The sequence below is a fragment of the Rana temporaria genome, chromosome 3, assembly GCF_905171775.1.
Source record: "Rana temporaria chromosome 3, aRanTem1.1, whole genome shotgun sequence".
NCBI classification, from domain to species: domain Eukaryota; kingdom Metazoa; phylum Chordata; class Amphibia; order Anura; family Ranidae; genus Rana; species Rana temporaria.
In genome coordinates this window covers 50134046-50278224 of record NC_053491.1, presented here as the reverse complement: position 1 = coordinate 50278224, position 144179 = coordinate 50134046, and positions in this window count along the sequence as shown.

Sequence of the window (144179 nt, the reverse complement as noted above, 5' to 3'; positions counted from 1 at the left end):
CGGCGGAGTCAGTGTGATGCTTTGGGCAATGATTTGCTGAGAAACCTTAGGTCCTGCCATTCATGTGGATGTTGTTTTGACATATACCACCTACCTAAACATTGTTGCTGACCAAGTATACTCCTTCATGGAAATGCAGTGGCCTCTTTCAGCAGGATAAGGTGTCCAACCACCCTGCAAAAATAGTTCAAGAGTGGTGTGAAGAACTCAATAATGAGTTTGAGGTGTTGACTTGGCATCAAAACCCTTCAGATCTCAATCAATCTGTGGAATTTGCTGGAAAAACCAGGACTTAAACTATCTGCTACTGACAGCTTTGTGCCACATAAAACAGCATACCTTCAGAGGTCTAGTGATGACCATGCTGCTACAGGTCAGGGCTGTTTTTCTGGAAACAGGGCAGTTTTGGTGGCTAAAAGGGGACCTATTTAATATTAGGTGCCCAGCCAGGTACACATCCATTAATGTCTAAACCGCTGGCAACAAAAGTGAGTACACCACTAAGTGAAAATAACCAAATTGGGCCAGATTTGCCATTTGTCCTCCCGTGTCATGTGACTTGTTAGTGTTACAAGGTCCCAGGTATAAATGGGGAGCAGGTGTATTACATTTGGTGTTATCACTCTCACTCTCTCACACTAGTCACTGGAAGTTCAATATGGCACCTCATGGCAAAGAACTCTCTGAGGATCTGAAAAAAATAATTGTTGCTCTACATAAAGATGGCCTAGGCCAGTGATGGAGAACCTTGACACCCCAGATGTTTTGGAACTACATTTCCCATGATGCTCAGGTACACTGCAGAGTGGATGAGCATCATGGGAAATGTAGTTCCAAAACATCTGGGGTGCCAAGGTTCGCCATCACTGGCCTAGGCTATAAGAAGATTGCCAAGATCCTGAAATTGAGCGGCAGCACGGTGGCCAAGACCATACAGCAGTTTAACAGGACAGGTTCCACTCAGAACAGGCCTCGCTATGGTCAACTAAAGAACTTGAGTGCACGTGCTCAGCATCATATTCAGAGGTTGTTTTTGGGAAATAGATGTATGAGTGCTGCCAGCATTGTTGCAGAGGTTGAAGAGGTGGGGGATCATCCTGCCAGTGCTCAGACCATACGCCCCACACTTCATCAAATTGTTCTGCATGGCTGTCGTCCCAGAAGGAAGCCTCTTCTAAAAATGATGCACAAGAAAGCACACAAACTGTTTGCTTAAGACAAGCAGACTAAGGTCGTGATTACTGGAACCATGGGCCAAATCCACAAAGCAGATGCGCCGACTTAACTCGAGATTTCTAATTTTACACCGCACGTATCTTTGCGCCCGATCCTCAAAACGAGATACGCCTTAAAATACGTTTTTTCCGTCCTACCTAAAATAATTACACCTGGCGCATTCTCGGACGCAAATTACGCTAGTCACGCCGCTGTTTTTGATAGGCAAAGATGCAAATGAGGGAGATAGGGCGATCCACATAATTAAGTGTGTGCACCGTAGATTACGCCCTGTGTGCACCTGTTAGTTTCCCTGCGCAAATTTACACGTTATAAAAGCAGCCCTAATTTTACACATGCTGTGTAAAGGTCTGCTGAAGCAACAGCATTGAGGAAGAGCTGAGAACACATATTTGCTGGACTTCAATCTGTCTGCCAACATGCCCAGGCCATCCATGATCCTAACTGCACTCGCTACTTTAGAGGCGCAAAGAAGGAGGAGGGCACAGAGGAGGAGGGCACAGGAGAGGGTATACCGCCCATGCCGAGATCTCTTTGGCATGCCTGCCTCTGATGTCTATGGCAACTTCCGTTTTAACCGGGAAGCCATCCTTGAATTAACCCGAATTCTGCAGGATGATCTCACCACCCCAGCCCAACGATCCCATGCCCTGCCACCTCTCCTCAAAGTAATGGCAACACTGCAGTTTCTTGCCACTGGGTCTTTCCAACGAACATGTGGAGGTCTGGCTGGGATGGCACAATCCTCCATGAGCAGGTGTGTCCATCAAGTAGTCCCTGCAATACTGCGGCGCATGGGCAATCAATTTCAAAAACCCACCCAGGAGGACCAGCGATTGAAAACCATGACAGACTTTTACCACATTGCCCGATTCCCACGGACCATCGGGGCCATTGATTGTACCCATGTGGCACTACAGCCCCCCCATGAGACAGCGCACCTGTTCTGGAATCGGAAGCACTGGCATTCCATAAATGTCCAGGTAATCGTAGATGCCCATGGCCTCATCTGGCACGTCTGTGCAAAATTCCCTGGATCGTGCCATGACAGCTATATATTCCGGCAGACCAACATCTCCAGAGATTTGGAGCTGAACCTGTATGGAGACAGCTGGCTGATTGGTGAGTGACATGGGTGTCAGGTATGTCCCCCCCCATGATGCAGACATCACGAGGGGCACATGCATGACTAACATCCTTCTGTCTTTTCCCTTACAGGTGACTCTGGATATGCCCTGGGACCACATATGATGACCCCATTCAGGAACCCCCAAACCCCAGGAGAGCAACGCTACAACAAGGCTCACATACGCACCCGGCAGTTGTGGAACGCACATTTGGGCTGCTGAAGTCCCGCTTCAGATGCCTGGATAAGTCTGGGGGTACACTGTTGTATTCCCCAGACTTTGTGTGCCAGATCATCGGTGAATGTTGTATTCTGCACAACTTTGCCATGAGAAGGGGACTGGAGATTGACATACGTGCTGACCTGACCCCCGACCCAGGCAATCCCCCCCTAACCAACTCTACCCGGTCTGCTGAGGGCACAGCAGCCAGGAGACGCCTCGCAGAAGGCATTTTTTCACAGTAAACGCACATGAATAATGTCACAATGAGAATGTTTCTTTTCACAGTAAACGCACATGAATAATGTCACAATGAGAATGTTTATTTTCACAGTAAACGCACATTAATTATGTCACAATGAGAATGCATGAATGCACACCACTGTGGTCCCTAGCACAGACACATCACATGCACATCGAATTGGATTAGATCCAAGTACCCCCCCCCCCTTTGGTACTTGGGAGCAGTAACGCCACGCCACGGCTCCAATTATGTCACTGTGCATTCATACACCATTCAGGAACCTGGGATCACTTCTCCCTGGTCCTGGGGATCCCTTCTCCACCAAAACTGAGGGTGACACTCTTATTTTATCAGGAATGCCACCCCCCCACATTCACACATCATTCACACACATAAACCAAATCATAAGTACAGTATAATAAACAAAATCATAAAAAAAAATTTAAAAAAAATAAAAATAATAAAAAGTACCCCTGCAAATTAATTCCGGCGGCGAGTGCTCCGTCTGGGCTGCCCAAGGGCACGGGCACGGGCACGGCCAACTGGAGGATCTTCACGGGGGGGTGTTAGCAGGGGAGGGAGGATCTTCACGGGGGGGGTGTTAGCAGGGGAGGGAGGATCTTCACGGGGGGGGGGGGTGTTAGCAGGGGAAGAAGGAGCCTCCCCTGGTGTCTGTCCTCCTGCTGGCCTGCCCTCCAAGGCCACTGCTATCCTGTTCAGACAGACAGTGATGGCAGCCGTATTGGCCTGGCCAGCCCGGTTATTGTCCTGCACAGCCCGGGTATTGTCCTGCACAGCCTGGGTCAGGGCAGTCACCTCCTGGGCCACGCCTGTTGTGGCGGTCTGCAGGGACCACAAACATGTGATGACCCCCAAAGAGTTTGTGGCCACATCACCGAGTGACTCCCTCATTGCACCCAGGCTGTGCTCCATCTTGGTCAGAGTTTTTTTTATCTCACCCAGAGTGCGGGTCTGCCGGGCATTGTCCTTCTGCAGACTGGACGGCAGACGCTCAAACACCCCCCTGGTCTCCTGGGTCGCCATCCTGCCTGCCCCTGAGGCTTGTGGCTCTGGAGGAGGGGAGAGAGTGACCCTTGTGGTTTACAGCCTGTTGGGGGAGGAGTGGGAGGGGCTACCCCTGATGGTGGCCTGACTGCTGCCAGCCTCTGGGGTAGCCTCAAGGGTATCCTCAAATGTCATTAGATCAGAGGCCAAAAGGATTTCCCTGCCAAGCTGCAGATCTTCTTCTTCCACCCCCTCATCCTCCTCCCCCTCATCCTCCTCCCCCTCATCCTCCTCCCCCTCATCCTCCTCATGAGGGGAGGTTTGGCCACTCCCCTCCCCTGGGGACTTCTCAGCAGCCTCTTGTCCTTGGGGTGGTGCAGCCGCCTGGCCTGATGGGCCAGCAACCTCCTGGTCATCTGTGGAGGACACCAAACAATCACAGGTTTGAGGATCCACACACTTGACACATCTTCCCTTCCCCCACCCACACATGCTAATCACCAGATAGAAAATCTAAAAACTTACCTGGCCTCACAGGAACATCAGAGTCAAAGCCAGGCAGGCCCACCACCTGCTCTGGCTGGAAACACCGGGCCACTGCCCATTCCTCCTCAGTCAGCCGGATGGGGCATGGTCCCCCTCCTCCAGTGCCCCTCCTATTGGCAGTGAGCTTTGCCACCTTATTGCGGACCACGCTCCTCAGATCATTGATCTTTTTCTGGATGCCAGTGGGGGTCCTCGTCTCCCCCCCCGCCGCATTTATGTGATCCGTAATTTTTTTATATATCTTCTTCCTTTGGGCCGGGGAGGTGTTCCGGCTATCAGGCCCAAGTAAATATCGCCCATATTGGATGATATACCTGGCAAGGATTTGCTTCTCAACATGTGTAAAATTAAGCTTCCTGCGCTTGGGAGCCATAACAGACACCACCCAGCAACAAGAAAACTCACAGGAGAAACAAACAAAAATACACACACAACAAACAAACAAAAATACACACACAACTAACAATCAAAAATACACACACAACAAACAAACAAAAAGCAAAACACACAAGCAGACAGCTACTACAAAGTCAAAAACAAACACCCAAAAAACAAACACAAAATCCAAGCAGAAAAAAAACAAAAAAAAACACTTAGCAGAAACAATCAAACAAAAAATACACTTATCAGAAACAAACAACAACTACAATCTAATACTCCTCCAAAACTTCTCTATCACACACAACTCACCAACAAACACCGACAAACATTCAGAGCAGAAGCAACTTGCTCTAGGAAGGGAACACAGGGAAATACTTTTGCAAGGGAAGTGTGTTTGACTGGGGCTATTTACACACAGGGCGATCCTCAAACTAAGTATGCTTGGCCTTTTACCTATCTCACTGATTGCTCCGAGCAAAGTTCTGCACATGCCCAGTGAGCAGCAGATTCGTGCGCGCATGCGCAGTATGGCCGGCCCTTCATTTGCATGGGGTCACGGCTCATTACAATGAAGCACGCCCACTTCCTTCCCACTTGCAATAACCCCGCCTTACCCCTTTGGAATTTAAGTTACGTAAGCGCAATTTTGTGCGCAAATGCGCTGTGGATACGGCACTTACGACACCAACTTAGGGCGCCGTAACTTAAATGACATAAGTTTTGAGTAACTTATTTTTCGCCGCTGGCTGTGGATTTGGCCCCATGTCCTGTGATCTGATGAGACCAAAATAAACGTATTTGGTTCAGATGGTGTCAAGTGTGTGTTTGGCGGCAACCAGGTGAGGCGTACAAAGACAAGTGTGTCTTGCCTACAGTCAAGCATGGTGGTGGGAGTGTCATGGGGCAGCATGAGTGCTGCCAGCACTGGGGAGATACAGTTAATTTAGGGAACCATGAATGCCAACATGTACTGTGACATACCGAAGCAGAGCATGATCCCCTCCCTTCGGAGACTGGGCCACAGGGCAGTATTCCAATATGATAACAACCTCAATCACACCTCCAAGATGACCACTGCCTTGCTAACGAAGCTGAGGGCAAGGGTGATGGACTGGCCAAGCATGTCTTCAGACCTAAACCCTAGATGATGTCATAGGGGAGTGGAAGAGGACTTAAGTGGCAACCTGTGAAGCTATAATGGCCACACAAAATATTGACACTTTGGACCCAATTTTGACATTTTCATTTAGGGATGTACTCACTTTTGTTGCCAGCTGTTTAGACCTTAATGGCTGTGTGTTGAGTTATTTACACTGTTATACAAGCTGTACACTCACTACTTTACATTGTAGCAAAGCATAATTTATTCAGTGTTGTCACATGAAAAGTTATAATCAAATATTTACAAAATGTGAGGGGGTATACTCACTTTTGTGAGATACTGTGTGTGTATATATATATATATATATATATATATATATATATATATACACACACATACACATACACATACACACACACACACACACACACACACACATACACACACATACCCTAAGTAGCCTATATGCAACAAACTGCAATGCCACTATATGGCCATATTAGGTAGGTGATATTGACCTAATATGGCCATATTGTGTAAATGATGTCATGAGCATCCCCTCCCTTTGTGTACATGCAGCTGCTGGGTGGGGAATGTCATGGCTGCAGTTCTGGGTTCTGTCTTAGGTGAACCAAAACCTGGGCTCATCCCTAGTAAGACACAATGGGAGTCATTTACTAAAGGCAAATCCACTTTGCACTACAAGTGCACTGCAATTGCACTTGGAAGTGCAGTCGCTGTGTAGATCTGAGGGGAAGATCTGAAATGAGGGGAAGCTCTGCTGATTTTATTATCAATCATGTGCAAGCTAAAATGCTGTTTTTTATTTTCCTTGCATGTCCCCCTCGGATCTACAACGACTGCACTTTCTTGTAGTAAATAACCCCCAATGACTCAGCCCAGAAAAATCTTCATTTTAGACACTGATGCTGTTCACTGCAGAACAAAAATAAAAATAGAAAATGGCCGTATATTGGCCACATGAATATTTTTAATCTTTCATTATTTTACCCTAGCTTTAATGAAGGAAAAATAACAAAACAGACAATTGAAATCTACCTCTACCACTAGACCAATCGCATTTTTTCAAGATAATCTGAATTGGAGTAATTATTCATAATGTATATTTTTTTCCAATAGCTATAAAAATATAAATAAAAGACAACTACTGACTGTCACAAAACTATCCTGCGATCCGATGGCAAGGCAAAAAAAATGTAATGAAACCAATACCTTTTAATGGCTACCTGTGAAAAATATACAAATGGGTAGCTTCATAGATAGATACATATGAAAACCCCTCACTGATTCAAGTTCCAGCAATTTTATAATATTTTTAGTGCATTTTTTAATGCTAGTGAGGAAGTAGATGAGATTACCTAAAAATGCAAGGATTTCCCTAATAGAAAACATGTTCAAATAATTACACCATCCGAGTTTGGAAATTTCAGGGCTGGGCTAATGCTTTCCGCAGTGCAGCGCAGCTGGCTGGAAGGAAATCTTTGGAGATGGCTTTGCACTTCTTAAAGCTACATTTTCCTGTGACCCAAAACTGTTACCAAAATACGTCATCTAATATCCAGATTTGCTTTTCTAACTATAAAACTCAAAACACTATATACATTTACAAAACAAGGTAAATGTTCAGTCCTTGCATACAGTGAAATTTAATTTACCAATGAAGCTCCAGGCCTCCATCCACAAACTGTTGTAAAAAGTAGAGATAAGTTCGAGTTTCGTCTGAACTTGGGATCTGAACCCAGAAGGAAGCTGTCACTTTAGCCCATTGTCACCCAATCAACTACACAAAAATTACAAGGGTGCTTGTGACAATATTGACCTAATATGGCCATGTTGCCATATTTTGTCAATGATGTCATAAACATCTCCACCCTTTTGTGTATTTGGAGTTGCAAAGTCAGAAATGTCACGGCCACAGTTGAATGCACGGCAGTGGGTGGGAGTGATAGCTTCACTCTGGGTTTGGTATTAACCCAAGTTGGGACCAAAGTGGGGGCATGACCTGGTTTCTGATGTAAGCACACACTAAATCCTCAGCTCCCACCAACACTGGGCTTATTTACTTGCTTAGAATGTTACCAAACAGGTTTTTTTGTTTCCAAACTACTTAAAAACAACTGGACCACCTTCGGAAAAAGTTACCCTTCAGCGCCAGACCCTGACCTGCACCATGACAAAGAAAAACAAAGAGAAGCAAGTAGCGCCAGACAGACTTGACCAAGATGGCACTAACCTGCTCCCTGACCACTCCCAAAAGGACAGAAGCAAAGATGCCCCAAGCAGGCTGTAGCAGTTCATCCACACTCCAGCCAGGGAACAGTCCTTTCCATCTAGCATGGCTCTGTATGAACTGACGGGAGCCGAGCAAGATGAGATCTCCAAAGTAGCTCCAGCTAGCAAGGTATGTGGGAGAGGAAGACTAGGAGAGGTGGAAAAGCAGATGGATACCTGTGTAGGAGAGTGCAGATGGACACCTGCATGAAAACACACTGACATGACCCCAGAACCTACACTGAGGGATGTCTTCTAAGCTGTAGACAGCTGTAACACCACTTTAATATTCCTCACCATTCAGTTGCAGCACTTAAGGGAAGAAGTCACTATGAGACATAAAATGCAAAAAGTGCTTGAATGCATGGCAGCCCGGGAGGGGAGGGTTTGCTCTCTAGAAGATTAAATTACACTTATACAAAGATGCTTAAAAGCCACCAACCTACTGGTCACTAATCATAGCTACTGACTTGAAGTTAGAGAAAATCATCTCTGACGTAATAATGTTATAATACTTGGCTTGCCTGAGCGTAAAAAATGGAAAGACCCTACCACATATACTGAAAACTGTCTGCTAGAAACTTTTGGAAGACAAAACGTCACGCCCTTCTTTGCTGTTGACAGGGCACGCAGAATGCCAGTCTGGCCTCTCATTCCTGATATTCCACCATTATACTTAAGCATCTGCATTACAGAGACAACCTCCTCTCCTTGGCACGCTCCATAACTAATGTGGAGATAATGGATCTAAAATATTTTTTCACGGGTGCAGTGTGAAGATCTATCCTAATTGTAGAAGATTGGCGTTCACTTGATCACTCTTAATCGCTGTTCTTATCACAAGATTTATGTTGGACTTTTTCCACTTAACCCTTCTTCACTGAGTGGCCTTTGGAGATTTTTCCCTTCTACTATACCACTTTTTTCACCTTTTTTATTTGCTTTGGGATGAGTTTTTAACCACTAGCCGACCGCGCACCGTCATTATACGGCGGCAGGTCGGCTCTCCTGGGCGAGAGCCCGTAGCTATACGTCCTATCGTATAGCCGCCACTAGGGGGCGCGTGCGCGCCCCCCGCTCGCCCCCGACTCCCGTGCGTGTGCCCGGCGGGCGCGATCGCCGCCGGGCACACGCGATCGCTCGGTACAGAGCGGGGAACGGGAGCTGTGTGTGTAAACACACAGCTCTCGTTCCTGTCAGCAGGGGAAATGCTGATTTTCTGTTCATACAATGTATGAACAGAAAATCAGTGTTTCCCCTAGTGAGGCCACCCCCCCCCCCCCCCACAGTAAGAACACACCCAGGCATACTTAACCCCTTCCCCGCCCCCTAGTGTTAACCCCTTCACTGCCAGTGGCATTTTTATAGTAATCTAATGCATTTTTATAGCACTGATCGCTATAAAAATGCCAATGGTCCCAAAAATGTGTCAAAAATGTCCGAAGTGTCCGCCATAATGTCGCAATACCGAAAACAAAATCGCTGATCGCCGCCATTACTAGTAAAAAAAATATTAATAAAAATGCCATAAAAATACCCCCTATTTTGTAAACGCTATAACTTTTGCGCAAACCAATCAATAAACGCTTATTGCGATTTTTTTTACGAAAAATATGTAGAAGAATACGTATCGGCCTAAACTGAGGAAAAAAAATGTTTTTTTATATATTTTTGGGGGATATTTATTACAGCAAAAAGTAAAAAATATTCATTTTTTTCAAAATTGTCGCTCTATTTTTGTTTATAGCGCAAAAAATAAAAAACGCAGAGGTGATCAAATACCACCAAAAGAAAGCTCTATTTGTGGGAAAAAAAGGACGCCAATTTTGTTTGGGAGCCACGTCGCACGACCGCGCAATTGTCTGTTAAAGCGACGCAGTCCCGAATCGCAAAAAGTACTCTGGTCTTTGGGCAGCAATATGGTCCGGGGGGTAAGTGGTTAATTATATATATTTTCAGAATTATGTATTTTTATATGTTATATATCATATATTAGCGCTGCACTTCTTTTTGTTTTTTCTATTTTGTATTGAGTTGTTGTACACAACTTTTTAGTGCTATCAGCTCACACTTCACAACATTCATTGTCATCATTCATTCAATATTCTTTATTGCTAGCGCAGCGTCAGGCTTCTGTTTTTTTTGTCTATAAAATATTTTTTGTCTAGACTTCTCAGTTGAAGTTCAGAAACAAAAAACTTGTTACGTGGATGTTAAAAAGCAACTCAGTCATCTTCAAATCACCTACACCATGCTATGATCTTGCTAAACTGCAGGTAGTGGCAAAGGAAGAAACACACTTTTTTGACACCCCCAAAGATGCGTCCCGATGGCTAGACAGAAATGAACAACATCTTCGGTCCAAACCCAAGCTCATCCATTGTAACTTTAGTTCTTCCATAAAATAGAAGGGGAAGAAATTGCAATCTACCTCTACCACTATACCAATCTAATTTTTTTTGATACTTGAAATGGATAAATTATACATTTCATCATCTAAATTTTTTCAAATAGCCATAAAATTATAAATAAGAGACAATTATTGACTTTCACAAAACTGTCTAGCTTTTTGATGGCAAGCCAAAAACAATGACTAACTGTGAAAAACATACAAATGGATAACTTCGCAGATAAATGCATATGAAAATCCCTCATTGATTCACGCTCCAGCAATTTTATTAAATTTCCAGAGCATTATTTAATAATAGAGAGGGAGTAGATGAGATTACCTAAAAATGCAAGGATTTCCCTAATAGAAAACATGTTCAAATAATTACACCATCAGAGTTTGGGAATTTCAAGGCTGGGCTAAGATTCACAGTATAATCAGCACAGCTGGTAGGAAATCTTTGGAGTTGGCTTAGCACTTCTTAAAGGGGTTGTTAGCCCTGGTTCACACTGGGCTGCGGGAGTGAAGCCGTGCGAGTTCAGCTGAACTCCCGCCGGCAGTCCCGATTTCGGCCGCGATTTAAGAGACATCTGTGCAGGTTTCTGCACAGATGTCTATGTAAATCGCGGCCCGAAATCGCAAAAAGTAGTACAGGAACTACTTTTTGAAATCGGTGCAGCGCCGCAGATGCGGCGTCGCACCGATTAGGACAGTGTCATTTGGCGGCAAATGCCGCCAATTTGAGATGCGATTTCACATGTGATATCGCATCTCAAATCGAAGGAAATCGTACCCAGTGTGAACCTGGGCTAAAGGTAAATGTTTTTTCACCTTAAAGGGGAGTTCCACCCACAATTTCACTTTTTAAATATAAATACCCCTGTAATACACAAGCTTAATGTATTCTAGTAAATTTAGTCTGTAAACTAAGGTCTGTTTTGTTAGGTTGTTACAGCATTTAGATAGTTTATAATCTAGAAATAGACCGTGGCCATCTTAAGTGTGGGCATCATGAAGCCAGACTGTATGACTTCCTGGATTTCAGCCTTGCAGACCTCGCACATGCTCAGTGCATAAGCAATGTAATAGGTTTCAGTCAGGTTTGCAAGGACTACTGGTAAACATGATGCCTATCCCAGAAACCCTTGCAAATAGCCTAGGCTAATAAGGCGGAGGAAGTAATGAAGGACTACAAAATAAAGGTATTTAGAAGCAACAAATTAAATAAAAATTGTCCATTCTGAACACTATGAGATTAGGGCATGCAGCACAGACAAACATAAAAAAATGGGTGGAACTCCACTTTAATGCATCCAACGGTACCGCCCCCCCCTGAACCCCCGTTTTACTTACCTCACCCCTCGAAAGTCCCGCGCGCGTCCCCGTGTTCCTCTTTGGTTCCCAGCCTGGCCATAGATTGGCTAGGCTGGACGGACTGATAGCAGCGTAGCCATTGGCTGGCGCTGCTGTCAATCACATCCAATGACGCGGTGTGTCGGGGGCGGGGCCGAGTGATACAGTCGGCGGCTTTGCCCGCCGCTGTATCACGGGAGCACGCTCGCAAAAGCTTTCCACCATGCGAGCTCGCTCGCATGAAGGTGGAAAGCTCTTGCGGGGAGGAGCAGAGACAGCCGCCGAGGGACCCGAGAAGACAGGGTTCAGGGACACTGTGCAAAACGAGCTGCACAGTGGAGGTAAGTATAACATGTTTGTTATTTAAAAAAAAAAAATTGCCTTTAGTGTTCCTTTAAAGCCTCATTTTGCTGTGAGCAAAACTTGTTACAAGGTCTGATGTCCAGAGTTGCCTTTCTAGCTATAAACTCAAAATGCTGCATACATTTACAAAACAAAATAAAAGGAACAATGTTTATTTTGTTAGTAATTAAGACCTTACTGACAAATGTATAAAGTAATAACAATGATTTGCAGAGACCCAGTGAAAGTGCATTTGTTCTGTGTGAATTGATCTACAAGCAAATTTCCTGTTCTGTTCGAATGTGCACCATTAATTTTTAGGGATGAGCTTCGAGTTTGAGTCAAACTCATGTTCGACTCGAACATTGCCTGTTAGCCTGTTCGGCGAACAGTGAACAATTTGAGGTGTTCATGGCAAATTCGAAAAGCCGCGGAACACCCTGTAAAAGTCTTTGGGAGAAAGCTAAAGTGCTAATTTTAAAGGCTTATATGCAAGTTATTGTCATAAAAAAGTGTTTGGGGAACAGGGTCGCAGGATACTGACAACGTTGGAGCGGAGACCGAGAGTAGATTACCACCGCTGGATTTTTTTAAAAAAAAATTTAATAAAGGACTTTCTCCACGGTGTGTGTGGAGAAATGATAGAGGTACGATTTACCCCATTACCAATTCAAATGGGGCTCCCCTTTGTTAAAGGGGTCTTCCAGAGTCCGATAAGCCCCCCTGCCCGCAGACCCACACAACCACCGGGGAAGGGTTGTGGGCATGAGACCCTTGTCCCCATCAACATGGGGACATGGTGCTTTGAGGGGTCAAAGGCCCCCCCAAAGCATCCTCCCAATGTTGAGGGCATGTGGCCTGGTATGTTTCAGGAGGGGGGGACGCTCTCTCGTCCCCCTCCTCTTTTTTTGCGGCCTGCCAGGTTGCGTGCTCGGAAAAGGGGTCTGGTGTGGATTTTTGTGGGAAACTCCACGTAATTTTTTTAAAATTTGGGGTGGAGTTCCCCTTAAAATCCACACCAGACCTGAAGGGTCTGGAATGGATATTTGGGGGAGCCCCACGTCATTTTTTTTATTTGACGGGGGGTTCCCCTTAATATCCATACCAGACCTAAAGGGCATGGTAATTAAATTTGGGGTAACTCCACGCTTTTTTTTTTTATGAATGACTTTTCTCTGAATTGCTGGAAGCCGACAATTCATTATAGCCGCGAGTGATTTTAAATGGCTTTTTTTCCTTCAGAAATTACACTTTGTGCAGGGACAGTTCTAAGCACGGGAAACAAGCGCTACTTCACAGGCATACTATACACACCCCTAGGTATGAAATTTAAAGGAATATTTCACTTTTATTGTTTCACTTTAAGCATTATTAAAATCACTGCTCCCGTAAAAACGGCCATTTTAAAACTTTTTGGTTTGTGGGTCTGGCGCACAGATACGATGGCGCACATTTGCACTTACGTCGGCGTAACTTGTTATACGTCGGCGTAAGTGCTTTGTGAACCTGGGCCTTAGTGTTTGGTTTTTGACCTTGAAAGACTTGCCCCTCAAGATTACAACATCAATTCCAAAAGCATTGTACCATCTATTAGTATGACGCAAGCTCTCATGAAAATGTGAACGTTAATATTACTAGATACAGTCTGCATTTCTGAGTTTCTGTTTATTGTCTGCAGAATATATGGAAACAAATGTCAGCAGTACATGAGAAAAGCTATTTAGAGACACAGAGCAGTTTCCATGTTTTTTTTTAATGTGTTAAGTTGAGCCTATTCATTTTTCTGAATGAATAGAGTTTTGGCAAGGAGAATGTATCACCATTTGTAGAATTCACTAGGGCTCCAGTTCAAGAGAAATCCAGCCAATTCAAGACTGAAATTTCAGGTGAAGAGGGGGCTAATGACATTTAAAGATGTGCTTTCAGAGTTAAGAATCTTTTTGGATAAGGGTATTTTAAACTAATCATCTTTTTTCTGTGCATGTTCAGAGGCATGTTCTTTTAGATTTCTATATTTTAACACAAAGTTATTTAACCACTTGCTTAATGGGCACATATACCCCCTTCCTGGCCAGGCGCAAGTTCAGCTTCCGGCACTGCGTCGCTTTAACTGACAATTGCGCGGTCATGCGACGTGGCTCCCAAACAAAATTGACGTCCTTTTTTTTCCCACAAATAGGGCTTTCTTTTGATGGTACAGTATTTGATCACCTCTGAGGTTTTTATTTTTTGCGCTATAAACAAAAAAAACGACAATTTTGAAAAAAACACAATATTTTTTACTTTTTGTTATAATAAATATCCCAATTTTTTTTTACAAAATATTTTTTTCTCAGTTTAGGCCGATATGTATTCTTCTACATATTTTTGGAAAAAAAAAATCGCAATAAGCCTATAGTGATTGGTTTGCGCAAAATTTATAGCGCCTACAAAATAGGGGACAGAATTATGTCTTTTTTCATATTATTATTTTTTTACTAGTAATGGCGGCGATCTGCAATTTTTATTGTCACTGCGACATTATGGCGGACACATCGGACACTTTTGACACATTTTTGGGACCATTCACATTTATACAGCGAACAGTGCTATAAATATGCACTAATTACTGTATAAATGTGACTGGCAGGGAAGGGGTTAACACTAGGGGGCGAGGAAGGGGTTAAATGTGTTCCCTACTAGTGATTCTAACTGTGGGTGGAGGGGACTGACTGGGGGAGGTGACCAATCTGTGTCCCTAGGTACCCCCTCCTGCTGCTTGTAACAACAGCTGAATGGCTGCTTAGCTGCATTGGTTATTATCACAAGAAAGCCAACCGTCTGTCCAAAAAAAACGGAGCAGCTGCAAGCCTCACCCCGGTACTACCACTAGAAGCCAAATGATGTACGTGATTTAATATAGTGTAGATTACTGCGCTGCTAGGTATGCATGTATCAAGCTGCTAAACACAGCTACTGAAAAACAAGAAGCAAAAAACAAAATGCGGACAAAAAAGTGTAGCGCTCTGATACAAAAACAGGTATGAAAGTGAAAATCCAAACCATGTGTAGTCAATATGCAATAGTGTGAAATGCACATATATATGAGGACACAATTGTCAAAACCATATATATAAAAGTGTCCAAAAATTAACCAAATAAAAAATGAATAAAGCAATGTTCAAAATTGAAGAGTGAGATGAAATCTTCCAAAAATGAGTGAATAAATGTGAATTTCCAAAAGAAGGAATGTCCCATCACCAGTGTGAATGCAGGCTTACCGGAACGTGTGGACTCTGCGAAATGTATATTTCCAGAGCCAATCAGGATTGGTATAAACTGGAAACCACGGTGTGGAGTTGCTTCAGGCAGGGGTCAGCGAATGATCTTGGTGCAATAACCTAGGGAGAACTGGAAGGTCTCTCGCTCAGGGGATGCAGGAGATGGTCATCCGTGTTTAAAATTCACATGAAAACGTAGAAAAGAAAAAAGGGGATAGTGTAATACCGTCAAAAAATCAGTTTTAGGTTTAATTAAAAGTTGCACTTACATGTCATGTGAGAATAAAGCGCACTTCAATATAATGATGGCAACATTGATGTACGTGATTTGACGGCAAGTGGTTAAGGCTAAGTTCACATTTTCTATTCTAAATTCCAGCTTCCCTATGTACCAATATATGATTAAAGGATAAGTTCACCTTTCATAAAATGTTACATGTTACACCTATATTCAGGGTGTGACATGTTATGAACAGACTGGCCCCTGCACCTCCTTGATTCCCGCTCTGACAGCTATCTCCCACCATCCCCTGGTGTGTGTGGGGGGGGGGGGGCTATCAGTGAGCCCCGAACCCCCCCCCCCCCCCCCCCCCCACACACACACACACACACACTAGCTGTCACAATTTAAAGTTTAAAAAAAGCTGCATCACTTATTCACAGTTGTCTGTGAATGAATAACTACAAGGTCCAGCAGCCTTTGCCTGTGTCGGCACCCGGCATGTAGTTTTCATTGAACTACCACGACTCTGTGGATTGCTGTGGTACTGTAGCTCATTCTTTCTTCCTGTTAGATTATATCTGCTTTCCTGATCTACTGATCACTGGTGCGATGCTTTCCAGGCTCCAAAAAAAAAAATGTGCAAATTTTTTCTAAAAAGTGAACTTTTCCTTTAACCACTTCCCGCCCGGTCAATAGACAATTGATGTCCGGGAAGTAGTTCTGTTATCCTGACTGGACGTCTATTGACGTCCAGCAGGATAACATGCCGGCGTGCGCGGCGATCAGCGGCTCTCCTGACAGGGGGGGTATACGCTGATTGTTTATCAGTATAGCCCCCCCCCCACGGATGCCCAAACTGGACCACCAGGGAAGCCACAAGGACCACCAGGGAAGGGGGCAACCTGTGGATGGCCAGGCATGTACCCCATGGTCATCCACATGTTAAAAAATATTTGCAATAGATGCCAGTCAGTGTCCACAAATGGGCACTGACTGGCAACATGGGCACAACATATAAAACATATAAAAAAGTGATGCCCAGAAATGCCATAATCAGTATCATCAGTGCCACCCCTCAGTGTCCATCAGTGCCACCTCTCAGTGCCCATCCATGCCCATCAGTGCCCACCTGTCAGTGCCCACCAGTGCCCATCTGTGCCACCTATCAGTGCAACCCATAAGGTAACATCAGTGCCACGCATAAGTACCCATTAGTGCCGCCTATGAGTGCCCATGAGTGCCGCCTATGAGTGCCCATCAGTGCCACCTATGAGTGCCCATCAGTGCCACATACCAGCGCACCTATCAGTGCCCATCAGTGCCGCCTATCACTGCCCATCAGTGCCGCCCATCAGTGACCATCATCAGCGCCCATCAGTTCCACCTCATTGGTGCCACCTCATCGGTACCCATCAGTACAGCCATATCAGTGCCCGTAATTGAAGAAGAAAACATACTTATTTACAAAAAATTAACAGAAAAAAATAAAAACATTATTTTTTTCAAAATGTTCTGTATTGTTTTAGTTGTTGCACAAAAAATAAAAACCACAGAGGTGATCAAATACCACCAAAAGAAAGCTCTATTTCTGTGAACAAAATGATAAAAATGTCATTTGGGTACAGTGTAGCATGACGTGATTGTGATTCAAATTGCAACAGCGCCGAAAGCTGAAAATTGGCTTGGGCAGGAAGGTGCGTAAGTGCCTGGTATTGAAGTGGTTAATGTACCTCTGTTGCAGAAAAGAAAAAAACATATATATTCTAGGAGAAACTTTACCTCAGCCTCCAATCTCCTTTAAAAACTCCTCCAATACTCCCTGCAATTCCTCCTGGTATCTGAGACAGGAAAACTGTTTGTGAACTAAATAGTTTACAAGCTGATCTCATTAACACACACCCTGCACCTGCTCTCCCTCTCCAGGAGATTGCTCCTGCCCACCTCTGTAAGTACATGCAATCATTATCTGTGAGCACTGTTCTTGCTGAATACATCGTCAGTGTCTTCCTGTGCTGATCAATTGTTTGGTACCTTATTTTCTTCTTTCATAGACTGTTCATTTGTCAGAAGCTGGGCGGTCACATAGGTGGAGCAGAGCTGTAGTATTGAACAGGACAGGAGAAGTGTGTCCCTGGAAATCTGTAAAGCTCACTGTACACTATGCAATCTTACTGTACAATATCCTTTAGATCCACTGTAAACGATGAAGTGGAAGGGCCTGCCTGATTGAATACAAAGGGGCAGATCCTCAAAGAAATTACGCCGGCGTATCTCTTGATACGCCGCGTAATTTCAAATTTGGCGCGTCGTATCTTTGTTTTGGTATCCACAAAACAAGATACGACGGGATCTGTGTTAGATCTGACAGGCGTACGTCTTCGTACGCCGTCGGATCTTAGATGCAATTTTTCGGCTTCCGCTAGGCGGCGTTCCCGTCGTAATCCACGTCGAGTATGCAAATTAGCTATTTCCGACGATCCACGAATGTACGATCGGCCGTCGCATTTTTTTACGTCGTTTCCGCTCGGCTTTTTCCGGCGTATAGTTAAAGCTGCTATATAGTGGCGTACTCAATGTTAAGTATGGGCGTCGTTCCCGCGTCTAATTTAGAAAATTTTACGTTGTTTGCGTAAGTCGTCTGTGAATGGGGCTGGACGCCCAGCCCCATTTCACGTTGAAAACAATGACGTCCTTGCGACGTCATTTGGAGCAATGCACCCTGGGAGTTTTTACGGACGGCGCATGCGCAGTTCGTTCGGCGCGGGGACGCGCTTCATTTAAATGAAACATGCCCCCTACCCGCCCAATTTGAATTCCGCCGCAAGAGATACACTACGCCGTCGTAACTTATGGCGCGAATTTGTTGAGGATTCAAACCAACTCAAAGTAAGTTACAGCAGCGTAGCGTATTTGACATGGGATATGACGTTTCCTGGAAGGTCACATGATCGTAAAGGAAGTATGAGCTCAGAATGCATTTTTTTAAAGTTTGTTAAGTAAGACAACAAGGAAGACAGCTAACTTCAGAGCCCATGGTGAAGGCATAGAAGTAGAAGACAGCTTTTGCCTCTTTGGATCAATTATTAACAACAAAGTATCCAGCAGTCGAGACATACGATGCAGATTGGCACTAGAAGAGCAAGGATGAAAGACCTAGAAAAGATCTTCAAATGTACTGATGTGTCTGTGAGAACAAAGATCAGAATTATCCAGGCTAAGGTATTTTCTGTCACTCTCTATAGAGGTGAGAGATGGACAATAAAGAAGGAAGACAGGAAAAGTGTTAATGCCTTTGAACTTTGGTGTTGGTGAATAATTCTAAGAATATCATGGACAGCAAGGAAAACAAACATATAGATCCTTCCACAAATCAAGCTCAACCTTTTACTTGACAACCTGATGACTAAACCGAAGCTGTCTTACTTGGACATAAAAGAAGAACTGGAAAAGACAATTATGTTCAGGAAAGTTAGGGGAAATAAAGCCGCACAATAAGGTGGCAGCGGGTCTTAAAAATCTAAACAGTCCTTTTAAAACAGGGGTGTCAAACTCCATTTCATCACGGGCCATGTTAGCATTATGGTTATCATCAAAGGGTCGATTGTATCTACAAGACTATGGGCCAGATTCATGTAGAATTACGGCGGCGTAAGTGCTTGATTCACAAAGCACTTGCCTGTAAACTTGCGGCGGCGTAGCGTAAAGCCGTCCGGCGCAAGCCCGCCTAATTCAAATGGGGCGTGTACCATTTAAATTAGGCGCGTTCCCGCTCCGAATGTACTGCGCATGCTCCGTTTTGAAATTTCCCGCCGTGCTTTGCGCGAAATGACGTCGCCCCGACGTAATGTTTTGAACAGCGACGTGCGTTACGTCCTTTCATATTCCCGGAAGACTTATGCAAAAAAAAAATTGAAATTCGACGCGTGAATGATATTAACCTCTTGCCGACCGCGCTATAGCAAAAATACTGCTACAGCGCGGTCGAGTTACTGTGACAGGACGTCCCTGGGACGTCCTCGTGCACTTCCGCGTTTGCGCGTCCCCTGGGGCGCGCTCGCGGAAGTGTCCGTGCTCGCCGGGTCTAGAAGACCCGGCGCATCACGGATCACGGTAAATTGCCGCGAATCGCGGCTGTTTACCACGTGATCGCTCCGTCAAATGACGGAGCGATCACTTGTAAACAAACCGGCGTCATTTGATGACGCCGGTTCCTCCCTCTCCTCTCTGTACCGTTCGGTACAGTGCGAGAGGAGAGGAGAGGAGGGGGGGGGGGGAGCGCGGGGTGTCAGCAGCTGCTGTGGGCTGGATCTGTGACAACTGCAGTCACAGATCCAGCCATCCCTCCCTGTGCAATACTCTGCAGTACCAGCCATACTCTGCAATACCCCATACTCTGCCATCCCTCCCTGTGCAATACTCTGCAGTACCAGCCATACTCTGCAATACCCCATACTCTGCCATCCCTCCCTGTGCAATACTCTGCAGTACCATCAATACTCTGCAATACCCCATACTCTGCCATCCCTCCCTGCGCAATACTCTGCAGTACCATCAATACTCTGCCATCCCTCCCTGCGCAATACTCTGCCATACACCATACTCTGCCATCCCTCCCTGCGCAATACTCTGCCATACCCCATACTCTGCCATCCCTCCCTGCGCAATACTCTGCCATACCCCATACTCTGCCATCCCTCCCTGTGCAATACTCTGCAGTACCAGCCATACTCTGCAATACCCCATACTCTGCCATCCCTCCCTGTGCAATACTCTGCAGTACCATCAATACTCTGCAATACCCCATACTCTGCCATCCCTCCCTGCGCAATACTCTGCAGTACCATCAATACTCTGCCATCCCTCCCTGCGCAATACTCTGCCATACACCATACTCTGCCATCCCTCCCTGCGCAATACTCTGCCATACCCCATACTCTGCCATCCCTCCCTGCGCAATACTCTGCCATACCCCATACTCTGCCATCCCTCCCTGCGCAATACTCTGCCATACCCCATACTCTGCCATCCCTCCCTGCGCAATACTCTGCCATCCCTCCCTGCGCAATACTCTGCCATACCCCATACTCTGCCATCCCTCCCTGCGCAATACTCTGCCATACCCCATACTCTGCCATCCCTCCCTGCGCAATACTCTGCCATCCCTCCCTGCGCAATACTCTGCCATACCCCATACTCTGCCATACCCCGTTACTCTGCCATACCCCGTTACTCTGCCATACCCCGTTACTCTGCCATACCCCGTTACTCTGCCATACCCCGTTACTCTGCAATACCCCGTTACTCTGCAATACCCCGATACTCTGCAATACCCCGTTACTCTGCCATACCCCGTTACTCTGCAATACCCCGTTACTCTGCAATACCCCGTTACTCTGCAATACCCCGTTACTCTGCAATACCCCGATACTCTGCAATACCCCGATACTCTGCAATACCCCGATACTCTGCAATACCCCGATACTCTGCAATACCCCATACTCTGCAATACCCCATACTCTGCAATACCCCGATACTCTGCAATACCCCAATACCCTGCGCAATACTCTGCAATACCCCAATACCCTGCGCAATACTCTGCAATACCCCAATACTCTGCAATACCCGCAATACCCCCAATACTCTGCAATACCCAAATACTCCGCAATACCCCAATACTCCGCAATACCCCAATACTCCGCAATACCCCAATACTCCGCAATACCCCAATACTCTGCAATACCCCAATACTCCGCATATATAATGTTTTGGGGTTCTATGTAATTTTCTAGCAAATAAATTGTGATTTTTCCATGTAGGAGAGAAATGTCAGAATTGGCCTGGGTGCTCCAGAACGCCTGATGGCGCTCCCTGCATGTTGGGCCTCTGTATGTGGCCACGCTGTGTAAAAGTTGCACACATGGGGTATCGCCATACTCGGGAGGAATAGCAGAATGTGTTTTGGGGTGTCATTCGTGGTATGCATATGCTGTGTGTGAGAAATAACCTGCGAATATGACAGAAACAAGTTATTTTTATTTTTTTTTACAGAATTTTCGGTCGTTTTTCTTTTATAGCGCAAAAAATAAAAAACCCAGAGGTGATCTAATACCACCAAAAGAAAGCTCTATTTGTGTGAAAAAAAGGACAAAAATTTCAAATGGGTACAATGTTGTATGACGGAGTAATTGTCATTCAAATTGTGAGAGCACCGAAAGCTGAAAATTGGTCTGGTCAGGAAGGGGGTTTAAGTGCCCAGTGGTCAAGAGGTTAATATTACACCACCAAAATAGCAATCGCAACTTTACGACGGGAAAAGCCGACAAGCGACGACGTAAGAGAATGCGACGAACGCGAGTACCTTCGTGGATCGCCGTAAACAGCTAATTAGCATACCCGACGCGGAAAACGACGCAAACTCCACCCAGCGGGCGCCAAAGTATTGCATCCTAAGATCCGAAGGCATACGAAGCCGTACGCATGTCGGATCTTAGCCAAATGCCGTCGTATCTTTGTTTGTGAATACAAAATAAAGATACGACGCGGCAAATTTGAAAGTACGCCGGAGTATCAGCAGATACTCCGGCGTACTTTTTCTGTGAATCTGGCCCCATGTATGCAGAGTTAAGGAGTGCACTACATACAGCGCGCAGAGTTCAAAAGTGCTTAACGTACAGAGTGCAGAATTCAGGTGTACACTACATACAGATTGAAGTGGACAGGAGTGTGCTATGTACAGAATTCATGGTTGTGTACAGGATATAGGGTTGAGGAGTGTGCTACAGGGTTGACGAGCGCACTAAATACAGAGCGCAGGGTTCAGCTCTCTTTCACAGGCTCTTCACATCTCATTTCCACCCCTCCTCCTCACTTCTGACCTCTCCACCACTCTCTCCCACCCCCCTCATCTCCATCCACAGTAGGGTGACCACATTTCCAAACTACCATTCAGGGACACCTTCCCTTCCCAAAAATCAGCTTGTGCTGTAACGAATCACAGCACAGTGATTGGACACAAGAGGCGGGATTTATGATTTCTCCAATCACAAGCAGGGGGCGGGATTGTGCTCCTCCAAGCATTCCCGGCCAGGTCAAGTACTGTCAGTGAGTAAAGCGGTGATGTGGCGGCCTTTTTTGGGGGTATTAGATTGGCCCGTGGGGTGGCTGTGTCAGCTTCATTCCGGGACACTGTATTGTCCTGCAAGGAAGGTGCCCGGGACAGACCTGCAAAATGCGGGACTGTTGCGGGGCAATCCGGGACACGTGGTCACCCTAATCCACAGCCCTCATCTTTCCCTCCATCCCCCCCCCCAAAGCTTCCTCGCATCTCACCTACTCGGCCCAGCTATAGTACCTCCTGGTAGTGCAGACACCACCTCTCTCACTTGCAGGGAGATCATTGGTTGGCATTTGTCCCCCATGTGAGTGCATGTAGGGCAGGTAGGGATCTGTAACAGCTGTGAGCTGCAATGAGGAAAGCTGTCCTTGTAAACAAAGAAGATTTCTGTGTTTGTAAGTGACAGTGGTGAGCAGGAAACTGAGGGCAAGAGCTGGAGGTGGCAGAACTAAGTTCTGCCACATTTTAGCTGAAAAAAGCACTGGGTGTGAAGGCTACACGAAAGGGCCTGGTGGACCAGATTCGGAACATGGGCGTTGTGTTTGACACATGTGTTTTAAGACATCACTATGATTCTGGGAACTTTACCTGTGTGAAGATGATCTACAATTTGGCTCCTCACTGTCGTAAATAGTATTTTGTCATATCCTGTAATACATTATTCACTGGTTCATTTAAAAAAATAATTGGTTTCAGATTGTGGTATGGTTGCATGATGACATCAAATGTATGCAGGTACAATCATTTCAACTTCTTGGTTACTGGTTCCCTTTCACATACTATATATTGGTGAAGAAGTTCTAAATTTACCTAATTTGACTCGTATTCAGTGTAGTTTTATTCAGACACTTTCATAGGCCTAATTTTCTTTACCAAACACAACACAAACCAGATACCAACCCTTGTGGCAAAATGTAAAAAAAAACAATACCCACCAAATCCCCTTAGTCAACACTATTTACCATATTATAATGGACCAGAAGGAACCCAAACAACATCAATGGCTTGGGCATGTTGAAGGCATATGACCCGGTGCAGGTGTCAATGTAATTACTATAAACAAACAAATGTTTTAACCATCTAGAACACGGGTGTTACACAGAAGGCCCACCGCCAGGCCATTTCATGTGGCCCTTGAAGCTCTCCTGCAGCTACAACACCCCCTTTATCTCAGTCCCCCCCATGTTTTAGCAGTCAGCAGCAGGGAGCAGGACAGAACTCCTCCTCCAGATCTTGCGCTTCTCTGCACAGAGCCACATCTCCAATCCCCCAGCGTCTCAGCAGTCGGTAGCAGAGAGGAGGATAGAACTGCTCCTAGAGATCCTGCGCCAATCTGTGGCTTCCCCTAGCCTCCGTCTCCCCTAGTTCCAGCATTCAGCAGACTCCAGCAGCTGACTTCAGCCTTCCTCTGGTCTTCCTCCAGACTCTGCATTTTCTGCTTCCCAGCTTCGCTCCCAGCTTCTTCCTGGCATCTGGACTTGGAAAGGGAAGTTCACTGTGTTATAAAGGAGTGTGGGGGACCCATGACTTCTGATGGTGGGAGGAGCTCTTGACATCTGATGTAAAGGGGGTGGGGTGCTCTGGACATCTAGTCTTACAGATACATTCAGCCCTTGGAGGGCAACCATAATGCTGATGTGGCCCACGATGAAATTGAGTTTGACACCCCTGCTCTAAAATAATAAAGCTGATTGAAATGTGCTGGTGAGTGGTGGGTGCTCCTTTATGGGATTACAAACAAATAACATCCCAATTGAACTTTCAATTTAAATTGACTAAATACATTCTAAGCTTTTCAAAAAAAAGTTTGCCTACGTAGAAAAGCCTGTGTACAGCCAGCATGCTGCAGAGTAAAAATGTGGATCTCTGTGGGGAATCAGCAATCTGTCTGCTGAAGGTTCAACTGGGCTTTAAAGGCTAACTTAACCTTCATAGAAAAAATCTAGCAAATAAAAAATAATATAACATATACAACTGCTACACAAGCTATGTTGTAATTTAATCTCCATTTTTTTATGTTTGTCTGTGCTGCATGCTCTAATCTCATAGTGTTCAGAATGGACAATTTTTATTTAATTTGTTGCTTGTAAATGTCTTTATTTTGTAGTCCTTCATTACTTCCTCCTCCTTATTTGCCTAGGCTATTTGCAAGGGTTTCTGGGATAGGCATCATGTTTCCCAGTAGTCCTTGCAAACCTGACTGAAACCTATTACATTGCTTGTGCACTGAGCATGTGCGAGATATGCAAAGCTGAAATCCAGGAAGTCATACAGTCTGGCTTCATGATGCCCACACTTAAGATGGCCACGGTCTATTTCTAGATTATAAACTATTTAAATGCTGTAACAACCTAACAAAACGGACCTTAGTTTACAGACTAACTTTACTAGAATACATTAAACTTGTGTATTACAAGGGTATTTATATTTAAAAAGTGAAATTGTGGGTGGAACTCCCCTTTAACAAAAACGACCTTCTCTTTTCAATCTGTGGTCATTTTCTATAAAATTCTATGAGATTTAGCAAGCTGAAGGCATTCTGAACACTGTTGGTGTACAGAATGCCCCCAGGAAAGTAATTTTCTGCTCAAACCATTTATTCACTGATTACTCCCAAAAAACTGCACTAAAATAAAAGTCAAATGAAAGGCAACCTCTGCGGTAAGAATTTCAGTTTTGGTGAGATACTCCTCAAGGGTTAAAGGGGTTGTAAAGGTAAATGTTTTTTCACCTTAATGCATCCTATACATTAAGGTGAAAAAACATCCGACAGTACCGCCCCCCCACCCCCGTTTTACTTACCTGACCCTTTCAAAAGTCCTGCGCTTGTCCCCGTCATCCTCTTCGGTTCCCAGCCTGGCCGTTGATTGGCTACACTGGATGGATTAAAAGCAGCGCAGCCATTGGCTGGCACAGCTGTCAATCACATCCAATGATGTGGCGCACCGGGGCCGAGTGATATAGTCGGCGGCTATGGCCACCGCTGTATCACGGGAGCGTGCCCGCAAGAGCTTTCCACAATGCGAGCTCGCATGAAGGTGGAAAGCTCTTGCAGAGGGGGAGCCATGACAGCCGCCGAGGAACCAGAGAAGATGTGGATTGGGGCCAATGTGTGCAAAACGAGCCGCACAGTGGAGGTAAGTATTAGACATGTGCATTCGTTTCCGTCCGAACGCATTTTCGTCTGAATTTCAGGTATTTTCGTTATCGTTTTAGCAAACGATAATGAAAGCACAGAAAACGAAAACCGAAAGATCCGACATAAACAAATGCTTTATTTTCGTTGCGGTCGAATGTGCCTAGCCTTAACTCTATTAGTCCAATATTATTCTACATGAAGAGAAAAGATTCGACATAAAGAGAAAAGATTCGACATAGAGAGAAAAGATTTGACATTATAGAGACATGAAGAAGATTCGACATAGAGAGAAAAGACTCGACATAGAGAGAAAAGATTCGACATAGAGAGACATGAAGATTCGACATAGAGAGACATGAAGATTCGACATAGAGAGACATGAAGATTCGACAAAGTAGCTAAAAACATACGATCGCAGCAAGCGGACATTTATGGTGAAATGCTCCGCCCATAGGCTATAGAAGAATTCTAATGTTGGTTGACTAGTAATAATAATTAATAAACATAATTATTATTAGTCGTACAACATTACAATTCTTCTATAGCTTGTAGGCGGAACATTTGATGCGGCATCATACAGTTTCGTTGCTCTGACAAAACGCTCGGCTTTTTCCGTCATAGAGTTAAAGCTGCTGTTATGAGGCGTACTCAATGTTAAGTATGGCTGGCGTTCCCGCATACAATTTTGAATTTTGTACGTCGTTTCCATAAGTCGTTCGCGAATAGGAATTTGCGTAGAATGACGTCACCGTCGTGAGCATTGGCTTGTTCTGGGTTAATTTCGAGCATGCGCACTGTGATACCCCCACGGACGGCGCATGCACAGTTAAAAAAAAACGTTGATTATGTCGGGTCTCGACGTATTAACATAAAACACGTCCCCATTACATCCATTTGAATTCCGCGCCATTACGCCGCCAAAGATACACTACGCCGCTGTAACTTACGGCGGGAATTCTTTGAGGAATCGAAAAAAAAGAATAAAGTTACGGCGGCGTAGTGTATCTTAGATATGCTGTGCCCGGCGCAAAGGTAGGTGGATCTGCCCCTATATATATATACAGTGCAGGAAGTGCAGATTATATAATACAGTGCATTGAAGTAGTTAAGGGGAACACTATGACAGAATTAAGAAAAAACGGCATTGGGTTCCCCCCAAAATCCATGCCAGGCCCTTTGGGTCTGGTATAGATTTTAAGGTGAACTCCACGCCAAATTGTAAAAAAAAACTGCTTGGGGTCCCCCCAAAATCCATACGCCATGTTGATGGGGACAAGGGACTCTTCCCGACAACTCTTGCTATTGGTTGTGAGGAGTCTGCGGGGTGGGGGCTTATCGGAGTCTGGAAGCACCCTTTAACAAGCAGGCCCCCAGATCCTGCCCCCCTTAGGTGAATGGGTAGGAGTACATTGTACCCCTACCCATTCACCCAAAAAAGTGTCAAAAAGCAAAAACCACAATATACAGTTTTTGACAATTCATTTATTAAAAAAGGGGGAAAACAAAGAGGGGAGGGATGCATACCCTGCAGCTTTTCTCATTAGAACACTGAGAGTGCAGCAGGTGATTATAATGAACCGGACCCTCCCATTCATAATTAGTATGCAATTAGTCTGGTGAAACAAACAACTTTTTCTTCAAAGCAACAAAAGGTAAGAATCTGCTACAAAGTTTGTTAAAATCCTTGTAAAGTACATTGAGCACCCAGAAGGGATAGTTTTTTTTTTCTCCACAAAAGTGGAGTTATTCTTTAAGTCAATATAAATGAGCAGATTTATACTGTTTGAAATCCCAATCTGACCTTCAGTTTACAAAAATCAGCTAAATGCATTCCATATGCATCAAACCAATACATTTTCAATGTCATTTTTGTTTTCTTTCTAAAGCAGCCATAGTCTGAGTAGAAAAGCCTGTCCCCTGCTAGCAAACACTTGTCCCCTCAAGCAGCTTGAGTTATCTCCTTCTTTATAACAGAGCTTGTTAATATGAATGAATTTTATCATTGACAAATTTATAATTAAAGAGCGCATTTCAATTTCTGGAATGAAATATTTCTGGGTAAAAGTGTGCGATACAAGGTCACCATAGTACTACATATGTATACAGAAAAACAGTGGTGTCTTTCCAATGAATAGTCTGTGTGACAGTAATTGTACATTTCAATATGTTTTTAATATGCGCTGTACTATTAACAGAAGATTTGAGTTTTGCATGGTAATTCTACAGAAACACAAAACCTCAAAATAACTGCCTTTCTACCATATCCAATATAAATGCACATGGAGACAGTTAATCTTTAAAAATAGACTTTTTCATAATTTTATAAATGCATAAAATCAAAATGCAAAAAATAAATAAATAAATAAAAGTAGGAATTCATACTTCTGGCAGAAATTTACATTAGCTAATCAATAATAGTAAACTTCATAGTTTTGTGTGCTCCCCATATGTTTTTTTTTCCTATAAAATGAATTGTTTCCATACTTTCTGAAGTGAAATTTACAGCCATTCTCTTTGTTGGGCTTTAACAAGGAAAATTACCATGTGAATATGTACATGGATCACTGCAGTCTACAAATTACTGTTGGCTATGATGGAAAGTTGGATGCTGTTTGAAGCGACGATGCCTGAAATTTTTACTTTGCTATAATCACAACTATGCTCTGCACTTCTACATTGTTATTATGAAGCAGATGTATGATGTCCTTCTATGACAAATTGTTACAACCAGATTGTCACTGAATTTCAATAGACTGACCTTCCACAGATGTAGTGTCTCTTTTTTTTGTTTTATAGGCATTGTGCTTAGAACTTTCTATAAATAAAAATAGTATTACATTGGCAAAGCTGAGCTTGGATAAGTGATTTGTACAATAGATATTTAAATTACACAGTATTAGTATAACACTTATGCCGCGTTCACATGCTCGCAATCCCGACAACAAATGTTCGATGGGATTGATGTCGGAAATTCCGACCGTGTGTAGGCTCCATCAGATATTTTTTGTCGGAATTTCCGACAACAAAAATTTGAGAGCTGGTTCTCAAATTTTCCGACAACAAAATCTGTTTTCGTAAATTCCGATTGTGTTTAGACAATTCCGATGTACAAAATTCCAAGCATGCTCTGAATCAAGTACGATACGGAAGCGCTCGGTCTGGTAAAACTAGCGTTTGTAATGGAGATATCACATTCGTCACGCTGTGACGGACTGAAAAGCACGAGGATGAAAGAGCAAATCGTCTCTCATCAAACTTCTACTAACACGACTGGTATTGAACTTCCCTTTAATAGTTACATAGTTAGTCAGGTTAAAAAAATACACAAGTCCATCCAGTTCACCCATAAAAAATAAATAAATAAAATAAAAAATATTGTACAATCCCATATACGGGTACCCAATTCTATACCCACAGTTGATCCAGAGGAAGGCAAAAAACCCCAGCAGAGCATGATCCAATTTGCTACAGCAGGGAAAAAAATTCCTTCCTGATCCCCCGAGACTTTACCTATAAATGTTAGTACCCAGTTATATTATGTACATTTAGGAAAGTATCCAGGCCTTTCTTAACCACTTGACCACTGGGCACTTAAACCCCCTTAATAACCAGACCAATTTTCAGCTTTCGGTGCTCTCACATTTTGAATGACAATTACTCAGTCATACAACATTGTACCCAAATTAAATTTTTGTCCTTTTTTCCCCACAAATGGAGCTTTCTTTTGGTGGTATTTAATCACCATTGGGTTTTTATTATTTTTTGCGCTATAAAATAAAAAAGACTGAAAATTCTGTAAAAAAAAAAAATTTTGTCTTCGTTTCTGTTATAAAATTTAGCAAATTTGTAATTTTTCTTCATAAATTTTGGCCAAAATTTATACCGCTACATATCTTTGGTAAAAATAAGTACAAATTGGTGAATATTATTTGGTCATTGTGAAAGTTATAGAGTCCAAAAGCTATGGTGCCAATATCTGAAAATTGATCACACCTGAAGTACTGACGGCCTATCTCATTTCTTGAGACCCTAACATGCCAGAAAAGTACAAATACCCCTCAAATGACCCCCTCTCGGAAAGAAGACATTCCAAGGTATTTAGAAAGAGGCATGGTGAGTTTTTTGAAGTTGTCATTTTTTTCCCACAATTCTTTGCAAAATCAAGATTTTTTTTATTTTAATTTTTTTTTTCACAAAATTGTCATACTATCAGGTTATTTCTCACACACAGCATATGCATACCACAAATTATACCCCAAAACACATTCTGCTATTCCTCCCGAGTATGGCGATACCACATGTGTGAGAGTTTTACACAGCGTGGCCACATACAGAGGCCCAACATGCAGGGAGCACCTTCAGGCATTCTGGAGCACCCAGGCCAATTCTGACATTTCTCTCCTACATGTAAAAATCATAATTTATTTGCTAGAAAATTACATAGAACCCCAAAACATTATATATATTTTTTTAGCAAAGACCCTAGAGAATACAATGGCGGTCGTTGCAACTTCTTATCGCGCACGGTATTTGCACAGCAAATTTTTAAAATTAAACTGTTTTGTGCTTTAAAAAAAAAAGCATTAGAGTTAGCCCAATTTTTTTTTAATGTTCATATTACTTTATTTATTTAAGTTTGACACGTTTTTCCCCAAAAATAAATGTTTTGAACACTTTTATTCCTATTACAAGGAATGTAAACATCCCTTGTACTAGGAATATGGCATGATAGATCCTCTTTACAGTGAGACATGGGGTCAATAAGACCCCACATCTCACCTCTAGGCTGGAAAGCCTGAAATAAAAAAAAACGATCCTGACATCGATCGTATAGGTGAGTCGGAAGAAGCACCGGAGGGCAACGGGTGGGGGGGGGCGTCCCCTTTCGCCTCCCGTAATAACGATCAAGAGGTGGAGAGAATGTAGAGAATCGCCGGCTGAAAAAGATGATACCTGAATGATGCCTGTAGCTGCAGGCATCATTCAGATATCCCTGCACAGAGTCAAGGACGTCATATGACGGGCGACGGGTGGGAAGTGGTTAAAACGCATTTTTTTTCCCAGAGTATTTTCCGGGTATTGCTGAGTATTGGCCGGGGTATTGCAGAGTATTGGCTGGGGTATTGCGGAGTATTGGCTGGGGTATTGCGGAGTATTGGCCGGGTATTGCAGAGTATTGGCTGGGGTGTTGCGGAGTATTGGCTGGGGTATTGCAGAGTATTTGCAAGGGGTATTGCAGAGTATTGCAGGGGGTATTGCGAGTATTTGCAGGGGGTATTGCAGAGAGTATTGCAGGGGGTATTGCAGAGTATTTGCAGGGGGTATTGCAGAGAGTATTGCAGAGTATTTGCAGGGGGTACTGCAGAGTAATTGCCGGGGGTATTGCAGAGTATTGCAGGGGGTATTGCAGAGTATTGCAGGGGGTATTATACAGTATTGCAAGGGGTATTTGCAGGGATTGCTCGTTAAGTGGTTAAAGCAATCTACTGAGTTGGCCAGAACCACCTCTGGAGGGAGTCTATTGCACATTTTCACAGCTCTTACTGTGAAGAAACCTTTCCGTATTTGGAGGTGAAATCTCTTTTCCTTTAGACACACAGTGTGCCCCCTTGTCCTCAGTGTTGACCGTAAAGTGAATAACTCAACACCAAGTTCACTATATGGACCTCTTATATATTTGTACATGTTGATCATATCCCCCCTTATTCTCCTCTTCTCAAGAGTGAAAAAATTCAGTTCTTCTAATCTTTCCTCATAGCTGAGCTCCTCCATGCCTCTTATCAGTTTGATTGCCCTTCTCTGCACTTTCTCCAGTTCCCCGATAGTGCCGCCGTATGTGTTGTACGTCACTGCGTTCTTGGCATTCGGGAATTTCCGACAACATTTGTGTGACCGTGTGTAGGCAAGACAAGTTTGAGCCAACATCCGTCAGAAAAAATCCAAGTCTGTACGCGGCATTAATGTTTAGCATACACGATATATCTAGGGAGGTTTTTCATTCCACGACGTATAAAGTTGGAGGCCTTTTGGCAATAATTACAGATATAAATTGATGATAATTTTGCACCATAATGAAGTCCAAATATGTCTTAATACAATTCTCTTAAAAGGGTTGTAAAGGTTTGTTTTTTTATTTTCTAAATAGGTTCCTTTAACCCCCTGGCGGTATTCCCGAGTCTGGCTCGGGGTAAGATTTCTTTACCAAAAGCGGTATCCCCGAGCCAGACTCGGGCTCGCCTCGCAGCAGCCACAGACAAAGTTACTTACCTTGTCCCTGGATCCTGTGATGCCTCCCCGCTGTGTGAGCGAGTGGTGTCCTCGCTCGATTCAGAACAGCTCCTATTACAAAACACCTCTGAGAGTCTCTGCCTATGATGAGAGGGGGTGTGTGCCTTTCCTCCAATCAGCAATGTTAGCTATCTATAAAATTAAAAAAAAATATTTCAAAACGCCCCTGTCCCCGTTATCTCGCACGCAGAAGTGAACACGCATGCAGGTCCCGCCCACATATGTAAACGCCGTTCAAACCCCACATGTGAGCTATTGTCGCGTGCGTTAGAGCGTGTGCAACACTTCTAGCACTAGCCCTCCTCTGAAACTCGAAAATAGTAACCTGTAAAAAATGTTAAAGCGTCACCTATGGAGATTTTTAAGTACCAAAGTTTGGCGCCATTCCATGAGTGTTCGCAATTTTAAAGTGTGACATGTTAGGTATCTATTTACTCGGCGTAACATCATCTTTCACATTATACAAAACAATTGGGCTAACTTTACTGTGAGAGAAAAAAAGTTGCAATGACCATTTTATTCCCTAGGGTATCTGCTAAAACAAAAGATACAATGTTTGGGGGTTCTGATTAATTTTCTAGCAAAAAAATTGTCATTTTTACATGAAGAAGAGAAGTGCCAGAATTGGCCAGGTGGTAAAGTGGTTAGAAGGCGCCCCTATCTTCTGTTTTTTCTTTTGAAATGGTGTGACCGTCTGTATGTGAATTGAAGGTCTCCTGAAACTGTGAGGTAAGAACATTTTTGTAATATGCTACAGTCAACCTAGAAATCACCCTAAAGCACTCATCTGTGGTATTGGGGGTTTAGAGAGTGAGGCCGCGTACACACGGTCGTTCCAAACCGATGAGAATGGTCCGACGGGCCATTTCCATCGGTTCACCGCTGAAGTGGCCTGATGGTCTGATGTGTGTACACACCATCGTTCCAAAAACCAATCGGGTCAGAACGCAGTGACGTCAAACACACGACGTGCTGAATAAAATTGAGTTTAATGCTTCCAAGCATGCGTCGACTTGATTCTGAGCATGCGCGGGTTTTGAACCGATGCTTTCTGTACTAACCATTGGTTTGGACCGATTGGGCAGCGGGCCATTGGTTCGATTTTAAAGCATGTTTTAAAATTTTGGACCGACGGACAACAGACCAATGGGCTATACACACGGTTGGTTGGACCGATAAAACTGAACCTCGGTCCATTCTCATCGGTTTTGTCCGACCGTGTGTACGCGGCCTGATTGTTTATTTTCCTCTGTTAAACCAGAAAAAGCAGCTGATTCCGGGTAGGGGGAAATAACCTTGCTTTTATCTGCACACTGATAAGTAAGTATCGTTTCTTCTAAAATTAAATTTTTCTATTGTTTACCATTTTTTTTTTTTAACAGAGATGTTTTATTGAGACAAAAAAAGCAGGATTACATAGACATATGTAAGCAGAAGCACAGTATTACACAAACATCAGGGGGAGTTTGTAGGGCGCATAGCGAATCCAAATCCCTAGCCACTACACATTGTCAGGGTGAAAAACAGGATGTCCATATCCCCACCCATACCATAGGAAACGTATCGGGGTCCTCAACAATGCCCGCCCCCCTCTGAGGATCATACTGGAAGGGGGAGAGCAGTAGACAAGAGAGCGCAGAGAGGGGGGGGCTGGGGGGGGGAAGGGTGAGGGGGGAGAAAGCAATAAGGAGCAGCTTTTATTATACATGAATAGTTCAGCAGCCGAACCTGGAACCACCTCTAGCCCCTGGCATCAATCCACACGGACCACACCTTGTCAAACTTCGCCGGGCACTGTCTACTCTCATACGTGATCCTGTACAGCGGGAGCACTTTATTGATAGACATGGTCCAAGAGTCTACCGTAGGCGGATCTGCCGCCTTCCACTTGAGGAGGATTTCCCTCCTGGCATAGAAGAGGGAGAAAGTAAGAAATAGCTTGGAGTATCTGTCCCCCTCCACCTCCTCCAAATGGCTCAGGAGGAGAAGTAGGGGCTCTACCGGGATCTGCAGCCCGGACACGGAGCTCAGGACCTCGGCAACCCGGCTCCAGTAGGGCCGGATCCTGGGGCAGGACCACACCATGTGCCAAAACGAGCCCTCGTGGATCCCACAGCGCAGGCAAAGGGGGTCTCGCTGGGGGAATATACGAGCCAGCCTTTGAGGGGTGTAGTAGGCCCTGTGTAAAAATTTGATCTGAATGAACCTGTCTCTAGCTGCTATAAGTGACGGGATGAACACGGAGACACATTCCTCCCACTTTTCGTCATCCAGGTCAGGTATATCAGCCTTCCATTTTGCAAGTGTGCGGGTCGACCCAGTGTCATACGCTACCGTCAGATAAAGATAAAGGGTAGATAACGGGCGCCCCATGGAACGTGAAGTCAAGAGTCGCTCGATCGAGTCCGATTGGAGTGTGAGTCTGTCCGGAAATTGGGCTCCATATGCGTGCCTAAGCTGCCAGTACCGGAAAGTCCACTGCGGCGGTATCGAGTACCGGTTTCTTAGCTCCTGAAAAGTCATGAGAGTGCCATCGGATACAATATGTTTAAGAGTTGTTATGCCCTTACTAGCCCACACCGAGGGGTCGGGCAGAGAGTGGAAGTGGGGCAGGAGGGGGTTACCCCAGAGAGGGATATGGGGGGAGACATGGGAGGGTTTAGCGTATATTCCCCTAGCGTCCTTCCAGGCCCTGATGGTGGTCTGCATGGGAACCGTGACCGAAGGGGCCGCCCGGCAACCCCGGAATGCTAGGTTGCTCAGAGCGGCGTATGAGCCCAGAACAGCAGCCTCCAGCGTGACCGCCGGGTTCTGCTTGGGCTGGGCGAACCACCACCTGACCGTAACCAAAACCGCCGCCCAGTAGTACAGCTGAAAGTTTGGGAGCGACAGGCCACCTCCCGAGAGGGGTAGGTACAGTGTTTTCTTAGCTATCCTAGGGGTCTTACCCGCCCAAACAAAAGCCCCCAGCTGACTCTCCAGCTTCCTGAAAAATTCCCTCGAGAGGTGGACTGGGGTATTCCGAAAAAAGTACAAAAATTTGGGCAGGAGTACCATCTTCAGGAGGTTAATCCTACCCACCGGTGTCAAAGGGAGCGAGCGCCACGCCGCAAGTTTAGTGGTGACCTGTCTCATCAGAGGTTGGAGGTTTCGTGCTACGAAATCATCCAACACCGCAGTGACCCTGACTCCCAGATATTTAATTTCCCCTACCCATTTAAGCTGCGAGCGAGAATTGGAGCTAGTGGGGGAGGGATGGAGTGAGAAGAGTTCAGATTTATCCCAATTGATGCGGACTCCAGAGAAGCCCGCAAAACGGTCAAACTGGGCCAGTGCCTTGTCAAGGGAAGTGGACGAGTCGGCTAAGTACAGTAGGGCGTCATCAGCGTAGAGGGAGATTTTTTCGTGTAGAGGACCAACCCGAACCCCCCGAATTTCCCCGTCCGCCCTGATAAGAGCCGCAAGGGGCTCTATGGCGAGCGCGAAGAGACCCGGGGAAAGGGGACACCCCTGTCTCGTACCACGCTGCAATGGGAATGGATCCGAGAGACACGCATTTGTAGAGACCCTGGCCTGGGGGGAGTCGTAGAGAAGTCTGACCCAGGAAATGTACTTGGGACCAAATCCAAATTTGGCAAGGACCGCCCACAGGTACCTCCACTCAACGGAGTCAAAAGCCTTCTCGGCGTCGAGGGAGGCCACCAGGGTTTGGCCCATGTCATCTGCCCTAGCAATATGGGTAAAGAGCCTCCTGAGATTAATGTCAGTACCCCTACCTGGCATGAAGCCCGTTTGATCAGGGTGCACCAAGGCCGTGATGACCGTGTTCAACCTGATAGCCAGGACTTTAGCAAGCAGTTTAGCATCGACGTTTAGTAATGAGATGGGCCTGTAGGAGGGGCAAAGAGAGGGGTCTTTACCCGGCTTTGGGATAACCACAATCACCGCTTCGCCCATGGAGGTAGGAAGAGAGTGCAGGTGGTCAGCAGCCACCAGCACCTCCCGGAGCCTAGCAGCCAACACATCAGGGTACTGTTTGTAAAGTTCTACGGGGAGACCGTCGGGTCCGGGGGTCTTGCCCGGCTGCATGGTCTTAAGTGCTTTAAGTAATTCGTCCAGGGAGATGGGTCTGTCAAGGGTAGTCCGATATTTGTCAGATAGGACAGGGACGCCAACCTCCTCCAAGTAAAGGGCCAAGTCGTCGTCGCCAAAGGTCACCTGAGTTGTGTAAAGACGCTGGTAGTATTCTGCAAATGTCCGGGTGATCTCCTCCGGGGTGTACAGAATGCCCCCGTCGGGGCCAGCAATCTGGGGAACGGCCATGCCCCCCGAGTGCTCCCTCGAGAGCCACGCAAGGAGCCTGCCCGATCTCTCCCCTTGTTCAAATATACGGTGGGATTGTGCCAGCAGTCTCTTCTGGGTCAGGGAAGTACGGAGTGTCATAACCTCTCTAGTGAGGGATTGCAGCGTGATATAGTGTTGGGGGTCACGGGATCGGACATACAATGCCTCCTGCGCCGTGGCAGCGTCCTCAGCCGCAACCAGCGCAGAACGCCTTTCCTTCCTAACTCGAGCTATAATGGTCTGATACTGGCCCCTGGTGAAGGCCTTGAAGGCATCCCAGACCATAGCCGGGGAGGCCGTGCCCGGGTTAGTAGTCCAAAAGTTATCTAATACTCCCGTGAATTGCGCCTCAACATCCTGGTCCGAGATCCAGAACCGTGACAGCCGCCACAGCCCGGCTCGGGTCCCCGTATCTCCCAGACTCAGCCATAGAGGGGCATGATCTGAAATACCCCTGGGGAGTATCTTAATCTCCCCGACCCTAGAGAGGACCGACTGACCCGCGAAGGCCAGGTCTATGCGGGAGAAGGAGGCGTATGAGGCAGAATGACAGGTGTAGGCCCGCTCCTGAGGGTGTCTCCACCTCCAAAGATCAGTCAAGCCGTAGGCCTCAGCCCAGGAAACCAGTCCCGGGGAAGAGGGGCCCACACCCGCCATCCTGTCCACAGCCGGGTCGGGGGCCATGTTAAAGTCGCCCAGCACTATCATATGGTCCGAAGCAAAGTCAGCTAAAATAGCAGTTATCTTATTCAACAATACCAGGGAGGCTGGGGGGGGCAGGTAGAGACCCACAATAGACCACGTCTGGGAATTGTTTACCATTTTTACATGGGGATGAGGGGGGTTAAAAAATGCAGCATGTTCGAAAAAAAATAGTAATTTTTCAGAACCCGAAAAACGATGTGAAGCCCACACACAATGGGCGCATATTTCTGCCGGCGTAGCGCGTCTCATATGCGCTACGCCAACGTAACACAGAGAGGCAAGCACAGTATTCCCAAAGCACTTGCTGCCAAAATTGCGCCAGCGTAACGTAAATTCTTTGGCGTAAGCCGGCCCAATTCAAAGTAGGTGGAAGTGAGCGTGATCTATTTAAATGAAACGTGACCCCATGCAAATGATGGGCCGAACGAACGGCGCATGCGCCGTCCCGTGGAGGTATCCCAGTGCGCATGCTCAGAATCACGTCGAATATACTCCCTAAGATACGACGGCTCAATGCCTACGACGTGAACGTAACCTACGCCCAGCCCTATTCACGTACTACTACGTAAACGACGTAAAATACGACGGTCCATACCTTACCATGACTTACAGAGGCCCCCAATTCTGATTCACAAGAATTTTGCATGAATTATCGGATTATTTCATTAATAAAATTGAAAAAATCCGTGAAAGTATTCAGCAAAATGGAACCGTCACCAACTCCCCCCCAAATCACAAACCTAATACCCACATAAATCCGTCGCAACCACCAAAATTCACTCTAAAACCCATTTCCATCGATGCCACTAAAAACATCATCGGGACTCTGCGTAATAGCACAGCACCCAATGATATCATCCCCACTAAACTGCTGAAAGAAAGTGCCGATATACTGGCACCAGCTATCACGCAGCTCATTAACCAATCATTCAAGGAGGGCATGGTGCCCACCTTGCTAAAACAAGGTACAATAAAACCAATTCTAAAAAAAACTACCCTCGACCCCAAAGACCCAAACAACCGGAGGCCCATAACAGCTCTAAATGTCTTCTCCAAGGTAATGGAGAAAGTAGTTGTACAACAGCTGCAACTGCATTTAGACACCCATAAATTACTCGATCCGTTTCAATCAGGCTTCCGTCCGGGTCACGGAACAGAAACGGCGCTGCTTAAAATATGGGATGACGCTCTAGAGGCCGCAGACGAAGGAGAATCTTGTCTCCTGATACTGCTGGACCTAAGCGCGGCTTTTGACACTGTAGACCACGGACTACTACTGGCTAGGCTAGCTGAAGTAGCCGGAGTCGCTGAATGTGTTTTACCCTGGTTCTCCTCCTTCTTGGAAAACCGATCACAAATAGTGAAACTGGGGTCTTTCACTTCTGAAAAACTTACGGTGTCATGCGGAGTCCCTCAGGGATCTCCCTTATCGCCCGTATTGTTTAATATCTATCTTCGCCCTCTCTTTGAAATCATCAGTAACCAGAAGTTACTTTACCACTCCTATGCAGACGACACACAACTGTATTTCCGCATCTGCAACAAAAAGGATCATTCTCTTGTACTAGAGAAATGCCTCACTCTAATAGATAACTGGATGACAAACAGTTATCTTAAACTCAATGGTTCGAAAACAGAACTTCTCCTGTTTCACGGTAACCGGAAAAATCACCCCGCGTCAACATGGACTCCCCCACCCATTCTGGGTAAAACTATCACCCCTAGCACCAAAGTCAAAAGTCTCAGAGTCATTTTCGATACCTACATGACAATGGATGCACAAATAGGGTCAGTAGTCAGCGGATCCCACCATCTGCTGCGCCTACTACGCAGACTCACGCCCTTTATCCCGAAAGAGGACATTGCAGTCGTGGTGGGAACAATCATCAATTCCAGACTCGACTACGCAAATGCCCTCTATCTAGGACTCCCCAAATACCAAATCACTCGTCTGCAAGTCGTTCAAAATACGGCCGCTCGACTAGTGACTGGGAAAAAACCATGGGAATCAATCTCACCTTCACTGAGATCCCTTCATTGGTTGCCAGTAAAAGACAGAATCACTTTCAAGGCACTCTGCCTAATACATAAGTGTATTCAAGGCAACGCCCCACAATATCTATGCGAAAAAATAAAAGCCCATAACCCCAATCGCATTCTGCGATCCACCAATCAAAACCTCCTCCAGATACCCAAGGCCAGATACAAGTCCAAAGGAGATCGAAGATTTGCAGTCCAGGGACCTCGCCTGTGGAATGCACTACCAACCACCATCCGACTGGAGTCGGACCACTTGGCCTTCAGGAGAAAGATTAAAACCCATCTCTTCTGAGGTCAAGGGGTTCCTTACCCATGAAATGGATACAGCGCCCAGAGGCGATTCAGTTCGCATGTGTTGCGCTTTACAAGTCTCTCTCTCTCTCTCTCTCTCTCTCTCTCACACCTGCTTTATGAGGCTTAACTTTACGCCAGACGTAATCCTTACGCAAAACGCGTATATGAATGCGCCGGGCACAAGTACGTTCGTGAATCGGCGTATCTCACTCATTTGCATATTTGCAATGAGGCGGCCAGCGTAAATATGCGCCCAAGATACGCCGGCGTAGGAAAGTTACGTCGGTCAGAGGAAGCCTATTTTCAGGCGTATCTAGTTCTATGGGCACGGCGCATGGATATGACGGCGCACATTTACACTTACGCAGTGTATCTGTAGATACGTCGGTGTAAGTGCTACGTGAATCCGGCCCAATAATTTTAAATTACATTTTTTTTAAACGTTTTTTTCATGCCGAAAAATGATCGGCATCCGACTTTTTAGACAAAAGCAGCCAGAATCTTCTGTCTGGGGATGTTACTAAAATAGATTAGCAGAGAACAGCTCCTATTACAAAACACCTCAGAGAGTCTCTGCCTATGATGAGAGGGGGTGTGTGCCTTTCCTCCAATCAGCAATGTTAGCTATCTTGTCTGTATGCCCAGACATCACACTGTGTGTTAACCAGGAAGAGAAAATCTCCTAATACAATCTCAACTCTCTAAACAGTATACAGGAAAACCTTGGATTGCGAGCATCATTTGTTCCGGAAGCATGCTTGTAATCCAAAACACTTGTATATCAAATAAAATTTTCCCATAAGAAATAATGGAAACTCAAATGATTCGTTCCACAACCATTTATTCATACTGTAGGTCTTTCAGTTTATAGTCCATATAAAAAGATTAAAGCAATGTGATAAGTTGTGTAACAGTAAAATGTCCATCCACAAATGGAGGCCTCCCCAAGGGGATTAGAAGCAAAATCCAGCAGGAGCTACAGAGCATAAAAGAGAAGAGAGGAGCCTCTTAGTGTAGAAATATTGTTACATTTAATGAAGGTACAACATTTAGCAACTTATATGGTTGATGATTAAAAGAGGCACATCTAAGTATGCAGGCATCCTAGGTAAAGCGATCAGTCTGCAATCATGACCGGGAAGACTACCCTCCAGTAGACCGTTCTGAAAGCGAGGCTTGAACCGCTTGTGGAAGGGACGACATCAATGATGATGAGGAGAATGGACAGCTTTACCCTAGATCCCTGCATACTTAGATGTGTCTGTTTTAATCATCAACCATGTGAGTTTCTAAAATGTTGTGCCTTCATTTTAAACGTAACCATATTTCTACACTTAGAGGCGCCTCTCTTCTCTTTTATACTCAGTTGTGACATGACGCTACTCTTATATCAAGACATTCCTTGTATATCAAGTCAACATTTATTTAAAAAATTTGCTTGTCTTGCAAAACGCTCTCAAACCAAGTTACTCTCAAACCAAGGTTTTACTGTATAAATGACAGTATATATACATGTAAAACCTATGTAGGGAGATTGGTTTCATCTCTGTGTATCATCTGAGGCTGTTCACTTCACTGGGTGTATGGAGGGTATACATACACTTTAAGTACTGTAAAGCAGGAGGGCCTTCAATGCAATGCATCAGAAAATAATACTTGTGATTTATGTCCTTTGGACACAATTGGTGTTCTCAACACAAGCACTACCTTCACTCAAACAGTCTGAAAAATTGCTAAGCAATATCCCTTTTTTTAATGCAAGCCTAAAGGCTTATAAACATGTGCATTAGATGAACATTATGTATTAGTGCATTAAATGTTCCATTTCAGGAGAGTTTTCATCCCTTTGCAGAGCACTCGGCTGCCTAAGTAGAGCCATTAATATAGACCAGGTGCTGCAGTGTCGAAAATCTGCATGAATGCTTTGCTAATATCTTGTGCGTAGTATGCCATTAAGTTTAAAACCTTTACTCAATGGCCTTTGTGGATTGTGGGGCAGGTAATTGGAATAAATGCTAGACACCTTCTTTTGCTGACTGTGTATTTGGGCTTTTTTATAGATATTTTTTTTTTCTGGACTCAAATTCCAAGTACTCTTTCAAAAGAAAAAAAAAAACTAGGCTGTTTTATATAGCCATACTGTAGATGGCAGATGCTTAATTTAATTTTCTGACATGCAGTAGGGAAGCTGTAGTTTGAAAGTATTTGGTTGCTATAGCCAAGATTTTTCTGAACTGTTAATCACAGTGTGGGATGCACAATATATAAAAATATTTTTTGGATAGACAATTTATGGTATATCTTAAATGAAGAAATAAGATTGGGCACAGCTACAATTGTTGCTTACTGTATCACTGCATAGTACATAGTATATGCCATTAAATATATAGCTTTAGGCATTATGAAACACCAACCCTTCACATCATGATAAACCCATTGCTGTCCTTACCACTCTGAAGCCCTGTACACACAGGCAAGAATCCCGTCAGAAAAAAAAACGTTGGTTTTCTCGACGGGATTCTGGTCTAGCTTTCCTTGCATACACACTGTCAAGCCAAATCTCGTCGGCCTAAAGCGCGGTGACGTACAACACGTACGGCAGCAGTACAGGGGAAGTTTGATTCCAATGGCGCCACCCCTTGGGCTGCTTTTGCTAATCTCGTGTTACCGCGTGTTAGTAAAAGTTTGGTGAGAGACGTTTCACACTTTTAAGTCTTCGTGCTTTCAGATCGTTTTCTGTGGTTCAGTTTGTGCTTGTGGGTTTGTATCTTATCTTTCAGGACGTGTAGTCAGGTCGTATCTGTTTTTCAGTGCATTCTTGTCCGCTCGCTTCTGATTTTCAGGTCGTTCTTCATAGGCCTTGCTGTTCTTCAGTGCATTCTGTTTAGTTCGTTCTGATCAGATGACCGTTTTCTAGCCATGTTGCAGGTACATTCATAGAGTTCGTGCTGTTCAGGCGCTTTGTGTTGGTCTTCTTGTCTTGGACCAAGATGAGTCCATGAACAGGCTGAAGAGGAGTTCATGGACCAAGAATTGGTTGATCCAGCTGAACCAATTCTCTCACATGTCTCTGTTGCGGGAGATCCAGGAGAATAATCCTGATGACTAGAGGAATTTTCTCAGGATGTCTGACCCCGTTTTTCAGGATCTGTTGGCTTTGGTGTCCCCCTATATGACCAGGCAGGACACCTTTATGCGGGAAGCCATCACAGCTTAGCAGAGTCTAGTCGCTATGCTGCAATACCTGGTGACTGGGAGAAGCCTGCAGGACCTGAAGCTCACGACAGGCATCTCCCCCCAGGCTCTGGGGATCATTAGCCCAGACACCTATTCTGCCATCTTCCAAGTCCTGCAGAAGGACTATATGAGGGTAAGTTTTCTCCTTTAACATCACATTCTATGTATTTAATGCTTGCTAATGTTTCTTTCATCATTCCCTAATTACCATGATTGTAATATGCTGTGAATGTCCCCTTTGTCCTCATTCATGCTGTAATTTCTTTAATGCCCCTTTTTTGGCCTACATGCATATTTCCCTTCACTAACCTCTCCAGCATGCTATCCTGGGCCCAAACACATCTAACCTAGTCTGTTAACAATGTATTGTAGTGCTTTACCCCCCTCCAAAATGTGTTCTAAAGTATATTTTCACATTAAATTCAGAGTGTTTTTTTGGGGGGTCCCAAACTCATCTAGCCCCCCCTAAAATATTTACAATGGGTCATACGAGGGGGTGAGGAATCTGATAATTGTGCCTTTTATTTTTGTCTTTAAATACTCCTTAAAATAAATGTTATAATGATGTTGGCCAATAATGTTTTTTTTATAATCTGCTTGCAATGTTATGTGCAAAAGTATTAATATTTTTGTATCTTGTTTGACTCCACAGCTTCCTTCCATGCCACAGGAATGGCAGACTGTGGCATCTGAGTTTGCCACGTGGTGGGACATCCCCAACTGCAGAGGGGCAATCGAAATGAAGCATGTCCGCATCGTGCCACCACCCCGTTCGAGTTCTTATTACTTCAATTACAAGGGGTTTCATAGCATTGTGTTGATTAGCGGTGGTGTGAGCACAGTATGAAATCCTCTATGTTGACGTGGGGAAGAACGGCCGGATGTCAAATGGGGAAGCCTTCAGCCAGACAGAGTTTGCTCTTCGTCTCCAGAGTGATGACCTTGCATTGCCACCGGATGCAGAGAATGTTGAAGGACTCCCCTTTGTGTTTCTGGCTGATGAAGCCTTTGGACTAGGACCACATCTCATGAGGCCATTCCCCCAGAGAATCCTCACCCCGGAGAGGAGGGTATTCAACTACCAGTTGGTCAGAGCCCGAAGAGTAGTGGAGAAAGCCTTCGGGATAATGGCCAGCCGGTTCTGCCTATTTCTAACTTCCATACATATGGCGGAGTATAAAAACAACGACATAATGTTTTGCTGCTGCATTCTCCACAATTACTTGCGTAGACTTTCGCCAAATGATATGGCCACAATTGGGCCTGAGGCCGGACTTTCAGCAGAGAATACCCTGCCGGGCCTAGAGCATGGCCATCCTGGCTTGCCCCCCCAAAGTGTCCGTGCAGTTCGGCAGAAATATGTGGAATATTTTACGGGTAGGGGGGCCATTCCTATGCCAGGCAATCTCTAATCCTTTTAAAAAATAAATAAATAAACAAATCTGCTTAAATTAAATTGTTGATGTATTGCTTGTGTTTCTTTTAGCTGTCTCCTAGTTTTTCCAAGTGTACTTGTAGTGCCAAGTGTATTTTCCTTAGGAAATAACAACCATTTCACTGGTAACACCAAACATTATTTTTCCAAACCCAAATCTTGATAACTCACCTTTTTGGGACAAGTTTCACACATGGAAGAAAGGGGGGGGGGTGAATGGCATATGTATGTTTGTGCCAAATCCAGTATATATGAGAAAAGAAAAAAGGGTGTTGCCCTGGGTTTTCATGTATTAAGGCACTGATAATATTAATTCCAAATATATGGGATATTGAAGTAAAAAAAAAAAAGTTTTATTCACAATTATAGATATTTAAAAAAAATATATATTGAATTAAAATATACAGTTCCAAAGATTGTCACCATATAGGTAAATACATGAAAACCTTTTTTTACACCCGACAAGTTTCAGGGTAACCTTCTTTAGAGAGGTGTGTAGAGAAGGACAATTAGTTCATGTATTATAAATGTAGTAGGATGATGAATATTTCATTGGATGTGATTTTTTTAAAAGCATTGAAAATATAAACAGCATGCTGGGTTCTGTCAATGAGCTTGCCAGTCAAGCAAGAAGTTGGTATCAGAATATACAATTAATGCAGGTTTGAGAAGGATATTTATAAGGAACAGGTGTTTATCCTGTTAGGGAGAAATTATTCCAAAGATCGTGAAGCCAGTGGATCAACCAGAAGGGATATACTGGGACTAGGATGGAGGTCCCTGAGTATATGAGATCTGCAACAGACCTAATAATGTCTGCTGTCAAACAGTACACTGTATTATTGACAGAGTCGACTTCACACCATGACAATCCAGCAAAGAATGCTCAATGCTCAGCATTCTTTGCTGGATTGTCATGGTGTGAGGTCGACTCTGTCAATAATACAGTGTACTGTTTGACAGAGGAGGATGGCGATGGGCCAGCGCCTACTATGTGAGCCCCTGCTTATATGGGGACACTTGCCCCAAATACTGCCATTTGTGAGCATGGCCATCCTCCTCCACCTCCTTCTCCACCTCCTCCTCCTCCTCCACCTCCTTCTCCTTCTCCACCTCCTCCACCTCCTTCTCCTCCTCCTGACATGAGTACACCTCCAGAGGCACAGGCAACAACCAAGCGCACAAGAAAGGCTGCAGAGAAGGCTGCAGGGAAGGCTACCAAGAAGACTACAGGGAAGGCTATCAAGAAGACTAAAAGGAAGGCTACCAAGAAGACTAGAAAGTGATGGCCTTGCTTCAATGTGGTCTGACAGAAGGCAGGCTGTGGTAGTACCACAGACTTGGGACATATATCTCACCTGATGCTGTTCATGACCTCTGGGAGTCCAGGACCAGATTGGGCTCCCAACTGTATGTGCTTCTCAAAGTCCCAATTTTAGTGTCCACACAGAGTTGCCCTGGGGTCCCAAGGATGAACAAATTGCAACAGGTTATCCAGTGCTGCCTTCTATTTATTTTCCTATTATATACCAGAATAAATGGAATTTATTTTTACAGTTAATACTTGCCTATGTGTTTTTATTAAACTAAAAAATTTAGCTTGTGAGTAGGCAGGTAACTTTAAAATAAAAAAGGTCTAATTAAAAAGGGACAGATAACACCAAACAATCTCCTTGAAGGTAAAAAAAAATACAAGATAATAATGTTTAAATTGTGGTAACTTGACACAACAAAATTAAAAATCAAATCATAGAGATCACTCGAAATTAAATAATAATTTAAAATGCAAATCTGTATTCAAAATTAAAAAAAAAAATATTAAGGAGATCTTGCTCTATAAAATAATAAAAAATATTCATTAGATAAGCATTAAAAATGTTGCAAAAAGTTAGTCAGAACTGTGTGAATATCAGCAGCAAAACAAGTTCATTATTGTTCATTATTGTACCATTATAAAGAAGATTTTAATGCGCAGTATTTAAACAATGCAATAATTTACAGCATGACGAATGTGCTATCTCCATTACGAACACTAGTTTTACTAGAAGGAGCGCTCTCGTCTCATACTTGATTCTGAGCATGCACGTTTTTTTTAAGACTCGGAAAAACATACACGAAAACAGTCCGACGAGAATCCCGACGAGAAAAAAGAGAGCAGGTTCTCTATTTTTCTCGTCGAGATTCCCGGCAGTTTTCTCTACGGAAAACCATACACACGAACGCTTTTCTTGGCAAAAAGCTTTGTCAGCAGTTTTCTTGCTGTTTCTTGCTGAGAAAACCGGTCGTGTGTACGAGGCTTAAGTCTGAGATGCTAGGTCAAATCTAGGAGCTTAAACTGGTTGCATTCAAAAATGAATTTCATGATTTACTAATGCATACATATTTACCATTTTTTTTTGGTCAGGGTCCATATAGTGAACTCGGTGTAGAGCTATTCACCTTAAGGTCATCACATGGGGCAAGGGGGCGCTTTTTATGTCTGGAGGAAAAGAGATTTAATCTCCAAATACGGAAGGGCTTCTTCACAGTAAGAGCTGTGAAAATGTGGAATAGACTCCCTCAAGAGGTGGTTCTGGCCAGCTCAGTAGATTGTTTTAAAAAAAGGCCTGGATTCTGTCCTAAATTTACATAATATAACTGGATAATAATATTTTATAGGTAAAGTTGAATTTTTTCACACTATTTGAATTAATGCACTATTGGATTATATTTTTTTGTTTGCTTATCTACAAACTGTGCTAGCTGCTTTGCATTAGTATTTCAAGTAGCGCAGATTTTTGTTCACTTTTATTTAAACATGCATAAATGCTCTCGCTCTATGTCTCTTAAGAAAACGGTAGTGAAACTACACACGAGGTGGTACCTCACCCCAAATAGAGTACTTAGATTCTACCCAGGAGTCCCAGACACTTGCTTTAGGGGCTGTCAGGCCACAGGAACATTGCTCCACACCTTCTGGAGCTGTCCCCAACTGAAAATGGAGTCAGGCAGCCTCAAAGGTAGCGCAGTTGACTGGGTCATTGATCACACTGATGGCACCAATGTGCCTACTCTTCACCCCCATACCAAATATTTTCGGTCATATCTTGTAGGCTATAGCATTAAACTGGTGCTCACCTATGGTACTTTGTGCTCAGGTACTACAAAGAATGGAAACTATTAGGGCCAGTACACACCAGACGCAGTTCCGTGCACATTTTTTCTGCACTAAAAATGCATGTACAGTGTTTTCCATGTATTCCAATGGCTCTAGTTGGCTCTAGTTCACACCATGCAGTAGGTTTTCGGTGCAGAAACTGACCGGAGACTGACTGCATGGTGTGAACTAGAGCCATTGGAATACATGGAAAACACTGTGCATGCATTTTGTGCAGAAGAAAAGCAAACGGAACTGAACGGAACTGCGTCTGGTGTGAACTGGCCCTTAAACTAAGGGAGCGACTTCAACATACTATAATAGACACTATGCAGGTTTTCAATAGAAAATGGTCCGGATGGACTGCATATGGTAGTACATAGTGAACAAATGGCCTTATATATTATTAACCTTTCCTTCTCCAAGGGATATGTAATATCTTCATCAGGCACCCAAAATTGCCCTTAGGATTGGTTTTGGTTAAATGGATGCAAATATGACACATGTAATTATCTACAGCTTTGGCTCTTAACTCAGCACAAGAAAAACAGAAATGGAAGGCGCGCACACCTAGTGCATTACCAGAGATAATTTAATAAGACATTTTTGTATAAAAGTGGGTACAAAAATTTCTTATTACAAAAATGTCTAAAAAATTTCTTAAAATGTATTATTATTAAATCATCTCTGGTAATGCACGCCTTCCATTTCAGTTTTTTTTGTAGTTCCTTTTGGATTACACCATCTGAAGAAAGCAGCATCCACCTAGCTTTGGGATACCATATATACCTTTTACATGACCATTTTATCTGACATCTGTTACCCCACACCTTGGAAGACCTATTAGTGCTGGAAGTGACTGTGTTTTTTGTACTTAACTCAGCACAACCCTGTTATTTTATATAGTTCATCTCCTTTTTTTGTTTATACAGTTAACTTTCCCTTTTATTTTCCTGTGTAATAGTGGTAATGGGATGCACCACAATATGGCACCAATACCCAGTTAATGCACAAATGTTTACCAGTGGTAAACTGTACCATTGTGAATTTGACTAACATGTATTGCATATATTCACTGCTCAAAAATGTAAAGGAACACTTTTTAATCATCAGAACTCCTGGGATATTGATCTGGTCAGTTAAGTAGCAGAGGGGGAGGGGTGTATACAGAGGGGGTTGTTAATCCATTTCAGCTGCTTTGCTGTTAATTTAAATTAACAACAGGTGCACTAGATGGGCAACAATGAGACAACCTCCAAAACAGGAATGTTTTTTCAGGTGGAGGTGTCTGACATTTTTTTCCCTACTCATCTTTTCTGACTGTTTTTCACTAGTTTTCCATTTTGCTAGGGTCAGTGTCACTACTGGTAGATTCTTGGACCCTATAAAGGTTGTACAGGCAGTCCAACTCCTCCAGGATGGCACATCAATACGTGTCATTGCCAGAAGGTTTGACGTGTCTCCCAGCACAGTCTCAAGAGCATGGAGGAGATTCCAGGAGACAGGCAGTTACTCTAGGAGAGCTGGACAGAGCCATAGAAGGTCCTTAACCCATGAGCAGGACCGGTATCTTCTCCTTTGTGCAAGGACGAACAGGATTAGCACTGCCAGAGCCCTACAAAATGACTTCCAGCAGGCCACTGGTATGAATGTCTCTGACCAAACAGTCAAAAACAGAATTCATGGGGCTGGCCTGAGGGCCCAACGTCCTCTAGTGTGCTCTGTGCTCACTGCCTGGACACTGTGGAGCTCGATTGGCATTTTCCATTGAACACCAGAATTGGCAGATCCGCCACTAGTGCCCCATGCTTTTCACAGATGAGAGCAGGTTCACCCTGAGCATATGTGACAGACGTGAAAGGGTCTAGAAAAGCCGCAGAGAACTTTATGCTGCCTGTAACATCGTTCAACATGACTGGTTTGGAGGCGGGTCAGTGATGGTCTGGGGAGGCATTACCATGGAGGGACGCACAGACCTCTACAGGCTACACAATGGCACCCTGACTGCCATTAGGTATCGGGATGAAATCCTTGGACCCATTGTCAGACTCTATGCTGGTGCAGTGGGTCCTGGGTTCCTCCTGGTGCACGACAATGTCCGGCCTCATGTGGCGAGAGCATGCAGCCAGTTCCTGGAGGATGAAGAAATTGATACCATTGAATGGCCCCCACGCTCACCTGACCTAAATCCAAAAGAACACCTCTGGGACATTATGTTTCGGTTCATCCGATGCCGCCATTTTGCACCTCAGTCTGTTCAGGAGCTCAGTGATGCTCTGGTCCAGTTCTGGGAGCAGAAGCCGCGAAAGAAACCATTTAGGATTCAATTACTATGAAAAGTTACAAAAGGGGGAAAAAAGCAGGATATTTTAGGAGAAAATCAGTCAATGATCTATTTTGGAAAGCCAAATCTCATTTACCTTTGGTACATTAAGTACTTAAAATGAATGTATATAGCACAAACATTTCATGTAATTATCCATCATTAGGTAGACATTGTCTGACCTTAAGAATGTCACTGGACCATTTAAACAGTTGCAGATGGAACTCACATTTAAGCGCTAGACTCTCATTGCCTGTTATATGCTTTTTACCATTAAAAAAATACCACGATTTTTGGACTTCATCTCTAAATACTAACAGATGTTTCTTTTGTTGAATTAAAAGAAAAAGAAAAAGCTAGAACAATTATATTTTATACTGTATGTTGAGGTATAAAAAAAAAAAAACATAATAAAATAAAATATATATATATAATATCTTGACATATAGGAGCTTACAATCTATGTTTCTAGCACATGGGAAAAATGATTTGTACAATATCACAGCAAGCTGAGCCTGGGATTGCAGCCAAAGAAAGCTTCTAGTGATGTCTGTGAGTATATGCTTACATTTTTGTACTAAGTTTAATTAGGTTAGCTCTAGCATTTCCATATTTTTGAGGTTATATTTTTACCAGATGTCCTGTTTCAGTTTTATGTTCAATATGCTGTGAAGGGCAGGTAAATAAAAATCGTTTCTGTGCTGCTTTTAGTGCGAGTAAATGCATGACCATTTTATCGCATTTTTACATGCACTGTAAAGGACACTATTCAATTACTTGCCAAAAGGCTCTTTATTGTGGCCACAAGCAGCCAAGACTTTTCCAGCACGCTTTAATACACTTTGGTGTATGCTGAGCTGAAAACAATGGGGTTGATTTACTAAAACTGGAGAATGCAAAATTTGGTGCAGTTCTGCCTAGCAACCAATCAGCTTTCAGTTTTTTGATTTTTTATTTTTTAATCAAAGTGTTATTGAACAAGCTGAATTTAGACGCTGATTGGCTACCATGCACAGCTGTAACACATTTTTCACTCTCCAGTTTTAGTAAATCACCCCCAATGTATTTTATCCACGTGCAACCATGATATTTGCACAAAATGCTGCAATATGAATAAAAGGTTACTTAGTGTGCAAGAGTGCAGGAGCCCTTGAAGAGACTCTGTCACTGTGGGGTGGGGGGAGGTGGATTTCGAGATTCCTTCACAAGCACATATCCCTCCATGACAGTGTCTCTTTAAAATCTATTCTACTGACATTCACCTGCATATGAAAGGTCCAGAAATTCCTACATGCACAGTATTGGCAAAAGTATTGAGACACCTGCCTTTACATGCACATTAACTTTAAAGGAACACTAAGGCCTCGTACACACGACCGAGAATCTCATCGTAAAAGAAACATCGTTTTCCTCGACGAGGTTCTTGTCAGGCTTGACGAGAATCTTGTCAAGCTTTTTTTGCATACACACTGTCAAGACAAAATCTCGTCATTCTCAAACGCGGTGACGTACAACACATACGACGGCACTATAAAGGAGAAGTTCGATTCCACTGGCGCTACCCTTGGGGCTGCTTTTGCTAATCTCATGTTACTGCGTGTTAAGCAAAATTTTGGTGAGAGACGATTCGCACTTTTCAGTCTGTCACAGCGTGACGAATGAACTATCTCCATTACGAACGCTACATTTACCGAAGGTGTGCTCCTGTCTCATACTTTATTCTGAGCATGCGCAGGTTTCTAAGCACACACACGAACGTGTTTCTCGTCGTAAACCAGCCCGACGAGAAACACGACAAGGAAATTGAGACTCCCGACGAGAAAAAAGAGAGCATGTTCTCTTTTTTTCTCGTCGAGATCCACGACAGTTTTCTCGAAGGAAAAAAATACACACAACCGTTTTTCTCGGCAAAAATGCTCTGCCAGCATTTTTCTTGATGGATTGTGTCAAGGAAAACGGTTGTGTGTACGAGGCCTAAAGATTCCCATTAAAAAAAAAAAACATGTTATACTTACCTCCACTGTGCAACTCATTTTGTACACACTGGCCCTAATCCTGTTCTTCTGGGGTCCCTCGGCGGATGTCTCGGCACTTTCCTGCAAGAACTAACCCCCTTCATGGGAGCTCTCTCCCATGTGGGTTAGTTCTTGTGGGCGCGCTCCCGTGATGCAGCCGGCGGCTATAGCCGCCGACTGTATCACTCGGCCCTGCCCCCCGGCGCGCTGCGTCATTGGATATGATTGACAGCAGTGCTAGCCAATGGCTGCACTGCTATCAATCCATCCAATCTAGCCAATTAATGACCAGACTGAGTGGCAAAGAGGACATCGGGGGAGTTGACCCCTCTAAAACCAAGGGGGTCACTCTACTATTTAGAAATACATAAGCTGACTATATTTCAATAAGCATAGTTATAAATTGATAATTAGCTGACTATACAATTACAGTAGATACAATCAGTAACCCAAAGCATTTCAAGAACTATTTTTTAGTTTTTCAGGTTAAACCATAGTTTGTACACTATTGTATAAAAGGAATAATAACAAAATAATAAAATATATCAGAAAACATGAGCTTTCTAGTACAGAGTATTAATATACAGTAAGTACAAACTGCACATTGCTTGCATAAGAATAAATAATAATAAAATAAATATCAGGTCCTATAATGAGCTCAAAATTGTATGTATAAAGAAAATGAGCTAGAAAATGCACACATATGTCTAGATCCCCACATCTGCTATATTATAGATGTAGTACTCAGAATATAAGGGGTATAAACTATAACCTTGGTGGCCAAATGTAAAAAAACTTCAATTCTAAAAAAGTTATGACCCCTAATGATGTCAGACATTGCTGACAAAACGCATTGGTCGGGACTTCCAGGACATGCCACTTCCAGGCTTTGGAGCACAGGTGGATCCCAAACCAGTGCTTTCAATTGCCATGTCTATTCTGATACATGCATGAGTATTTTTACATTGCTGCAAGTGCAATTTTATATATGTTTTAATAAAACTGCATATTACTACACTATGACATGTTCCTCTATCTTTTCCCCTTGTGAGTGAGGTTGGTACAGAATCTCTTAAAGGCACAGGAGTACTATCAAGCATATCAGCCCATTAAGAACCTAACAGCTGCGTAGAGGAGCACCCGTTGGGGATTCTTTAACCACTTGCCGAGCAGCTCACGCAGATATACTGCAGGTCGGCTGTCCTGCACGAACCAACGTTCCTATACGTTGGTCCGTGAAAGGAGGATTGTGGGCGCGCACGACGCAGGAGTCCCGCTAACTCGATGTCCACCAGCGACCTGCGATCGTGGTGAGGAGAGGTAGAATGGGGAACAAGGCGATTCCTCTTTCTGCCAGATGACATGACAAAGATCTACTGTTCCCAGTGATCGGGAACAGTGATCTCTGTTATGTTCCAGTAAGCCCATCCCCCTACAGTTAGAACACACCCAGGAAATGCACTTAACCCCTTGATTGCTCCCTAGTGTTAACCCCTTTCCTGCCAGTGACATTTTTACATTGATCAGTGCATTTTATAGCACTGATCAATGTAATAATGTCACTGGTCTCCAAATAGTGTAATTTGGGGTCAGATTTGTCCGCCACAATGTTGCGGTCCCACTAAAAATTGCAGATCGCTGCTATTACCAGAAAAAACAATTAAAACAAATCCTAAATCAATCCCTTAGTTTGTAGACGTAATAACTTTTGAGCAAACCAATCAATATACACCTATTGCATTTTTTTTTTACCAAAAATATGTAGAAGAATATATATTGGCCTAAACTGGTGAATACATATTTATATATATATATATATATATATATATATATATATATATATATATATATATATATATATATAAGGATATGTATTAAAGCAGAAAGTAAAAAATGTATTTTTTTTTTTTATAGCGCAAAAAATAAAAACTGCAGAGGTGATCAAATACCACCAAAAGAAAGCTCTATTTGTGGGTAAAAGGGCCATTTTGTTTGGGTACAGCGTTGTATGACCGTGCAATTGTCAGTTAACGCGACACAGTGCCATATCGCAAAAAATGGCCTGGTCAATAAAGGGGCAAATCCTTCTGGGGCTAAAGTGGTTAAGCACGTTTCTTTGAGAAAATCGGTCTTATATTTCTGTTGAGTGTGGTGTGCTTCCATTGGAAAAAGAGAAAGAACACTACTTTCCTGGGTGTCACCTTTTTTATCATGTTTGGATGCAATCATTTGCACTGAGCACTTTATTTTAACTTTATATTATGGACTTTTTGCACAATTGTCAATTGTTTATTTGATATCACTTGTACTTCTAAACTTCATTTTATTGTGCAATCCCTTAAAGTGGATTTATACCCGATTCATAAAATTTGAGCTGGGCACATATATCTGCAGTATTTTGTTACCTCCCTTCAAAGAGTTATGTCACGTAGTTCTCTCCTGAACCATTTCTCTGTTATCAGCCTGATAACTCCTGAAAAATTATTGGACACATGAGATAAAAGCAGCCTGAAATTTCTGTCAGGGGAGGTTGCTAACATAGATTAGCAGGGAGCTGGCCCTGTTACAAAACACCTCTCAGGCCCCGTACACACGGCCGAGGAACTCGACGTGCCAAACACATCGAGTTCCTCGGCCAGTTCAGCCCTGAGGCCGCCGAGGAGCTCGGCGGGCCGAGAGCTCCCATAGAACAACGAGCAAATAGAGAACATGTTCTCTATTTCCTCGTCGAGCTCCTCGTCGGCTTCCTCGGCGAAATTGTACACACGGCCGGGTTTCTCGGCAGAATTCAGCCAGAAACTCGGTCGGAAGCTGAATTCTGCCGAGGAAACTGGTCGTGTGTACGGGGCTTCAGAGTCTATGCCTATGATGAGAGGGGGTGTGTGCCTTTCTTCCAATCAGCAATGTTAGCTATCTTGGCTGTATGCCTAGACATCACACTCTGTGTTAAACAGGAAGAGAACATTTCCTAACACGATCTGAACTTTCTAAACAGTATATAAATGTGAAGACAACAGATATACATGTAAAACCTATGTAGGGAGATTTGGTTCATCCATACCTCCAAACTTTTTGAGATGAGAATGAGGGACACCTATCAGCAAGAGCATGCAGGCATAGGACACACCCCCTGTCACACCCCCTTAAAGGAGAATTGTACAAAAAAACAAGAATAGTTAAACCCGCAAGTGCTTTTTTTACCACTACCATTCCTTTACATTGGCTCTTGGAATTTACAAATGCAGCAATTTAGAAATCAGATGAAAGATTTAGCACTGGAAAACACCTTTTGATAGATAAAAAGTGCATTTTATATATAACTACATAGATCAAACCAAAATTATGGAAAAATGAGGGGGAATGAGGGACAGAGGGACATTGTTCCACATCAGGGACTGTTGGGAGCTATGATCATCCCTGTGTATCATCTGAGGCTGTTCACTTCACTGGGTGTATGGAGGGTTTACATCCACTTTAATTTCGATTTTGAGCACAAATATTACTAATATCTATATTTTCTTGGTGATTTATTCTATCTATTGTCCCTCTAGTCAAAAGTTCAATGTTTGCTTCTCATAACTCCTTCAGACCAATTTTAGCCTTTGTTGCCCTTTTCTGGACCCTCTCCAGTTCAAGGACGTCCTTCATCAGCATTGGTGACCTAAACTGGACAGCATACTCAAGATGTGGCTGAACCAGAGTTTTGTGGTAGAACTATAGTGTTGAGTAAATATACATTTTATTGAATGCTAATAGTCTGCTAGCTTTGCTTGCTACCTCTTGGCATTGCATGTTATTGCATGTTCTGTGGACAACTGTAAAATTTTGAATTTTCAAACTTTCTTAGTAACAATGGGCACCAGTACAAATAGAGGAGTGATTGACCACAATGGGGACCCAGATAGTACTCAACTACTTGCTTACTGGGCACTTAAACCCCCCTCCTGCCCAGACCAATGTTCAGCTTTCAGCACTGATGCACTTTGAATGACAATTGCATGGTCATCAGTGGCGGCTGGTGCTCAAAATTTTTGGGGGGGCGCAAAGGAAAAAAAATTGCAGTCTCACTGTGCCCAAACGCAGCCACTGTTACATGCCATCAAATGCAGCCACTGTGCCATCAATTCGCACCACTGTGCCATGCCATTAAACGCAGTCACTGTGCCATGCCATCAAATGCAGTCACTGTGCCATCAATTCGCACCACTGTGCCATGCCATTAAACGCAGTCACTGTGCCATCCATTGTCACCACTGTGCCATGCCATTAAACGCAGTCACTGTGCCATCCATTGTCACCACTGTGCCATGCCATTAAACGCAGCCACTGTGCCATACATTGTCACCACTGTGCCATGCCATTAAACGCAGCCACTGTGCCATCCATTGTCACCACTGTGCCATCCATTGTCACCACTGTGCCATACATTGTCACCACTGTGCCATGCCATTAAACACAGCCAATGTGCCATACATTGTCACCACTGTGCCATGCCATTAAACACAGTCACTGTGCCATCCATTGTCACCACTGTGCCATGCCATTAAACGCAGCCACTGTGCCATAAATTGTCACCACTGTGCCATGCCATTAAACGCAGCCCCTGTGCCATACATTGTCACCACTGTGCCATGCCATTAAACGCAGCCACTGTGCCATCCATTGTCACCACTGTGCCATCCATTGTCACCACTGTGCCATGCCATTAAATGCAGCCACTGTGCCATCCATTGTCACCACTGTGCCATGCCATTAAACGCAGCCACTGTGCCCTTTAATGGTCGCCGCTGTGCCAATTGTCCCCACTGTGCCGTGTGCCCTGTAAATTGCTTTCTTCCCCCTCCGCCCGGCACTTACCTTTACTGGAGTCAGGCATCCACGTCCCACGATGTCTTCTCCCGCCCTCGATGACTGACAGGCGTCTCAGCCAATCAGGTTACAGGTAGCCAGAATCGGCCAACCTGATTGGCTGAGGCGCCTGTCATCTTATTCAAGGGGCGTACAGTCTGTGCGCTCCGAGAATAAGATTCCGGGACCCGGGGGCTGTATTGGGAAAGCCTATCAGAGCCGTTGGCTTTGATAGACATTTCCCTACAGCCAACCAGCTGGCGTTATTCAGATGGCCGGACATTGAGCGCCGACCATCTGAATAACAGCGGCGAAAATAACATAGATTCGTGCAATGCATGAATCTATGTTATTTCACTCAGTGGCGGTGAGAGCCAGAGGGGGCGGCGCTCCAGCGCCCTCTATGGACGAACCGCCACTGACGGTCATACAACACTGTACCCAAAGGAAATTTTTATCATTTTCCCCCACAAATAGGGCTTTCTTTTGATGGTATTTGATCACCTCTGGGGTTTTTATTTTTTGCTAAACATTGATATGCGCTGATGAGGCAGCACTGATGTGCACTGATAGGCTGTACTGGTGGGCACTGATAGGCTGCACTGGTGGACACAGATAAGGCAGAACTGATAGGGACAAATAAAGCGGCACTGATGGGGACAGATAAGGAGGCACTGATGGGGGCACTGATGGGCACAGATAGATGGCACTGATGGGCACTGATAGGTGGCACTGATAGGTGGCAGTGATGGGCACTGGTAGGTGACAATGTTGGGCACTGGTAGGTGACAATGACGGGCACTGGTAGGTGACAATGATGGGCAGCACTCTTTGAGGCACTGATTAGATGTTGCACTGTGGGCACTGATAGGCACTCATAGGTGGCACTGTGGGCACTGATAGATGGCACTGTGGGCATTGATAGGCGGCGCTGGTGGGGGACTGGTAGGGGGCACTGGCAGGTGGCACACATTTACACAGATGAGCTGTCTGCAGCTCTCCCTGATCAGGACAGATTTCCCGCTGTCTTCTGCCGGTGATCGGCTTTTTTTCCCTCCTCACGCTATTAGTGCGAGGAGAAAAAATTGCCGATTACTGGCTCTGTTTACATCACATGATCAGCTGTCATTGGCTGACAGCTGATCATGTGGTAAGGGGCCGGGATCGACCCCTTACTCCGATCTGTGATCCAGCGAGTCTCAGACTTGCTGATCACAGAGAGAGCCGCACGTGCCCTGCAGAGGGGGGGGGGGGGGCAGGCCGCTTGAGCACGGGAGGACCTCTATTGACGGCCTCCCGGCAATTCAGGTCTGCGCTGTAGCCGTCATTCGGCTATAGCGTGGATGGGAAGTGGTTAAAATATCCAACAAAAAAATTTGGCCTAGAGATACACTTTAATGCATTTTGACACAAAATCCTTCAATGTACAAAACAACAGTGTAAAAAGGCATGAGTCTAATCGCATTCAACTGAAAGAATTTCTACAGCCTGCTCTGAAGTGACTAGGATTTAAGATATGCAAAACTTTGGATTATGGATTTAGCTGCTAAGTGAACAAGTGTAGGAAAAAGCAAAAATAGATAAGCGCATCAACTGTAGAATATCAATTGCCATTGTAGATCGGCTCTCCAGTGTCTAACTTTAGAAGTTTGGCATGTGCATAGCATATTCATCCGAATCATGCTCATCCACTGTGATGCCAGCATGTTTAAGCCATTTTCATAGATAAGTAAAGTTTGTTATACATAAATAAACTTCAAGTGGACAAGGACATCTGGGAGATATTCTCCCTGCGAAGGAAGATACTCCAATTCAAATGGCATCTCTTTAAACAAATATTCTGTGTTATTTCCAGATTCCCAGCCTCTGCTGCAACAGAAATCAAACATTAGTCACTGTGACCACATATGGAATATTCATTGTCTGAGACGCTCAGAAAGTCTATTGTCCTCAGCTGTAATCATTCATATGCTATCAAGACCACAAGCTAAGGAAGGTAAAAAGTACAAGACATGCAGCTGAAGTATTCAGGAGAAATGCCGCGTACACGCGATCGTTTTTCGGCATAAAAAAAAGACGCTTTTCAGCATGTCCAAAAAACAATGTTTTTCCAACTTCATCATTAAAAACGATGTTGCCCACACACCATCGTTTTTGAAAAATGATGAACAAAGCGCGGTGACGTACAACACGTACGACGGCACTTTAAAGGGGAAGTTCCATTCGCCTTTGGGCTGCTTTTAGCTGATTCCGTGTTAGTAAAAGTCGATTCGCGCTTTTTTGTCTGTTACAGCGTGATGAATGTGCTTACTCCATTATGAATGGTAGTTTTACCAGAACGAGCGCTTCCGTCTCATAACTCGCTTCTGGGCATGCGCGGGTTTAAAACGTTGTTTTAGCCCGCACACGATCATTTTTTACAACCTGAAAAACACATTTTTTTAAAACAACGTTAAAAAATGCAGCATGTTCGATTTTTTTTTTTTTTTTTGTCGTTTTTCAGAAGCCGAAAAACGATGTGAAGCCCACACATGATCATTTTATTTTATTTTTTTGTGTTTTATGCTTTTTTTTTTTTTTTTTAAGTGTATTTTGTGCGTGTACTCGAGAGAGGAGCCGGACTGCAGGAGTTGGGAGTAGGCAGGCCTCCCCCAGAGGCAATCTGCCACCTTTCTCCATGCCCCGGGTGGCAATGACGGGTGTGTGAGGGGGTCCTCCCACATAGCCCACCCTACCTGCTCCGCTTTGAAGCCCAACGGGGCAGAGGGACTCCCTACAAGGGAGTGAGAGGATCTAGCCCGCTCAACCAGCCCCGTTAGTCCTTTGCCTCTCTTTTTAGAGACCGCATGGTCAAAGTGCGTGCATGTTAACTCAATTTTTAGAGTGTGTGTAAGTGTGGTGGTTTTTGTGGGAGGGGGTGGGCGTACTAAGCGCAGGCTTACATCGCATAGCACACCCACCGGGAGCCGGGCTGAGACCACCAAACTCAATTCACATGTAGCCGAGACCGGGATCCGAACCTCTGGCTGCAGAGGTGAATGGCTTGTCAGCACAGTGCCAATCGCGTTGAGCTACCGCAGCTCCACATGATCATTTTAAATGACGTTTTAAAAAAAAAATAAAATCATGCCGAAAAACGATCGTGTGTACGCGGCATAAGCCCTTTTCAAAGTGCAGTTACAAGAGATAAGGACTGTGATTCATGTGAATTTCATTATATATACATTGTTCATTTCACATTTTTATGTCTAGAAATTGGTGGCATCGGGTTCCAAACTGTAATTACGCTCTACCAGACACTCATGTTCTTGCTGTATTACTTTTTTTCAATGTGTTGAACAAGAAGAGCAAGATATATTTAACCGATTGAGGACCGCCGCACGATGATATACGTCAACAAAATGGCACGGCTGGGCACAAGGGCGTACATGTAAGTCCCCTTTAAGATCCCAGCCGTGGGTGGCGAGCACCCTGTGATCTGATCCTCTTCTCCGTGATCGTCCTTGCAGGAAGAGCGGACCGATCGCCGCTGGCGTCCCACGATAAGGTCACAGAGGTGAAGAACCGAGAGAGGTAAGTGTAAACAAACCTCTCCCCGTGCTTCCTAGTGAGCCTGTCACTGATCGTCTGTTCCCTGTGTTAGGGAACAATGATCAGTGACATCACATGCACAGCCACGCCCCCTCTCACAGTAAGAACACTCCCTTAGGGCACACTTAACCCCTACAGCGCCCCCTCCTGGTTAACCCCTTCACTGCCAGTGCAATTTTTACAATAACTGTGCATTTTTATAGCACTGTTCGCTGTAAAAATGACAATGGCCCCAAAATAGTGTCAAAAGTGTCCCATGTGTCCGCCATAATGTTGCAGTCATGATAGCTGATCGCCGCCATTACTAGAAAAAAAATATTAAGAAAAATGCAATAAAACTATCCCCTATTTGGTAGACGCTATAAATTTTGAGCAAACCAATCAATAAACGCTTATTGCAATTTTTTTACCAAAAATATGTAGAAGAATACATATCGGCCTAAACTGAGGGGAATTTTTTTTTTGTTTTATATATTTTTTTTGGGATATTTATTATAGCAAAAAGTAAACAATATTGCATTTTTTTCAAAATTGTCTCTCTATTTTTGTTTATAGCGCAAAAAATAAAAACCACAGAGGTGATCAAATATCACCAAAAGAAAGCTCTATTTGTGGGAAAAAAGGACGCCAATTTTGTTTGGGAGCCACATTGCATGACAGTGCAATTTTCAGTTAAAGTGACGCAGTGCCGAATCACAAAAAAGGGGCCAGGTCCGGGGCTTAATTGGTTAGTGTTATAAAAGTTTTAAAACCACATAAGTAAAATAAGTGTGTATATGCAGTAAAGTATGCGTGTTATACTCATTTTGGAACCTAAGGGGTTAATCCTGCACACTGTATAAAAAGACTGTTTGACCCTGTCTTCTCTGATTCTCTCCCTCTTTTGCTGTCCCCAATCTATCTGCTAATATAGAGCCTTGGGGGCACTTTGCACATTCTCAGTTTGGTATGTATTGCTAGAGAGGTTTTTTTTTTCTTGGGAGGGTGCATGTGATCAGCACAGGGCCAATCAGCACTGTCCTGGCAGAGGGTCAGGGGTCATGTAGCCCTTTGGGACAAAAAAGAAAATAGAAAAAACAGGGCGCACCAGCCTTGTGCATTATCCTTTGATATATTTATTAAAAAAAAAAGTATTAAAAAGTATTACAAACTACTCACAAGTAGGGATGAGCTTCGTATTCGAGTCAAACTCATGTTCGACTCGAACATCGTATGTTCGATCGTTCGTCGAAATACGAACAAAACGGGTCGTTCGCGACAAATTCGAGTTACGTTTCACAGACCATAATTCACTGCGACATCACTGGCTGATGATTGGCCAAGCATGCACTATGACCTGCATGCTTGGCCAATCACAGCTTGCAAAAAACAGAGAGCCATAATTGGCCAAAGCCAGGGTGGCTTTGGCCAATTATGGCTCAGGGGGTTTAGTACACGCCCCACAATATAAAAGGCCGCCTGCAGGTCGGCCTTGTGTAGTGTGTTGCGGTGGTTAAGAGAGGACAGAGAGAGTGTCATTTTTTGCAGGTAGATAGAGCAGGCAGGCAGGCTAGTCAGTTAATGTTACAGTGTGTAGAGGATATATATACATCTGTCAGGGCACTGCCCTTTATGGTCACATTTCCCCAGTTGGCTCTGGGTGGAATTGAACCTGGGACCTGTCCATTGTGAGTCCAGCTCTTTGCCTCTGAGCCACTGCTCAAGTATTACATTGCTTGCTGTCCCTTGGAGCCTGGTTCTGAACCCATGTTACTGTTGGACCAATCAGTGGCCAGTGCGGCCTATTTAAACCAGCCCCTTCCCCTTTGCTAATTGCTGGTTCGTTGTCAGCTTTACCCTGTGAGAGAACCTTGGAAACCTGTATACCCAGACCTGCTTGACCCGGATTGGACCTTGACGATTCTCTGCCATTTCCTACACTTGACCCCTGCCTGCTTATCGGATTTGCTGTTGTCTCCTGCCCCTTGACCTTGGCTTGCTCTCACGGACTTCCTCTGATCTCTCCAACTCCTGACCCACGGCATGTGACCCGGATTTGCCTTTGTTTCCTGTTGGTCCCTTCTGGACTTACCTGCCTGATCAACGACTGTCTCCAGTCCTCTGCACCTGCCCTGTTTTCGTCAGCTGCACCAAGTCTGCCTACCAGTTCCCGGCACAGGTGCCTCCTTGTGCCGTCCCTCCTCTGTTCTAACTCCAGGGAGTGGTCTGCACAGGGTCGCAAAGGTGAGCCGCCCTCAGCATCTCGGCCTCGGTGAGTACTTACCTTAATGGTCCTGACAACATCCCAGGTGTTGTATATATATTTATACACTGTATAGTTTAGCTAGATCAGTTCTTCCTAATTTACTGGCAGGCAGGTGATTGTGCTAGCTGCAGTATTCTCACGTGGTGTATTGCCTGTGTAGTTTGCACATAAAGCTACTTGGTGTGTACTGGCCGTGTGCTCTGTAGTTTGCACCTAAATGAAAAAATTCCTTTAAATATTGTACCTGCTGGGTGTCTATAGTATGCCTGTGAAAACGTCTTTGAGAACCCGGGTCTTGCCCGAAGGAACATGTATCAATAGAAAAAAGTTTTAAAAACGGTTGTTTTTTCCAGGAGTCCTGAAAAAAAACTACAGTTTTTAAAACTTTTTTTTTCCATTGATACATGTTCCCTGGGGCAAGGCCCGGCATCTCAAAGACGTTTTCACAGGCATACTATAGACACCCAGCAGGTACAATATTTAAAGGAATTTTTAATTTTTTTTTAATTTAATCATCATTAAAATCACTGCTCCTGAAAAAACGACCGTTTTTAAAACTTTTTGTCCATTGATACATGTTCCCTGGGGCAAGACCCGGGTTCTCAAAGAAGTTTTACGACAATAACTTGCATATTAGGCTTTAAAATGAGCACTTTTGAATTCGAACGTTGGAGTCACATAGACGTCAATGGGGTTCTAAATGTTCGCGCGAACGTTCGGTCCGTTCGAAGGTTCTGGTGCGAACCGAACGGGGGGGTGTTCGGCTCATCCCTAGTGGGGGGCATATAATAATTTACTGCTTACCCATGAGACTTGCTCTGAAGGAGTACATTATTACAATAGCATGAATAAAGCATCACTTCATATGTCTGTGTGCTGCCCCTGCCCCTGGGAAGCCTTATAACCTTGGTTTCAAAGCATTGCTCCATGCATGTTAGCTCCAAAAATGTAGGCCTTATATACTGTATATAAAAGGTGTTCTAACAAGAATATTTTTTGTTAGCCATAACAGCCAATCATAATATTTGGTTTACTTTTTTACTTTGCCCTACAAAAAATGGTGCTGTGAGCGCGTCTGCATGTTCTTTTCTCATGGTCATACAATAACAATAAAATTTGAAGACTGAATTTCCAGTGGTGCCGGCTCTTTAATGTACATCTACAAAAATATCAGTTGGAAACGTATCGATTGATATGGGAAACAATAACTGTTCTTTGTGTTCTCTTATAAAGCCGTTGTCAACTACCAGTGTCTCCTGTTGTATACAGTATGTCCCGTACCTTTCAACGCTGGAAGTGTATGTGTCTGCATTTCATTTTAAAAAATAATTGCGGTATTGGCTTGAATGTCTGAGTTTTGGCAAAATGTAAAATTGGCCCAAAGGATTATTTACAAGTGCTATTAACCTTTCAGTTCCAGGTAATGAGATAAGCCTTGCTAGTTTCCTATAGTGTTCCACTTGGCAGGACTGTGTTCAGCTGCAGGGAGCTGCAAACCAAACTAGAAATAGTAGTCTTTCTTCCTGCTTGGGTAATTTCGGGATAAAGAGGTCAGTTAAGTGAGGAAAGAAAACCACAGTGAACTCTTACAAAGTACTTTCTCAGTTCATGCTCGGGTATCTATTAATTAAATCCTATAGCTGCAGAATACATAACAAGCCTCCTATAATTTATGGTACTGAATAATTACTGCTTCTACATTAAAATGCTTACTAGAGAAGCATACATTGCAATTTATTGTTATTATTTAAATTATTATAGATTAAAAACATTAAATATTTAGCGTTTTGATTCTATTACTTTGCCTAAAATAAGAACTTTTACGCCATGGGGTCTATGTATAAAAAAATCACTTTGACAATGTCTCAGCATTTGTGAAAGTCACAAATATTGACTGTTATAATTGTAATATGTATCTTAATGTCAGCTTCTCTTTGTCTCTGGGCTCATGCAACATTTTTTAACCTTCAATCCTAAGTCAAAATAGATAGGCCCGAAGCAACAAAAAAAATAGAAGGACCCCATGACAGGGGGGACAGGGAAAACATGAAAGGAGAGGGTTCATTTTGTATAAGGTGGATGGCTGGTCCCTTACCTCATTGGCTGGTGGTTGCTGTGTAGGTAGGGCTGCTGGGGGAGGGGTAGGTAGGCAGGAGGAGATCTATAATTGTGGCAAATCCTTTGGAGCAACAACTGAAAAGAAATCTTCTGCCCTACCACCCTGGATTATATAGGTTGAACGGCTGTTCTTAAAGCTTGGTTGGGGTCTTTGGAGGCTTTAAAATTTGTTGAACAGTTCAGAGTGTGACCCATCTAAGGTATGGCGTCCTCTGTTGGATGCCAGTTAAAGGTGAATCAACTGGGAAGTGGTAACAGTGAGGAATCTGTGGAGAAGTGTTTGTCCCCGAGCCGGTGTTGCGCGGCTGGGGAACATTATCTAGTAATGTAGATACAGAACCTGATTTATGTTCTTTGGTGCCTCCCAAGACTGGCAACCATTTTTGTTTTGAGTATTGGATTATGTATATTGTTTCCGTTAATAAATAGCCAACTTTTCTCCAGCTTGGTGTCGGTCGTCATTTGTTCCCAGTTATAAGTGGGGGAGGTATTTGTGGGAACTATGTACAGGATTGTTGGGATCTGGGGTACCCTTAAAGTGGATGTCAACCCTCTCCTATACCCAGTGAACAGCATCAGATGATACTTAGGGATAAAACAAATCTCCCCAAATACATTTTACATGTATATCTGCTGTCTTAAGCTTTTTATATTCTTTAGAAAGTACACATCATGTTAGAATTTTTACTTTCTCCTTTAGCAGTGAGAGGAGGATCTTGGCATACACAGTCAGAGTCAGATGACAAATCTCCCCACGACTCACTATCGCTCTGTTCTGTGAGCACTTCCGTGTCGCTGCCGCTGTCGCTCAACTGATCCAAAAGCGCCTTTGTAGGAAAGCGCTTTTTTTATGCCATTTTCAAAAAAAAATTATGGGCACAAATGACAATGGCAAGGGGCACTGTAAGGCCACTGTGTCAGATTGCAAGGTGATACAGTGTAATCCTCTCAGATTACATTGTATCACCTCCTTTTATGTGTTGTGTTGTGTTTTAAGTTTGAATTTCCCTCCCAGTTCCGCTCCCATGCACCATTGCTGCTGCAGGGAACGGAACCAGGAAGTCAGACGGACGGACGGCGCAGCGGGATCTCACTGGCGATCACAGCAATGGGAGATCACGATTCACGCTCGGGATTACCGCCAAGGAGGTTAATAATATTATTATAACTATTATTATCTTTATTATTTCTATCATTGCTTTTTTAGTGCTGCTATTGTTAATATAATGTTTCTAATTTTCAGTTGGAACATAATCGGATGTCAATATATCATCTAGTAATAAATTATGTTCTAAACGCAAGGGTATAGGTTAATGTCATACAGTCAAAATCCATATTCTAAGCACAATGTATGAAATCTCCATATACTGTACTGAAATATTTCCATGTAATGATGAGAATCACAGCTGTGTAGATGATAGCAGTCATGAGGATTTCCAGTTGAAATGCTAAAAGTGCAAAAATCACATGTCATAAATAAACAAGACATTTGTGAGTCTTATTTAAACCCCTTTTTGGAATTGAAAATACCATTTAATCCATTTAAAATTGCCAAGAAAAATATTTTTGCTACAACAGAATATGTATATGCTGTTAATATATGTTCTTTGAATTTTGGATTATTATTCTTTTATCAGATGATCTTCCTGCTAACTGCATAGATCCATTTGGCTTATCTTCCTCACTGATAGAACATCACACCACTATAATCTATATCCCTAGCTTTACAGTTAATACCAGCTGGCAAGATCCCTTTTTTTACATTGCTTTTCAAACAAATGTCCTATTTATATATCTTAAAGTGGAGTTCCAGCCTGTTAAAAAAAAAAATACTGTAGCTGCTGACTTTACATATAAGGACACTTACCTGTCCAGGGAGCCCGTGATTTCGGCACCCAAAGCTGACCCATCCATCGGCTCTAGGTGCAACCGCCAGTAACCTTGCTAAGGGAAAAAGGAAGTGAAGCTTTTTGAATGGTCCTGCTGTCTTCTGGGACCTGTGTTTCCCAGAAGGCAACAGGGGTATGAAGGAGGGGCTGTAAATGACATAGGCCGATGCGGCACCTTTACAAGGAAGTGGGAGCAGGTAGCTGTTTTTGACAGGTATCTGCTCCCCCCTCCCCACCAAAAGGGGACAAATGTGGCAACGGAGGGGGGCAGATAATTAGGAACTATCACAAATATCTACATTTACACCTATGCTTAGGATATATATCTAGGCAGTACTGAATTGGTGTGTTTGTTACGTACTTTCTGATGTGTACAAGCATAGACAACAAGCAAGCAGATACAATTTTTACAAGGACAGGGGTGTGTAGACTGACATTTTTAATTCTTTTTTTAATTTTAAGATCTTGCAACTTTGTTTAAATTACAATTTTGATAGTCCTCACGCTCACCTTACTTGGGCTGGCAGCACCATGTTAGGCATAGTCATACACGCTCGGTTCCCCCATCAACACAGACAGCGTTGATGCGGGAATTCCTCCTGCCGGGCCATTGTCTTCTCCCAGTAGAGGGGCGGGGGAGGACAGGGGAAGCCACCCCTCCCGGGAGAAGACAGTGATGCTATAGCAGTTATGGCCTGCCTAACTCTTGTTTCTCTCTCTGGGTTCTAGTCAAGTCTTTATCTCTGCTGATAACAATTGGCAGAGATAGAGAGCACAGAAGGATATCAGTTCACCAGATTTCTGGAAAGTATTTTGATTTGCTCTTATGGACCAGATATAGAAAAATGAAAATCGATTTCAGAAATTACTTTTGACAAAATCACTTTTACTGATCAAATAGTGCTTAGGTATGTATATGTTGTAAATCTATAATAATATTATGTGATAGTTCTTCTAAGTATCATCCAATGGTACAAGAGACAGAGTTGATGGAGATCAAATAAATGTTAATTTACTGACTTAACTGTTTATGGATTTTGCCATCCCTAATTCCATCCCCCTAGCTAGAAGATACTAGGAGGCTCCCCATGGCACCGTGTTCATTCATTCTGAAAATCATTTGATTTCTTGCTGGTATAAAACTGTTACATTTCCTTTAAATAACCTGCTAAATCTGTTATAACACATTCCAAACAAGCCCAATTCATGTGACAAGTTCTTCTGGCACAGTGAACATATATTGCAGAATGTACTTATTCTAATATATTGTATAACAGAACATGCATAATGATGACCCCTGATTACTGAGAGCAATCACAGACTAGAGAAATAAGTCAATTAAACTGAGATTTTATAAAGTTTTCTGTCTGGAAAAGAAAAGTTATTGGTTGTGATTGGAAAGTAATTGGGTGAAAAATGTCTTTAACATTAATAATAATAATAATAATAATACATGCACTGCTAAATCTCCTCTTGATACATATGGCAGCTGAGTCATTGTATGTCAAGCCAAAACATATTTTCCAGTTTTGGATAGGGTAAGGAATGATTCCTTTCTGGTTTTGATTTATAACTTTTTTTTAATTTAGATTTATTCTAATTTTCTGTCCTGCTGGCATTGTTTTACTAGACAGGAAATTAAGGGTACGCTTCAACAACAACACAGCCAGACATAAAAAAAATATTTTTACTTATTTTTGTGTAAATGGAATTAAAGACCCAGAGGCCTTCCCCACCGCCATTATGTCTGGGTGGCCAGCAAGGAGAGGCAGATGTTCCCAAGCTACTGTGATGGGGCCAGCAGCACCTGTGTCCATAGGCAAAGGTGGACATGGTCAGTCCCCAGGCAGGACACATATTCTTTGTTTAGTGATGTCGCCCATGCTATCCAGCCACAGCATGCAGAGAAGGTGGTGGACTGGCTTACTAAACCATTGTCACCCTCCTCATCCTCTATGACCCAAGCTGGCACTAGTGAGCAGTGCACTGCAGCTACAGGGCGGCTTATTCTGCCTTCTTGTCCACAGCTACTCCTGCCATAGCCCCAACATCAGGCAAGGAGGAGTCAGCTGAATTAACCAAACACAGCATCAGCCACTTGCTTCTTGATGATGCATAGGCATTACTTGATTGTGCTGTTGGTTCTGAGGTTGAGGAAGAGAGTAACATTAGCCTACAGAGAGGGGAGAACACTGAGAAACAGCAAATTGGCAGTCATGTTTACCCCAGCCGCAGTGTATTGCCAAGTTGGCTCCAGTCATGATGAGGATGGAGGGGACAATGATGATAATGAGGTCACTTACTTTATCTAAAAAAATATGTTAATCTTGGCCTGAAGGTACAATAATTTGGCTTATTCACATAAGGCTTGCTCACTGTGGTGCAAAAGTGTGGTATTTCCATCCAAAGTCTGCCAAAGAGACACCAGAATTTATCCAAAAAATCTCTAATCTTGTTCCAAGTTCACTAAATTGTGGCCTCATCATACAGACTGGCTCCCCAAGCCATTGTTTACAAAATAAAGAAAGCTTACAGGGAAAATCAATCTAAATGTTATTTTTTTCTTTATAAACACTATATTGTCAAAAGTATTGGGACGCCTGCCTTTACACGCACGTGACCTTTAATGGCATTCCAGTCTTAGTCCATAGGGTTCAATATTGAGTTGGCCCACCCTTTGTAGCTAAAACGGCTTCAACTCTTCTGGGAAGGTTGTTCACAACGTTTAGGAGTGTGTCTATGGGAATGTTTGACCATTCTTCCAGAAGCAAATTTGTAAGGTTAGGCACTGATGTTGGACGAGAAGGCCTCTCTCGCAGTCGCCACTCTAATTCATCTCAAAGGTGTTCTATCAGGTTGAGGTCAGGACAATGTGTAGGCCAGTCAAGTCCCTCCACCCCAAACTCACTCATCCATGTCTTTATGGACCTTGTTTGGTGCACAGTCATGTTGGAATAGGAAGGGGCCATCCCCAAACTGTTCCCAAAAAGTTGGTAGCATGAAATTGTCCAAAATGTCTTGGTATGGTAATGCCTTAAGAGTTCCCTTTACTGGAACTAAGGGACCAAGTCCAACCCCTGAAAAACAACCCCACACCATAATCCCCCTGTAGCTGGCCAGCTAAGACCTGTCCTAGGTTGCTAATATGACTTACATGCATATACAGCTATACCTGCTAAAACCTTAATACAGTTCATATGCTCATATGTGAGAGATAAAAGCATATACTGTCACTTTATATATGGATGTCATGTAACAGTTGTATATTGTGTTCACAGAAGAAAAAAGAGAGAATATGCCTTTTAAAATGTGTTCTATATACTGCAAGGTAAGCACAATGACACAGCAGAATTAAAACCAAAAAGCATAGAGTTATGTGACTCATCAGGAGTTTTGGCCAATCACAGCCAATCTCACATTGAGCAGGAGTCTTGGCCAATCACAGCCAGCCTTACACTCATTCTGTCTGGAAAGTTCCCAGCACACTGCTAGACATTCATTACACCAGAGAGAGAGGAACTGAATAGACACACATTACTCAGAGTTCTGTTTTATGGAAGCAAGTGGGCAAACTAGGTATTTAATACAGTTATATATGTTCCTATTGTTAAAGTGGAGGTTCACCCGAAAACTTAATTTTTAACATTAGATGGATGCTCATTTTGTCAAGGGGAATCGGGTAGTTTTTTTAAAATCGAAGCAGTACTTACCGTTTTAGAGAGCGATCTTCTCCGCCGCTTCCGGGTATGGGCTGCGGGACTGGGCATTCCTATTTGATAGACAGGCTTCCGACAGGCTTCCGACGGTCGCATACATCACGTCACGATTTTCCGAAAGCAGCTGAATGTCGGTGCGCAGGCACCGTATAGAGCCGCACCGACGTTCGGCTTCTTTTGGCTACTCGTGACGCGATGTATGCGACTGTCGGAAGCCTGTCGGAAGCCTGTCAATCAAATAGGAACGCCCAGTCCCGAAGACCATACCCAGAAGCGGCGGAGAAGATCGCTCTCTAAAACGGTAAGTACTGCTTCGATTTTAAAAAAACTACCCGATTCCCCTTGACAAAATGAGCATCAATCTAATGTTAAAAATGTATTTTCGGGTAAACTCCCACTTTAATAGTGTTATTAGAACTGTATATTAACTAGTTATGTGTTCACTTGTAGTTCCACCAAACCTCAAACGTGCTATCAAACATCACAGCAAATTTCAATTCCAAACCTCAAACGTGCTATTAAGCTGCAAACAGCAATACAGAGTGAGTAAAACTATTGATTAAGCCTCAGAGAGATCATAAAGTGTTTAAATAACTTAAACTGAGAGTAAAGATACTGAAGAAAGAAATAAATCTACCATTTTATATAGAATGACAAGATTGAACAGTTGAACCGCCATTTGTTATACTTTATTCAACACGTGTTTGTACATGGACTGCCTGTTGCTAAATTGTCAGTGTTATATATGAAGAAAAGATGAAGTTAACCACTTACCCCCCGGACCATATTGCTGCCCAAAGACCAGAGACCTTATTGCGATTCGGGACTGCGTCGCTTTAACAGACAATTGCGCGGTCGTGCGACGTGGCTCCCAAACAAAATTGGCGTCCTTTTTTCCCACAAATAGAGCTTTCTTTTGGTGGTATTTGATCACCTCTGCGGTTTTTATTTTTTGCGCTATAAACAAAAATATAGCGACAATTTTGAAAAAAATGAATATTTTTTACTTTTTGCCATAATAAATATCCCCCACAAATATATAAAAAAACATTTTTTTTCCTCAGTTTAGGCCGATACGTATTCTTCTATATATTTTTCGTAAAAAAAATCGCAATAAGCGTTAATTGATTGGTTTGCGCAAAAGTTATAGCGTTTACAAAATAGGGGGTATTTTTATGGCATTTTTATTAATATTTTTTTTTACTAGTAATGGCGGCGATCAGCGATTTTTTTTCGGTACTGCGACATTATGGCGGACACTTCGGACACTTTTGACACATTTTTGGGACCATTGGCATTTTTATAGCGATCAGTGCTATAAAAATGCATTGGATTACTATAAAAATGCCACCGGCAGTGAAGGGGTTAACACTAGGGGCGGGGAAGGGGTTAAGTATGCCTGGGTGTGTTCTTACTGTGGGGGGGGGGGGGTGGACTCACTAGGGGAAACACTGATCCTCTGTTCATACATTGTATGAACAGAAGATCAGCATTTCCCCCGTTGACAGGACCGAGAGCTGTGTGTTTACACACACAGCTCCCGGTCCCCGCTCTGTAACGAGCGATCGCGTGTGCCCGGGGGCGATCGCGCCCACCGGGCACACGCACGGGAGTCGGGGGCGAGCGGGGGGGGGGCGTGCGCGCGCCTCCGGCGGTGCGCACGCGCCCCTAGTGGCGGCTCAAAGAGCCGACGTAGAGCTACGGGCTCTCGCCCAAGAGAGCCGACCTGCCGCCGTAGAATGACGGCGGCTGGTCGGCAAGCAGTTAATAAAGAAGTTTTCTCAAGAGTTTGGTGTGCTCTTTAAACCTACTGCTTCCATAGAATGGAGCTAGAGGAATTATAGAGTAAAATATAGTCTTATTTGGACTAAAAGATCAGAGAAATCAAAATTCTTCTAATGCCACAGAGCATAAAGGCACTTCATAGTGCTGCGCCTGCCACACCCCCTCCACCAAATGATTTGGACCAGTGCACAAAGCAAGGTCCATAAAGACATGGATGAGCGATTTTGGGCTGGAGGAACTTGACTGGCCTGCAAAGAGTCCTGACCTCAACCTGAAAGAACACCTTTGGGATGAATTGGAGCAGAGACTGTGAGACAGGCCTTCTTGTCCAACATTAGTGCCTGACCTCACAAATGCACTCCCGGAAGAATATTCAAACATTCCCATAGACACGCTCCTAAATCTTGTGGGCAGCCTTCCCAAAAGAGTTGAAACTGTTATAGCTGCAAAGGGTGGACAGATTCTATATTGAACCCTATGGACTAAGACTGGGATGCCATTCAGGTTCATGTGCGTGTAAAGACAGGCATCCCAATACTTTTGACAACATAGTGCATATAGGAATTGTCAGTTTTGCTGCAGCAGGTTCGTACAAATGTGCCACTTTACAGGCAGACTAAGGGGACACCCCTAGGCTCTATATTTAAATATTGCATTGCATTGATACATGTCCCCCGGGGGCAGTACCTGGGCCCCTATATCCTATTTATGGCCAAAAACTTGCATATAAGCCTTCATAATGGGCACTTTTGATTTTGCAAATTCAGGTCTTATTGAGTTTGGGGTTCAGAACCAAACTTTTGCTATGTCCAAGAGTTCTGGTGAGCACCAAACTGAGGGGAGAGGGGGTGTTTGGCCCAACTCTAATGACTGGATGATACAACTTAGTAGAGCGAAAAATCCCTTGCCAAGTGAACAGCCTATTTAACTTTAGTAAGTCAACCACACATACTGAATTATAGGCAGACATGAGAAGATAACAGTAAAATAATATGTGTATGTATTTTTTTATTAACAAGTTCTCATGCCGCGTACACACAACAATTTTTAATGGTCTAGAAAAAACAAGTTTTTTTCAACCCGATTCTTGTTAAGCCTGCCTTGCCTACACACGATCGTGAACAAAAAATGCTCTAGCAAAGCGCGGTGACGTACAACACATACGACGGCACTATAAAGGGGAAGTTCCATTCGGATGGCGCCACCCTTGGGGCTGCTTTTGCTGATTTCGTGTTAGTAAAGGTTTGGTGAGAGGTGATTTGCGCTTTTCAGTCTTCGTGCTTTTCAATCTGTTACAGCGTGACGAATGTGCTATCTCCATTACGAACGCTAGTTTTACCAGAACGAGCACTCCCGTCTCATAACTTGCTTCTGAGCATGCGCATTTTTTTCACGTCGTTAAAGCCTACACACGACCATTTTTTATGACGTGAAAAACGATGCGAAAAAATAGAGCATGTTCTAAATTATTAATGGCCGTTTTTCACGTCATTAAAAATGCTCTGGAGCCCACACACGATCGTTTTTAATGACATTACATTTTTTTTTTTTTTTCATTTTTCACATCATGAAAAACAGTCATATGTACGCGGCATTACCCTTCTACCCTAGAAACTTGCTGAAGATTTTTTTATGGTATGGTTTTATGGCTGTGGGTGGTATACAAGTCATCCAATAGAGGAATCCTTGGAAACATTTGTTTAGTTGTCTTTGCTATTCCTATGGCTACCTAATACTCCCAGGAAATAATAGTTGTGTAGGGTCCATGTTTTTGATAAATGGTCCGAACAAGAAATCCATAGATTTATGCTTAATTTATCTTGTTAAAAACTGTTCTCAGTTTATAATGTCACAAATGATATTCTGTGGAAAATGAACAGCATATTTCTCCGTTCTCTCTCGTATCCCAGCTTCTGACCTCTTGCTGGAGATGTGCTTCATTTCATGGGTGGCCACGCGATTCAGACACACATGGTGCGTGACACAAGATGATCTAATGGCACACACCCACATGTGGTGTACTAATGTAGTACAGGCCCCTACTGCCTACACTCATTAATTCCTAGGGACGAAACACAAGAAGCTATAAAGCTCTGTAAATAAAACTTCATTTTCTTAGGCTATCTTAGGTAATGCAAACTCTATTGTAGGGTCAGCAAGATTTGAATGTTTTTAACAAAGCAATTTGTCACACACGTATATTATTCGATTGCTGTAAAATAAACCCTATGAACCATTAATACAATTTTTATATGTTCTGAGATTAAAACAATGAAAATCGCATTTGAAATGTCAGTTCTCTATGAATCACACAAAGTAAAGATTATGGTTATAAAGTACAGAAACTCTCTTGAATTTTGTTATGCTCATAACACTAAATTACCTGGAGAGATATTATTGCGCTGCTCAACACACAGATGTAATAAATTCTACAGAGTAAATATGTGCCCGAGAGAGAAGACTTGTGCTGCCCCAAAACCTTCCTGATATATTTTTGTTATTTCAATTTTATTGTTTTTCCTAGAGGACTAGGCTGAAAAAAGGCAGAAAATATCCACATATATGGGTGTACATATATGGGTGTACATATATGGGTGTACATGTCAAAACATCATTTTTATAAACAGGACAAAAGGTTTTAATAGCATTCCCGCACCGGTAATAGCATAAGGCCCCATACACACAATAGAATCCATCCGCTGAAAAATCCCAGCAAATGTGTTTCAGCGGATAGATTCTATGGTGTGTACACTCCAGCGGATCTGTTTCCGCGGATATTTCTCCCCTGGGATGGATTCCAGCAGATCGAATATTTGCTGACATGCCAAACAAATCCATCTGCTGGAATCCATCCCAACGGATGGATCCGCTGGTCTGTATAGACTCACCGGATCCATCCGTCCGAAGGGATCCCCCGCATGCGTCGTAATGATTAGACGCATGCGTGGAATTCCTTATATGACAGCGTCGCGCACGTCGCTGCGTCATAATCGCGGCGACGGCGCGACACGTCATCACCAGAGGATTTTGGCGCGGATTTCAATGCGATGGTGAGTACACTCCATCGCATAAAAATCCGCGGAAATCCTTGAGAGGATTTATCCGTGGAAACGGTCCGCTGGACCGTATCCGCGGATAAATCCTCCCGTGTGTATGGGGCCTTACAAGGACAATACATTTTCAAACACGCATCTCACTGTCCACCAATCCCAATGAAGAAAAGTGGCAACTATCATTTCATTGCTTCCTTTTGTCTATGGTGGTAGCTATAGACACATAACTTGATTGATGTTGCAGTGGGAGAGCTTAAAATGTACACTGAAGCCCTGGGATGAATATGTTGTTAACCGCTTCAGCCCCGGAGGATTTGGCTGCCCAATGACCAGGCCATTTTTTGCGATACGGGACAGCGTCGCTTTAACTGACAATTGCGTGCAATGTTGTACCCAAACAAATTTGACGTCCTTTTTTCCCCACAAATAGAACTTTCTCTTGGTGGTATTTGATCACCTCTGCAGTTTTTATTTTTTGCGCTATAAACAAAAAAGACTGTCAATTTTGAAAAAAACACCATGGGGGTTGTTTACAAAAGGCAAATCCACTTTGCACTACAAGTGCAAACTACAAGTGCAAAGTGCACTTGAAATTGCACTAAAAGTGCACTTGGAAGTGCAGTCGCTGTAGATTCGAGGGGGACATGCAAGGAAAATAAAAAACATAATTTTAGCTTGCACATGATTGGATGATAAATCTAGCAGAGCTTCCCTTTGTTTCTACCCCTCATATTTACAGCGACTTCACTTCCAAGTGCACTTTGCACTTGTAGTTTGCACTTGTAATGCAAAGTGGATTTGCCTTTTGTAAATAACCCTCATTATCTTTTACTTTTTCCTATCATAAATATCCCATAAAAAAAAATAAAAAATCCCTCAGTTTAGGTCGATATGTATTCGTCTAAATATCTTTTGGTAAAAAAAAATTGCAATAAGTGTATATTGATTGGTTTGAGCAAAAGTTATAGCGTATACAAACTATGGGAAAGATTTATGGCCTTTTTTTTTTTCTTAATTTTTTTTTACTAGTAATGACGGCGATCTGTGATTATTTGCGGTATTGGGACGTTGCGGTGGACAGGTCGGACACGTTTGACACATTTTTGGGACCATTGACATTTACAGAGCCTCAGTGCTATAAATATGCACTGATTATTATGTAAATGTCACTGGCAGGGAAGGGGTTAACACTCTGGGGCAATCAATGGGTTAACTGTGTTCCCTATTGTGTGTTCTAACTGTAGTGGGATGGGGACTGACTATAGGAGATAACAGATCGAGTTTTCTACTTTGTAGAAGGACACGATCTGTCCTTCTCTCCTCCGAAAGCATGGGGATTTGTGTGTTTACACACACAAACCCCGTGCTCCCGCTCATGTACGCGTTAGCGCCTGCCGGCCACACTTATCAGGTTCCTTGCCATGCAGGGGGTGCGCACGCGAGTCTCAGTCGGCGCTCTCGCGCCCTCTTTGGGTGAAGCCCTATTTATATGGGATTTCGCCCAGGAGAGCCATTCTGCCAGAGTATATATCTGCGTGAGATGGTCGGGAACTGGTTAAAGACTGTTCTTACTAAGGACGGAGTAGTTAACGAGAACATTAAGGTTAAAATGCCGCTGCCAGACTCATCCACCTTTCCAATCTTTCAGTGTCTGCCACCCGTCTCTGCCAAATCCTCCATTGGTTTCCCATTGCCAAACGCATAAAATTCAATACACTAAAGCCCTGTACACACGATGGGATATCTGATGGAATCTAATCCAAAGGATTTTTTCGTCGGATCAGATTAAGCTGACTTTCACCAGTCTTGCCTACACACCATCAGTCAAAAATCATTTTTATTTTATTAAGTCAACGTCAAAAATAAATTATTTCGCTTTTTAAGGTAAATGAGAGATCTGGGGTCTTTTGTCCCCAGATCTCTCAATAAAGAGGACCTGCGTGCTTATTTCTATTACAAGATTTGAATTCCTTGTAATAGGAATAAAAGTGATCAAAAAGTAAGTCAATAAATAAAGGGACAGTGTAAAAAAATAAAATAAAAAGCAAAATAAATAAGAAAAAAAATTGTAAGTGCCCAATCCCTCTGTGCCCGTGCACAGAAGTGAAGTATGCGGATATGTAAACGGTGTCCAAATGTGAGGTATCTTTGCAATCGTTAGAGTGAGAGCAATAATTCTAGTGCCAGACCTTCTCTGTAACTCTAAACTCGTAACCTGTAAAAAAAATTGAAAGCGTCGCCTATGGGGATTTTAAAAAACTGTTGTTTGTCGCCATTTCACGAGCATGCACAATTTTAAAGCATGGAATGCTAGGTATCTATTTTCTCGACATAACATCATCGTTCACATTATACAAAAAAATTGGGGTAACTATTGTGTTTTTTTTTTTTTCATAATTTCAATAAAATGTATTTTATCCCCCAAAAAATTTAAATGGGGAGAAAAAGGGGAATTTAACGGTGCAGTTATACAAATAATGATGAGGAAAAATTGTATCTTGAGTAAAAAGATTTTTTTAATAAGTATAAGGTTAAAAAACATAGGCAATATTGTCCAAGAATAAACAGCATTTCACTTAAGAGGTGGTCATAACAAGCAGGTATATATTGAGAATTGAAATTTGCACACTATTCCGACATGTTTTGCTGGATTGCTTCTTCAGGGAATATGCAAATTAAATGGACAATTCATAAAACTGTACAAGAACAAAGAAAAACAACGTAAATAACAGAAAACATAATAATACATAACAACAATATAAATGGGCGTGAGTCACAACACTGCCAAGTAGGTAGGTAACACGGTTTGCTTACCCCGTGAGATGGTCCACCAATATCAACCACTGCCAACATTCGGAACATAAATCCAAAGGGGGGGGGGGTCCCTGCATGGTGACAGAGGACACACAATGACCAAGCTAAATAAATAAAGAAGGTGTAAGAATAGGGCAGCAAGGATTTATTGAGAATGAAAAAATAAAATAAAAATTGTGTTTGAAAGACCGTTGCACAAATACAGTGTGGCATAAAATATTGCAATGACAGACATTTTATTATATAGGGTCTCTGCTATAAATAATGTTTGGGGGTTCTAAGTAATTTTCTAGCAAAAAATACTGATTTAAACTTGTTAGCAACAAATGTCAGAAAAAGGCTGGGTCAGCAACTGGTTAGGATACAAGAAAGAATTGTCACAGTTATCACTTCAAGGTGTCACAGAGAAAAATCACTGGGGGCCCCAAAGGAAATTTCACTATAGGCCCCAAGATCTGAAGTTAGTATTTCAAGTGGAGCATTCGATAAAACTAGAAACGTGTTACAACATTTAGAAAATGTAAGGTTATTTCAACTGTTAACCTCCCTGGCGGTATGATTCTTTCAGAAAAAACATGCTGAAAGCGGTACCATTATTTGCAAGGAAATTTGGCGTTTTATATTGTAGGTCTGTCATTTTTAGAAATAACTCACTTAAATCTGACCAAACAAGCTTCTAATAGGCATCCCGGGTATGACATTTTTTTAAAAACAAAATTATAAATTATAATATAATAAATAATTATAAATAATTATAACAAATAATAATATAATTATAATAAAAATTATTCAATAATGTAATCAAATCAAAATCACTGAAATTTGCTCAGTTGCAGAATTGTTGCTGTCATTATTTTTTTTTTTTTATGACGAATTTCCCCACAAATCGCTATCGCACAATTCTGCAAGTGATTATAATTTATTAGCTGATCTAAAACTATTTTTGACATAAAGGGACACTTTTGGTTGCTATGGACAATCTACAGTTTGCAGGGAGAAAGAAACGTTTTTATTATATAAAATGACATGCAGGACACTGGGCAGACCACTAGGGACAAGGGGGGTGTGTTTTTTTTACATACAGTACTGTAATCTATAAGATTACAGTATACTGTATGTAAGGTGTTTGTTTACTTTTTTGAATTTGGCGCCGTTCTCCGTCCCCGTGCGTCGTAACGTCGCAGGGAACGGAGATCGGCGTCACACGGAGGCACTGTGTGAATCGAGCGAGGTCCCGCTTGCTCACACAGCGCGGTGGCATCGCTGGATCCAGGGACAAGGTAAGTAAAACTCCCTGTACATCCAGCGAGGCGAGCCCGAGTCTGACTCGAGGTTACCGATCCTTGCCCAAAAATCTCACCCCGAGTCAGACTCGGGAACACCGCCCAGGAGGTTAATTGAATGCATTAAGGTGAAAAAACTTTTACCTTTACAACCCCTTTAGGGTAAAGTTACAAATTACACTCCTTCATGTAATTAAATGCTCTGGGATTAGATAGCCGTATATATAATTTTTTTTATGTATCGGTGGAGTAGTTTTATAAGCTAACATCAGTTCGTACTGTGCTTGAATATTTAGTCTGGTTATGACAGTCGATAAATTGGGTGCATCAGTAGTTAATATTTAACCCTTGGTTAGGACAGACAGTCTTCAAATCTAATTTACAACTGATACTGAGATCTGCAAGCACAGTACAGCTGGGGTTAATCATGGCAAATACAGCTCCCCAGCCCCCTCATAAACAGAGAACAAAGAAGAATTTTCAGTGCGGAAGTTTTCAGAGGAGAATCTAATACAGTAAGCAGCAATTTTTAAATATTTAAATAGTTATGTTATGCGACTAAAAATATGTAACAAATATAAAGTAGTTGTTGTCCCAATTTGGCTGCAAAAGTGGAAATACATTTAATTAGCTTAAGAATGTATAGTCAGCTTTTTATGCAGTATATGGATGCTAATACAACAATAAATAGCAGACATAAAATGAAGCTCCTTAGAAAAAATGAGATCAGTGAGAGAGAAGCAAAAACAAAATCTGCCAAGCAGAAGCATTTTAGGTAGACTAAATTAGACTGTAGCTAAATTAAAAGATGAGATCTTTAATGTATTTCTCTCATTCCAGTTAATTAGTTTTATATTGAAAAGCAGAGTGAATGGATTTGATACTCAGTGTATGGTGAGATTTGATATAATACGTGATAGGCTGTCACATTCGGTGAAGGTTTTCTGCATGGATGCAATGATCATGGAGCGTTAAAAGCACTGCATCCTAATTAGGTAAAAGTGTCAATTAGGCGCGCACTGACTTAATCTCACAAAATATGATGTCTTCAGGTGCAATGTATAATTAAGGTCAATGTGTTTAGGCTCCTGCTTTAATCTGAAACTCCGACTTCTGTCTCCATTGCTAAAATTTCCTCATCCTTCCACGTGTGACAGTACAAAGACCCGATTAATTGTTCATTTGTAGACCTGCAAAGAATCAAGGTGATAGGTAAAACAATTCTGTTGGACCATAGTTTAACTTTTACAGTGCTAGTCTTCTTTCACATAGCAATGTCTTATATTTTCTATTTGTTTTGCAGGATGCATTCCTCAGATCTATAACCCAAATACTTAAAGTGGTTATAAACCCTTTAAAACCACTTTAGCCTACAGGTAAGCCTAGATTAAGGCTTACCTGTAGGTGCTTGAAATATCTCCCAAACCTGCACGGTCTAGGAGATATTTGCAAATCGCCATAGGGCACGCTGTGCCGTTTCTATCTCGGGTCATGCCATTAAAGGCGGCTCCTGCGCGCATGCGTGGGAGTGACGTTACGCGACGTCACGTGACTCCGGCCAGTCACAGTGCCGGAGTTTGCGACCCCGGATGGAAGAGGGGTGAAGAATGGCAGCTCGCTACTCACGATGAAGACAGTTACATTGCGGGCTTCTCCTGCAGGTAAGTGTCTCATAATGGGCTACTATGCGATGCATAGTAGCCCATTTCTGCTTTACCTTTACAGGGAAACAAAGAAGAAGTAACACCCATCAGGGTTTACTTCCTCTTTAAACTAATCTCCAACTCAAACCATTTATTTTTATAAAGTGGTGAAGAATTAGAACATTTGTCAGGTGTTGATTGCTGTAATTGGCTCCACTGAGATCTCACTTTTTTGTCCTTGTAAACCAGGATAAAATGGGAGACTTTAACCACTTCAGCCTCGGAGGATTTGGCTGCCCAATGACCGGGCCATTTTTTGCGTTTCGGTCGCCAATTGACTTGGCGGTCTGACATTTTTTGTTATTCGTTTGTGTTTGTATGAGTTTAACATAGCCGGCATGCTTATCTTGCATTGCTGAGCGAATTTTATGTTTCCCTATGTAGCACTACCCCCGAAGGAGCTGCTGGTTAAATTTGGGGTTTGCACATTACCTTTTAAACTTCGTTGTCAGGGTATGGAAGTCCATAATAAATGCAATGTCCAGACAGATATAAAACCTTCAACAATTGGGTTTTATTTTCTCTGCAGGGTAACTTGAACAAGAGAAAGTAGAAGTGAGGAGACGAGTAGGGGAAGGTTCAGGCACGCTGTACAGAATAGTCAATCAGTCTCCACCCGGATAGTCCCCTCTCAAATGGCCTAGCAGCCGGGATGATGCACAAACTAATGTCCAGACAGTCTCTGCCACAGACTGTTGTGGAATGAACTTGGTCTCTGCCACAGACCTTGTTGATGAACTCGGTCTCTGCCACAGACCTTTTGGATGAACTTGGATGTGTCCAGGAATCCTCTGCCACAAGATTTTAAAGTCCCGAACCTCCAGCCATGCAATAGAAGAGCCTTTAAGCCGAACCGGCAGACTGCAGGGCTTTCAATATGGTGGATCCCTCATTGATTAGGTTACCAGGCCTCACCCGAGACACTAGCACTTTGCCGGTCTCCTCCAGGGCAGGTCCTTCCCCAGTTTCCTTCATCAAGACAGCTTCCTCCCTTGTGGACAGACAGCTTGGGATCCCCTTTTAGGACCGCAGGCCCCATCAAGCATAGCTGGGCCTACTCAACAGCGAATCGACCCCGGGCCAATGTGGCCCCCGAAATCGGGCAGACACACATGTACCTTGCGCCAGTAGGGCCACGAGGCGAAGGACCCCGATCAATGGCGTCTGCCCCTTAAGTACCTTCTCCCAGCATGCACAGCGGGGTCACCTCTCCCACTGTACCGCTGCCGAGAAGGGACACCCAACACACTATGGTACACCTGCGTTCCAATATAAGCTCCGAGATGGTAACGCCAACTGCAGGCAACAAGGGAAACTACCAGATAGTAACACAGCCAGAGCAGAGGCAAATTTGTATCAATCAAACAGGTCTGAACCCAAGTATTGGCCCAGACATCCCTTAAATTTAAAATAGAGCCCCTAGATTTGGGGTGGGTGCTACACCTAATTGGTGGCTGTAATCGCAGTACTATTTTTTTAGATGTTACTATCCTTTGATAATTAATACATTTATACCATTTTCTGGACCACAGCAGTCCGAACTCTCTGTCACTCTGCAGCCTTTCTTTCTCAATTTTGACACCTCTAGGAAAAATATATTTTCTCCATAAAGGCTTAGTTCGCTTTTTTCAGGAAAAAGCCTATGCAGTCAAGGATTCCCAGTAGATAATACAAATCTGATTTTTTTTGTCCTCCCCACCCCCACCCTCGCCCCCTTTTTTTTCTCTCTATTTCCTCTCCTCTATACCTACTCTGACTAATCGGAGGGGGTGGGTGACCGGGGCTACCCTTGCGTGGCCCCTTCACGCACCATCTCTAAAATACGCGGATCTATAGAGTTAGGCAAGAGACTTGTACCAAAGGCTCTGTTCTATTGTGGGAAGGTTTTGGATACGCAAAGGTTTGCATAGATATTATAGGCCCTGAAACATCTGTTGCATTCACATAAACATGAGCAATCGTTAACAGCCTGATGTTTCACCCTCTTCTTTAATGCATTGTTGTTGTTTTGTAATGGATGTTGTGCGATCTGTCCAGACCTTCCCACGGATGTGTGACATGTAATTGTATCTCATTGGGAGCCGGTACGCCTTTGCTTGTTGGTACACCTTTTACTTTTGAGTTCTCTGTGACATCTGTAAAACTTTTGTTTTCAATAAAATCTTTAACGGAAAAAATAAATAAAAAATCTGTGCAGCTTTCTAAAGTGATAATTAATTTTATTGTTTTATGCCCGGATCACACTGGTGCGACATACACCCTGACTTTGGAAACAAATGTCGCATGACATGTACAAATATGTGGTTCCCTATGAGAGCCGTTTTAACTGGTCCGACACAAGGTCTGACTTTAGAAAAGGCTCCTGCAATACTTTGATCCGACTTTGATCTCTTTTCAATATAATTGAAGTTGGATCAAAGTCGGATCCTCGTCCTAACCATCCGACTTGTGACATCCGACATGGTGATTACAGCAGCAGGAAAATGAATTTCTGTCACCCTGGAATTGTTTTGATAGGTCAAAGGACAAGTTGGACTATGTCAAAGTCAGAGCAAAATCTTATCCTGTTCATTCAAGTATGATGGAAATAGGACCGAAGTAGGATCGATGTAGGACCGATGTCACAGGGCAAAGTAGGATGACAGTTATACAACAGTCAAGTCATACCAGTGTGACCTGTACCTGTAGGCCATTTGGGTCCTTTCAAAAGCCTGGCTAAAAAACACCTAATTAGCAAGTCCCATGTCCTAAATTGTTGATACAATGCAAAAACCATTGATATCCGATGGTTTTCCTGTCCTACCAACTGGAAAAGGTAAACTTTGACTTTAACAATTGGTTTGAAAACAGAGCTTGCAGTATCCGTAGACTATCTGGAAATATAATTTCCGTCTTGTATATCTCCTAAGCACAGGCCACACATAAGATTAATCCCTTATCTGCTCTGCCAAAAAACTCCTATGGTCAGCATATTTCTCACCCAATAAAATAGGAGCAGATACAAATATTTACAGATTTTATTCAGCCGTACTATTTTACATGAAAAGTTACATATTTCTTCTTTGCATTGAGGAATTTATGTAGCATACAGTTATACAAAAAAATTTATAATATGCACGTCTAATTCAGTAGTTTAGGGTGAATGAGGGATTAGACAAACAAATGAACTAATGAAACAGTAAATGAATAAATGGATAATTATGTGATGCTTGGAAATATTTGGGATAAGTGCAGTGAGCCAGGAGGCTATTAGGAATAAGCAATATATCTGCTAAGTCTGTCAGTGTCCAGGTTGATGTCATAGCTCTAAATTTACCAACGGTGTGCATGTTTTAAAAAGTTATCGTCAATGTCCACAGAACAGTGAAAATGCTACTGGCAATAAGAAGCCATCTAAGATTTCAGTAGAAGGAACACCACCATCAGATTTTCCACCAATTATTACTTGGAAATGGCAGCATGAATTAAAAATGAAAGGTGATTTAAAACATTTTTTGTTCATACTCTTCTGTACAACCCTATAAATTTGACAGTTTGCTTTAATTTATTAAAAAATAATATGTAATGGTCAAAATATATTAGCACTACCCTGTGAAGGTTTCCATTTATTCAGGTCATGGTATAGCTAGTAGTATTTAGCCCCATTAGACTGGACTTGTTTTGTAATACTGAAGACATTTCACTACTTGTCCAAATGGCATCATTCATTCAAACAAGTGTCAAGAATAGTGATGAGCTTTAGTTTAGATTATCTGTCATTCCCCGCAGCTGACATATCTAAATGGACGAGGTTGCTTGTGACATCATTGACCTATTATGAGCATATGCCTGTATTAGGTCAATATCATTGACCTAATATGACCCTAATTTGTGGCCATATTAGGTCAATGGTATCATGAGAATTTCTGCCTCTTTGTATACATTGCCCACAGCTCATTTGGCCCAGCAATGACAGCTAACTTCTGGGTTCAGTCCAAACCCAAGCATGCACCAGAAACTTAGCTTCTAGTAGGATCTTGAGTGAGGTGGATGTCGATGTCCTAGGCCAGGCAAGGGGTAAGGCAAGGGTGCTTGAAGTAGACACCAGAATTAGGCTGGGCAGCAGGCAGGGAACCAGCAGCAGTAGGCTGGGCTGAGGGTCCAGGAGAAACAGATTTTAAAATCAAAGTCTTGGTGCAGGACCTCTGGAGCTGATTTAGAGAGCAGGACAGCTGTGAGGAGTAGCCAAGGGGCCCACTCGGCCAAATAACTGAGTCTATTTAGAGGATAAACTTCTGAAAATATAGGATTTAATTCTTAGAAAGAAGTGATAGTATTTCATGCAGAAATAATGGTCGGTAGAGCTGTGAATCCTAGAACCCGATTAAAGCAACTGGAGCAGAAGATGACACAAGCACGGCCCATATGGGATGTTGAGTTGGCACAGGAGCAGGCAAGCCAACAGCTGACACAGTCACAGACTGAATAGTGGCCTAAGGTCTGGGGGGGAAACTGCTACTGGAATAGGCTGAATGAAGACTGGAGTTGGCACAGAAGCAGGCTGGACAGCAGCTGGCATAGGAGTAGGCTGGACAAAGGTTGGAGTTAAGGCTGAAGCTGGCACTGGAACGAGCTGATCATGGATTGGAGCTGGCACAAAATCAAGCTAAAAATAGCCTAGGTTTGAGTATATAATGACTAAATAGTGCAGATTGGGAAATTTTTTATGTATGTTTGAGTTTAGCTCGTAAACACTTATTGACAATCAAAGGGAATCACACTGTTTTGTTGGCAGAAGCATACATTCTGGGATGATTTGATTTCAGGGTCCTAGTGACACAATTGGATGGTTGAGAGGTTGTCACAGAAAACAAGGCTGTGGTAATTCAAGATTTGGAAAATTATAGAAATATTTGGCGAAACAGGTATATGGAGGTCTGTATAACCCTGCCATGTCTAAGAGAGATACAGTAATTCTGACCAAGTCTGAACTAAGGGGTAGACAAAACTACATTTTCAAAATCCTTGTTTACTGTATATTGGGAGTATACCAAGTTAATACAGTCCAGCAGGGTACGTGGAGGATATTCATCGCCATTCATAGAAATTAAAAATGTCACCCTCTAATACAGCCATTCTCTAGGGTCCTCCAGAGGTTGCCAGGGGTTCCTTGAGCTGTGGCTATTTGACCTCCTATGATCTAATGGTACCTTCATAGTTCAATCTTTTGGCAAAAGCCAGTAGCTAGTAAAGGGGGCATTTTCCCCAATAACCATTTTTCTAATGACCACCAATATACTATTCTTAGCAGGGGTTCCCTGAGACATGAAAATTTAAGGGTTCTTGTGGGGTAAAAATAATTGAAAAGGGTGTTCTAGTAACCATACCAAAGTTACCACCTGTGAAATGCTAAACGGAGGTGGAAAAATCATCTGCAGGTCTACCAGACAAAGCAAGCTCATACTAGATCTTAATCAGTGACTGCACCTCATAAAATACCCCTGGTACAAAAAGGAGTCAGACCAATATATTCCACAAAAATTTGTCTTAAAATGACTGTGGATAGTCTCTCTTTCCTCCTCAATTAACAACACATGCAATGTAGTAAAAAACATATTTTGTATTCATGTTAAAAAAACATTTTAACAAGAATGCAAATGTTGAATACATGGGACCGGGGGCGTACCTAGAGCATTTGGCACCCAGGGCGGATCCCATATCTGGCACCCCCCCACCTTAAAATGTAAAAACACCCCACTGTGCCCCCTGCATACCTCTGCATCCTTCAATATCTTTTTGTCACTACTGTGTACCCCCTCTCCACAACTGCACCTCTTGACCCCTTTACATTACACAGCACTGCACCTCTGAACCCCTTTACAAAACACAAACCTTGTACCTCTGAACCCCTTTACATTACACAACCCTTGTACCTCTGGACCCCTTTACCCTGCACCTCTGCACCCCTTTACATTACACAGCCCTTGTACCTCTGGACCCCTTTACATTACACAGCACCTTGCACCTCTGGACCCCTTTACATTACACTGTACCCTGCACCTCTGCACCCTTTTACATTACACAGCCCTTGTACCTCTGGACCCCTTTACATTACACTGCATCCTGCATCCCTTTACATTATACAGCCCTTGTCACTCTGCACCCCTTTACATTACACAGCCCTTGCACCTCTGCACCCCTTTACATTATACAGCACCTTGCACCTAAGGACCTCTTTACATTACACAGCATCCTGCACCTCTAGACCCCTTTACATGTCACAGCCACCCATATATATACTCTATGTATTATTTACTAGAAGGCTTCCTCTCTATTTCTATATTCCTGTCAAAACATGTTTTTTATTTACTTTCAGTTCCAGTAACTGTTGCCACTAGGGCAAATTGAGTGACTGAATCTCCTGAGTGGGGACAGACAGTAAATCAATAAATAAATAAAATAAACCTGATAGGGTTGCTAACCATTACCCACTCTTTAGCTTTTAATACACATTTATTGGATAACAACTGAAGCCAAGAGATTATTATTACAAATTTTGTACAGTTAATATTATTATTATTATTATTATTATTATTATTATTATTATTATTGTTATTTTTACTATTATAAGCCAGATCAATGGCATTTTACATGGGCAGAACATGTATATGTCTCATGACAGGTTCCCTCCAAAGGAAATATATACAAATTGTGTTACAGCTCCATTTTAGGCTACTGTTAAATGTACCCAGGCAGTGTCCCCCCTTTTGCTTCCCTCCACCGGTGCTCTCCTCCACTATACGACACTCCAGAATGTGGACAGGTTCTTGTTGTTCCCTCGTACAATGCAGGACTGCTGGTATTGCCTTGAATGTGATTGCTTCATAGAGCTGCGACCAGCAGGTCAGCAAAGTGAAGTGGACCAGTCGCATGGGGAGGCGGAAACCTGTGGGAATGAGGAATATGGAAAGTACTTATTCCTGTCCCTATTAGGTAAACAAGCATTAAGCCCATGCAGTCCCCATTGCAGGGGTAGATTTATAAGTAATCCAAAGCACTAAATGTATATGTTTGGAATTTTAACTAGTAAATAGCCAAGTAGTCTAATCATTTTTACGAGCCATGGAAATAAAGAGAGTTTTAGCAGCACCCTGCTGTTCTAGTAACGGCTGTAACATTCTCACAAATGCTGGATTACATAACCTGTATGGGGTCTCTAAACTATACGGGTTTAGATGACTCACCCTGTGTATTTTCTGGGTATATAAATGATTTATAAATTGATTTATGCACCTCTGGTAGAATAAAAAAAAAAAATCTTATTAGTGTTTCTTCAACAGATAAAAAGAAAGAAAGCATCCCTGCTGATTTTGCATACTGTAATAGAACTCATATAAAAACACTTCTATTTAAGAGTCCATGTAAAACTGATATACTGTATGTTATAGATAGACCCTGAGGCCTCGTACACACGACAGAGATTCTCGGCAGAATTCGCCGAGAAACTCGGTCAAAACCCGGATTCTGCCGAGAATCTCTGTCGTCTGTACAGTTTTGGCTCGATGGAGCCGCCGAGGAGCTCGACGAGAAAATAGAGAACATGTTCTCTATTTTCTCGTTGGCCGCGTTGTTCTATAGGAGAAGGCGGCCCGCCGAGCTCTTCGGCGGCTTCATCCCAAAACGAGACGAGGAACTCGACGTGCCAAGCACGTCGAGTTTCTCTGTCGTGTGTACGAGGCCTCACAGGCTAAATCACTCTTTGCTCTCTTTGGGACTCTAGCATAGCTTCCAACTGTCCCTGATTTTGAGGGACTGTCCCTGATTTTCTTTCTTTTTCTTTTCTCCTCATTTGTCCCTCATTTTGGTCTGATCTATATAGTTGTATATAATTATAAAATGCACTATTTATCTTTCAAAAACTGTTTACCAGTGCTAAACATTTTTTTAGTTAAATGTTTTTATTGAAAAGATTTGCACATTATACAGAAAGGTACAATAAGTCCCGATCAAAAGAAGACAGAATATAGCCTTATCCATATTAACATAAGCTGGAAATCACATATAGACTCGACCATAGTGACGGAAACTCCAAGCCCACCCTCCCCCCGAGCCCCCAGAGGGAACACACTGTCCCGGGAGTGGGGAACCGAGAATCCTCCAAAATGAACATATAGCCCAAATAATCCACCATAACTAAGGATGGGCCTTTTATATTATGTATAGCCTAGGACTAAAACAAGCGCGAGGAGGACCTAAGGGTCAACCAAATATATGGGTCATAAGAGATTGTTATGACCAATAAAACAACAAAAAAAAAAAAAAAAAAAAAGCTTTCAATGACCTTAAAAAAGCTTCACAAACCCTTATTGCAAAAAAAAACAAAACAAATAAAAGTCAAAACCGAGTGCAAATAAGAGATCAGAACGAAGTGGACCCTCTCGGGCCTGAACTATAACGTTAATCACATTGTAGATACAAGTACAGTGAAGAAAAGAAAAGAAATGAAAAAAGATAGGGGGAAACAGAACAGAGAGAAGAAGACAGAAGATCAAGAAGTAAGAGGATAACGGAGTCACACGGAGAGCCTAGCAAATCATATATTTCAAGGGCTTACGAATGGAATCAGAAGAGGACTCCGACATACGTTGCCCAAGGTTCCCAGATAAGCTTAAATTTATCAGCGGAATCAAGGATCATGTTGGAAATCCTCTCGTTGGACATCATCCACGAGATTTTTCTCTTGGTCATTAAAATAGAGACCGACGGGGATTTCCAAGCCTTGGTAATAGTCATCTTTGCCCCTAATAAAATAAAAAATATCAGCGCCTGTGAGCTTTTGGGAATTTTGGGGATAGGGCTGTTGAGTAAGGCAATTGCAGGATCACAAGCAACCCCTATTCCCGTGACTTTCCTAATAAGGTGGAAAACTTTGTGCCAGAAGGAACGAATCCTGGGGCATTCCCACAATATATGAAGGAATGAGCCAGAAAGTCCACAACCCCTATAACACAGAGGGGAGGATTGCGGGTAAAATTTGGCAATTCGGGTGGGAACTAAATACCAACGGGTCATGACCTTGAGGCACGTTTCGGTAAGTGATACATTCAGAATGCCCCTAAAGGAGCGAGCCAAATTGGAGTGCCATCTTTCCAGTGACCAATCCAGATCAAGGTCACGCTCCCAATTCTTCATGTAAAGCGCTTTCTCCAGAGGTTCTGCCAAAGCTGAGTAAATTAAAGATATACCCCCCTTTGTGTCCATGGCTGAGGAACACCACTGCTCATAAGGGGTCACAGAAGGTTGTTCCGTGCAGGTTTTCTTAATCTGGTGTAAAAAGTGGGAAATTTGAAAAAAGCGAAATTTCTCAGAAGGGGGCATTTTTAGTCTAGAGGAGCAATAATTTAATGTGAGGGGTCCGTTCGAGTTAAAAAAGTGGCCAATTCTATATAAACCTTTGTCCAGCCACCATTTGAAGGCTGTAATATCTAAACCGGGTGGGAATCGAGGATTATGGAAGATATGTGCAAGAGGGTGCCAATGAGACACCACTGATGTTAGTTTATGCAATGAGTCACAAAGAGACATAGAGTGGGATAGTGTAGGAGCTAAAATCGGAGGTCGGTTCCTAGGGTGGGTCCATAAAAGGAAATCTAGGGTGAATCCCGGGGTCGCTGCTCTTTCCATGGAGACCCAGTCTGGCTTGGGACCTTAAAGGTAAATTATGGAAAACTGGCTAAGTTGGGCAGCACGATAGTACCACCATAAATTCGGTAGACCAAGGCCCCCTTTCAGCCTGGGCCTAAAAAGCACGGATTTAGAAAGGCGATTCCCTTTTTTCTCCCAAATAAATTTAGTTATAGCAGATTGGAGAGAATCAATACAGTATATGATTTAGTAACCGGGATAGGGAGGGAGCGGAAAAGATATAAAATCTTGGGTAGGAGGGTCATCTTAACTGCATTTACACGACCTAGCCAAGAAAGATTATATAAAGACCATTGACGTAGATCTTCCATTAACTTTTTAACCATGGGTGGGTAATTATGTTTGTGGAGAAATTCAGTCTGTGAAGTGAGGTTAACACCCAAATAAGGGATAGATGTAGAGTTCCAGGAGAATGGGAAGTTACTTTTCAAGCTATCTACTTGTGATTGCGGGAGGGATACATTGAGTGCTACCGATTTAGACATATTAACTCTTAGACCTGATATGCTGCCAAAATCATTAAGGAGGTGGATTACGTTAGGGGTCGAGGTAAATGGGGCTGTAAGAAAAAGGAGTACGTCGTCAGCGAACAAGGCACATTTATGTGTTGATTGTCTGCATTGAACCCCCTGTATATCCGGGTGATTTCTGATCGCGATGGCCAAAGTTTCTATGGCCACCGCGAAAAGAAGGGGGGAGAGGGGGCAACCCTGTCTCGTTCCCTTTCTGATGGGGAATTTCGCCGAAAAATAACCCTGAAATCTAACCTGTGCTATCGGTTGGGAATACAGTGCTTCCAGAATTTTTATAAAGTCAGGCCCAAAACCCCATTGACGGAGCAACTCAAAAAGGTAAGGCCATTCTACCGTATCAAATGCCTTTTGCAAATCAATAGACAGCAGGTAGCCTTCTTGGGGGGACCCACCATCCCAGCCCGACCTCATAAGGGAAATAACGTCCACTGCTCTCCGTATCTGGTCCGGTCCCTGTCTTCCCGGGATGAAACCCACCTGATCCTTATTAATATAAGATCCAATAAAGGAGGCCAGTCTATTGGCCAAGGCTTTAGTCATTATCTTCATGTCGTTGTTTATCAACGAGATTGGCCTATAATTGCTCACTTCACTAGGGTCCTTCCCCGGTTTGGGAATGACTGAAATAAACGCTAGGTTTGCTGAGGGATCCAATAATGGTTCTTTACGCATGGAATTGAAGAACCGAACCAGATAGGGAACCAGAATCTCGGAGAAAGTCTTGTAGTAATGGTTTGAAAAACCGTCAGGTCCTGGGGCCGAGTCAGTCTTAAGATCTTTAATAACATTGTGAATCTCTGCTATTTGAAATGGTGAATCAAGAATGGAGCGATGGGAGTCTGAAAGTCTAGGGAGCGGGACATTCTTCAAGAAAGTGTCAAGGTCCGCTTGGGAGTGTCGTTCATCGGAGGAATATAAAGTTGAATAAAAAGATTGAAAGGCCTTGAGAATCTTTTCGGGGTTTTGGGTCAAGTGGCCATTCGAAGCCTTAATCTTGGGAATCGCATACGACCTCAATTTAGGTGAGAGTTTGGCTGCTAACTGTGGCCCGAACTTATTAACCCGCATATAGAATTTACTGTTCCGCCATAACAAATGTTTATTCGCTGAGGATGTGAGAGCCAAATTAAGCGCCAGTCTGGCCGAATCAAGCTTGGCAAGGGAAGACCGAGAGGGGTCTCGCTTGTGGGACTTGCTTAGAATTTCAAAATCTTTTTCAAGTGTCAGTATGTCTATCTTATGTTCCCGTTTCAATTTTGACGAAAGCTGTATGATCTTACCCCGGATTACCGCTTTATGAGCCCCCCATAAGGAACTGGGAGAAGTCTCATTATTGTCATTGTTTTCAAAATATTCTCTAATCTCCTTCTCCAACATGGTACAATGGACCGAGTTGGAGAGAAGAGATGCGTTAAGGCGCCATGGACGAAACCCGGGAGAAGAAATCGAATTAGCCAATTTAACGACCACCAAAGAATGGTCCGACCAAGGAACCTCAAAAATGGATGCGGAAGACACATTGTGAACCTCAGAGGCATGTAAAAAAATATGATCAATTCTCGCGTAAGTTTTATGCGGAGCCGAGTAATGCGTGTAATCTTTTACCGTAGGGTTAAATTCCCTCCATGTGTCTACAAGACCCAATGAATGCAGAAGACGGGCAATTTGAAGGCTATGTTTGGGAGGTCTTTTAAGGTGTGGGATCCCAGCTGCAGATTTGTTAAGGATATTGTCAAAGGTGACATTAGAATCACCACCCAAAATCACCCTTCCTTCAAAATGTGGCGCCAAAATGGTAAACAACCTAGAGAAAAAGTGATTTTGCCCAGTGTTGGGAGCATAATAAGAGATTATGGTGTGGACCTTACCTTCTATCGAACCCTTAACAAGAATGTAACGTCCGTCCTTGTCAGTGACAGTCATAGAATGTACGAAGTGGGTCTTTTTCGAGAAAAGGATAGCTACCCCTCTTTTTTTAGATTCAGCATTCGCCAGGAAAAAAGTAGGGTATCCATGGTGCAGAAAAGGGGGATTATACGTGATGGGGAAATGGGTTTCCTGAAGTAGGACAACGTCCAGGCCCCTAGATTGGTAACTCTGAAATGCCTTACGTCGTTTTAGTGGGGAGTTTAGACCTTGTGTATTGTGTGAGGCTACCTTAAGCGCAGCCAGTCTGGGAGGTGTATCAGCCATGGACCAAAAAGGGTGAGGACGTGCACACTGGAGAAAGGCTTACCGTAACCCGCGAAAGTCCAGGACCATACGATGAGGAGTCAGGTGGAAGACGTATGTTAGGTCCCATTGAAGCAGAGGCTCTCCGTGTGACCTTCCGAGGATATAAAGGGAAACAAAAAGAAAAATATGAGAAACAATAAGCAGACATTAGAGTAAGGAAAAAAGGAAAAAGAGAAGAAAGAGAAGAAAAAGACCTAGATAAAAATGCCTAGGAGAAAAATTTTAGACAGGACTGGCTGACCAAGTCCTGAATTTGGGTCCAAATCAAAGGTGGACCCTATAAGGTGACAACCCCAATAGGGGTCGTATACCTGCAGTAACAAGAAGAGCAAACTCTAACCTGTCACCGCAGAGGGAGTGGCGTGCTAGACCGCCCCAGCCTAAAGGCCAATATAAAAGCATTGAAACTCAGGCTGGGAGGTGCCCAGGCCATAGGCCTAGATAAAAACATCAAAAAATAAATTTAAAAGTAAAATATATCATCAAAAATATAGCGTCAATGAAGAAGGTTAAAGCAAGAACAATATCAGTATGGCAGACAGACAAATATTAGCTTATAGGACAAAACATGAATTTGTAACCCCCATAAGGAGAACAGGAGCCAAAAAAAAAAAAAGAAAAAAAACTTAGTGAGAAGACTATGCCTGCAAAATAAAAATACTAATGTCAACTTAAGTAGCACGAAGTCGTTGGGTATAGGAAGCAGCACTATACCGGCAGGAAACACAGCACCCTAGTAAGGGAGAATTAGGCATAAAGAAAGTATATCCAGAAAAAACAGTCATCTTGGAGGACGAGAATCTCTGGATCTCTTTGTTTGCTGTTTATTCCACAACGGGGAGATGGGACTGCCAGTGGGGGGCCTTTTAGATGAACCGGAACGGAAGGAAGCTTCCTGAGGGGGCAGTTCTTGGTTGATGAATCCGAGACGTAGTAGTAGTTGTTTACCATCTCTGAAGCTTGAGAAGCTATAGGATTTGTCCTTATAATCAAACTGGAGACGAAATAGAAAGGACCACCTGTATTTAATGGATTTCTGCAAAAGGATCCCTAAAAGGGGCTTCAGGGACCTCCTCTTCTGTATAGTGGCTGGAGATATATCAGCAAACAGTTGTATCTTGGTCCCCTGAACATTGAGGTCATCAATATTACGGGATCTCCTCATGACCTCCTCCTTTACACTATAGTAGTGGGGTTTGACCACCACATCTCTCGGGAGTCCATCTTGGCGAGGAGGCTGTAGAGCTCTGTGGGCCCTGTCCAGTTCGAGCTTATGTTCAGGAATGTCAGGGATAATGGTTTTAATGAATAATTTCACCGTCTCAGGGATATTAACTACCCCCTCGGGTATACCCCGTATGCGAAAGTTATATCTCCTGTTGCGATTCTCTAAATCGTCAATTTTGGCAAGCGCTATGTCAAGTTGGTCCTGCAATGACTGAATACAGTTTGTATTTTGGTTGGTGCGTGCTGCTGTATTATCAACCGCTTGCTCAATAGCTTCCATGCGGGCTCCTATATTCTGCAGGTCAGCTTTAATAGAGGATGTAATCTGTGTTGCAGTCTGTGTTAATCCTGCTGACAGCATGTCAGAAAAACAGTTCAGAAGCTGAGCCATATCGGATTGAGAGGGATGGGGCATGGGAGATGGTGTCTGAAGGCCAGCCTGACTCATGGGGGACTGCAACATGGATGTGCCCAGAATGTTAGCCATAGTGTGCTTAATAAGCGATTCCGTGGATGCTGGGGAGATCATGATGGAGGAATCATTACTCACAGGAGTTGCCAGCAAGGGTAGAGTATGCTGGATTGAGGACGAGGGGTCTGCAATAGACTCTATGTCCGCAGCGTCTCCACGAGGAGGAGCCGCGGCCGCCATCTTGAGGTGTGAGGGAGCTGCTAGGCCGAAGTCCAGCTGACGGCTGGAACCCCTCTTTTCACTGCCGCCAGACATCCAGGGCTATGCTCCTTGTCCTCCGCTACTCACACGGTCCTTCCTCGGACAAAATCTCCCGGCAATTCAGGCGCTATGAGCCACGATGTGCTGGGGCGGTCCGGAGCTCCCGTTCAGCACGTCTTCACGGAAGTCCCGCGCATGCGCACTCCAGTGCTAAACATTTTATCCAAATTCTAAATTTCTGCATTTGTACATTTCAAAAGCCAATATAAAGGAATAGTAATGGTAAAAAAAACACTTGTGGGTTTAACAAATCATTTGTTTTTGTATAATTCTCCTTTAAGGGGGTGTGACAGGGGGTGTGTCCTATGCCTACATACTTTTGCTAATAGGTGTCCCTCATTCCTATCTCAAAAAGTTGGGAGGTATGCTCTAGGAATGAAAACCCCCTGCTGTCCCTTTTGCAATGAATTCTCACTCCTTATATTGCGCAGCTAGGAAGAGTGGGACACTCGTCACTTGAATTCTGTGGCAAAGGCAAAACGTATGAGACATTCTTAAAAGGCAGGTATGCAGACTTTCAAGACTTAAGATCTCCCTGCTTTAGTCCTTGTAAGATTTAAAAGAACATTTTATTTAACTCGTTGACTGCCAATGATATATAGCCCTTTCATGACTAAGCCTATTTCTGACATTTGGTGGTTACCAGTAAAAATCCATTTAGCAGAGAATAAAATGGTGATTGTTGCAATATTTTATGTCACACGGTATTTGTGCAGTGGTCTTTTAAACACAACTTTTTTGGGGAAAATACACTTTCATGAATTGTACAAAAACAAAATAGTAAAGTTAGCCCAATTTTTTTGTATAATGTAAAAGATGATGTTACACCAAGTAAATAGATACGAAACATGTCACGCTTTAAAATTGTGCACATTTGTGGAATGGTGACAAACTACTGTACCTAAAAATTTCCATAGACGACGCTTTAAAAAAATTTTACGGTTACCAGGTTAGAGTTACAGAGGAGGTCTAGAGCTAGAATTATTGCTCTCGCTCTGACGATTGCGGCGATACCTCACATGTGTGATTTAAACATTGTTTACATATGCAGGCGCAACTTATGTATGCGTTTTCTTTGCTGTGCAAACTCGCGGGAACGGGGCGTTTTAAAATGTTTTATTTATTTTTTCTTATTTATTTTATTTATTCATTTATTTTTATATTTACTTTTATCGCTGTCACAAAGAATGTAAACATCCCTTGTGACAGTAAGGGCTCTTTCACACGGGCGGCCCGTTCAGGTCCGCCTGCCAGTTTTTTAGACGGACATGAACGGACGCTCCGTGCTCCTCTATGGAGCAGCGGATGTCAGCAGTGACATGCCCGCTGACATCTGACCCGCTCCGATCCGCCAAAGTTTGACGGAGGAAAAACCTACTTTTCCATCCGTCGGGCAGATTGGATCGGGCGAACACGGACAGACGGTCCGTGTTCAACCGATCCCCCATAGGGGAGAGCGGAGAAAAGACAGGGCGGTCCCTGCACAGTGTGGGGATCAACGGCTCAGCGGGGATCAACGGAGCGATCCCCGCTGAGCAAGCGGAGGTTCACCGGGCGGATCATTACTGTAACATCATCTTTTACATTATACAAAAAAAATTAGGCTAACTTTACTATTTTGTTTTTGTACAATTCATGAAAGTGTCTTTTCCCCAAAAAAGTTTTGTTTAAAAGACCGCTGCACAAATACCGTGTGACATAAAATATTGCAACAATCGCCATTTTATTCTCTAGCTTCTCTGCTAAATATATATATATATATATATATATATATATATATATATATATATATATATATATATATATATATATATATATATATATATATATATATATATATATATATTGTTTGGAGGTTCTAAGTAATTTTCTTGCTAAAAATATGGATTTTTACCGGTGGTGACAGGTTCTCTTTATGGAGGGATCGGGGGTCTAAAGACCCCGAATCCCTCCTTTGCACTTCAAAGTATTCAGATCACCAAAAACTGCAATTCTGAATACTGTCATTTTTTTTTAAGACTGCACCATTGGCAGCCGAGTAAACCGGAAGTGATAAATACAACAAACAAAAGTCACTGCCCCTACCTATGACTGGTCTATACAATAAGGAGCGCTGGAAAGGGCGCATATACATTAGTGTTGAGCGGAATACGCCATATTCGATTTCGCGATATATCACAAATATATAGACGAATATTCGTGAAATATTCGCTAAAATCGAATATTCGTGATATTTTATCAAAAAAAAAATTTTGGCGAAATTTCGCTAATGCGAATGCGAAATTGATTGCGAAATTTCGCTAATGCGAATGCGAAATCGATCGCGAAATTTTGAAACATTCAATTTCACCTGCCCTTTGGAAAAAGTGTGGTTTTACGTAATGGACCCTGCAACTAACAGGAAGGTATTAATAAAATAAATACATTATTATATAGATTTGAGGGTTTACTTTGACCAATTTGTATATTGATTAGTTTAATAAATATTGAATAACCATAGAGTTGGAAAATACAGATCTCTCCTCTAGAGTTAAAAAAAAAGCCAAGTTTTACGTTGACATCTCTTAAATGTCTTTATGTTAAACAGTTATTATTCGCATTAAATAGGTGAAATGCAAATGATGACACGGGGCAAAAGATGGAAAATTCTTTGAAGATGTGATACACTGGAAAAACGCACAGAAACACTCCACTCTCTCCTATGACAACTGTGGTAGGAGAACTCTGATTGGCTCTGATGCAAAAGAAGGGCGGAGAAAGTATTCGCGAATATTCGTAATACGAATATTCGCGATTGCGAATATTCGGCAACATAAAAGGATCGCCTCAGCTTAGCTACTCGGCCCAGGGTCTCTAATCATACCAGCAATGCTTTTAGACGTCGATGGAGATCACTAGGATGTGATCTGTTTTAAAAATAAATTTGAAAAAATACGAATATTCGGAATAGCGAATTTTGGCCGCGAAATTCGAGTTATTCGCGAATATTCGAATATGCCATATTCGTAACGAATATTCGCAATGCGAATATTCGTGAGCAACACTAATATACATACAAAAACATAGAATATCCAGGCTCAAACTTACCGACCAATCAGCAACCAACCAAATTCACCTGTCTAACAGTGTGCGTTAAAAACAGAGGTTTAGTTGCACGCATTTGCAAATGCATGTGTAAGCTGCAGCCCTCATCAAGGCGCTCTGTATACTGCAGTCCTAACTACAACATTGCTCCCAGCCCTCATTAAAGGGGCAGGAGCACACTGCACACTCAGCACATGGAAGCAAAGGTGCCTGTGTGCTGCCTGACCAATGACATAAATACGACCAACAAAAGTCACTGCCCCTACCTATGACTGGTGTATACAGTACATGTGCTGAGTGTGCAGTGTGCTCCTGCCCCTTTAATGAGGGCTGGGCTACCTCCAGTCACCTGCCCCTTATCATCCATCAGCAGTCATGTGATCCTACTGAGGAGACTTAAAATGCAATGTTATAGTTAGGACTGCAGTATACAGAGCGCCTTGACGGGGCCTGCAGCTTACACATGCATTTGCAAATGCGTACAACTAAACCTCTGTTTTTAACGCACACTGTTAGACAGGTGAATTTGGTTGGTTGCTGATTGGTCGGTAAGTTTGAGACTGGATATTCTATGTTTTTGTTAACCGGAAGTGATGTTGTGACGTTGCTTCCGTGTTTACATACAGGAGACTGGCACAAAGCCATTTCCGGCTAGTCTCTTTTTAGACACCGGAAGAGGCCGATCATCGATCGGGTCTCCCGATGGGACTGGGGGCCCAGTAAGAGCGATGGAAGGTAGCGGGAGGGGGTATCGGTTGTTATCCCTGGAAAGCCAACCACTGGCTCTAAAAATTAGTACCGGGATGATGCCTGCAACTGCGGGCATCATTCCGGTAAAACCCCTTAAAGCCGAGGCCGCATATATGCGTATGCTCAGCAGGAAGGGGATAGGCATTTAAAAATGTAAGTTTTCCACTACGACAATAGCTGTGAGCTTGCTGTAATTCAGTCAGCCGGTTCCTCTGCACATAGCAAGTTCATTTCCTCACCTCCACACCACTAACAAAGAGTGCCTCCTATACTGCTTCTACCTGTGATGACAAAAACTGAAGCAATTAACTCAGAAAACTGTGGGGTTTCTTTGCTGCCAATACCTGAACGTCATTCCTTCAGTGACCCACCATTGGGTAATGGATGAGGAGAAAGTCAGAAACTCATTGGACTTGGCCTACTAAAAGCAAAAAGGCTGTTTACTTTGTAAGGGAATTTTCCCTTACTTTAAGGAATGAAATGAAGCTCTGCTTTTTTCCATCATCTAATCCAGTCTTCCTCAACCAGGGTTCCATTGGGCCCTAGGATTCCATAAGCAATGGACAATTCCTGTTTCTCAGATAATTAACCACTGACACAAACACTCTTTTTATCAATCTGTAAGGAGGGGATTCTTCCCACTGCCTACCAATTTAAGATGCATTCTTTCCACTGTTTATCACACTAATGTACCAAGCTGCAGACATAGTAATTATTTGTACGGGTTCCCTGGGACCAGAAATTGATTTCAAGGGATCCACCTTGTTATAAAGGTTGGGAAAGGTCGATTTAATCAGATGAAAACATAAATACTGTTTTTTCTTTACCTTGCACGTGATTGGGTATTTATTTTAAAGTGGTGTTTCACCACATTCACTAAGCAAAGTGAGAATTGACTTGCAAAGTAAGCCTATATGCCTTTACTAAATCAATCCCATTATCTCCAGTCTGCATTTGCAGGACACAGAAAAGGAACTGGGGGCCAGATTCTCAAAGGACTTACGACGGCGCAGCGCCATGTACGCCGTCGTAAGTCCTAATCTGACCTGTCGTATCTATGCGACTGATTCTTAGAATCAGTTACGCATAGATATCCATTAGATCCGACAGGCGTAAGTCTCTTACGCCGTCGGATCAAAACTGCAATTTTTTTTTTGCCCGCTAGGTGGCGCTTCCATCGATTTCCACGTCGAGTATGCAAATTAGCTAGATACGCGAATTCCCGAACGTACGCGCGGACAACGCAGTAAAGTTACGATGTTTACGTTAGGCTTTTTCCGGCGTAATGTTGCCCCTGCTATATGGTGGCATAAGTGCGGCGCAACAATGTTAAGTATAGCCGTCGTTCCCGCGTCAAAATTTTAAAAAGTTACGTCGTTTGCGTAAGTCGTCCGTGAATGGAGCTGGACTTAATTTCCGTTCACGTCGAAACCAATGACGTCCTTGCGACGTCATTTGGAGCAATGCACACTGGGATATTTTACGGACGGCGCATGCACAGTTTGTTCGGCGTGGGGACGCGCTTCATTTAAATGATACACGCCCCCTACCCACCGAATTTGAATTCCGCCGGGTGATTTACGCTACGCCGCCGCAACTTACAGAGCAAGTGCTTTGAGAATACAGCACTTGCCCGTGTAAGTTGCGGTGGCGTAACTTAAATCGGATACGTTACGCCGCCGCATAGATACGCAGAGATACAAGAACCTGGGCCTAAGTATCATGAAGATCAGTGTCGTCTCTATAAAGGAAGCTTCATCACCAGAGGCGTAATTAGAACCTTAACAGCCTGATGCAAGAAACCATGAAGGGCCACCGTGAGCCTCAACCAGGGTCCTTCCCTCTGAGCCCGTGGCCGTTCCCTCTGACCCTGTTAGTTCTGCCACTGGTGTCAGTAATGGAAAGAATGCAGGGGCCCAAGGGCAGCATAAAGAAGGGACTTCTGTATAGGAGAGGCGGCATATAGAAAAATCGATCCCCGCCACTGAATGCCTGTGGGAGTGAGAGGAGGGACCAGTTGCTCCATGTGCCACCCCACATGGCCCCCCTGGAGCATGGGGTTGGGTCGCAATTGCAACCCCTGTAGTTACGCCACTATTTATCACCCTGTTTTTCGGCCCTCTTGTGACAATAATGTTTTTAAAAAGATAACTGTTGAAAAAAATAAAATGATTTAAAAATCCTATAAACAGAATTAGAACCAAAACATTTAGGGAAATTTTTGATAAACTCTAAACCCATAAAGTGGTGAAGGTTTTTAATGTGTCATCTATTTAAAGTTTTGTGTATCTTAACTCGGGGCCTGACAAATTTGCTTGGAATCTAGGAGCCAGCTAAAAAAGTTAGGAGCCAGGAACGTGCCCCGTCCCGCCGAGCTCGCGTGCAGAAGGGAACGCATACGTGAGTAGCGCACGCATATGAAAGCGGTGTTCAAACCACACATGTAAGGTATCGCCGCAATTGGTAGAGCGAGAGCAATAATTCTAGCTCTAGACCTCCTCTGTAACTCAAAACATGCAACCTGTAGAATTTTTTAAATGTCGCCTATGGAGATTTTAAAGGGTAAAAGTTTGTCATTCCAAGAGCGGATGCAATTTTGAAGCGTGACATGCTGGGTATCAATTTACTCGGTGTAACATTATCTTTCACAATATAAAAAAAAATGGGCTAATGTTACTGTTGTCTTATTTTTTAATTTAAAAAAAGTGTATTTAAAAAAAAAAAAGTGCGCTTGTAACACCACTGCGCAAATATGGTGTGACAGAAAGTATTGCAATGACCTCCATTTTATTCCATAGGGTGTTAGAAAATAAATATATAATGTTTGGTGGTTCTAAGTAAATTTTTTTTGCTAGAAAATTATTACCTAATTACTTAAAAATTTACTAAAAAAAAAAAAACTAAAATAAAAGCTATTACGGGAAAAAAAAAGGCTATATGAAGCTATTCAAACCAGCCACCCCACACTCACCATTAAGCAAAACGGTGCCAGATGACAGCTGCAAACACTTCCTTCTCTTCTCTACTTTGGGAAGGAGATGGGTGGACAGTAAAACAGACAGGAAGCACCATTAGCATTAGCATTGCTGGTTTTCTTCTTGTCATACCAATGGCCACCACAAGATGGTGCTAGATCAGAGAAGGAAGCATAGGCCTGCAGAATACCGCAAAGCCGCAGCCTCAATTACTGGCCGGCCCGACCCGATCTGGTGGCGGGGGGCGCATTGAGTTACAGGATACCCCAGCTGTGCCGACCCAAGCGACAGGTCACTAATTCTAGTCGCAATTGCGACCTGTCGCCCGGGGTTTGTCGAACCCTGTCTTAATTCTCCTCAGTTTTCTCAATAGTTTGCAATTTTAGGTTTAAATGTATTTGTTATTTATCATCATAACACATTTACAGTATCATGGTTGGTTACAAACACTTAGCCTTGGTTCACAAAAGACCAGATTACTGAGTGGTATTGTATGCTGTTTAGTCACAGAATTATAAAAAAATATAATCAAAAAGAAATCTGATTGCAAGAATAAGTGATCCTTTTTAGTGGTACTAATACTACGTTTATGTATACCAATCGTTTTAAGCAAGTACTAGAAATACCCTGAATAATGAGTATTAGGCCTCGTACACGCGGACCGTTTTCATCGGACATGTCCGCTCGGAACGTGGCCGCGCCGTCGTGGCGACGATGACGTGGCCGCGCCGTCGCCGCGACGATGACGCAGCGACGTGCGCGACCCTGGAAGGTAAATGCTTCCACGCATGCGTCGAATCACTTCGACGCATGCGAGGGCTTTCGGCCGAGCGGACATGTCCGGTGAGTCGTACAGACGACCGAACATGTCCGACGGACAGGCTTCAAGCGGACATGTTTCTTAGCATGCTAAGAAACATTTGTCCGCTGGAAACCTGTCCGATCCGCGGGAAAATTGTCCGATCGGCCGTACACATGACCGAACATGTCCGCGGAAACTGGTCCGCCGGACCAGTTTCAGCGGACATGTTCGGTCGTGTGTACGAGGCCTTAGAGGAGTTGCCCGGTCCCAAACAAATCTTTTGATTATGATTGGATTAGTGCAGCCCTTTGCAACCTTTTTACCCCTAAAATATTTTTAAGGTTTCAGGTAACCCCTGCCTTATTAAATTCAGCAGGGGCCACTGAGAAAAATAAAGCCCTTACAGTGGTGATCAGAATGTCCCCATTACAGAAAGCTAAAAAGATCATTGGTGCTGGCTCTGTCAAGTGGTGTAGGTCCAGGAGTTATGGAAGCACCATCCGATGGGAGATCAATCAGCCACAGCTCAAGGTACCCATAGTTACCTCTGGAGAATCCCTAGGGTTCCATGGTACTCTGGTTGAAAATGACTAGGTTTGCAATAGTTGAACTATTTTTAACCGCTTGCTGACCACTAGACCTGGCACTTCCGGGTAGGGGAGCACACTGTATGTCCGCCGCCACCCGTTGATTGGCGAGGAGAGACACAGTACTGTACAGAGCTCTGCCAATGTAAAAAAGGCAGAGCTCTGTTCTGTCAGCAAAGATGCGGTGGGTTTTGTTTCCCTTCAAAGCAGGGAATAAAATCCACTACATCCCTTAGTAAAAACAGCACATAATAAACACAAAAGTAAACACAGAAACACTGGTTAGCCACATATTTAACCCTTTGATCGCCATTGATGTGAGAGTGCATACAATTAGCACTGATTACGGTATTAGTATCACTGGTTTAAATTAGAAGAAATGGCCGCACACCGCTGTACATCAAAATCCCTTTTATTTGGATATCCCAAAAACTACAGGAATCAGAATGCTTAGTGTCGCTGGTTCCCACAAAGTGTCAAAAGTGTGTAATTGATTTTGTACTGCCATAGGCGGACCTGTTTTCACATGATTGTGTGTTTTAGTATTTATATCATTTTAGTGTGAACCTTCTCTAGCCATGACTAAGCACTCATTGTAAGTGCGAAACGCGTCGGCCATACTGTGTGTTGTGGGTTGCAGTGACTGTATGTACAGTTGAAAATAAAAGACCACTTATTTTAAGTGATTTGGAGTGCGGCTGTCCAGTTTTTTTCCTCTCATTTGCTATCATCAGCATTGCCAGCACCTTGATGATTCAACAACCCTTGACTACCAACGAGGCTCACCTGGAGCGGTGAGAAATCTATCTGTTTGTCAAAAGTGTCAGTTAGTGTCAAATTGCTCACCGCGATATCACAGTCCCGCTATACGTTGCTGATCGCCGCCATTACTAGTATAACAATAAATAAATAAAAATTGCAGTATATATACTATAGTTTGGAGATGCTATACCTTTAGCTCAAACCAATCATTATACGCTTAATGGGATTTTTTTTACCAAACACATGTAACAGAATACATATTGGGCTAGATTCAGATAGGTTAGCGGATCTTTAGATCCGCGTAACCTATCTAATTTACGTTACGCCGCCGCAATTTTTTGAGGCAAGTGCTGTATTCAGAAAGCTCTTACCTCAAAACTTGTGGCGGCGTATCGTAACTCCCCCGGCGGAATTCAAATTCCGCGGCTAGGGGGAGTGTAGTATTTAAATCAGGCACGTCCCCGCGCCGATTTAACTGTGCATGCGCCGTCCGCGAATTTTCCCGGCGTGCATTGCTACCAATGACGTCGCTAGGACGTCATTGGTTTCGGCGTGAGTGTAAATTACGTCCATCCGTATCCGCGAACGACTTACGCAAACGACGTAAAAATTCAAAACTCGGCGCGGGAACGACGGCCATACTTAACATAGGATACGCCTCACATAGCAGGGGTAACTGTACGCCGGAAAAAGCCGAACGCAAGCGACGTAAAAAAAAAGCGACGGACGGGCGTTCGTTTCTGAATCGGCGTAAATGCTCATTAGCATTTTCGACGTGTAAAAGACACGGAAGCGCCACCTAGCGGCCGGCCTGGAATTGCAGCCTAAGATCCGACGGTGTAAGTCACTTACACCTGTCGGATCTTAGGCATATCTATGCGTAACTGATTCTATGAATCAGTCGCATAGATACGACCGGCCGGCCTTAGAGATACGACGGCGTATCAGGAGATACGCCGTCGTATCTCCTATCTGCATCTGGGCCTTTGCCTATGGAATAAAAAACAAATATATTGGATATGTTTTATAGCAGAAAGTAAAAAATATTTTTTTTTTCTCAAAATTGACGGACTTTTTTGTTTATAGCGCAAAAAATTTAAAACCCAGTGGTGATAAAATACCACCAAAAGAAATCTCTATTTGTGGGGAAAAGGGATATCAATTTCACTTGTGTACAGCACTGCATGACTGTGCAAGTGGTTACTATTGATTATTTATTGTGTATCTGCTGTCTACTGTATGCAGAATATCACGCGTGTTGTGCCTGGCTGGTATTTCTTGTGTATTTGTATTGGGGAGAGCGGGTCAACATTTTTTTATTATTTGATAAAAAATGAATGAAAATATTTCACAGTACTGCACAACTCCTGACATGACATTTAGTCCTTAGTAAAATATATAGTCTAGTAAAATAATGTTATGAAAAACTCATCTTAGTAAAAGCGGCCCACAGATGATTATGTAACATGTTTTATACATTTCTTAAAGTAAAGCTCATTATAACACACCACACATAACATATGTCAAAAATGTCAATTAATCAAGATGCTGTGCATGTATCCTACACCAGCCAGCTATTTGCAGAATATTACGCATTTGGGAAGGAATTACATGGCATATGAACTATGACAGGATGTGGTAAAATATAGAAAGTCTGTCAGGCTTCTCATCACTTTCTCAAGTATTACTAAAAAATATCTGCTGATGTGACATGCCAATGCATTTAAATATGGCATTCCATATTCCGGTATGTGATAGGCTATTTCTACGTAAACCAGACCTATTCGGTAAATGTAATCTTCTCCTAACTAATGAACTTAAAAGATAAAGACAGGTCACAGTTATCTACCTTTTTCCTGAAATTTCTCCATATGTTGGCACCAGGGCTCAAGTCCTGCGGGAACGCGTGGGAACGGAGTTCCTGCACTTTTTTCACAGCAGGAACTCAGTTCCCTTTGAGGGACTAGAGCAGCCGAGAGCAGCCGAGCCGCCCCAGCCAATCCTTCACTAAACGGCGATGCCCAGCTCGAGTCACTGTCAGGTGCAGGTGAACCTTAGTAATCCTTTATGTTACTGCCCACTTCCTGTATATGGATTCATATACATGTGCGGGTATTCCGTCACTTCCTCGATGCCGCAATGTCTCCTGGGAGCTTTTGTCATTGTTCCCAGGAGACATTGCGGAGGTCTGCCGCGAGTTATCCCAGGATTTAGAAAGAACTTGCTTCTTTCTAAATCCCGTGAAGCGGGCAGTAACATAAAGGATTACTAAGGTACAGTGGATCGGAAAAAAAAACATGCGGTTTAGTAATTATGCATATGAGTATATCATTTTTTTTTTTTTGGTGGCAGAGTGGATCTTTGGTGGGAGTTCCGACACTATTTTCCCCAGGACTTGACCCCTGGTTGGCACCAATCATATGAATGAATGCTGGTTTTAGCAAAATGGGCTTGAGCTAGTGACATTCTGGCAGAGTTTGTCTCTACTTTAGCAGTGATCATGTGGCCAAGAAGAAGAGCCCTGACATGAATAAAAAGGTTTCTCTTTTAACACCACATATGTTTTTGGTCTTTGATTATAACTGGTGATGAACTTGGGTATGGGTTTGAGTTTGGCCCAAACCCAAGTCTATCTGAACTTGGAAGTTTGCTGTCATGGCTGGGCCAATGAGTCAAGGGCACTTGACATACAAAAAAGGGCCAGAAGGCTCTTAACATTATTAACCTAATATGGGCCCATGTCACGTGCTATCCTATCCCTTTGTAAACACAGTTGCAGGGCAGGAAATTACAAGTCGATAGCCCATCATTGACAGCTAACCTTCAAGGTTTGGACTGAAGCCCCGTTCACACGACCGAGGAACTCGACGGGCGAAACACATCGTTTTCCTCGTCGAGTTCCTTGTTAGGCTGTCGAGAAACTCAACAAGCCAATTTTCTCCATTCCCGTCAAGGAAACAGAGAACATGCTCTCTTTTTGGCTCATCGAGTTTCTCGACAGTTTCCTCGACGAAAATGTACACACGACCGGTTTCCTCGGCAAAAAAATATCTGCCAGCAAGTTTCTTGCTGTTTTTTGCCGAGAAACTTGGTCGTGTGTACAAGGCCTAAACCCAGTTCAGACCGAACCCAAGCTCACCTCTAAATATGTCCTATTCATTTTGTTTTGAGCTATGGGAGCCACTATTTTGCAAATCGATCAATCTCCTAATTTAGACACAGATTAATTTTGTTACTCCATCCAAATTGTTTTAAAATAACAGTATTATAATACTAATATAATACTAATAATAGTAGTCAATAGGGTTATACTATGTCTGTACACTCCTCTATGATTCTTGTACTCTAATGCCCTGTACACACGATCGGTTCATCCGATGAAAACGGTCTGATGGATTTTGTCATCAGATATCCGATGAAGCTGACTTTCATCAGTCTTGCCTACACACCATCAGTTAAAAAAAACAATCGTGTCAGAACGCGGTGACGTAAAACACAACGATGTGCTGAGACAAATGAAGTTCAATGCTTCCGAGCATGCGTCGACTTGATTCTGAGCATGCATGGATTTTTAACCGATGGACGTGCCCACAGACAATCGTTTTTTTCTATCGTTTTTTTAGCCATTAGATAATTTTAAAACAAGTTCCTAGTTTTTTCACCGATGGATAAAAAACCAATGGGGCCCACACACGATCGGTTCATCTGATGAAAGCGGTCAATCAGATCGTTTTCATCAGACGAACCAATCGTGTGTACGCGGCATTAGGCAGAGGTGAGAGTAGACAGATTTCTAAGGGCAAAGCAAAAGTTTAATTTTAAAGTTTAACTACGCTTAATTATTTTTCTATGGCCCCCCAGAAAAAAAATACTAATGTCTACTTACCCTCTCCACTATTAATGCTGTCCTTGTCTTCTTCCTTCTTTCGGCTCCAGAAGTCCTCTTCAGGACAGAAGGACAATTGGTCATTCTACCCATTTACTGTGAGCCCAGACTGTTGTTTATACTGCACATCCCCCTAGGGGGCTTATTAGCCATTGAAAAATACTTACCCTTTTTTGTGCTGGAGCAAGGAGACAAAGATGCTGTGATATCATTGGACAAATAAGAAGACTTAGAACAAAAGTATGTGTTAGGCCGCATACACACGATCGGTTAAACCAATGAGAACGGTCTGATGGACCGTTTTCATCGATCCAAACCGATCGTGTGTGGGCGCCATCGGTTATTTATACATCGGTTAAAAAAAAGCCAACTTGTTTTAAATTTAACCGATGGATTCCTAACCGATAGGAAAAAAACGACCGTTAGTAGGCACAACCATCGGTTAAAAATCCATGCATGCTCAGAATCAAGTCGACGCATGCTTGGAAGCATTGAACTTCATTTTTTTCAGCACAACGTTGTGTTTTACATCACCACGTTCTGACACGATCGTTTTTTAACCGATGGTGTGTAGGCACGACTGACAATCAGTCAGCTTCATCGGTTAACCGATGAAAACGGTCCATCAGACCGTTCTCATCGGATGGACCGATCGTGTGTACAGGGCTTAAGTGTTAAAAAAATACAGGGGGCTTTAAGGGATTGGGGAGGCAGGTGTTGGGGCACTTGCTTATATAGCATATATCTACCTTCCTTTTGCTGCCCTGCTAGCTAACAGTTTTACAAGAAGCCCTTTGAATGCACAAGTTGGATCTCCAGTTGAAGCTCACACAGGCCTGACTGAAACCCTGTCCACATGTGAAAGCACAGAGCCAATCCCCAAGTCCATTGAGCCTTCATACCAAAATGTCATGGGCTTTACTTCACTCTCAGGGGTTGATTTACTAAAAGTGAGTGCAACATCTAGTGTAGCTCTGCATAGCCAATCATCTTCTAGTTTTTCTGTGTCAAGGCTCAAAGTGGAAGTAAAGTCTTATTTTTTTCTTGTACCTACAGGTAAGCCTATAATAAGGCTTACCTGTAGGTGCTGTGAATATCTCCTAAACTTGCACAGTTTAGGAGATATTTAGAGTGCATGCAGCCGATGATGTCATTGGCGCATGCACTATAAAGATTAATGCCGGACCTTTAGAGCCTGTGCCGTAAACAGTGGCTCCCACACGCATGTATCCGGAAGAAACACCAGGGAAGGTGTCAACTGGAAGAAACACCGAGCACTGCTGGAGGGCTTCATTTTAGGGGAAGTATTTCATAATGAGCTAATATGCGTTGCATACTAGCTTATTATACCGCCTTTGTCTTATGCCCTGTACACACGATCGGTCAATCTGATGAGAACGGTCTGATGGATTTTTCCATCAGTTAACCGATGAAGCTGACTGATGGTCAGTCGCGCCTACACACCATCAGTTAAAAAAAACAATTGTGTCAGAACGTGGTCACTAGGGATGAGCTCCGCGTTCGATTCGAACGTATGTTCGAATCGAACATCGGTCGTTCGATCGTTCGTCGAAAATCGAACAAAACGGGTCGTTCGCGCCAAATTGGAATGACACAAAACGTCCCATAATTCACTGGGGCGTTGAGCGCTGATGATTGGCCAAGCATGCTGTATGTCCCGCATGCTTGGCCAATCACAGCGCTCAAAAAACGAAGAGCCATAATTGGCCAAAGCCAGGGTGGCTTTGGCCAATTATGGCTCAGGGGGATTAGTACACGCCCCCCACTATAAAAGGCAGCCTGCACGGCTGCCTAGTGTAGTGTGTTGGCGGTTCTAGAGAAGATCAGTCAGTCAGACAGAGAGAGATAGAGAGATAGAGACACTGGGCCAAATCCTCAGCCAGGCGGCGTAACTTAACTTTCAGCAGTTAAGTTACACTGACTTAAAGTTTTTACCTAAGTGCCTGATCCTCAAAGCACTTACGTAAAAATTTCAAGCAGTGTAAGTTAAGTGCCGCCGTCGTAAGGCGTTCCTCCTCTCCGGGGGGCGTTTACAATTTAAATGAGGCGCGCTCCCGCGCCGGCCGTACTGCGCATGCGTGTGACGTCATTTTCCCGACGTGCATCGCGCGAACGTAATTGACGCCGGGCGGCTTTGTGGATTGCGACGGGACACTAAAGTTACGACGGGTGAAAAAAAGACGCGCCGGGAAAACAAATAATTATTAAAAAAAAATGACAGCGTCGCTCGGCATGCATTCCTGAGGGAGAACTCCATGCCAATTTTCAATGAAAAAAACGGCATGGGTTCCCCCTCAGGAGCATACCAGGCCCTTAGGTCTGTTATGGGTTGTAAGGAGACCCCCCTCCGCCGCAAAATTGACGTAGGGGGTCCCCCTACAATCCATACCAGACCCGTATCCAAAGCACGCTACCCGGCCAGCCAGGAAGGGAGTGGGGACGAGCGAGCGCCCCCCCCCCTCCTGAGCCGTGCCAGGCCGCATGCCCTCAACATGGGGGGGTTGGGTGCTCTGGGGCAGGGGGGCGCACTGCGGGCCCCCCCACCCCAGAGCACCCTGTCCCCATGTTGATGAGGACAGGACCTCTTCCCGACAACCCTTGCCATTGGTTGTCGGGGTCTGCGGGCGGAGGCTTATCGGAATCTGGGAGTCCCCTTTAATAAGGGGGCCCCCAGATACCGGCCCCCCACCCTAAGTGAATGGATATGGGGTACATCGTACCCCTATCCATTCACCTGTAGGCAAAAAGTAAAAGTTAATAAACACACAACACAAGGCTTTTAAAAAAAATATTTTATTATTCTGCTCCGGACGCCCCCCCTGTCTTCGTTATTAGCTCAATTACCAGGGGGGGCTTCTTCTTCCGCTCTCCGGGGGTCTTCTCCGCTCTCCGGGGGTGTTCCGCTCTCCGGGGGGGGCTTCTCCGGACTCCGGGGGGCTTCTTCCATCTTCTCCCCTCTTCCGCTCTTGACTCGGCGAACCCCGGTTCTTCTGCAGCTCTCCGGTGCCTTCTTCTTCAGCGCTGGCTGCCTGCTATGTTTGTGTGTTAGCTCGATTTCAAACAGGCAGCCGGCGCGGTCTTCTGTGACGTCAGGGTCTTCTGGTCTTCTGTTCTTCCTATGTTGCCTCGTCGCCTGTTGTCGCTGTAATGATGGAAGCGCGCCTTGCATCACATTTATATAGGCATCACCGTCCCATCATGCTCCGGTAGGTACCCACGTGGTGGGTGCACGTGGGTAGGCACCCACCACGTGGGTACCTGCCGGAGCATGATGGGACGGCGATGCCTATATAAATGTGATGCAAGGCGCGCTTCCATCATTACAGCGACAACAGGCGACGAGGCAACATAGGAAGAACAGAAGACCAGAAGACCCTGACGTCACAGAAGACCGCGCCGGCTGCCTGTTTGAAATCGAGCTAACACACAAACATAGCAGGCAGCCAGCGCTGAAGAAGAAGGCACCGGAGAGCTGCAGAAGAACCGGGGTTCGCCGAGTCAAGAGCGGAAGAGGGGAGAAGATGGAAGAAGCCCCCCGGAGTCCGGAGAAGCCCCCCCCGGAGAGCGGAACACCCCCGGAGAGCGGAGAAGACCCCCGGAGAGCGGAAGAAGAAGCCCCCCCCTGGTAATTGAGCTAATAACGAAGACAGGGGGGGCGTCCGGAGCAGAATAATAAAATATTTTAAAAAGCCTTGTGTTGTGTGTTTATTAACTTTTACTTTTTGCCTACAGGTGAATGGATAGGGGTACGATGTACCCCATATCCATTCACTTAGGGTGGGGGGCCGGTATCTGGGGGCCCCCTTATTAAAGGGGACTCCCAGATTCCGATAAGCCTCCGCCCGCAGACCCCGACAACCAATGGCAAGGGTTGTCGGGAAGAGGTCCTGTCCTCATCAACATGGGGACAGGGTGCTCTGGGGTGGGGGGGCCCGCAGTGCGCCCCCCTGCCCCAGAGCACCCAACCCCCCCATGTTGAGGGCATGCGGCCTGGCACGGCTCAGGAGGGGGGGGGGCGCTCGCTCGTCCCCACTCCCTTCCTGGCTGGCCGGGTAGCGTGCTTTGGATACGGGTCTGGTATGGATTGTAGGGGGACCCCCTACGTCAATTTTGCGGCGGAGGGGGGGTCTCCTTACAACCCATAACAGACCTAAGGGCCTGGTATGCTCCTGAGGGGGAACCCATGCCGTTTTTTTCATTGAAAATTGGCATGGAGTTCTCCCTCGGGAATGCATACCAAATGCCGTCGCTTGAATGGGCCTTTACAAGGTGTGACTAACTTTACACTTTGTAAAAGCAGCCCTAGTTTTACACCAGGCAAACTAACACTTACGGCGAAAAAACTAGGCACAAAAGCTTTGAGGATCGCCCTAAGTGCTAATTTGCATACTAGAAGAGGCATTTCGACTCGAAATGCCCCCAGTGGCGGATGCGGTACTGCATCCTAAGATCCGGCAGTGTAAGTCCTTTACAGATGTCGGATCTTCTGCCTAACTTAGGAAAACTGCTTCTGAGGATCAGTTCCAAAGTTAGAACCAGAGATACGACGGCTTACGCCGGAGTATCTCTTTTGTGGATATGGCCCACAGTGTCTTAACCAGATAGATAGATAGATAGATAGATAGATAGATAGATAGATAGATAGATAGATAGATAGATAGAGTAGTTAAAAGTACAGTTTGTAGAGAATATATTCACATCCTTAGGCGTTGTCAATATATTTATAAACTGTACAGCTCAGCTAGTTTATCTATTAGTATCTGTCAGGCAGGAGATTGTTCTACATGCAGCGCTCTAACGTGTTGTATTGCCTGCATTAGGGATTTACTTTAAATATAATTATTCTGTGTTATTTAACGTGTGCTAGTTAATTGCACACACAGACGCATTACCTGTTACTGCACGTGTGCAATTTATTTGCACAGAAGCGCAGTCGCTGTTAATGCAACTGGGCTATTGAATTGCACAGAAACGCAGTCGCTATTACTGCGTGCGTGCTGTTTAATAGCAACTAAAGGCAGTTGGTGTCACTGCGTGCGTGCTGTTAAATCGCATTTGACCGCAGTCGCTATTACTGCGTGCGTGCTGTTTAATAGCAACTAAAGGCAGTTGGTGTCACTGCGTGCGTGCTATTAAATCGCATTTGACCACAGTCGCTATTACTGCGTGCGTGCTGTTTAATAGCAACTAAAGGCAGTTGGTGTCACTGCGTGCGTGCTGTTAAATCGCATTTGACCGCAGTCGCTATTACTGCGTGCGTGCTGCTTAATAGCAACTAAAGGCAGTTGGTGTCACTGCGTGCGTGCTGTTAAATCGCATTTGACCGCAGTCGCTATTACTGCGTGCGTGCTGTTTAATAGCAACTAAAGGCAGTTGGTGTCACTGCGTGCGTGCGTGCTGTTAAATCGCATTTGACCGCAGTCGCTATTACTGCGTGCGTGCTGTTTAATAGCAACTAAAGGCAGTTGGTGTCACTGCGTGCGTGCTGTTAAATCGCATTTGACCGCAGTCGCTATTACTGCGTGCGTGCTGCTTAATAGCAACTAAAGGCAGTTGGTGTGACTGCGACTATTTTGTTACTTTACACTTGAGCCAAGTCGCTCTTACTGTGTGGTTGCTGTTTAATACCATCTGAACGCAGTTGGTGTGACAGCGACTATTTTGTTACTTTACACTTGAGCCAAGTCGCTCTTACTGTGTGGTTGCTGTTTAATACCATCTGAAAGCAGTTGGTGTGACAGCGACTATTTTGTTACTTTACACTTGAGCCAAGTCGCTCTTACTGTGTGGTTGCTGTTTAATACCATCTGAAAGCAGTTGGTGTGACAGCGACTATTTTGTTACATAACACTTGAGCCAAGTCGCTCTTACTGTGTGGTTGCTGTTTAATACCATCTGAAAGCAGTTGGTGTGACAGCGACTATTTTGTTACATAACACTTGAGCCAAGTCGCTCTTACTGTGTGGTTGCTGTTTAATACCATCTGAAAGCAGTTGGTGTGACAGCGACTATTTTGTTACATAACACTTGAGCCAAGTCGCTCTTACTGTGTGGTTGCTGTTTAATACCATCTAAAAGCAGTTGGTGTGACAGCGACTATTTTGTTACATAACACTTGAGCCAAGTCGCTCTTACTGTGTGGTTGCTGTTTAATACCATCTGAACGCAGTTGGTGTGACATCGACTATTTTGTTACTTTACACTTGAGCCAAGTCACTCTTACTGTGTGGTTGCTGTTTAATACCATCTGAAAGCCGTTGGTGTGACAGCGACTATTTTGTTACATAACACTTTAGCCAAGTCGCTCTTACTGTGTGGTTGCTGTTTAATACCATCTGAACGCAGTTGGTGTGACTGCGACTATTTTGTTACTTTACACTTGAGCCAAGTCGCTCTTACTGTGTGGTTGCTGTTTAATACCATCTGAACGCAGTTGGTGTGACAGCGACTATTTTGTTACATAACACCTGAACGCATAACTATGGCTGGAAGGACAAAGAGAGGCAGAGAGTCACGAGGGCAAGCAGGCTCTGCATCTAGAGGTAACGCTGGTGATGGATGTGGTGCATCCTCTTCAGCACGTGGCCGTGGCCGCTCGTCCTTCTTTTCGGGAGCTGGCCGTGTTGAGCCTCAACATGCTGAGAAATTAGTTGAGTGGATGACCAAGCCGTCCTCATCCTCCTCATCCTCTCTCACACAGACTGATTATAGTTTGTCTGGCAAAGCAGCTGCCAAGGCGTCCTCTACCCTCTGCACAATGGGATCACACAATCCTTCCCTAGTCCCACCGTGTCCTCCTGAGGAGTCCCCCGAACTGTTTCAACACAGTGTTGGGTACATGCTAGCTGAAGATGCACAGCGTTTTGAAGACTCCGATGACGGAACACTGATAGAGGAAGGCATTGATGTGAGCCCAGGGAGAGGGGGTGGCCGAGAGGGACAACAATCTGGGAGTGATGATCCCCCAGCTGGAGCATACTGCCAGGTTGTCGCCAGTGATGATGAGGAGGGAGGGGATGATGAGGTCATTGACTCTACCTGGGTGCCTGGTAGGAGAGAGGAGGAGGAGGAAGAGGACGAGGCACAGGCACATCTTCAAAGAGGCAGGAAGCCCTCCAGGGGTCAGCTTAAGGGCAGTACACCAACTGCATTACGTGGCGCTGCTGTGTCTCAACGGTACAGCAAAAGTTCTTTGGTGTGGGCCTTTTTTGAAACCTTTCCATCAGATGCTACCTTTGCTGTTTGCAACATATGTCTCAAGCGTATCTCGCGTGGCCAAAACATCACCCGCTTGGGCACCACATGCTTGTCCAGACATATGTCGACCTGCCATGCAGCTCGTTGGCAGGCATACCAGAAAGACCCACACCAAAGACCAAAGCGGTCCTCCCCTTGCCCTTCTGTGACCTCAAACCCCACTAGACCCCTAGTCCTCTCTGCAGCCTGCACCGAAGGTGTAGAAATAGGTGTGTCACAACGTAGTAGTGGTAGTACATCCGGCCAATCTACTGATATTACCAGACAAATTTCCCTGCCCCAGCTGCTGCAGCGCCGAAAGAAGTACGCTCCCAGCCATCCACATGCCCAGCGGTTGAATGCTAGCTTAGCAAAATTGCTAGCACTTCAACTGCTACCTTTTCAGTTGGTAGATTCTGCCCCCTTCCGTGAGTTTGTGGAATGTGCAGTACCTCAGTGGCAAGTACCCAAACGCCACTTTTTTTCACGGAAGGCGATTCCGGCTCTCTACCGGCATGTGGAAGGCAATGTCCATACCTCGCTGGACAGGGCGGTCAGTGGTAAGGTGCATCTTACCGCTGACTCATGGTCCAGCAGGCATGGACAGGGACGTTACCTGTCTTTTACGGCCCATTGGGTGACTCTGCTGGCAGCTGGGAAGGACGCAGGTCAAGGCACAGTAGTTTTGGAGGTTGTTCCACCACCACGCCTCCAAAACACTACAACTGCTTGTGACACACCTCTCTCCTCCACCCCCTCCTCTTCTTCTTCCTCTGTGGCCTCTTCCTGTGGTGATGTTGGCTCAGAACCAGCCGTGCTCCGTAGGCGTACGACGGGCTACGCAGGAATGCAGGCCAAGAGATGCCATGCGGTCCTAGAGCTGGTGTGCTTGGGAGACAGGAGCCACACTGGGGAAGAGGTTCTTTCAGCTCTGCAGGGGCAGGCTCAGAGGTGGTTGACGCCACGCCAGCTGAAGCCTGGAATGGTGGTCAGCGATAATGGCACCAACCTCCTCTCTGCCCTGCGACGTGGAAAACTCACCCATGTGCCCTGTTTTGCGCATGTTCTCAATTTGGTGGTGCAGCGGTTCTTGGGCAGGTACCCTGGCTTACAGGATGTCCTGAGGCAGGCCAGGAAAGTCTGTGTGCATTTCCGGAGGTCATATAATGCCACTGCTCGGCTGACAGACCTCCAGAGGGAATACAACCTGCCCAAGAACCGCCTAATCTGTGACATGCCCACCAGATGGAACTCTACGTTGGCCATGCTGCAGCGGCTGCACACGCAGCAGAGGGCCATCAATGAGTACCTGTGCCAATATGGCAGCAGAACTGGCTCAGGGGAGCTTGGGTTTTTTTCACCACGCCAGTGGGCCTTGATCAGGGATGCATGCACTGTCCTGTCACCATTTGAGGAGGCCACGAGGATGGTGAGCAGTGACAGTGCATGCATCAGTGAGACTGTCCCGCTTATTCACATGTTGGAGCACACCCTACGTGGAATAATGGACAGGGCCCTTGAGGCAGAACAGAGGGAGGAAGAGGAGGACTTCCTTACCTCTCAAGGCCCCCTTTATCCAGACACTGTTCCTGCTTGCCCACCTGGAACACAGAAAGAGGAGGAGGAGGATGAGGAAGAGGAGGAGGAGGAGGATTGTATCAGCAGCATGGAGGTGGAGCCTAGCACTCAGCATCAACAGCAGCAGTCTTCAAGGGATCATTTACAGTCCCAAGGAACACGTGGACTTTTACGTGGCTGGGATGAGGTGGCTGAGGATCCTGTCGTCCTCAGTGACCCAGAGGACTGTGCCCCGAATGCCTCTGCAAACCTACGCTGCATGGCCTCCCTGATTCTGCAAAGCCTGCGTAAGGATCCTCGTGTACGTGCTATCAAGGAGAGGGATCATTACTGGCTGGCAACTCTCCTTGATCCACGTTACAAGAGTAAGGTAACGGATCTTATGTTGCCATCGCAGAGGGAGCAGAAGATGAAACTACTGCGGGAGGCCTTGCAGAAGGGTCTGTGCAATGCGTTCCCAGAACCGGGGGGATTACCAAAACCTGGCCCTGGACAACGTCTTGCTGAGGCTTCGGTGAGTCAGAGAAGGAGCGGTGGAGAAGGTGGCCGTCTGACCGATGCGTTCAGACAATTTTTTAGTCCGCAGCCCCAAGGTCTGACCGGTTCCAGCAACCATCGCCAGCGTCTGGTTTACATGGTCCGGGAATACCTAGCGGCAAGATCCGACTTGGACACCTTCCCCACGAAAAATCCTCTGGCTTACTGGGTCTTGAGGATGGATCACTGGCCAGAGCTTGCACAGTACGCAATTGAGCTACTGGCTTGCCCTGTATCCAGTGTTCTTTCAGAACGTACATTCAGTGCTGCTGGAGGCTTTGTGACCGATCACAGGGTACGCCTCTCCACCGACTCTGTTGATCGACTGACCTTCATCAAAATGAATCAGGCTTGGATCAACACCGGCTACCAAGCACCTGATGCTGATGTTACTGAATAAGAATTTTGTGTTGAAATATCAGATCCCTTTGAGACTGCTGATGCTGAGTGACTGTCCTGTTGTGCTGCTGATGGAATATCCTTTTCCTCCTCACTTTTCATGCTGTTAGCTAGTAAGAAATTTTGTTTTTCTGTGCTCCGCCACCAGTGCCTAAGGCCTAATTTTTCTGCCCCTGTTTAACAGGGGCGCCTAATAACAATTTTTGATGCAATACTTTGCACGTGGCTCCTTGTTGCGCTCCAATTACAGATATTGGGAGGGGTTGCAGTGTTATGTTGCACCTACGGACACATTTTTATGCCCCTGTGTAACAGGGGCACCTAATAACAATTTTTGATGCAATACTTTGCATGTGGCCTAAGGCACAATTTTTGTGCCCCTGTGTAACAGGGGCGTCTAATAACAATTTTTGATGCAATACTTTGCACGTGGCCTAAGGCACAATTTTTGAGCCCCTGTGTAACAGGGGCGCCTAATAACAATTTTTGATGCAATACTTTGCACGTGGCTCCTTGTTGCGCTCCAATTACAGATATTGGGAGGGGTTGCAGTGTTATGTTGCACCTACGGACACATTTTTATGCCCCTGTGTAACAGGGGCACCTAATAACAATTTTTGATGCAATACTTTGCATGTGGCCTAAGGCACAATTTTTGTGCCCCTGTGTAACAGGGGCGTCTAATAACAATTTTTGATGCAATACTTTGCACGTGGCCTAAGGCACAATTTTTGAGCCCCTGTGTAACAGGGGCGCCTAATAACAATTTTTGATGCAATACTTTGCACGTGGCTCCTTGTTGCGCTCCAATTACAGATATTGGGAGGGGTTGCAGTGTTATGTTGCGCCTACGGACACATTTTTATGCCCCTGTGTAACAGGGGCGCCTAATAACAATTTTTGATGCAATACTTTGCACGTGGCTCCTTGTTGCGCTCCAATTACAGATATTGGGAGGGGTTGCAGTGTTATGTTGCGCCTAAGGACACATTTTTATGCCCCTGTGTAACAGGGGCGCCTAATAACAATTTTTGATGCAATACTTTGCACGTGGCCTAAGGCACAATTTTTGTGCCCCTGTGTAACAGGGGCGCCTAATAACAATTTTTGATGCAATACTTTGCACGTGGCTCCTTGTTGCGCTCCAATTACAGATATTGGGAGGGGTTGCAGTGTTATGTTGCGCCTACGGACACATTTTTATGCCCCTGTGTAACAGGGGCGCCTAATAACAATTTTTGATGCAATACTTTGCACGTGGCTCCTTGTTGCGCTCCAATTACAGATATTGGGAGGGGTTGCAGTGTTATGTTGCGCCTACGGACACATTTTTATGCCCCTGTGTAACAGGGGCGCCTAATAACAATTTTTGATGCAATACTTTGCACGTGGCTCTTTGTTGCGCTCCAATTACAGATATTGGGAGGGGTTGCAGTGTTATGTTGCGCCTAAGGACACATTTTTATGCCCCTGTGTAACAGGGGCGCCTAATAACAATTTTTGATGCAATACTTTGCACGTGGCCTAAGGCACAATTTTTGTGCCCCTGTGTAACAGGGGCGCCTAATAACAATTTTTGATGCAATACTTTGCACGTGGCTCCTTGTTGCGCTCCAATTACAGATATTGGGAGGGGTTGCAGTGTTATGTTGCGCCTACGGACACATTTTTATGCCCCTGTGTAACAGGGGCGCCTAATAACAATTTTTGATGCAATACTTTGCACGTGGCTCCTTGTTGCGCTCCAATTACAGATATTGGGAGGGGTTGCAGTGTTATGTTGCGCCTACGGACACATTTTTATGCCCCTGTGTAACAGGGGCGCCTAATAACAATTTTTGATGCAATACTTTGCACGTGGCTCTTTGTTGCGCTCCAATTACAGATATTGGGAGGGGTTGCAGTGTTATGTTGCGCCTAAGGACACATTTTTATGCCCCTGTGTAACAGGGGCGCCTAATAACAATTTTTGATGCAATACTTTGCACGTGGCCTAAGGCACAATTTTTGTGCCCCTGTGTAACAGGGGCGCCTAATAACAATTTTTGATGCAATACTTTGCACGTGGCTCCTTGTTGCGCTCCAATTACAGATATTGGGAGGGGTTGCAGTGTTATGTTGCGCCTACGGACACATTTTTATGCCCCTGTGTAACAGGGGCGCCTAATAACAATTTTTGATGCAATACTTTGCACGTGGCTCTTTGTTGCGCTACAATTACAGTATGTTTGAGGGGTGCCCTTTTTTCTACAATTTTGCTTTCCCAAAAAGATAATGCCACCCCCCCACCACCCCTAAAATAATCGAGATATTGTTCCCACACAGCACGTGCGCAACCAGTATTAAATTACTTTGTTCTTATAATAATTTTATGTTGTGCAGGGACATTTCAAAACACGTGCCACTACTAGAGGTGTGATATTTGAAGGAATTTTTCATTTTTTTCACTTTAAACATCATTAAAATCGCTGCTCCGCAAAATTGTCTGTTTTTAAAATATTTTTTTCGATTGATACATGTTCCCTGGGGCAAGACCCGGGTTCTGAAAGACGTTTACCAACATTAAATTGAATATTGGTCTTTAAAATGATCGTTTTTGAATTCAAACGTTCGAACGTTCGAGTCCCATAGACTTCAATGGGGTTCTAAATGTTCGCGCGAACCCGCGGTCTGTTCGAACGTTCTGATGCGAACCGAACCCGGGTATGTTCGGCTCATCCCTAGTGGTCACGTAAACCACGTACGACGGCACTATAAAGGGGAAGTTCAAATCCAATGGCGCCACCCTTGGGGCTGCTTTAGCTTATTCCGTGTTAGTAAAAGACGATTCACGCTTTTCTGTCTGTTACAGCGTGATGAATGTGCTATCTCCATAACGAATGCTAGTTTTCCCAGAATGAGCGCTCCCGTCCCCTAATTAAGTCTGAGCATGCGTGGATTTTTAACCGATGGACGTGCCAACAAACGATCGTTTTTTTTCCATCGGTTAGGTATCCATCAGTTAATTTTAAAACAAGTTTCAAATTTTTTAACTGATAGATAAATAACCGATGGGGCCCACACACGATCGGTTTGGTCTGATGAAAACGCTCCATCAGACCGTTCTCATCGGATTGACCGATCGTGTGCACGCGGCATTACAGTTTTTTTTCCCCCAGGGTTTACAACCGCTTTAAGCTGAAGTTAGAAGCTATTTCTACTAACTTTTTTACTGAACGACGGTGTGTTACCCCACGCACCAAAGCCACTGGTATGAAACTTAAGGTTTATTCAAATTATATAAAATAAATGATTGTGTGTTTGTGTGTTCAAGTAGTTGAAATTAGGGATACTATGAACACATTTACTACCTATTCCGGGCTGAAGGTTAATTGGGGCAAGTCGTCCATATTACCTTTGGATGAGGGGGCTAGAGCAAAGGCGAATCTGGGGGTGAAGGTAACAGCGAGCGTGATGGACTACATGTCTCTAAATTTGCTGCCCCTTTTGATATTTTTCAAACAAAAGGCGCAGGCTTGGCAAAAGCTTCCCTTATCATTGATTGGCAGGGTTAACCTTTTAAAGATGAAAATTCTCCCGGTTATCTTATATTTTTTGAGGAATGCTCCGGTCTGGATACCGAAGTCCTTCTTTAAGAAACTTGACAGTATCACCAGCTCGTTTCTCTGGGCACCTAAAATGCCTAGGGTGGGATTGAAGGTCTTGCGGGAGCCGTGGGGCCAGGGCGGACTGGCGCTACCTGACTGGCGTAAGTACTACTTGGCCGGTCAGTTGGTTTTTGTACATAGGTGGCTAATCTCGGATGTGGGCGACTCGGCTACTATATTGGAGGCAGCTCATCTGGGATCCTATAAGTCCCTCCGTCTGGCTATACATAGGGGCACTGGTCGGGATCTCCCTCTTACTGATTCTATGAAGGCTACTGTTAAGGCTTGGGAGGAGGTGGAGACGTTAGCTTGTCCAAGTTACAAGGGGTTTTCCCCTTCAACCCCCCTGTGGATGAACCCCGAAGCTGCAACAGTTCTATAAGTTTGATGACGCTGTGGGGTGGGCATCTAAGGGGGTTAAATTACTTAAAGATATTACTCGCGATGGGGTACTCTTGACGTTTGATCAATTGAAGGCCAAACATGATCTTCCCAACACACAATTTTTTCGATATCTCCGACTGAGACATGCATTTCAGACTCAGATTGGGACGGAGACAGTTGAATCTTCCCTTCTAGATTAGAGGACTTACTTATGACAGACGACTTGCCCAAGACCTTGTCAGTGACTTATAAAGAGCTATTTAAAACCAGTCCCAAGGCCTTACTCAAGTGCAGAGAGCGGTGGGAGGCAGAAGTTCCAGGTATACAGGGAGAGGAATGGGACGACATGTGGGACCGTCCATTTACATTCGAGCCAGCGAATGTAGGTTCGCTGGTTCGAATCCCAACCACGACACCATCTGCCTGGAGTTTGCATGTTCTCCCTGTGTCTGCGTGGGTTTCCTCCGGGTACTCCGGTTTCCTCCCACACTCCAAAGACATGCTGGTAGGTAAATTGGATCTCGACCAAATATATGTATATATGTGTGTATGACTGTGTGTCCCTAGCGTGTCATGATCCTACGGGGTAAAAATGACCGCACCATCCAAGCAGATACTGGCTGGAAAAAGCGCCCAGAGGCGATTCAGTTCGCATTCGTTGCGCTATACAAGTCATTCATTCATTCATAGAGTGTATTATACCCCTGCCAGGTTGGCTTCGATATATCCGTTGGTGCCCTCAGAGTGTTGGAGGTGTACGTTTGCTCCGGCGGACGCGCATCATGTGTTTTTACCAAATTTGTATTTATTTTTTGTCAAAGATTAGTTGAACAAGCTGAAGTTAGAAGCTGATTGGCTACCATGCACAGCTGCTCCAGATTTTGGACTCCCCAATTTTAGTAAATCATCCCCTTAGTGTCTTACAAGAGATAGAGAATAGACTTCATTGCTTTCACCAAGACATCTCCAAATTCAGAAATATAATACAACACATGTAATTATTTTGGGGTATTCATTTTTGGTGCCATAATATTGTGCAGTTGATGGGCTAAATGCCACAGGACACATTGCTCCTCATCATTATAAAGATGATATTATCAAGGACTTCTATAGCTTTCATTATCTCTCTTGCGCCATCTGCAGATTAAAATCACCCCATAAGAGATATGTGTTGGCAGATGCTTCTGAAAAATCATTTACATATCAAATATAGTATAGTAATGTGGAATAAAGGAGAGGACCAAAGTCAAAAATCTATTGCTGATCTGTGAAACAATCCATTATTGTGCTAATAGGTACCCCCTCTAGAGATCAGTAGAACACTGACCTGTTTCAAGTCCTTCTTGATAGCTATTGACGGGTTTTTGTCTATTACTCATGGGGGAAACTTACAAAACCTGTCATAAAGTTAACAATGAACCAGTCCAGCATGACTAGAATTACAAAATATTATAACACTGACAGCAAGGAAAGGACAGGTGGTCTGTCTAGTTTGTCCATTTATTTTGCTTTATCTGAGCTTCCGGCAGATATTAAAAACATACTAATTAATCAAGTTATGTATTCATTTAAATATTGTTCAGTTTATTCAAAATTCATAATGTAACTACCTGTACCTGTCTTAAAGCGATATTAAAGTCCTGTTTTTTGTTTAAAAACAAACAAACTTGTTATACTTACCTGCTCTGTGAATAGTTTTGCACAGAGCAACCTCTTCTCTGGTCCCTCACCGACACTCCTCGGCCCTCCCTACTGCTGAGTGCCCCCACAGCAAGCAGCTTGCTATGGGGGCACCAGTGCCACTGCTATGTGTGTCCATTCAGACTCGGAGCTTCAGTTTGGCCCCACCCCCTCTTTCCTCTTTAGCTCACTGACTTTGATTGACAGCAGAGGGAGCCAATGGGACCGCTGCCGTTTCAGCTAATGAGAAGGGAGAGTCCCAGGAACTTTGTGGATTGAGATGGGGCTCAGGTAAGTATACGGGGGACTGCTGCACACAGAAGGGGCCAGATTCACAGAAGAGATACAACGGCGTATCTCCTGATACGCGGTCATATCTCTGAGAGTATCTATGCGGCTGATTCATAGAATCAGTTACGCATAGATAGCCCTAAGATCCGACAGGTGTAATTGACAGATCTTAGGATGCAATACTTTGGCCGCCGCTGGGTGGAGTTCACGTCGTTTTCCAGCGTCGGGTATGCAAATGAGCTTTTACGGCGATCCACAAAGGTTTTCGCGTTCGTTACGTCGTCGCTAGTCGTTTTTTCCCATCGCAAAGTTAGGCCTGCTTTAACATGGCTTAAATTTAGACGAGCCATGTTAAAGTATGGCCGTCAATTTTGCGTAAGACGTCCGGGAATACAAAAGTACGTTACGCACGTCGCCGTTCAAAAAAATGACGTCACTTCACGCAAAGCACGGCGGGAATTTCAAAACGGAGCATGCGCAGTACGTCCGGCGCGGGAGCGCGCCTAATTAAAATAGTAAACGCCCCATTTGAATTAGGCGGGCTTGCCCCAGACGCCTTTACGTTACACCGCCGTAAGTTTACACGCAAGTGCTTGGTGAATCAGGCACTTGCGCTGAAAACTTGCGGCGGTGTAACGTATAGACGATACGTTACGCCGCCGCAGTTATATGTGAATCTGGCCCAAGATTTTTATCTTAACGCATACATTAAGATAAAAAAAACTTCTGCCTTTACAACCACTTTAAGCTAGCCATACACATATATAGGTAGATTCAGGTAGAGTTAGGCTGACTTATCAGTAGATAAGTCGACCTACTGTAACTCAGAATCTACGCCGACCTATGTTTAAGCGTATGCTCAAACAGAGATACGCTTAAACATATCTAAGATACGAGGGCTTGCGCCGTCCTATCTTAGATTGCAATTTTTCGGATGGCCGCTAGGTGGCGTTTCCATTGCGGTCGGCGTAGAATATGTAAATTAGTTGATACGCCGATTCACGAACGTACGCCCGGCCGCCGCAGTCGATTTACGCCGTTTCCGTAAGGCATTAGTAGGCCTAAAGTTATTCCATCTATTAGGTGGAATAACAATGTTAAAGTATGTCCGCCGTTCCCACCGCGAGATTCAAATTTTTTACGTTGTTTATGTAAGTCGTCCGCGAATCGGGATTTACGTTGTTTACGTCCACGTCGAAATCAATAGGCCCGTGCGGCGTACGTAGCCGCAATGCACACTGGGAAATGTAGGCGCCCGGCGCATGAGCAGTTAAAAAGAAACGTTCAAAAATTTGAATTCGGCGCCCTTACGCCCGCCCGCTTTAGGCTACGCCGCCGTATATTAGCAGGCAAGTACATTGAGAATCATGTACTTGCCTAGCTAACTTACGGAGGTGTAGCCTAAACACACTAAGCTACGCCGCCGCAAGTTTAGGCACAGCTACTTGAATCTACCTAATAGAATTTGGGCCAGAACTGGTCGCTTTCGGAAAGATCGTTCACCATTTGTGTAGAGAATTTGTTCTGAAACTGGTCATTTTCAGAAAGATCGTTCGACATTTGTGCCGTTAAAGGACTCAACTTTACCGTCGGCCCAGCTAATGTCGATGGAACCAAAACGAAAACGTTTACTGTTTCAACAAAAATGTATATATGTGTATGTTATATGTGAAATTAAATAAATAGTCGTGTATTGCGTATGTCCTTGAAATATAGGTGAACTGGAATTATTTATGTTGTTCTTGACTGCTCACTTTCGATTCTCGTAAACAAAAATGTATTCTATCTGTTAGTGGACAAGTCGCTATTGAGCAATGAATAGTAATTTGCTCTGCAAACGGGTGAAATTCTATACATGTATGGCCAGCTTAACCACTTGCTTACTGGGCACTTAAACCCCCCTCCTGCCCAGACCAATTTTCAGCTTTCAGCGCTCTGACTCTTTGAACGACAATTGCGCGGTCATACAACACTGTACCCATTTAAAATTGTTATTAAAAAAATTCCCACACACAGAGCTTTCTTTTGGTGGTATTTGATTACCTCTACGGTTTTTATTTTTTGTTAAAGAAATTAAATACCAAATAAAAAAAAATACAAAACCGTTTTATATTTTGTTATAAAATTTTGCAAACAGGTAATTTTTCTCCTTTATTGATGTACGCTGATGAGGCTACACTGATGGGCACCGATAGGCTGCACTAATGGGCATTGATAGGCTGCACTGGTGGGTACTGAGAGGTGACACTGAGAGGTGGCACTGATGGGTGGCACTAAAGGGCACTGATGGGTGGCACTGGTGGGCACTGAGAAGTGGCACTAATAGGTGGCACTGATGGGCACTGATAGGTGGTAGTGATGGGCACTGATGGGTGGAAGTGATGGGCACTGATCGGCACTGGTAGGTGACACTGATAGGCAGCACTGCTGGATGGCACTGATGAGGCACTGATTGGCACCACTGGTGGGCATTGATAGATGGCACTGTTTTGCACTGGTGGGCACTGATTTGTGGCACTGTGGGCACTGGCAGGTGGCACTGGCAGGCAGTACTGATTGGCACAGATGAAGCAGATGTGCCTCTTCCTCTTCGGGACCGATGTCCCTTGCACAGAAGCCGGGGATCTGCTTTTTTCTCTCCTCATGCTGTCAGCGTGAGGAGAAAAAAAACCGATTACTGAGCTTCTGTTCACATCATGTGATCAGCTGTCATTGGCTGAAAGCTGATCACATGGTAATTGGCCAAGATCGGCCCCTTACTCCGATCTGTGATCACCCGAGTCTCAGTGACTCAGTGATTACAGCATGCATCGTGCGCTCCCTGCAGGGGTGCGCGGGGAGCGTGCAAACGGGAGGACGTCTATTGACAGCCTCCTGGCAAAGTAGGTCCACGCTGTAGCCGTCATTGGGCTATAGCGCAGATCTGAAGGAGTTAAGTATCAGATTCCTAAAATCCTCTGATTAAAGAACTCAGACTAAGAGAGGGAGGGGCAGCACTAATAGCCAATCAGGCTCTGCCACAGTGCACATGTGCATAACATGTGACATCTTACGTCAACGAGTAGAGAGAGTAAAGTGACCACAGGATTGACTTCATCTGTGTTCTGTTGCTTGTTTGTTTTCCAATCAACAGGTCATTTTGCTTTTGCAGTAGAAGTTGAGGATCAGGCTGTGTAGAATTATAATTTTTTTCTGGTAAGTAATACGCATACATTTTTGCATTTGGCTGCTTGCCTGGAGTACAGCTTTGATAATATTTTGGTCAAAGAGTAAATATGTATTCACTCCAACAACATGCTGGTAGGTTAATTGGATCCTGTCTAAATTGGCCCTAGTGTATGTATGAATGTGAGTTAGATTGTAAGCTCTTTGAGGGTGGGGACTGATGTGAATGTATAATATATATGTAAAGCGCTGCATAAATTGACGGCGCTATATACCTGAAATACCTAATAATAATAATGTACTCCGAGATATGGATAACTGCTTGTCAAAAAAATAAAAAACAAGGTTAAAGGGTTAAAAAAAAAAGAAATAAAGAAAATAATAATTAAAAAAAAAGGCAGCCTTGATGGACCACTTGGTCTTTTTCTGCTGTTACTCTTTGTGGTTCTGTTTTAAAATAACATCAGACACACTCTTTTGCAAAGATGAAACATCTAAGTTTATTATGCAGAATAATGTCTGAGAGGGCTAAAAGTCATTTGCAAGCCAGTGCTAAAAAAATATGGAGATTCAGTTTGCATTTTAACCGCTTAAAGCGGATGTTCCACGGGAAAATAATATTAAAAGCCAGCAGCTACAAATACTGCAGCTGCTGACTTTTAATATTAGGACACTTACCTGTCCTGGAGTCCAGCGCCGATCGCAGCAGAGCACGAGCGATCGCTCATCTCTCTGCTGCTCCCCCCGCCATCCACGCTCAGGGAACCAGGAAGTGAAGCGCTGCGGCTTCACTGCCCGGTTCCCTACGGCGCATGCGCGAGTCGCGCCGCGCCAGCCGATTGGCTCCCGCTGTGTGCTGGGAGCCGAGTGTTCCCAGCACACAACGGGCGACAGACGGGATGTGACGGAATGCCCGTCTTTTGCCCGTAGCGTCTGGCCGGAAGTGGGTGCAAATACCTGTCTTTAGACAGGTATCTGCACCCCCTCCCCCCTGAAAGGTGTCAAATGTGACACCGGAGGGGGGAGGGTTCCGATCAGCGGGACTCCACTTTAGGGTGGAGAACCGCTTTAAGGTCCATGTACATATACTGTGGCAGGGCAGCCCTTAAGCACCCTTTAGTTTGTGGACCCTTAGACAGGTCCACAAACTAAAGTAAAAATCAATTCTGATGTACGCCAGGACAGTCTAAATATCCACCAAATGACCCTTTTTGTAAAAAAAGACAGTCCAAGGTATTTAGAAAGAGGCATGGTGATTTTTTGAAGTTGTAATTTTTTGTCATTACTTTTTGGAAAATTAAGACATATAAAAAAATATATACATGCTGTCACCAGTGCTGTACAGTGTTATCATGTAACTGGTGTGGCTGTGTTGTGATCAGGTACACTGACTAGTGACAGTATAAAAAAAAAAAAAAAAAAATTGTTTCCATTTTTTTTTTATCGATTTTTTGTTAACACACAGTTACCAGAGCAATATAATGCTACCATAGTCATATTGTAATACTCTGAGGAAGTGATCAGGATTTTTTTGTTCCTTTACTTAATATTATTGCTTATAGCAGTGCATTACATTGCTATTTAGTTTCATTTAGTTTGCTTTGTTTTAATTAGCTTTGATTGGCCAGAGATAATCACATGGTACAGATGGGCTGTGATTGACCCTGTGTGTGTCCATGTGATCACACTGACCGATCACAGCTAGCAACACAATTGTTGAAAGGATGCCATCCATTGTTTACAACTGTCATGTGACCTGCTGTGATTGGTCACAGTGGTCACATGGTACTGGCAGCGAGCTGGTATACTGATAAATCATCAGTGGACTCAGCTGGTGACAGATCGAGAAGGGGGATTTCAGCAGGGGGTGGATTTGTACTGGGAGGAGGGGGGATTTACAGTTGTATTCAAAATTATTCAACCCCCACTGAAATTGATTGTTTTGCTAAGTTTGACATTGATTTTCATCATTCAGTCATTCTGCTTACAATTAAATCAAAGAGGCACGTGTAGGTCAGACAAATATAACATAACATTTATAATGAAATAACCACAAATGTCTTTTCTGTGCTCACATCATCAGGGCCGGCGCTCCCACTAGGCGAACTAAGCAGCCGCCTAGAGCGCACTTCCGCCAGGGAGCGCTGCCACAGCTGCTGGGTCTTCTACAGAAGATCAGTTCCTCCTCAGCTGATGGTGACTGATGCGGCTCTATATGGCTGGCTGCAGAGTGACTAGGCAGGGAGAAGAAGCAGACAGATCGTCCCCTTCGCTGCACTAAGCCAGAGGTGACCATGCTGATGTCCTGCAGGCAGCAGCAGCCGTGGGTGTCAGCTTTCTGCCCGCCCCGCCTCCCTCTCTGGGTGATGTGCAACCATTGGAGGAGCAGGGCATAGACACCCAGAATGGATCCACCCAGGCCTAGACTGGCCACACGCTGGGCCGAAGCCACTTGTCCTGGAGGAGTGTGGAGCCCAAAGCAAAGCTGATCCTGCAGCTTACCCAGCCTGTGACATGTGGAGGGAGATGGAAAGAAGTGCTCCAAGGTAGGAACTTGTCAGGTGGTGGGGGAAGCGCTGGGGATGATCTTATCACTGGTGTGTGACCCCCTCCACTTGGCTGCATCCATCCACCTAGCTGTCCACTTTGCTATATTCTCCCTCCACCACGCTGCACCCCCCCTCCCTCTGCTCTCCACCTGGCTGCACTTTCCCTCTTCTGTCCACCTGGCTGCACTTTCCCTCTTCTGTCCACCTGGCTGCACCCCCTCCTCTGCTCTCCACCTGGCTGCACTTCCCCTCTGCTGTCCACCTGGCTGCACCCCCCCTCTGCTGTCCACCTGGCTGCACCCCCCTCTGCTGTCCACCTGGCTGCACCCCCCTCTGCTGTCCACCTGGCTGCACCCCCCCTCTGCTGTCCACCTGGCTGCACCCCCCTCTGCTGTCCACCTGGCTGCACCCCCCCTCTGCTGTCCACCTGGCTGCACCCCCCTCTGCTGTCCACCTGGCTGCACCCCCCCTCTGCGGTCCACCTGGCTGCACTTCCCCTCTGCTGTCCACCTGGCTGCACCCCCCCTCTGCTGTCCACCTGGCTGCACCCCCCCTCTGCTGTCCACCTGGCTGCACCCCCCCTCTGCTGTCCACCTGGCTGCACCCCCCCTCTGCTCTCCACCTGGCTGCCCTTCCCCTCTGCTGTCCACCTGGCTGCACTTCCCCTCTGCTGTCCACCTGGCTGCACCCCCCCTCTGCTGTCCACCTGGCTGCACCTCCCCTCTGCTGTCCACCTGGCTGCACTTCCCCTCTGCTGTCCACCTGGCTGCACTTCCCCTCTGCTGTCCACCTGGCTGCACTTCCCCTCTGCTGTCCACCTGGCTGCACTTCCCCTCTGCTGTCCACCTGGCTGCACCCCCCCTCTGCTGTCCACCTGGCTGCACTTCCCCTCTGCTGTCCACCTGGCTGCACTTCCCCTCTGCTGTCCACCTGGCTGCACTTCCCCTCTGCTGTCCACCTGGCTGCACTTCCCCTCTGCCGTCCACCTGGCTGCACTTCCCCTCTGCTGTCCACCTGGCTGCACTTCCCCTCTGCTGTCCACCTGGCTGCACTTCCCCTCTGCTGTCCACCTGGCTGCACTTCCCCTCTGCTGTCCACCTGGCTGCACCCCCCTCTGCTGTCCACCTGGCTGCCCTTCCCCTCTGCTGTCCACCTGGCTGCACCCCCTCCTCTGCTGTCCACCTGGCTGCACTTCCCCTCTGCTGTCCACCTGGCGGCACCCCTCCTCTGCTGTCCACCTGGCTGCACCCCTCCTCTGCTGTCCACCTGGCTGCACCCCTCCTCTGCTGTCCACCTGGCTGTACTTCCCCTCTGCTGTCCACCTGGCTGCACCCCTCCTCTTCTGTCCACCTGGCTGCACCCCCTCCTCTGCTGTCCACCTGGCTGCCCTTCCCCTCTGCTGTCCACCTGGCTGCACTTCCCCTCTGCTGTCCACCTGGCTGCACTTTCCCTCTGCTGTCCACCTGGCTGCACCCCCCTCTGCTGTCCACCTGGCTGCACCCCCCTCTGCTGTCCACCTGACTGAACCCCCCTCCTCCTCTCCACCTGGCTGCACCTCTTCTCTCCACCTGGCTGCACCTCTTCTCTCCACCTGGCTGCACCTCTTCTCTCCACCTGGCTGCACCTCTCCTCTCCACCTGGCTGCACCTCTCCTCGCCTCTCCACCCCACCTGGCTGCACCTCTCCTCTCCACTCCACCCCACCTGGCTGCACCTCTCCTCTCCACTCCACCCCACCTGGCTGCACCTCTCCTCTCCACTCCACCCCACCTGGCTGCACCTCTCCTCTCCTCTCCACTCCAGGTGGCTGCACCTCTCCTCTCCACCTGGCTGCTCCACTCCACCTGGCTGCACCTCTCCTCTCCACTCCACCCCACCTGGCTGCACCTCTCCTCTCCACTCCACCTGGCTGCACCTCTCCTCTCCTCTCCTCTCCACCTGGCTGCACCTCTCCTCTCCTCTCCACCTGGCTCTATCCCTCCACCTGGCTGAACCCCTTCTCCACCTGGACCAGTTCTGGTGCTAAAATTTAATTCATTTTAATTTTTTTTTTTTGGGGGGGGGGGGGGGGGGGGCGCAAGTAGCTGGTCTCGCCTAGGGTGCAAAATAGTCTAGCACCGGCCCTGCACATCATTATCAGTTTTATTCAACCCCCAATTGACATTCAATCTTAGTACTTAGTACAACATCATTTTACAGTTATAACAGCTTTTAAACTTGAAGCATAGCTTGACACAAGTGTCTTGCAGCGATCTACGGGTATCTTCACCCATTCGTCATGGGCAAAAGCCTCCAGTTCAGTCACATTCTTATGCCGCGTACACACCATCACTTTATGTGATGAAAAAAAATGACGTTTTTAAAAACGTCACTTTAATTGACCGTGTGTGGGGGAAAACGTCGTTTTATGTCTTGTAAAAAACGACAGAAAAAAATTGAAGCATGCTTCAATTTTATGTGTCGTTTTTCAAAAGTGCACTTTTTACTTCACAGAAATTGACCGTGTGTAGCAAAAAACGTCGTTTTCTAAGACGTTTTTTCATCCACGCATGCCCAGAAGCTACTTCAATGGTAAAACGTGGTGGAACGTAACCTCACTTTGCAAGATCATTGTGAGAAAAACGATGGTGTGTAGGCAACTTCGTCTTTGAAAATTGAAGTTTCAAAAACGTCATTTTTTACTTCACAGAAAGTGTCGTTTTTTTTCATCACATAAAGTGATGGTGTGTACGGGGCATTAGGCTTGCGCACTGCAACTGCTTTCTTTAAGTCCCACCAGAGGTTCTCAATCGGATTTAAGTCTGGTGACTGCGATGGCCACTCCAAAATGTTCCAGCCTTTAATCTGCAACCATGCTCTAGTGGACTTGGAGGTATGCTTGGGATCATTGTCCTGTTGAAAGGTCCAACGTCTCCCAAGCCTCAGGTTTGTGACGGACTGCATCACATTGTCATCCACTATCTCCTGTTACTGAAGAGAATTCATGGTACCTTGCACATGCTGAAGCTTCCCTGTACCTGCTGAAGCAAAACAGCCCCAAAGCATGATTGACCCCCCGCCATGCTTCACAGTAGGCAAGGTGTTCTTTTCATCATAGGCCTTGTTCTTCCTCCTCCAAACATAGCGTTGATCCATGGGCCCAAAAACTTCTATTTTTGTTTCATCAGTTCACAGAACACAATCCCAAAACTTCTGTGGTTTGTCCACATGATTTTTGCATACTGCAGTTGACTCTTCTTATTCTTTGGAGACAGCAAGGGGGTGTGCCTGGGAGTTCTGGCATGGAGGCCTTCATTACGCAGTGTGCGCCGTATTGTCTGAGCAGAAACTTCAGTACCCACATCTGACAAATCTTTTCTCAGTTCCTCAGCAGTCACAAGGGGACTTTTCTCCACTCTACGCTTCAGGTAGCGCTCAGCAGTCGAAGTCAGCATCTTCTTTCTGCCACGACCAGGTAGCGTTTCAACAGTGCCCTTTGGCTTGAATTTGCGAATGATGCTTCCTATGGTGTCTCTTGGTATGTTTAACATCTTTGCAATCTTCTTATAGCCATTGCCCTTCCTGTGAAGAGTAATCACCTCTTCACTTGTCTTCCCGGACCATTCCCTTGACTTCACCATGTTTGTAACCACACCAGTAAATGTCTAGAAGGAGCTGAGTATCACAGTCATTTTGAAGCTGCCTGATTGGTGCTTATTAGGCTTTATTGCTGCTCCCTGACATCCACAGTTGTTTTCAATACCTGATTGAAAACACTTCAATGAACCTCATTTCTTCAGAGTGGTAGTCTTTAAGGGGTTGAATAATTGTGTACATGAAAAATTCACAAAATAAACATTTACTACTGCATTACAAAACCAATTGATGTCATTTTAGTTGCATATGGTTCTTTAAGAAGTCCTTGTAGGATTTCATTCTGAATACAATTACAAATGTACACTAAATTCCCTAAAACCCTTTACAGCATTGGGGGGTTGAATAATTTTGAACACAACTGTATGCAGGGGGCAATCATGCAGATTTGGGCTCAGTTTTTTTAAGGGGAGGGGAATTTTTTCTGACACATAATGCTTGTGCATCTTGGGAAGGGGGGGTGCAGAGTGACATGTTAGCCCTGGGCTCTAGATGACCTTTTCCAGACACTGGTTGTAAAGGCTGAATGTTTTTTACCTTTATGCATGAAGGTAAAAAATCTTTGCTATGCAGCTCTCCCCCAGCCCCCTTCCCTCCATACTTACCTGAACCCAATCCCAATCCAGTAATGTGCATGAGAATGCTGTCCCAGCTCCCTTATTGGCTCAGAAACAGAATTGACTCCCGCTGTTGTCAGAGCGGGGCTCAGGAATGATCATGCATGAGTGCGCCCATTGCAAGCGACCTGCTATAGGGGAACTCTGTCTGGGAAAAAGCTAGATATGCAAATGGTAGATCCGAGAAAAGGAGGATTGGGGCTATTCTGTACAAAACTATTGCACAGAGCAGGTAAGTATAACATGTTTGGTATTTAAAAAATAAAATAAAAATCTGAGCCTATAATATCACTTTAAAGCAGAGGTCTGGGAAATAAATAAATGGACACTTGTCCTGCAGTCCCTCGATGTCGGCCAGACTCCCGTAAGTGGGAAAGGATACTGATAAGGATTGACCCCTGATACAACCTCAGGGCAAACCCTATTTCTGCCGTTTGACCCAAATCATGAAAGTGAAACACGCAGACCAGAGAAACAGTGTACATTCTTCACCCTTCCGACATTCTGGCACGAGAGAGGAAGGGGAGGTCTTTTATAAACAACATGACATCACAAATATAAGCATACAGATTGGTCAGTTCATATAATTCAGTCCCTTATTACACGCCCCTGTGACGTCTGCTCTTGGCATACTGCACACGTTTCAAAACTCTTTAATTAGCACGGATGTCCTCGTGTCATACAGGGATCCCCATTGAATTTCACAGGGGCAACATTCTTCAGTCGAAGGGATGGGCCGGAAGGAGGGAGCTGTCTTCACTTAATCATTTCCTGAAGGGTTGGTTAACTCTATAATGTCTCTTAAGGAAAATAATTTTCTAATACACTCACATACATATGTATTATATCTTATATTGATCACGAAATAAAAGGAAATAAAACAAATAAACAATATAATGAAAGAAAGGCAACATTTCAGTGGTTCTAATCATAACACAAAAATATTCATTTTAGTGAATTCCATCACAATACCTGTCAAAGACAGGTATCCTGTCCCTCCTCCCCCCCAAAAGGTGCCATGGGGGGGGGGGATCCGATGAGCGGAAGGTCCACTTTTGTGTGGAGCTCCTCTTTAAAAAGAAAACAAATGCAGCAACCACATTTTAGATCTGGCAAACTGCATACATTGGGGTAGATCCACGTACCTGGGCGCATTAATACGCTGGGCGCAGCGTATCTAAGATACACTACGCCGCCGCAACTTTTTTTTTTTTCTAATCCACAAAGAATTTGCGCCGTAAGTTACGGCGGCGTAGTGTATCTTTGGCGGCGTAAGGGCGCGGAATTCAAATGGATGTAATGGGGGCGTGTTTTATGCGCCGTCCGTGGGGGTATCCCAGTGCGCATGCTCGAAATTAACCCGGAAAAAGCCAATGCTTCCGACGGTGACGTCATTCTACGCAAATCCCTATTCGCGAACGACTTACTCAAACCATTTTAAAAATTTCAAAATTGTATGCGGGAACGACGGCCATACTTAACATTGAGTACGCCTCATAACAGCACCTTTAACTATACGCCGGAAAACGTCGAACGAAAACGACGTAAAAAAAATGTGCCGGCCGGACGTACGTTAGTGGATCGCCGTAAATAGCTAATTTGCATACTCGACGCGGATTTCAACGGAAACGCCACCTAGCGGCCGCCGAACAATTGCATCTAAGATCCGACGGCGTACTTAGACGTACGCCTTTCGGATCGATCCCAGATGCCGTTGTATCTTGTTTTGTGGATACAAAACAAAGATACGTTGCAGGAAATTTAAAATTACACCGGCGTATCAATAGATACGCCAGCGTAATCCTTTTGTGGATCTGCCCCATTATATTTATGCTTTTGGGCCTATATACGTTTTAACATCTTTGACATTTGGCAGAACAGGAAAGTTTATCTGAAAGTGCAAATACTGGCATCTATGAGTCAACAAAATAGAACCTCTCACTGTATCATACATGATGTCCTTAGAAAAAAAAATCAAAATCAAACAATGAGACATTTGTTTTAAATGCTTCACTCTAAGAGCATCACCAGAATATACAACAAATCACTAGTTGACGTGAACTGTTCTGCTCCTTCTTTTTTAAAGCCAATAAAAAAAAAAGCCTGTTGTGCTCCAGAAGTAACTGCACACCTTCAACACTTCCTTGCTGGCTGATTGCCATTCACAGCAACACGTTTTTACCATTGTTAGGAACACACTCTGCAATCTGTAACAATAACAAGCCCACCATGGCTCATTGGTTCTCTTTGAGTATGCAGCTGTTCAACTCAAAGTCTAAGGGTAATGATTTCCATATTCCTTTTTTTCCATTACAATAAAAATGTGACTCTTGATTGCTCAAGGCTGGTTTGCTTCGGAAACATATCCTTAAATATATGACACTGGCTTTTATTTACAGTTTTGTGCTTCTTGAAAAAAATTACAGTCACTCTGAGTTACATCTTTGAAGGTCCGATGTCTAGTTATCTATTAAAAAGGTGGAATATACATGGGCAAGGCAAATGGGGTGGAGTCAGGGGTAGAGCCAAAGGGGGCGGAAAAATAAGGTTTAGCCTAGGGTGTCAAAAATCCATGCACCAGCCCTGCAAAGAGCCCATCCACTGCCAACACTTCTATAAAAGTTCTGCCAGACCTGTTTCACAAGCTGTCAATCATCGAACCGAAGGATAGGAACGCCCAGTCCCGCAGTCATCGGAACCCGGAAGCCCCGGACAAAATCAGAATATAAAGGTATGTACGGTGAAAAAAAAAATGACCTGCCGAAAGTAAATGCCCTTAGTATGCTTAGTATGCTAGATGTGATGTAAAAAATTTTTTTTTGGGTGAACCCCCGCTTTAAAGACTTTGCACGTCAAGGACTGGTTGGTAGGTATGATTTTTGCATGTATTAATTTAATAAATAACAATCAATTTATTTATACTTTTTTCCCTAATGTCAACTTGTAAAACAACCCATTCAGTTGAAAGTAGAAATGCAAGCCAAAACATGTGTGTATAGATATAAAAAAAAAAAGTTTATAAGTAATCACATTCTTTTCTTCTGTATAAGAGATGGGGGAGGAGAAACAGCAGCACACTAAACTTCCCAGTGAATGGCTGTGGAGGGAGGGGGGACGGAGCGTATCAGGACAAGTCTGATCAATAGAGGAAAGCATGGTGAGTTTCCCAGTGCAGATAGAGAACTGACAACGGTGTACTGTCAAGCTTAGTGTGGTCAGTTTTTAATTGGAAAGCAAAGGGACTAGCAGGAACACCAGGGATTTCACATTAAGACAGCAATACAAAGAGCACATGATACTTTTCATACAAGTACATGGTACAGTAGGCACATATACGGAATATAAAATGTTGGGTTCACATACTCTTTTAAAGAGTCACTAAAGGAAAAAAATGTTTCTTTAAAATAACAAACATGTTATACTTACTTCCACTGCGTAGTTCGTTTTGCACAGAGTGTCCCCGATCCACGTCTTCTGGGGTCCCTCGGCGGCTGTCTCTGGTCCTCCCCGCAAGAACTCACCACATTCATGCGAGAGAGCTCGCATGGTGATGAGTCCTTGCAGGCGCGCTTCCGTGATACAGCGAGCAGCCATAGCCGCTCACTGTATCACTCGGCCCCGCCCCTCGGCGCGCCGCGTCACTGGATGTGATTGACAGCGGCACCAGCCAATGGCTGCGTTGCTCTCAATCCATCCACTCTAGCCAATCAGCGGCCAGGCTGAACGGCAAAGAGGATCTCGGGACCGAGTGTGGGACTTTCGAGGGGTCAGGTATGTAAAACGGGTCCTCGGGGCGGGGGGGGGGGGGCGGCATCATCAGATGTTTTTTCACCTTAATGCATAGATTGCATTAAGGTGAAAAAAAAATTCCTTTACAACTCCTTTTAAGTATTTATAATTTAAAGCTGAATTCCAGGAATGGCATATTTTAATATAGTTACGTTGGTCCAGCTTGGAGAAATGTAAGTACCGTATTTATCTGCCTATAGCGCGCACCAGCATATAGCGCGCACACCTAATGTAGAAGGGAGAAGGAAATTCCTGGAAAAAAAAAATTAATTACTTAGGCCCGGTACACACGGGCAAACATGTACGATGAAACCGGTCCGTCGGACCGTTTTCACCGTACATGCCTGCCAGAGGGCTTCTGTACGATGGCTGTACTAACCATCGTACAGAAGTCCGCGCGTAAACAATACGCGGGGCGTGTCCACGTCGTCGCCGCGACGATGACGCGGCGACGTGGGCGGGCCTGCCATTTAAAGGCTTCCACGCATGCGTCAAAGTCATTCGACGCATGCGAGGGACGGCGGGCGCTCGGACATGTACGGTAGGTCTGTACTGACGACCATACATGTCCGAGCGGGCAGGATTCCAGCGGACTGTTTTAAAACACGTCCAGGAATATTTGTCTGCTGGGAAAAGGCCCGGCGGGCAAATGTTTGCTGGAATTCGGCCCGCTCGCGCCTACACACGACCGAACATGTATGCTGAAACTGGTCCGCGGACCAGTTTCAGCATACATGTTTGGTCGTGTGTACGGGGCCTTACAGTTTTGGTGTCTTGTCCGGCATCCATTGGCGGCCTTCTCCGGTCCGGTGTTCGTCTGCGGCCCTGGTGGTGTCTTCCCCGCTTCTCCCGCACTGTTGTTGAGCCGATCCCCGCTTCCCGCACTGTGTTTGAACGCCTCCGCCGACATATACCAAGCGCAGTACACTCGGGCACGCTCAGCTCCTCTCGCATAAAGGCTAGGAGGCGGCACAGGGCGTGACCACGAGCGGAGCCGAGCCTGGCCGAGTGTACCCGAGTGTACTGCGCTCGGTATATGTCGGCGGACGGTTCAAACACGCGGGAAGCGGGTATCGGCGTACCCACGATTTCCCCCTGATTTTAAGGGGGAAAAAGTGTGCGGTATACGCCGATAAATACGGTATATACTGTAAGTATAAATCACTGCCTGCAATAGTTACAGCTACTACAATACTTGTTGCTAGTTTCCGGGTCCAAGCGACTGTCCTGCTTCTTACTGCACAGAGGAGATCGCCCACTAAGCCCAGGTGCCATTCAGAGAACACGTTTCATTTTCCAGGTGAAAGAAAAGCCTAGCACTATCTATTGTGAAAAATGCTCCCTTTCCCACCTATTCTGCCTATCCTGTTAAAAATAAAACATGTGTGCGCTTGCCTATATTTAAAGAAGTACAGCCAAAGCTCAGTGTTAAAGGCCTGTCTAGGTAAGTATGATTCCTAAATAATAATAAAAAACATATTCTCTTTTAATCTAGTCTGGTCATGTGATACCATGTGGTGTATTTAAGTTTTGTGCTGCTTAAGGCCTAACTAAACTCGTGCACTGCTTCATTTAAATATGACATGCCTCGAGTTACTAGCCACCACTTGACCCACCCACCCCCTACCCTGCCCCGCCACTAAGTCCGCCCCTAAACACACCCTTGAAAATTATCTCATGAAATTACACTGTTAAATGTTTTATGCAGAATTAAGTTCCAAAAATAAATATTAACAACAACTTTAACAATATTAACATGAAGCATATCGGTACTCATCAGTGCAGCCTCATCAGTGACCATCAGTACAGCCTTATCAGTGGCCATCAGCGCAGTCTTATCAGTGCGGCCTCATCAGTGGCCATCAGTGCGGCCTCATCAGTTTCCACCAGTGCAGCTCTATCAGTGAAGCTTACGAGTGCTGATTAATCCGTTTCATAATATCACAGATTATTAGTGTATATTATTACGTATGGATTATAGCACTGAGCACTTTGCAGTACATTAATTTTCACTGAATATGCACTGTTTAATGAGTTTGTATTGATTTTGGCATGCATGGAGCACAACTCATTAAACAGTGCATATTCAGAAAAAATTAATGTACTGCAAAGTTTGCAGTACATTAACTTTCACTGAATGTGCACTGTTTAATACATTTGTGGCACGGAACACTTTGTTCATACCCGTACACATTGATCATACCTGTCCTCATAGATCATACATGTCCTCATAGATCATACCTGTCCTCATAGTTCTTACCTGTCCTCATAGGTCATACCTGTCCTCATAGGTCATACCTGTCCTCATAGTTCTTACCTGTCCTCATAGTTCTTACCTGTCCTCATAGGTCATACCTGTCCTCATAGTTCTTACCTGTCCTCATAGGTCATACCGTCCTCATAGATCATACCTGTCCTCATAGTCATACCCGTCCTTATAGATCATACCTGTCCTCATAGTACTTACCTGTCCTCATAGTACTTTCCTGTCCTCCTAGGTCATACCTGTCCTCATAGTTCCTACCTGTCCTCATAGGTCATATCTGTCTTCATAGGTCATGCCCGTCCTCATAGATCATACCTGTCCTCATAGTCATACCCATCCTCATATGTCATACCTGTCCTCATAGGTGTTACCTGTCTTCATAGGTCATACCCGTCCTCATAGATCATACCTGTCCTCATAGTTCTGACCTATCCTTATAGGTCATACCCATCCTCAGAGATCATACCTGTCCTCATAGTTTTACCTGTCCTCATAGGTCATACCTATTCTCATAGGTCATACCTGTCCTCATAGATCATACCTGTTCTCATAGGGCCAGATCCTCAAAAGGGATACGCCGGCGTATCTACTGATACGCCGTCGTATCCCTGTTTCTATCTTTGGAACTGATCCACAGAATCAGTTTCCAAGAGATAGACAGAAGATCCGGCATGTGTAAGAGACTTACACTGCCGGTTCTTAGGATGCAGTACCGCACCTGCCGCTGGGGGCATTTCGCGTCGAAATGCCGCCTCGGGTATGCAAATTAGCACTTACGGAGATCCACAAAGCTTTTCAGCTTAGTTTTTTCTCCGTAAGTTTTAAGTTGCAAACGCAAAATTAGGGCTGCTTTTACAAAGTGTAAACTGTTTACACCTTGTAAAAGCAGACCCTTCTGTCCAGCGACGCATTTTTTTTTTTTTGTTTTAAAAAAAAAAATTCCCGCCGTATCTTTTTTTTTTCCCGATGCAACTTTATTGACCCATCGCGATCCACAAAGCTTGGCGTAACGTAATTTCGCGCTATGCACGTCGGAAAAATGACGTCACAAGCATGCGCAGTACGGCGGGAGCGCGCCTAATTTAAATGGGAATCGCCCCCATTTGAAGAGGAACGCCTTGCGCCGGCAGAATTTAAGTTACACAGCCGAAAATTTCTAGGTAAGTGCTTTGTGGATCGGGCACTTAGGTAGAAATTTTAAGGCAGTGTAACTTAAATGGGAATTTCTACGTTACGCCGGCTCTTTGTGGATCTGGCCCATAGTTCTTACCTATCCTCATAGGTCATACCTGTCCTCATAGGTCATACCTGTCCTCATAGATCATACCTATTCTCATAGTTCTTACCTGTCCTCATAGGTCATACCTGTCCTCATGGATCATACGTGTCCTCATGTTCATACCTGTCCTCAGGCTTCTCCTCCAGGTCAGTGAAGCTCCTCTCCATCATCATCTCCAGACAGTCCTCCTCGGAGGGAGCGGGGTGCTCAGCGCTCTGTTTCATCCAATGAATGATGATACTGCTCGCTGTCCCCTGATTGAGGACACTGTCTCCGGACCAAGTCTGTCCTTGGTTTTGTCCCCAGATTGGATTTAATAGGGGGCAGGGGCTATTTTAAAGACAGTCAGTGCAGAATTAAAATAAAAAAAATAGAATTTAACACCCCTGCTCCGCCGTGCCTACTAGCATAGGGGGTATATTTTTTTCATTATCTGTGCCCCTTTCTGATGATCATGTGCTGGTCAGAGCGGAGGGAATATTTCTTCAGTTTCGGGCGCATGCCCATTCAGCTTCGCTCGCATGTTCTTCTGCCTTGGCTCAAATCCTGGCCAGCCGACCTGCCTATCTCTTTGCCTTCCCTGGCGGAGTGATCTTCCTCCGCTCCCCATCCTTCCTCCGCTCCCCATCCAGTAGTGGCCGGGGCCCGAAGAGTAAGACTTGAGAGGCTGTGAGGCAGGCGGCAACGGGCAGAGAGTCGCTGATTGTTGCCATTACTAGTAAAAAAAAAATATATTCCCGGATTTCATTTTAAAAATCTGGTCACCTTAAGGTAGGAGGAGGTGGGAGGGAACATTTTAAGAGTAGTTAGATGTAAGCTTTTCCTCCACTTTATTTTGTTTACAAAAGTTTATTGAAGGAATATAAAAACAAAGAGTTATTGCATACAGAGAATAACAGTGTAGTCTGTAAAAATGTCAACGGAGCATAATAATAACATGTCATACATCATAATGTGGAAAAATGGACGGTAATTACATATGGAAGAGAGGTAGCATAACATATATATATAGCCTGCAATAAAGGATTCACATATATGACAGTGGGAAGGGGTGGGGAGGGAGGGGGAGAGAGTAGAAAGGTCATGGATGTTGGGCGATATTCCAGTAAGACCATTTGAGATCGTATAGATGGAGAGAGTCGTTTAGTGTATGGTATACTCTCTCAGACAGTCTGAGCATCTCCATTCTGTCTAACACTTGTGACCAAAGAAAAGTGTTGGTCCTCCAATTAAGAGCCATCATCCATTGGATGGAACTACAAAGGGAATGAAATAGTCTGGTGCAAGGGATAGGGATATCAGGGATTTTGGCATAGAGAATGCATATCTGAGGGGAGATGGTAATCTTTTGCCCCGAAGATCTCTCAAATCTGGATATAGCTGCACTCCAAATCTGACCTAGCATAGGGCAGCTCCAAAATTTATGTAGTAAAGTTCCCTCAGCCTGGCAGCCTCTAAAACAATTGGGTGATACCGAGGGATAGAAAAAGTTAATCTTGGAGGGAGTAAGGTACCATCTGGAAAATATCTTCATTGGGGTTTCTCTGAATGAAATAGCCCTGTTACATTTACAGAGGTTCTCTGCCATAGAGTACCATGTTTCCGTTGGGATAGTACATCCCAAATCTTTTTCCCAGTGTAGCATCGGGTTAGATTTCTCCTGTAGGGCGAGGTCATTGAGATAGTGATATAGCCTGGATATCATTCCTCTGTCTCTAGACGATGTAAGGCAAATCCTTTCGAATAGTGTGCTAGTTGAGGAATAATGAGAAGTGTGTGTTTTTCCTCCACTTTAATGACTGCAAAGTGTTCTGTTATTAGACAAGGTGAAGATCATGACATCACTGCCCTGACTCTCCACCTAGCCCAATCAGAGAACAATTTTCATTCATTAAGAAAATGCAAAGTGTTTCCTGAATGGTGCCCTCATGGGTTTACAATGCAGCAGAGCAACTGCTCAGCAAGGGACCAAAAAGCTAGTGAAGATCAGTGTAGTATCAGAGCCTACAGTTATTCCAGCTTTCACGTGGATCCCATAGCAATGCCACATACATAGTTACATTGGTCCAAACTAGACCAATGTAACATTTTAAAGATTGTCATACCGGGAATTCCTCTTTAAATGTGAAGTATCTTGACTTGACTAATTTCGAGTACCATCGTGTCTGCATATAATCATGACATCTCTAGGAAATAAGATGAAAGGAGAGTTCATTATGATGGATACACGGAGTTGCATATATGAAATGTTTGTGGAAATGGTTCATTATGTGACATTCTACACCGGGGGGGCAAACTCAAATTCAATCAGCAGTATGGTTGCCGGTTGTATAGGACTATGCATCTACTCTTTATTATCATAAATAATTGCCTCTGCATTCAATTGCTACTGGTTTTAATAATAATAACAGAATGCAGGGGTCAGGATTGTGCTACGTACACATTGCATGGGTCAGGATTGCGCTACGTACACAGTGCATGGGTCAGGATTGCGCTACGTACAGGATTGCGCTACGTAATGGGGTAAGCACATTCATCTGTTACAGCGTGATGAATGTGCTTACTCCATTACGAATGGTAGTTTTACCAGAATGAGCACTCCCATCCCATAACTTGCTTCTGAGCATGCGCTGGTTTTTAACGTCGTTTAAGCCCATACACGATCATTTTTTACAACCCGAAAAATTACATCGTTTAAAATGTCGTTAAAAAATGCAGCATTTTCGAATTTTTTTTTCTTTACGTTTTTCAGAACCCCCGAAAAATGATGTGAAGCCCACACACGATCATTTTAAATTACATTTTTTTAAAACGTAATTTTTTACATCCCGAAAAATGATCGTGTGTACGCGGCATCAGAGGTTTGTTTGAAAACCTTAGTGAACAAACCGCATCATGTAGGCCAAGGAACACACCAGACAGGTCAGGGATAAAGTTGTGGAGAAGTTTAAAGCAGGCTTAGGTTATAAAAAAATATCACAAGCTCTGAACATCTCACAAAACACTGTTCAATCCAT